The following is a 144,179-nucleotide window of genomic DNA, read 5'->3' on the forward strand; positions in this document are numbered from 1 at the left end:
CAGACCAGGAAGAGTGAGTGTAACAGGTATATTATTGAAGAACAGGTATAGAACTCTTGCAGTGCAAGAGGGGACCCAATATCAGGCTTTCTCTGCCTGATTGTGTGAGTCTAGGGGTTATATTGCCCTTAGGTCACTGTGTTGTGTCCAAGCTTATGCTGGGTTAGGCTCTGGAAATATTCAAATGCTATTGTTCCCAATTTATGCTAAGTAGGGCTTGGAAAAGTACTAACACTATTAGTTAGCCTTAATCCCACTCTCATTTTCCTCACTTTCATTTTCTGTATGCTTTGGGAAGCCAGAATTTGAATTATTGAATTATGCATTCTTAGTGGTGTATCAGGAACTGCAGGGCCTGTGTGGAGTGTGCTTCTGCAGTGGGCATCACCCAAGTGTGCAGGTGGGGATCTTGCAGGGTAATGGATCAGCTTGCCCCAGCTCACCTCAGTGCTGACTGATGCTCCAACTTATGTGTTCCATCACTCCCCTGTTTGCTGGAACTTGTTGGCAGTGACCAGTAGGATGATTGTCTGGCTTGGCATTTGAGGAGTAATAACAATAGACAGAATGTATCTTGATTGTGTTGTTAGTTGAAATTTCAAAGGGTGCCATTATTTCTTTCACTGAATATTTGTTTGGCCTAGCTATCTAACCTCTTCCACATGATCAGAAAATAGCTATCTAAGTAAAATGCCATACTCATGACCAATTTTAGAAAATGCTCTAGTGGTTCAGAAAACTGAATGCTCCAAAGCAGCTCTCCTAAATAAGACAGAAGAGAAAGGGCCAACACTCTCCAAGAGGCATTTAAGAAAAACTTTGGGGGCTTGGGTTGTGGCTCAGTGACAAAATGCATGTTTGAAGTCCTGAGTTCAATCCCCTGCACCATCAAAAAAAAAAAAAAAAAGGATAGAACGGAAAGAAAAAAATTGTTTTCCCCACCTTTGACATTCATGGCTGCCCCTAATTATGTCACTGTGACCTAGAATTATCTTTGGTCACAGGCATATTTGAGATGACTCCATCCTTCAGTCTCTTTCAATGATACCACCATTTTGAATCTCCTTAGCTGTTCTTTGTTTGCTGTATTAAGAGCCTCTTTCCTACCCATACCTCAAAGCAGTCCCATGGTTATCTGGAATGATACTGTGTGTACTTGAGCCCACCTTTTTTTTAAGTAAATGAGCTTTCTTCCCAATATCCTTACACAAAAACTGCCTGTACCACTTACCCTTATGGTGCAGTATAACTCTTAGTGAGGCCTCAAGTGCATGGTTATATTTAATCTATCCATGCCTTTTATCTCAAGTAGAGCAGGTGCAGCTGATTGTACTAAGAACCGGTAACAGTAAAGGCTACTGGCACTGAAAGAAGACCTGGCAGGCCACCCTTAGAACAGTTATGAAAGAAAATGACAGAGAGCAATGGAGAGCTGCTAAGAGCTATTAAGTTTGGCTTTTCCAGGGAACTGTCAGTAGCTACTGGCTCCTCCTGTCAGGCACACAGTGGCAAAGATGCACCCATTGGACACTGAGGGTCATTGGCATTCACTCTTGGGGCTGTGAATGCTAAGATCTGAGAGATGTTGGCCCTGGAAACTCAGAGCTGATAATATTAAGGGAGGTGCACTTTGCCTATTTGTGGTTGCTCTCAAGATGGATGTTTGAACCCTCAGCCAGTTGGTAACAGAGATGGTTATGGGACACAGTGTTGACAGCCACAGCCAAAGTGGCCCCAGCAAACTTCCAGCTGATTGGCTTCTCTGTGGTGATGCTCATTGGGCTGTTTCCCCACCCTTTCAGACCATAGAGCTGCTCATTGGGGGACTCGTTTGGCTACACTCACACAACCCAGCCAATCTGCCTCAAGAGCCATTGAGGTGCTTGAAGGAAGAGCCGGTGGTGACTGTTGGGCTCTCGAGGAATTCCTGGAGAGCTTGGGTTGTGCGGCGTGCATTCTAAAAATAAAGTTTGTTCCTGCTTGACAAATGGCTTCTGAATTGTGCCCAGCCAGACTGTGGCAACACAGTTCATGAAGGGATGTACAGAGAAGGCCCCTTAAATTAACTGAGGCTATGTGAACAACATGATGACTGGGTTTCTGTTAAGCGTTTGATCTGTTTTTCTTCCATGATCAGTGGAAGATGCAGGCTAAATATGGAGGCAAAGGCTTGGCCCTGCACCTGTGCACCCTGAGGAATGGAATCTGCAGATACCTTCTCCTTTCATTCCTCATCACACAGAGTAGCACAGGCAACACAACAGAAGGTAGTAGCCATGAGAACATTTCTTTACTAAACTATTTTTCTTCACTCTTGACAGTCAACTCCCACAATGTATACCAGGTATACCTCTCTCCCTCTTCCATCCCAGTTCCCACATTTTGCCTTCCCCCTACATTCCCAGGGCCATCCCCTTGCCATCCCTTTCCTGAGGACTAGCAGGATCAGTTCTGAGTGACAAGGATCTTTGCACCTTGTGTTGCAGGATATAGTTAGGGTGAGATCTCACCAAGACCCTGCCTGAGAGGGTGGCTCACCAGATACCTATCTTACTGTCTTCAGTGCCTCTTCTTTCTCTAGGGTCAGATGACTGACACTTTGTCTCAAATGCTGGGCAAGAGGAAGCAGCCTCATAGCTACATGTTGCTCTCCATTGATCTGGAGATGAGACCCAGAATTGGATGCTTTCTTGCATGCATTGAGTGTTAAACTTTAGCTCACTTCCTAGATTGGCATGAGGAGGGGAATAGGGGATGAAGTCTCTTCTTTGAGGCTGAGGAGCCTGCAGTGCGCAGCCTTGAGGGATGAAGGGGTCTTTGTAAAGGCCATGGTCTCGTACAGTTCCCAGGACAGAAGAAGGTGCTGGGAAGCCAAAAGGATATCCAGGGTATGGAGGGTCATGGTTGTTCTCACTAAACACCTCTGCTTTCTCATGTGGCTCCCATAGGAGAAGTTCTGCTGGGACCCACTGCCCTTTTCTGGCCCAGGTTAGGGAAGAAATTTTATGGTCCAGAGGAGAGTTGAGGACCAGATGGCACCCATTGATGAAAACTCATGACAGTGCAGGAAGATGCCAGTATGCTTTATAGGTCCTAGGTTGTGTGACCTTGCATCTCTTAATTTCCCATGAGGTGACCCCTCAGGGGCCAGATCTCCATTTACGCCTTGTGTCCAGTGCTATCACTATGTCCCTCTACACCTTGGCTGGCAGCTGATTTAGAAGCATTTTAGTCAGGGTACAATATAACTTTGGGGCACCTACACCAATCATTTCTTTTTTGAGCACAGGCAGTAAGTGCTTTTTCACCAGTTGCAGAAGGGAAAAGAGCACTTGTTCAGTCTGCATTGGGCATGAAGATAGACAGAGGGACTAGGGGGATGTGTAAATATGAAAGGGAGGTGTCACCTGTCTTTGTGCCAGACTGAGGTTCTGATGTCCATTCTTCTGGGTGAGTCCTTCCTCCTGGTCCAGATCTTTAGTTAAAGTCAAGTTATCCATGTGTAGTCCTATGAAAAGCAATACTTTTGAGAAATAGGGGTGTGGAAAATGAAGCCTGCACCTTGAGGAGAAGAAGAAATTGTGTGTTGCCTTGGTAGGAAGTGTTCCCAAGCCCAAGACACCTCTTGGACTTATAGGAAGCATTGATCATATCTTCCTGGTTCACACCATGGGGTTGTTAAATCAAGACCATGTGCTACCCCACCCAACACACAAACAGTGATGAGAATCTAAAGAATGAATCATAATTCTATTAGTCTTGGCTGGCTTTCCCAAAGTCTTGTAGACACCTGGATTCCCAGCCCAGCCCACCTTGGTGATAAAGTCATCTTGGAGCACAGCTCATCAGTGTATCTTGGAACAAGTTGTCCTCTTTTAGATGTCTCTCCATTTCATTCTTTTCCAAGTTTCCCATGGACTCCTCTGTGGCCAAATGTGGGGCTATGCACATGGTGAAGTTGAGAGACCCCACAAGATGTTCATAATGTCCACATGTACCATAATGGTTTCAGGTGTGATCTAATCAGGTACCTTGGTCTCTGGATACCAGCAGCATTAGACTTCTGGTGGGTGATCCTTGGGGCCAGTCTTTCTGGGGGTGCACACTAGGACAGAGGATAAGAGTGTGGTGCATACAGGGTGGTTCCAGCTGTGCTCCAGCCATTTGGTGGAAGGAAGTGTTCATGGGACCTAATCTGGTTCAGGATGGCCCTGCACATTCTGACATCAGAACCCTTGAGTAGAGAGTCTGCACCAGTGGGACAATGCATGTTATATGGTAGGACATTTTGAGATACCCATACTTGGGCCACATAGTCTCATGTCCTAGGCAGATGGTATATTGACTCTTTGCATAGGCAGGGGTAGAGAAGATAGCACCTTGGACTAGGCTATATCTACCTCAGATTCAAGGGCATCTGGGCATCCCAAATGCTCAGGGGCTGTTCTACTGGCAAGAGAAGTGTCGTATTCTGAAAAAAAAAAAATATTCACATGTGTGACAGCAGACTCCATTATCACCTTTTTTTAAAATCATGAATTTCTATGGGAATGTGTTTAGCTCTCTCTTGCTGCACAATCACAAAGACTGGAGAATGTGGAAGATTGAGCCTCTGTGGGATTAGAAGTGTCTGACATTGGAATCTGTCATCAACTGAAGACTTGGATCCTCCATCTCTGCAACCTCAAACTCCACAAACCTGACAGGTAAGCAGGACATATAATTATTTTTAAAAAGTATTTCTTTTTGGAAAACCCAAGCTGTAGCTTCATAGCCATGAGGAGCTGATAGCAGGGATGGGAGCGAGCAGTTCTCAGGCCATAGGCTGGGCGGGTCCCAGAAAGGATCAATTCCCAATGCAGAAACATTTCTGGGTGCAGCTAACATCACTTAGCACCTGAAGAGAACCATGTGGGCCTTAGTGAACCAGACATATTCTTTTATGTATTCTCCCACACTTATTCCAGGCTTCTCATGTCCCTGCCCTGAACCACACAGAAAAACCAAGCATCAGCATCTGGTCAAAGATATTATTTATGTAAGAGAATTCTCTATCTATGAATGGTGTGGTTGGGACTCTATTCCATAACAAAGAACAAGGGCACAAGACTCAGGAGAAGTCATGAGAAAGCAGAAGCTATGCTGAAATTATTGGAATACCTGGGTTCCCAGCGCAGCCCATCTTCCAAAGAAAACTGTATTTCATTCCTTTGTTTGAATGGTGAGAATTACATGAACTACAAGGCCAGAGGTGTGTGCTCAGGGCATCTGAGACATTGGCTTTCCCTCATAATGTTTTTCAAGTTCTAAATCTTTTCTGAAACATCAGGGTGTTATTGTGGCAACTTTCATGAGCAGGGGTGATCCATATACTGTAAGATGGTTTATTTTCCAGGTGGTTGGCCAACATCAAGCTAGTGAAACTTGTACCCTGTGAACAGACCTCACTGATGATGGACACCCCTTGAGCTTGGCTGGTTACTACCCCACACCCTACCCTTAATTTCTAGGCAGTGGTAGAGGTAAAAACGTTGAGGTCAGAGCTTCTGGGACTATTAGAGAGTGTCCAGCCCTCTAGGTAGAGAGAATAAATGCTTGGAGAGGAAAGTGTTCAATGGTTTTTCCTGTGGTAGAAGATGCCCTTCCTGGCTGGGTGAGAAGCTCCAACAGAGCCAGCTGTGCAACCAATGTTCCCTAGCACTTATGCCTAGACCCAGGTGTCTGACACACTTTTCTGCCATCTCATAGATCATGTGGTTAAAGGTATGCATTGACATTCCTGAAGACCCCTCTACAATCTCTCCTCCAAAGTCATGGTAGGCTCCAGTCCAGATAGGGGACAAAGCACTGGATTGGAATTCATCAAGATCAGTCACAATCCACAACCACACTTCATTGCCAGTTTATCTGACCCAATACATGCCTTGCCTTTGCCTCTTCTGTCCAGTCATTTTGACCACCCCATGTGGGCTCCCTGCATCCAGGACATGCTCTCATATATTACAGAGAACATCAAGTACTTAATGAAATCTTATTTTTCTTTAGTTCTTGATGTTGCTGTGTATTATGACATAAATGTTTTTCTCGGGAATGCATGACTGCCCTAACCTCCCATGTGATGGTATTTGGAGATAGTGGCTTCAGTGGTTCTTAGGATTTTAATGAGGTAAGGAGGGTGGAGTTCTCATGATAGTAGTACTGTCCTTCTAGAAAAAGGAAAGGATTATAAAGCTCTCTTAGCCATAGGAGGTCACAGGCAAGGCAGCCATTGTCTCAAGCCTGGAGGAAAGCACTCACTGGACATTAAATCTAGCATCATCTTTCTGGGACTTCCCAACTTCACAACTATGAGAAACAAATTCCTATGGTTTCAGCTGCCCATTCTGTAGCAGAGCATATGGCAGCCTGAATTGAGTGAGACAGAGAACAGAGTGCTCTGGAACCAGGGTTAAAACCTGATACAATGATGTAGATCTCCACAGAGGATCCAAATGGAATGAGTACTCACTCATAAATTCTGCACCACCTCAATATCCTAAACAGAAATTCCCAGAACAATATTGTTGGGTTTCCAGAGAGACCTGTATTGGTGTCTTCACCCCTCTCTCTGACACTAGTTGTGCTGTTGCCTGTCATGAACAATCAGGTCTATTATAGAAGGTGAAAATACTTAGTGAGGGACAATTATATGGCATCAGAGAGTCAATTCCAAATCCTGGCTTACATTATCCCCAAGATCCTTCTCTGACCATGGGTCCTCCATGTGATGGTAATGCTCTTTGGGAACAAAGGTTCCTGTACTCACAGGGCTGTGATGGGCACCTCAAATAAGGCACATTTCCTCTCCTGGTGTGAGATGAACATGGCTGGGAATGTAGGTCTCTCAGCATGTCCTTACACCCACAGGATGTTCCTTCCAGTTCCCATACATCCTAGCCTCCTTTCTCCATGCCATACTTTTTCTCCTTTCAGAGCTCAAGGAGGAGTTCTGGGTCCCTGGGGAGAACACTCACATGAGGAAGCAAGAAAGTGCTTCCACATCTGGAGTTTAAGGAAGGTGCAGGTGGATCAGGATCTTAAAGCACTACCAATGCCAGAAGTTTTTGTAGATGCTCTGTCACCCACTGCAGTTATCTGGAAGGTGGGCAGTGTGCAATTCCAAAACACTACCTGTGGCCATTGTTGGCTATTCATTGGGAAGATGATCGGGGCCGTTGGGCAAATGGTGGTGGTGCTGGAGGGTGAAGACCCAGCTGCCCATTCCCCCACTGGTTGAGGAAGGCACAGTGGTCCTCCAGTCAGAATCTAGTGGGAGGAATGGAGCAGAATGTTCCACACCACCTTAGAAGGCCCGTGGAGCCCTCCAGGTGAGAGGTACCTCAGTGAGGGCAACCTTCTGAATGTGGCTCTTCTGGCCTCCATCTGGCCCAAGTTGACCAAAGTTGAATTGCCCAGACACCCACACAGCAGGGACACCACTCCTGCTACCATTGATATTTCAGGGTAAGCACACTGCACCAGTGGGTTACCCAGGAAGATTGTTGTAGTCACAAGAGACAACATGGGCAGCACCCAAAATGGCTGGTGTGTTGACACAGTAGCAGAGGGAAGACAGGGCAGTTCTCTGAAGGTAGACATAGGGGAACCAGGTTTTGCCTGGTCACACCATCCAAGATGCTGTGGAACAAATTAAGGGGAAGTGTCAATAGGAGTGAGACTCCCAAGCCTTTGTCATAGGGCATCTGAGGAGGAATGGCAACAGCTCAGGGTCTTATGGACAGGTAAATCTTGTGGTTTGCATCTTTCTCTGAGTGAAATTTAGGCTTCCTTCTTCCAATCAAAAGTTACACTCAGAGAACTCTTGATCCCAGTAATCAAAGATTCCTGGAACATGGTCTATATTGACACCTCAGCTTTCCCTGACCTAGAGGCCCCTTGGCATCCTTTGCTGACAATGGATCAATGTCCAAGGCATCTCGATGGTAACTGACTCTGCCGAGTGGCACCATTCCTCTCAGCATTCTCACCAACAGGAAGGAGACCTCACTTCTCCAAGAAAGTTCCGTGCACTCCAAAGGTCTATGTGGAGGTGACAAGTTCATAATTTATAGCCCCATTACCTCCTCAGCATTACTTTTGCTGAATTTCTTTGGAAACCCTCTGTTTCTTTCCTGGACTTGCACAACTAAATAAAAGCACCTGAGTGAAATGTCTCCTTAGCTGGAGCCTGAGGAATCCTGAAGGTCATCAGGAGCACATCCTGCCCAGAATGTGAGTACTTCTTCCAGCACTTCTAACCACAAACACCAGTGAGGACACAGATTCTGGCACCTCAGTGTATCTGTAAACAGGGTTTTCCCAAGAGAATTCTTGACATGGCAACAAATAAACTAGAACTTGAATATTTTGGCAGGAGGTGCAAAAGCCATAGTTGCAGAAATGTTCTCAACTTGAAATGAATCAAGGCAGTGGACCTAAACTGTACTAGTAGAGATTTTATTTGTCCCACCCACCTAGCTGCATGAGAAGTGACAATTTTAGTTAAGAATGTTCTAGTAAAATAGAAAGAATGTCTATCTTTCTTAACTCTTGAACCATGGGATATGCAGTGCTAAAACTGAACACCCAAGGCCACACTTACACATATCAAATAAATGGTGGGAAGAGTTGATAGGCACAGAGATATTTGAAAAGTGGTGGGAAAATGTATGGGGGAATGGGGTTGATAGCTAAAAGGTAAGGGATTTCTTTTTGAGCTGACAGAAGTATTCTATATTTTATTATAATGAAAGAAAGGTCTATCACTGATATGGTGGCAAAGTCTATGAAAACTTTAGAATTCTAATATTTGATGGGTGATGTGAGTTATGTGAATGTCTTCCTAAAGTTATTTTGTAGTGACCTGGTGCAAAAAGAGTAAGATGTTAGCAGATAATGCCTCAGATGTTAGGCCATCGTGCCACAGCCTGGCCAAGATCGCAGGAAACAGGAGACTCTGATCAGTGCTGGCCAGTGCACAGAGATCAGGAGGAGGTCCTTAAACTGAGTTTTAATAAGGATGCAGCTACCAAAGGGGGCCCCCACAAGGGCCCAGCCCCTGTGATCATTGTTAGAAAGCACAGCTTTTCATTAATGGAGGGAGTGGGTCTTGGTGGTGTCAGTTGATGATTCCCAGCATGCTGCGACTTCTCCCCCTAGAAGTTAGGGCTGGTTCTCTCATCAGGCTACCTACTCAGAAAGACCATGGCCATGCTGGGGTTCCATCCATCCTCACTGTTCAGCATCACTCAGTAGAGGAGAAGGAAGCTGTCTTCAAAAATACTGCTTCCAGGCTACTTCTAGAAAACTGATTAATGACAGAGGGGCCTGAAGGCTCAAAAGCAGTCTTAATCCAACTGAGACAGGAGAGCTCAAAGTTGTCAATAGGTACTTGATAAAAAATTGTGCCCTGACTTTGATGGCCATGGAACCTGGGTCCTATGAAGAATCATGGAGTTTGATTACACATGACAGACCACAAACAACTTCACTTCCAATCACTTTTGTGCACATCTGAACTCACCCCAGTTCTTTATCCCACAAATGGCACTAAACTTTGTCCTCCTTGCAATTTAATTATTCTTCTTTGTAAACTTCCACATTTTGTTGATTGGAAAACCATGTAGTGTGTAGCCTTCTTTTTTCCTCATTGATTTGTAGGAGAACTTGATTATATTTGGGGCAGCCACACTCAGTATAGGTCAGGCTGGCGTTGGGGTGGGGCCAATACTATGTACGGGAGGGACAGAGCACTGTGTCAGTGGGGGGTGGGTCTGTATTGGGATGCAGTCAGGAACTGCTGCCTGTTGGGTCACTAGTGAGTTCCCAGTCAGAACTGTAGAGGGATGGGAGAGGTGTGAAGGCAGGCCTTGTCCTCTCATCATGACACCTATGCAGGAAGACCAAAGCCATGCTGGGGATCAGTCGAATAATATTGTTCATCATCATTCAGGAGAGGAAAAAGAAGCTGTCTAAGAAAAAAAAATGTTTCCAGGCTTATTTCTAGAATTTATTTAATTGTACAGGAGCTTGAAGGCTCAAAATCAGCTCTCCATCCAAATGAGACAGGAGGGCCCAACGTTCTCAAGAGGTACTTGATAAAAAATCATGCCCTTGTCTGTTATGGCCATAGCTGCCACAAATGACTCACAGTAACTAAGAAACTTTTACTTCCATAACAGGTCCTCCTCAGATGACTCCAATCTGCAGTAGCTCAACATGACTCAACTCTTTGGGACCCTTCAATGGTACTTAGTGTGGAGTGCAGTGAGCCCTTGCCCTAACCATGCCTAAGCAGAAATACTGTGGGTATCTTAGACGGATACTGTACATTCCTGAGTTCACCTTTTAAATTCCAATAAGATTACTTCCCCATCTTCTTATGGAAATAGTTCCTATACCACTTTTCCTAATCAAGTAGATGGTAGAGTTGTATATTCATGACTTTCATCTCAACTAGAGCAGGTCAAGTTGGTTACACCAAATACTGGCACACCTGGCAGGTCAGCCTAAAGGCAGCAAGCACAGAGAGTGACCCGGAGCAGTGGAGAGCTTCAGGAGCTTCTAGGTGCAGCTGTCAGATGATATCCAGGAAACTGTTGGAAGCAGCTGGCTATTGATCCCAAGAAGGCAACATGGGAGTTTCTATCACTAGGAGCTGAGGGTCCCTGACATTCCATCTCAGAACTAGTAACACTAACTAGCCACTAATTAGTCCTCAGACCTCAGAGCTGTGGATACCAAGGGAGATATGCTTTTCCCCTTTGTGATTTCTTTTCATAGCAGGCCCTCAGATGATTGGTAGGGGAGATGTTTAAGAGGCACAGATCATAGAGGAATACACAAAGAAGATCCCCTAAACCAAGAGAGGCTTTTTCTATGGGGTGATGTGTTGGGTTTTGGAATCTTGTCTGTTTTTTCCCAGGATTAGGGGGAGGACCTGTCTAAATCTGGAAACAAGACCCAATAGATGAACACTTGTGTGCCCTGGGTCCTGGCAACCCCAGTTATCGCTCTCAGTTCTCACTGCATGGACGTGTACAGACAACATGGCAAAAGGCAGCAGCCAGAGAAGATTTTTTTCCTACCAAACTGCCTTTATTCCCAGTGACAGTCAAACAAGGTACAGCTTCTCACCCAGGCTTGAATATTGTTACCCTCCCCTCTCAGTACCCTCTCGCTGCTCTCTTTCTACATTCCCTATACCCTCCCACTCCCTTCATTTTTCTGAGAACCCACAGCAACTGTCCTATGTGACGAAGAACCTTTGGCCCTTCCAGCACAGAATGAAGCAAAGGTGAGATCTTGCCTGAGAGGCAGCCATCCAAGAGGCCATCGGCCACCACGACTGTCCTCAGTTCCTTTTCTTCTTCTTTTGGTTGCCTGATGATGTGCACTTCCTCTTCTGAGGATGTGATGTTTGTGCCAGCTCCAGATCCATATTTTGCCCTCCAATGACCTGAAGAGGAGGCCCTGTGCATGGCATTTTTTGCCATGAAGCAAGAGCATCCAATGAGAGTGCTCTTCATGGACATGGCACCTGGAGGAGGGTGGGAGCTGAGGCATCCTCTCTGGGGAGGTGGGGCCTAGAGCACTTGATCTCCTGAGCACAGGGTTTCTATTTGAGGGGCCTGGCTCTGGGACAGTTCCCAGGGCGGCAGGTGGTACTGGGAGCTAAGGAGAAAATCCAGGCTTTGGAGGTCATTGTCCACACTGCAGCCATTGGCTGTCTTATGTGGCCCCCCAGAAGAAGTGGCTTTTCTGGGACCCACTATGCCTTTGTTTCCCAGGTTTAAGAAGGAGGATCTGTGGTTCTGGGGAGGATGGTTGGAGTGGATGGTCCCCAATGAGGAAGACCTGTTATAGCCTTGGAGGATACCAGTGTCCTTTGAACCCAGCAACCCTGGCTTGGTGGCCCTACTCTTTATCATGACCTGGGAAGCCACCTCTGTGGAACAGGCTTCCATGCTGGCACCTTGATCAATGTAATGTTTCCGCTTCTCTGCACTTTGTGTGGCAGCTGCCTCGGAAGCTCTTGTGTCTTGTTCAGACATACCATGACCTTGAGGCACCTGAAAAGGTGTTTCTTCACAAGATGAAGGAGAATATGAGCACTGGCAAACTCTTCTTCATGCATGAAATGGGCCACAGGGATCAGGACAATCATATTTAAGTGGGAGGTGGGAATTGGAGCCGTCACTCATCTTGGTCTCATAGAAACACACTGAATGTCTGGTGGTCACCCTCCTGGGCTTCCATTCTGCTTGGTATTCTGAACGTTTTCATAGCTCTCATGTCTCCTTCCTTTTTTTCCATCCTACATCCTGTGACCTGGAACAGACTCACTAAGGGAGCCATCATAGACAGGATAAGGATAAACAAAGTCCCATGAGCCACATGAGTAAAGTCCTGTGCCTTCCTCATCTACCTGCTATCCCCTGCTTCCCTCTCCAACTCTGGTCATTCCCTTTTCTGTTTACTTGTGACCCTTTGTCTCCTAGTCTTCCACGTATTGCTTTGTGCCTTGGTGTCTGTTCCCAAGCCCAGGTAAACCTGGTGTCTCTACCATTTTTTTTCTACTTGGTGCCCCTTTCTCCTTGTCTACCTTTTGTTTCTCCCCAACCTCTGTTGTACCTGGTGTTCCTACACTTATTTATCAGGTATCTCTGTCTCTCTTCTGTACCTTCTACTGAGAGACCTTCCTTTTGCTTTCTACCTGGTCAGTGGTGAGTCCTTCCTGCTGCTCCAGCTGTTTTGTTAGGTCCAAGATATTTATATATGGTTTGGAGGAACATAATTATTCCAGGAAGCAGGGGTGAATCATATTCTCTACCTGGGGATGAGAAGGAAGAGAGTGTGAGTGACCTTGGGAAGAAATGGCCCCAAGTCAGGAGGACTTCTAGGAGAAAGAGGAAGCACTAATAATCCCATGCTCATCTGAACCATGGGGTTGTTATATCCCAACTACCAGCTACACCCATGTATGAGTCCACATGTGTGCATACACATTCTCTCTCTCTCTCTCTCTCTCTCTCTCTCTCTCTCTCTCTCTCTCTCTCTCTTTCACACACACACACACACACACACACACACACACACACACACACAAAATGCTGAGATTCTAGGCCAGGAAGCAAAATTCCATGAGTCCTGAAACCTTGTATACACCAAGATTGTAGGTATAGCTCACCATGTTGACAAAGTCCTCATCAATATAGCTCAGGAGGCTTGGATCTGGGTATAAAACATCCTGTATTGGCTGTTGCTCCAGTCCTTCCTCTCCCAAGTTTGCAGAAAGCTCTTCTGTGGACAAGTAGCAGGGCTCTCACGTGGGAAAGTTAGTAGTCCTGAATAGCTCATCCATGATGTCCATGTACTCTTGGATGGCTTCAGGTGGGATCTCCTCGGGCACCTTGGTCTCAGGCCCTTTGGTCTTAGCCACCTTATTCTTGCGTGCCTTGTTCTTGTGTGCCTTTGTCTCAGGCACCTTGGTCTCTGGTGCCTTGGGTTTGGCTGCTAATGAGTGGGCAGACTGTACCTTAGGGTTGGTCTTTCTGGAGTTGCACACTAGGACAGGGAGGATCAGAGTAGTGTGTGAATCAGGGATTCATGTTCATCCCAAACACTTGGTAGTAGGCAGGGTTCAGGAGACCTAACCTGGTATGCCATTCATGAGGACAACCTGACTCAGGACCCGAGGGCTATAACAGTGCACCAGATGCAAAATCTAGGAGAGTCAAGTGGGAGGACATTTGTAGTGACTGGTAATGCATGCACTCTACCCTACCAGGACCCAAGTCCCAGGCAGATCTTGTGTTGTTTCTTTGGATAGACAAGGAGAGAAAGGAGATCTGTACTTGGCCTAGTCAATACACAGTTCAAAGATGGGTGGCCAGGACCTCAGGTGCTAGGGGCTTTTTTGCTTGTAAGACTGAATCTCCAATACTGAAGGAAAAGTTCTTATTTGGGACAACAACTTGCCTTAGCCTTTGCCACTGTTTCGACACTATCATAAGCTACTGTATGAATGTGGGGGCCCTACTTGGCTGTAGTACAGCCTCGGGAAGTGGAGGCCTTGGGATTTCCAGACTCAGAATTGCAGGAGGAGGTTGGCACTGGAAGACCCCTGACAACTGCATCCTTGGATCCTCCATCTCCTCTGCAGCCTCAAACTTGATGAACCTTGGTGAGATTTGGGTAAGGCAGGCAAAGGCTGAACTGAGAATTAGGTTATCCATACCAGGCAGGTGCTTTTGTGGGATTCTAGGCTGTGGATTATTCTAAGCTACCAGTCAGGAGCTATTGGCAGGGATGTAGAGTTGTGTACTGGAGTAGGTCAGGCCAGTCCCAGGTGGGAGATGCTACACAGACAGAACAGCAATTCTTGGGAAACACTACATCAACTAGCACCTGAAGGGAAATCATGTCAGAGGGACCCAGGCAAGGCCCCTGGCTAACCCTTATTCTGGCTCTCTCCTGTTTCTTCCAGGATCACATGATCAGTTTAGTTCTAGAAACTGGTGAGTGATGTGATTTATGTCAGAAAATACCAGGGGTCTTGACCCAATTCAGGGGTACTGAGGCTGGGACCATGGGCCCTGAAAGGATAACCTGGGAGACCAAATTATAGGCAGGGTCATGTGAAAGCTAAGCTGAGAACATTGGGTTGCTTCCAATGAAGGTGGGTTCTTCCCTTGTTAGAATGGTAGGTATTACATAGAGCAAAGGCAGTAAAGACCAGTGACATGTCCTTGGGGCATCTGAGGTGCTGCCTGGCCCTACCTCCATCCTCTTCTGGAACATCTGGATGAAGTAGCGGCCACTTTCATGAGTTATAATCGACCCCACTTTATAAAGAAGTACCAGTTTCCAGGCATGTGGTCTGAGTGAATCCAGTGCTACTTTTCCCCTCTGCAGAGCCAGCAAAGAAGAAGCGGATCCTCTGGCTGGGCTGGTTACTCCTCCCATCCTGACCCTGAACCTCAAGGCAGAATTGGAATCAGTAGTATGGAGCCTGGAGTTTCTGGGATTGTTGCAGAGAGAATGCCCAGGCCTCCAGCTAGAGGGAGCTACTCTTTGGAGAGCTAGATGCCTCGGAGCCAAAATATAAGTAGGTGACAGGCTATACCAGACCTTGCTGTGCAAACCATGATCCCCCACCAGTAGTCTCTGGGCCCTGAAAACTGGTTCACTTTTCTGCAGTCTCATAGAAGCCCATACGGTCAAAGTTGCTGGTGTGATACCTTTCCTCCAAACCCTTCTACAGGTCCTCTTCCATGGTCATGGTGGGCTCCTATCGGGACAGAGACCGAAGCACTGGGCTGGAATTCATAAGGATTAGTGTCCGCAAGGTCACCCTCCTTTATCAGCAGACCAATATACTTTCCTATTTTTTTATCTTTGCCCCATCACATTCAACTCAAAGTATTGTCATTGGGACTTCAGTACACTTATACCAAACAGGAACACCAAGGGCTGCATTGACCAGCATGATTGTGCTTGGATTCCTCAATGATATGGTGTACTGTGTGCTGAATGTTTTTATCCTCCAACATTCACCTGTTGAATTCCTAAGCCTCAATGGGATGGTATCTCAAGATTGCATTTAGTGGGGCTGGGGATGCGGCTCAAGCAGTAGCACTCTTGCCTGGCATGCGTGCGGCTCGTGTTCAATCCTCAGCACCACATAAAAACAAAGATGTTGTGTCCACCGAAAACTAAAAAATAAATATTAAAAATTAATTCTCTCTCTCTCTCTCTCTCTCTCTCTCTCTCTCTCTCTCTCTCTCTTTTAAAAAAAAGATTGCATTTAGTGTTTAGAGGGTTAGATGAGATCCTGAGGGTGGTGCTTCATGAATGCATTAATATTCTTCCTGGAGAAGGTGGAGACACTGAAGAGATGTCAGTCCTGTGAGGACAGAGGTGACCCAGCTATCTTTTCAAGCATGGAGAAGAGAGAGCATTTATTGAACTTTAGGTCAGGTACCCTTTACCTGGGAATCCTGATTCCAGAACTGTGAGAAAGGAATACCTGCCTGCATTTATGTCCACATGTTCCATAGTATCATGTATGGTGGCTCAGGCTGACTAAGACAGAATGGCCTGGGAGCACAGTTACAAACTGGGGCAAAGATGAACATGCCCATCCAGTATCCAAAGATAGCTTTCCCTTGAGTGTCATATCACCAGAGGGTCCCAATCAGGAGTTCATGACAATGTGCATAGGTAACCAAGGGTTCTATGTTGGGGCCAGCACCCCTAAACCCACTTGTGATTGTGATGTCCCCTGTTTCAGGAACAATCAGGTCTATGGTGGAAGGTGAAATGGTTAGGAGAGACATGGAGTCAGACAGCCAACTTCAATTCCTATCCCACATTATCCCAAGGAACCTCCTCTGACCATAACTCCTCCCTGTGATTGTGATGATCATTGGAAACAAAGATTGCCTGCACTCACAGGCCTGTGATGGGAACCTGACATAAGACACATTTCATTCCCTGGTGTTAGGTGAATATGTCTGAGAATATAGGTGTCTCAGCTTGTAACCCTCACCCTCAGGACCTTGCTTCCAGTTCTCCTACATCCCAGCCTCCTCTTTCCAACTCTTGCTTTTCCTCCTTGCAGAGCTCAAGGAGGAGCCTGAGGAGACAACTCACACAAGAAAACAGGAAACCACTTCTACATTGGGAGTCTGAGGAAGGTGCCTGCAGACCAGGGTCTTGAAGTGCTGCCAGCGTTGGAAGTTCTCATAGATGCTATGAGGTCTGCTGGAGTCATTTGATGGCACTGCAGCTGGGAAGGTGGGTGGTGTGCCCTCCCCATATACTGTACCTGACCATTGGTGCACATTCATTTGGAACATGGTGAGGGAAAGCTGGGAAAATGGTCATGGTGTTGGAGGGTGAAGGCCCAGGTGCCAGTGGATCCCATAGTTTTGGATTCCCCCACTGGATGAAGCAGGCACAGTGGTCCTCAGGGCAGAAGGTGCCATGAGGAATGGAGCAGGATGCTCCACACCCCCACAGAAGGCTCCTGGGGCCCTCCAGTTGAGGGGTGCCTGAGTGTGGGCAATGTTCTGAATATTAGGAGGCCCTTCTGGCCTCAGTTGTGGCCCACATTGTCCAAAAGTGAACAGCTCTGGCACATATGGTTGTCCAGGGTAAGTAGACAGCAGCAGAGAGTTACCCTGGTAGATGGGTGCAGTCACTCATGGTGCCAGGGGTAGCTCCCAGAATGGCCGGTGTGTTAGCATAGGGGCAGCTGGAAGAAAAGGCAGGCCCCTGAACACAGACATGTGGGTACCAGGATTGAAGTTCATGCCTGATCTCTTTGATACAGATGCTGTGGAGGCAAAGCAAAGGGGAGAATGGAGGAGGGGAAATGGCAGCAGGATTGAGGCCCTCCAGTTCCTCGCTCAGTGGGAATCCAGGGACAAATGCTCACAGCTCAGGGCCTTGTGGGAGGGTAAACTGTGTAGTTTGCAAGTGTCCCTGAGTGAATTTCATGCTGTGTTTCTTTAGTTATAGTTCTACCCAGAGAAAACTAATTTCTAAGTACACCAGGATTCCCAGTTGACTGTGACACCTCAGCTTTCCCTGATGCTGAGAGGCCCCTTGTGTATCCTTTGGAGACACTCCATTGGCCTCCTAGGTGACTCCCTAGAATTGGATCAATTTGACTTTGCTCAGTGGCATCATGCCTCTCCTCATGCTCACCATCAGAAAAGGGGTCTTCTCCAACAGGAAAGGGTATATGCAGGTACTGCAGGGTCATTTGTGAAGATGACTGTTTCTAAAGATTACTGCCCCATCACCTCCTCAGCCTTCCTTTTGCCAATACTCCTTGTATACCCTCCACTTCTTTCCTAGGCTTCCTCTAATAAACAAAAACCACCTGATTTAGATCTCTGCCTAGATAGATGCTGAGGATTCCTGAAGTTTACCCTGACCAGTAAATTCTGCCTAGCATGTGCGTGCTTCTCCCAGCACTTCCCACAGCAAACACTAATGGGGGTCCAGATTCTGGTCAGTTGTATCCCTAGTGTTCACTGGTTCCTGCCATGATACCGGGAGTTCCTTTCCCAGGGAAGAGGTCTATGTGATAGACACTGAGTCCCCTAGATCCTCTCCTGGGCTGACTAGCAAAGGCCACTGAGGTTTATAAAGTTGATGGGATGGTGAGGATTGGGGTTTTCCAGATATTTTCACAGCCACTTATCATTTTTTTGGGGGGGGCCTAGGAATTGGAGCCATCCTGAGGTCCTTTTCCTTTGCAATCCCAGTAATGGGAAGGAAAGTGTCACAGAGACTCAGGCCTGCACCAGCTGCGACCTGTAGCAAGGTTGTTGGGAGAACATTCCTGTTCACCAAGACATTATGCAGAATAATGTCAAGGAATGGGACATGCACCACACTTCAGCACTTGCATGTATTAATCAGGACACCTGCCTAAATTCCAATGACAATATGAGTAGAGCCCCTTCCTGTGTACTATTCTACTTCTTGTCTTCATAAGAACCCAGTCATCTTCAAACCTGGTCCTGGAAAATAAAGAACATCCCACATGTGCTCCATTTTCATGGAGCACCAACTAAACTAGGAAGATAAGCAATCTTCGTGTTGGTTTGAAAACAATGAGCTGAGGCTATACACATAGAGTGTGAAAGTTATAATGATTTAGAAGACCCCCCAGAGGCTCAAATCTATGTTGATTGAGGTTTCCTGGGTTCCCTGCCCTTTTGGAATCAATGATACCTAGTATTAGAATGGAATGAGAAGTTTTCCTGGGAAGGAAGTTGGTGAGGGACCCTGGGCTCTGGCAGTTGGAGTCTCCTGCAGCCTCACCCTCAGAGAATATATTGCACTGAATCTGTGGCCATTGAGATCCCCATTGGGAAGTTTTCTAGCTAAGAACTTCATACCACTGCCCAATTATGATCTGAGAATCTGAGTCCTCTCAGAATGATAACCCAGGCAGCTTCCCTGTGTCTTATGAATGGACACAGGTCTCAGCCCTAACTGATCACCACTATGACACCATCTGTGACTGCCTAAAAAACATGATGCAGTGACTTGTGTCTATTCTACAAGGAATAAATCCCTTGGCCTCTCTCCCTTCTGCTGACCCAGTGTGCTTCCTGTGATTAGTGTGAACATGGGTCTTAGGAGCCCTCCTCCACATGAGCAGTATCAGTCTTCCTGGGACATGTCAAGTGCATTGTCTAAGGCTCTTTTCTTCCCTTACATCTGCTCAATGAGTTGACCAGGCGGGAAGTACTCCATTCTAATTCCCAAGGGTTTCAGAGGTGACTAGCCCTCAGATAACAAACTTCTGTCCCTCCAGACTCACCTCCTTCTGAAGGTCAGACAGGACACCTGACAGACTGTCTCACAGTCTCCACAGTGGGGAAACTTCAGTACAGGACCAAGAGAGTGACATATCTGTAACAGATGCTCAGGGTCCAACTGGTCAAGTTGGGCAAAGTTTAAATGTAAACCCCAGGGGAATGTTGGACCCAGACGTTCTGCAGGGTTGGAGGGGTCAAGAGGAGCTGGCCTGGGTGGGGGCTGGGAAGACATTCCATGAAGAGCTCTGATAGGTATAGAAGAACCTCTGGTTCCCTTCAGGCAATTCAAGGGTGACACAAGTGGTATGTGCCTCTGGGTCATTTTGAAGTATATTCTAAAATCCACAGGAGAGGGGTGTGTCAGGTTGCCCTCTCTTTCAACAACTGAATCATCTTTGCTTGTCCTGATGGGAAGGACCAGTAAACCATGTTGCTCATGAGCCACAAAATCATGAGTATAAACAGTCAATACTCTAAAAAACTGTGGGATGTGGATTGTGTTTTATGTATAAAGTGTTTTTTCTTGTTGTTGTTGTTGATTTTTTTTATCCCATCCCTGGCTTGCAAAAGACACAGTTGGGTGTTCATGAAATATTAACACCTTATTATAAGTATTTTAAATAAATGGCAAGATAGGGGCAAACCATGATATTCAGGCTCTAAAAAGCTTCTTTAACTCTTCCTTCCCTCTTTTTTTTAAGGAATGATATAAAATATGCAGTGCAAAAAAACTATTTCTCATTCCACAGTTTTTCTTTTAATAATCTTTTATCGTAATGAATGCTGGAAACTAGATTTTCAAAGCAAACTTTATTTGCTAGACCCAGGTTGAATTCAGGGGCTTGCATACTCTTGGTCAGTGCTTTGCCACTGAGCTTCAGCACTTACCCCATGCAATCAGTTTTGCATTGCTTCAACCTTCTAGACCACAGGTGCTCATATAATAACACTAGTCAAATTCAGTTTGTGCAAACCAGCCATGGGAAGGAACACAGGGTAGAGAGCTTCCTTAGCTTCAAGGACTGCAGCATGGTGGTCTCTACAGCAGCTGTGACCAGTTTGTAACTGAAAATCACTTTGTCATTTCAGAAGGGCCAGCCCAGAGGCTCTGGATAAGGAGCCACCTTGCCGAGACACCTTGCAGACTTCCCCACCCACTTCATCCTCCTGCAGGGCACCTCTGGCATCCCTCCTGCAACCCTTGTGCCTGAGCACATGCTTGGCTGGAAGCGTGCCTTCGTGGGCCGCCATCCAATGGCTCCAGCGTCTGTTGCGGTTCTAGTGGGGCAAGGTGCAGGTGCCAGCGAGGACAGCGGGTTCCCAACGGCTGGCCAGGCTCCCTTGGCATCATCCAGACTCAGTCCCATAGGTCCCGAGGTTCTGGACTCGCGAACCTCTTATATTCCCACGGTGTCCATGCCCGATCCACTGGCCCCTGTACTTTGCCAGGCAGCCTGAGCACAGGCCTTGCCCCCCCCCCCAGGACATGGGCCACCTGCACCAGGCCCGGCAGTGAGGAGCGCATTTGTCAGTGCAGCACCCACTTCGAAGTGTCCTCCATCCATGTCTCTTGCAGGCTATGCCATGCCTGGGCTCCAGTCACCTGTTCAGTGCTTGAATAGCAGGGTCCCTGTCATCAGGTCCGAAGCCCCTGTCAGGTCCACTGAAGTGATGATGGTCATTGCCACAGTCTGGCTGGGCACAATTCATGAGCCACTTGCCAAGTAGAAATGAAATTTATTTTTAGAACACAAACGCTACACCTCACAAGCTCTTCAGGAATTCCCTCATAGCCCAACTGCCACTACCGGCTTCTCACAAGACTCTCAACCTCCCCCACTCCTCCTGCTCTTGAGGCTGATTGGCTGGGTTGCATGGGTGGAGCCAAAAAAAGCCCCCCAATGAGCAGCTCCGTGGTCTGAAAGGGTGGGAAACAGCCCAATGAGCATCACTGCAGAGGAGCTTATCAGTTGGCAGCTAGACGTTTGCTGGCAGCTGGAAGTTTGCTGGGGCCCCTTCAGCTGTGGCTCTCAACATATCCCCCTCTCTGTTTAAACAACAAGCATGTGGCTTAGGGACCGTGCCTGCCTTAGGTTGTTCAATACTACATATGGTCCTTACCTATCATCGGATGAGCTGTCCTCAAGGCGTCAGCCTCCTATCCTAGGTTGGTACCATTGCAATTGGATCTTACCCATCATTGACTAGTGGTCCAGCATACAGCCACACCTGTGGATAGGTCTTTGTACCAGTGGGGGAGTGAGGTTCTTTGCCTCACCTCTGTTGGCCATCACAAGCAAAAGGGAGGAAGATACACCAAGCCAATTGATGGCTCCTTTTGGAAAAATTGTACCACCCATGACACTATCAGCAAAAATACCCCAACACTACCACAAGTTGCTGCACCAACAGATAGTTCACAATGCATACAAGTGAGTTCACAATGCATACAAGTAATACATAGTCCAGGCAAGTTCTGCAAGCAGTTCAGTGATGGCTCCTTTTGGAAAAATTGTACCACCGATGACACCATCAGCAAAAATACCCCAACACTACCATAAGTCGTTGCACCAACAGATAGTTCACAATGCATAAAAGTGAGTCCACAATGCATACAAGTGATACATAGTTCAGGCAAGTTCTGCAAGCAGTTCAGTGATAGCTATTGCAGAAGTTGTAGATTGGTTTTATCTTTGTCTTCACCTGCACTGGGATGAAGATAAGAATTCTGGCAATAATAGCTAAAGAAAAAATTATGTAATATTCCAGAAGGCACTAAAAGAAAACAATTTTCTGAACGATTTACATTATCTTGAACAGAATTATTAAATATAATGAAAAGGAAAGGTGAAAGTAAACAAACAGATCGGTTAACCTCTTTTTTTGTTCACATATGAAAACAATCCTCAACAGCTATTTAACCAATTTAAATTGAACCATTTAAATCACGTGAATAAAAAAAAAATTTTGGATCCATTTTTTTCATGAGTGTTCATCATATATGATATATGGACATACGTACATACAAACATACAACATAAAACACGAGTGCTCACACATAATATAATACAACACATAACATAATAGTAAAGGCCTTATAACTTTTTACAGGTGAAATCTCTATTGCAATGTTTCAAAAATAGAACTAATCAGCAAAACATTATCCTAGGTCTGTATGAGCTCAAAAAACAAAATAGAACTTCATGATGTGGGAAAGGGTAATAATAAAATAGATATTGAAAAAAGTATCCTGGTTCTGTTGCAGATGAAAGGATAGCCAAACTGGAGTTTTAGATATCAGCTGTTATGGATTTGGGCCAAATCATCTTCTTTTTGGTCTGTAGAAATTGCTTTAGTTAATCTCTCTGGAATCCAAATCGGCTGCTGTTCTCCCTGTGGAAACACACAAGCAGACCTCTGACTCCACACAATTACTGGGTCAGGACCTTTCCATTGTCCTGTTAGAATATCCTTCCAAAGTACGTTGGGCTTATGTACATTTTTTGGATACATATGCCTCTCCACAGCACTAAGTCCTGATGAATCTAAATTTTGAAAGATTAGAGTAAAAAGGGTTATTTTAAGTTTATCTTTGGGGAATATATACCCCTTCCCAATTCCCTCTTTTTGCTTTAATAAGTACATTTTAATAGTTTGATGAGGTCTTTCAACTACAGCTTGTCCCTGTGGATTGTATGAGATTCCTGTTATATGAGTAATGCCAAATGATGAGCAAAATTGTTTAAAAGAGGTAGAAGTATAACCAGGGGCATTATCTATTTTTTAATTGTTTTGGAACGCCCACAGTGGCAAAATTTTGTAAGCAATAAGCTATAATATCTTTAGTTTTTTGTCTGGCATGAAGGGAGCCCATCAAAAATCTGGAAGAAGTTTCAACTGTAACATGCAAATATTTTAATTTTCCAAATTCTGGCAAGTGTATGACATCCATCTGCCAAATATGGTTAGGTATCAGTCCTCTAGGATTGACTCCAAGATTAACTTGTGGTAAAAATGTCACACAATTTTTACACTGTTTTATTATTTGTCTAGCTTGTTCCTTAGCTATTTTAAAACGCTTTTGTAAAGTATTAGCATTGACATGGAACTTTTTATGAACATTTGTAGCTTCTTTTAGTGTAGAGAAAATATGTATGTCATGCGTAGTTTTATGTGCTAAATCATTGCCCAAACTAAGGGCTCCAGGCAATCCTGTATGTGCCCTGATATGTCCTATAAAGAGTGGATCTTTTCTGTCCCACATTAGACTTTGTATAGCGGAACACAAAGAGAAAACAGTAGAGGAAGGGGAAATCCTACCAGCATCTTCAAGGGATACTATAGCATTAACTATATACTGACTATCAGAAAATAAATTAAATATAGAATCTTCAAACATCACAAAAGCTTGTAATACTGCATTAAGCTCTAACTTTTGAGCTGATTGTTTGGGTACTAAAAATGTAAAAGTTTGGTCAGGTGTAACTATGGAGGCTGTACCATTATTTGACCCATCAGTGAATATATTTGGAGCATTCATGATAGGTATTTTTTCTTGTCATTTTTGAAAAAATTACAGGATGCAAGACCAAAAAGACAATAAAGGATTAGATGGTAAGTGGTTATCAAATGAAACATTAGATTTGAACATGATTATTACCCAAGTATTTAATTCATTAGCTAACTAATCAACTTGATCCATAGTATATGGAGTAATAATTTTATTGGGAGAAATTCCAAACACTCTCTTTGCTGCTTTTATTCCTTTGAGTATTAATTGTCCTACAGCCTCAGGATACCTAGTAAGAATAGTGTTAGGAGAATAAGATAAATGTATCCATAATAATGGACCTTCTTGCCAAAATACTCCTGTAGGAATATTTTTTTTGTTGGTAGTACAATAAATAATAAAGGCAAACTTATATCAATTCTATCCAAATGCATATTTTCCATATATGTTTCAATGATTTTTAATGCCTGTCTTGCTTCAGGCGTTAACATTCGGGGTGAATTTGGATCTGATGGACCTTTTAGGATATAAAATAAAGGTCCCAACTCTCCTGTTGGTATACCTAGATAAGATCTTATCCAATTTATGTCTCCTAATAACTTTTGAAAGTCGTTAAGTGATTTGAGTTGATCTACTAATATTTGAATTTTTGGTGGATGGACCATGGTTGAGGATAATAGAACTCCTAAATAATTAATTGAAAAATTTAATTGTACTTTATCTATTGCTATCTCTAGATTATAATTTTTTAATAAGTTTGTAAGTGTGGCATAACATTCTAGCAATGTGTTTTTATCTTTTTGTGCTAATATTTCCATATACTGAAATATTTGTAGTTCAGGATTTTGATTTCTAACTGGCTGGATTACTTTGTTAATATAAATTTGACACGTAGTTGGGCTGTTAGCCATCTTTTGAGGGAGTACTTTCCATTTATATCTCTGATCAGGACCTTCATGATTCAGTGCAGGGATAGTAAATGCAAAATGTGGACTATCCTCAGGATGAATTGAAATTGAAAAAAACAATCTTTAATATCTATAATTAAAATATACTAGGTTTTTGGCAAAGCAGACAATTGAGGAATCCTCAATTGAGCAGGTCCCATAATAAGCATCTCATTATTAATGGCTCTTAAATCTTGCAATAATCTGCATTTACCAGATTTCTTTTTGACGATGAAAATGGTAGTATTATGGGGAGATACAGAAGGTTGTATATGTCTTTCTGCTAATTTTTGTTTGACCAGGTCATGGGCTGCTTGTAACTTTTCTTTAGTCAGGGGCCACTGAGGAACCCATACTGGTCTTTCTGATTTCCAAGTAATTTTTATTGTCTCAGTGACCCCTTCTGAAAACCCAATCCATGTCTATTTATTCCTTGATCTATTTGAATTGATGCTGCTATACCTTGTTTTTGTTCTCCTAATCTTTTTTCTTTCCTAAAACCTGGTCTAGCCCTAATAGTGGGTGCATTTGGATTGATGTTATTTGTTAATGTCAAACCTAATTGATCTAGGACATCACGTCCCCATAAATTTATGGGAAGATGATCCAATACATATGGCTTTATAGTTTCTTCACATCCTTCAGGATCCTTCCAATCTAATTGTTCCCCTTGTCCATTTTTTGGCAATCTAATACCATTGTACTTCTATGGGGATTAGTTGCCACACCTAGGCCTTGAAGCGTTTGAGTGCCTTGTTGTAATGGCCAATGTTTTGGCCATTCTTGACGAGATATGATGCTAAGGTCTGCACCTGTATCCTGTAGCCCATTAAATTCATGTCCTTGAATATTTAGTTTTAGCATGGGGCGAGAATTTAAATTTAAAGAAAGCATAGCCCAATCTATACCTGTGGAGCCTAATCCCCTGGAACCTCTTTCTATAGTACAACAGGAGAATGTATCATGTAGGCTGGATATTATTAGTAACTGTGCTATTCTATCACCTGGTGAAATTACTGATATACCCTTTGGAGAACTGGCTGTAATTTTTATTTCACCTTCATAATCGGGATCAATTACTCCAGGACTGATCATAAGTCCTTTTAGAGTAGAAGAACTACGTCCCAATAATAAGCCTACTGTTCCTTTGGGAAGAGGTCCTTTTACCCCTGTGGGAATGATTTGAACTCCCATCTCTGAAGTTAGTACTGTTCTGGCAGAGGCACAGATGTCCAATCCTGCACTTCCTCTGGTTTGTCTAGTGAGGTATTTAATGGACAATGTGTCCTGGGCACTACCCTGATGGGGTTGCTGCATTCCTCCAGTGCTCCGTATATTTGTGGTATTGGGCCCCGGAGCATTGGGCCCCCCTGTCCATTTTTTGGGAATGGAGCCCAATGCCTTTCTCCATGATATCGTGGATAGATACCTGGTCCTTGTTCATTTTTTGATAATGGAGTACTCTCTATGGTGGTTTGAGAACGACATTCATAAGCCCAATGTCTCCCTCTATGGCATCGTGGGTAAATAACCAGTATTCTACTCCTTTGGTACCTAGTTTTGTTAAGCCCTCCTCCTATGGGGCAATTCTTTTAAAAATGTCCTGTTTGTTCACAATTGCAGCATGTTTTGGCCTGGTATCTAAAACCTGTTGTACTGCAGCTGCCACGACTTACCCTTGTTCATTAATGTCTCTATATAATTTAATATATGTATTTAAATCTTCATGTTTCCATCATCTAATGACTTCTCTGCACCAACAATTCATTTGCTCATAAGCCAGTTGTTTTATTAATGGCATTGCTTGTTCTGTATTCCCAAAAGCTCTGGAAATAAGCCTATCTACAAATTCAGCATAAGGTTCATTAGCTTCTTGTATTACCTTAGATAATTGACCTTGTAAACCTCCATGTCCTTGTAAAGTCTTCCATACCCTATCCACATCAACAGCAATTTGTAAGTATACACCAGGATCATATGCAATTTGTTGCTGCAGATCCTCATAAGGTCCCTTTCCTAACAACATATCTCGATTTCTCTGAGGATAACCAGCTGCTGCATTTTGCCTAGCCGGTTCCTTGCAAAATTCCTCATTGGCAACCTTCTATAACAGTATTGTCCTCCATTTAGCACAGCTTTACACATATTAGCTCAATCTGCTGGTGTCATGTTCAAGTTGGTAATGGATTCGACCATGCTTACAGTGAAGGGTGCTTGAGGACCATAGGTTGTTACAGCCTCTTTTAGGTGCTTCACTGTTTTGAAATTTAAAGCATGGTGAATTTGCTGCCCTCCTGCCTGCTAAATACAGGGCATGTTAATATTTGAGATCCTGGCTCAGGATCCCATCAACTGCGGGGGTTGGATGCCTCCCAGCATATGGAGGTGGCATTGTTGGTTGGATACTTACACCCTCTGGTGATAGAAAGGTGTTAGTAGCAGTCTCTTGTTGTAACTTTTCCCCTGATGGCTTTTTCTGCTCTAAACTTTCTTCCTCTGTCTGACTAGATTGAGAGATCTTCTCTTTTACTTGAATTTTTTCCTCTGTCTGACTAGTTCGAGAGACCTTCTTTTTTACTTGAATTTTTTTCTCTGTCTGACTAGCTTGAGAGACCTTCTCTTTTACTTGAATATTTCTACTATAAATATTATAGTAGTAATATTCAGTTTTGTTAGGCATTATCTTGTTGGGTTGTATTACTATAATACAACCCAACAAGATAATGCCTAACAAAACTGAAACAGAATGAAACAAAATTGGAACAACAAAAAATCATTATAATAGCCTCCTGAAATGTCCATCGGTCCTGTCTCCCTATCTGTTCCTCAGATGTGAGTGGTTTTTCTTCCATCTTACACATCTCCAGGGACAGGCAACTTAAAACAAAAGTGAGACAAAACAAAAGAAGAATCTTAAAATGGCTACCCATTCTCTTGCCCTGCCCTCTGGCATGAGCAGTTTACCTTATGCCACAGTCTGGCTGGGCACAATTCATGAGCCACTTGCCAAGCAGAAACAAACTTTATTTTTAGAACACACACACACACACACACACACACACACACACACACACACATGCCACACCACACGAGCTCTTCAGGAATTCCCTCAGAGCCCAACTGCCAACACCGGCTTCCCACAAGTCTCTCAACCTCCCCCACTTCTGCTCTTGAGGCCGATTGGCTGGGTTGCATGGTTGGAGCCAAAAAAAGCCCCCCAATGAGCAGCTCCTGGGGCCGCTGTGAGCCAAACATCAGCTGGAAGCTGGAATTTTGCTGGCAGCTGGAAGTTTTCTGGGGCCCCTTCGTCTGGGGCTCTCAACAGGTCATCTCTTTGTTCTGGGTGAAACCTGTGAATGTTGGGGACACTGTCAGCCAGCATCCGGGTTGTTAGCTGAAGGATGCTCATTTCCCTTGACATTAGTGACTTTGCAGAAAGGAATACACTGAGCCCATTGTGCTTAGTCAGCTCTGGTCACACCGTGACTTACCAGCCATCCTAGGTGGGCTGTTGGTGGGTGTGTCTGGACAGCACCTAAATGATGGTGGGAGAACCACATGATGACAAGTCGTGTGCAATAAAGAGTGTCATGTTATATTATTAAGTTGTGGTGCTCATGTATTGCACAGTGAAATTAATGATGTGCTCTCACGTGTGCATTGGTGGGCTGTTGGGGAGCCCTCGTGGGTCTTTATGGTATCAGGAAGTTTTCCTTCCATTTTGATGGGTATGAGGATCACTGGGTGGTTATTCAGGTGAGAAAATGAGATGCAGCACTGCTCCTGGAGTGTTGGTAGGAGTTCAGAGGGCTTGGGTGTTTTCCCTGTTTCTTTGGTGGGTGGTGGGGTCCCTAATGTGTTTATGTACATTCATAATTTGGAGCTTGCTCTGTTTGGACTGCTGAAGAGAATGTAGTATGTGTTCATAAGTGTGGGTCAGACGAAGTGATGACAGTCATCTTGTTCTATGTGGATATTGGAGATCGTGACTTTTTAATGAGACTGCAGGATTTGGTATATTTTGAGGGAGTGAGAAGTAATGGGCATGAATTCAGGAGTTGGACTTAGATGTTTGACATTTGGTTTTTGTAATTTTTTAAAATAAATTATTTTTTAGTTGTAGTAGGACATAGTATTTCAATTACTCCTTTGTTTATGTGGTGCTGAGGATCGAACCCAGGGTCTCGCAAGTTTGAGGCAAGAGCTCCACCATTGAGCCATAACCCCAGCCCTAGCTTTTGTAATATTTCACCTGTAGTCTTGTTGTATATTTGTTTTTTTCCCCACAAATGCATCTTGGGAAGTTTGGATATAATATATGTGCTTGCATATGGGCTATGTTAAGGAATGCATTTGAGTATTTTTCTCTGCATTTGCAATGTGATTGTTATAGTTGGGAAATGGAGGAGGGATATTTGTACATTCTGGACATGGTGTTTTGGTATATGAATTTTGAATGAATTTTATTTTCATTACCCATGCATATGTACTCGAGTGTGTGAAGGCTGGTCAGTTACTAATTTTGTGGAGCAGTAGAATGAATATATTTACTGTGTGGTGTGAAGATGGCAAGGTTCTGCATTTTGGAAGACAGGGAGTTATTTTCTTCATATTGGGAGTGTGTCAGCTTATATATTAAGATAGTATGATATTTTGTGTATACTTGGGTATATTTGCATGTAATGAGTAGCTGTGTAGAGATGTCATCTCTATGGAGAGTTACTTGTATATTGAGTTTGTATTAACTACTTCACCTCAGGTGTGTGTGTGTGTGTGTGTGTGTGTGTGTGTGTGTGTGTGTGTGTTACAGTAGTAGCAATATTTGAGAGGAAAAAGAATATTTAGGTATTCATTAGTAGATGCATTTAAGGGACATGGCAGTTGATGTCTGCTTTCTGGGGCCATATATGTATTAAGTAGAAACTTATTTGTAACTGGGAAGTAAGGATATATGTATGTAATGGAGAGGTGACGTTGTGCATTTACACAGAGGAGTGTGAGAATTGTGTTTACATCTGTTGGGGATACATGATACAGTTATTTCCTAGAATTTGGGTAGAGATAAAGTGTATTCTACTCACCCATGATAATTTGGGATTTGTAAGTGAGCTTATGTGTATTTTATATGATTTGGTGGAGCTATTTTTGTGTCTTATGCATGCAGATTGGGTTGTGGATTCTATAAGTTTCTTCATTGGGAATGAGGTTGCTAGGGGTATTCAAAGTGAATTTCTTTGGAGATTGCATGACATTTCTAGGTGTGAATAGAAATGTTTAGCTGGTGAGGTTAGCAGGGTACTTTCTGAATATGTAGAATTATGTGCAGTGTTTTAGGGAATCTCTATATTCAGGTTTTGGATATATTTCTGTGTCTGTCTTGCCTGTGTGGAAATTATGTATATATTGATCCATAGATAGAGGTTAATGTGGGCATGGTTTTTCGTGTGTGCTGGTATTAAACTCTCTGTCTCATGCCTACAAGACTACTATTTTTGTGTTTTGTGTGTAGGCACCCAATTGATTAGGTGTATGTACATGGATTTGTAGATTTGTGTATTTAGAATCTGCGTGGATATAAGATGCTCAGGAATTGCGTTTGTATTTATTGTGGAATGAGATTCTTCAGGATTTTGGTTGTGTTAGTGGATGGTATTGTTCTGGTATATAATTATGTTTTAGTCTCATACATTTGAGAAGTCTAATTTGTTGATGGCTGAGCATGTCTTGAATTTATGGGGCTCTTGAGGTGTGTACTCTGGCAGAGGTGAGAGGTTTATTGTGTGCTTAGAAATAGATTGTCTTCAGGTGTTGTGTAGTTTAGAACTGTGAGATTTCACATGCGTCTGTTTGGGTAGCGTAAGAGATGACTGGTTGTATACTTTTTGGTTTGCCAGAGTCTTTGCCTGTAAGATATTCATTGGGTATATATGAGCAGTGTATTTGTTGTACATGTATGTATCCAACCGATGTTGTACCTGTATGAATACTTGAAGGAATGTGCTTGAACATTTAGGATGAATAGGGTATTTTTCTCCAAACATTCATGTAGTAACAGATGGTGTTTCTGTGTGTTTAGGGTGGACATATCAGATGTTCATCTGCTCAGAAGCCATGAGGTGTATTTTGGTCTGGAGATGTTAATGTGGAGGTGCTGTTTGTACATTTATGGTTGGAATTCAACTTAGTACCCTGGGGGCAGGTGAATTTTGTACACTTATTCTTTCTGTGCTGGAGCTGCCAGAAATCAGCTATAGTAGCTGATGCTGTCCGTCCCTTTCAGTTTAGTGTTCAGTGGCATCAGGTAATTAGGTTGAAATTAGTTTTGAGACAGACATACCTCATACACTAAAAGTCAAGGCTTCCTTACCTACCCCTATATGTTATTGTTTACTGACAAACCTTGAATGTGTGTGTGTGTGTGTGTTTGTTTTATGCATGTATTTTCTCATATTTTAATACCAGGCATCCATGTGAAGTAAATGTATTCAGGCAACAATATGTTCATATCTTGGAGATTGTACATGTATTGTGAGGGGGGCATCAGTGACCCTTTTGGGAAAGTGTTGATCTTGGTAATTCTGATCCACAGCATTTATCCTAACATTGTTAGTGCATTCTTCAGGGGCAAAGAATGCACATGTCTATTGATTTCCTTTTGCAAGTGGGTTCCTCTTCAGCATGTGTATGTTCCAGGCTGTGGGATACAGAAATTTTTAAATAGGAATCATGTTTGTGATGGGCAGCAGTCATAAAACCTTGGGGTTTCCAGGACAGGAGGTGGGATGGGAAAGGTCCTTGTCTATGCCAACACCCTGAGCATGATCTGGGCAGTGACAGATACCGGTGGCTCCTCTGAGGCTAAGCCAGTGGACAAAATCACTGTCTCCACAAAGTGAGGCTTCTGAAAGCCTGCAGATCCTGTGCCTCACTACCACATTTGCCCTGGGTGGTGTTTGCTGGTGGAGAACAGGAAACTCTTCCCTGTGGAAACCTGAGGCTTCCTAGCCAGGACTTCTGGGGACCCCAAATCTAAGAGAAGATTTTATGCATCACACTTAATAATTATGAATTATGTATCAGAGTTTGAGTAATTATAATGCCAGAAGAGCAAGCAGAGATCTTTGGGAAGTTTAGAGGTGCATGATGAATTTTTTGAAGGTTTATATGATATCTTTAGGATCCAAGTAGTAGGGTTTTACCCAGTAGAGATTGATCTAACTTGGAATGCCTTGAACCTTTATAGCCATAGTAGGAGCTAAAATGAGGGTGTCAGATAATTTCCATGTAGGTTGTAGTTTTTTTGATAACTCCCCCACCTTCCAGGTCTTAAGTAGAACTTGACCTCCTCATTTCCTTTCTTCTGGATCTCTATGAGATTTACTGGGCATGGCCAACAGGCATTTCCTCACTCTTGGAGTTTGGCCTGAACTCATCCCAGGTCAACCAGGTACTGCAGAATCTTTCACTAATGGATCTAGGACTATATTTACTAGTATCACATATGGATATAGCTACAGAGTTTTCTAACACTCCTATTCAGTTGGTTTTAGATGTTTTCTGATGTAGCTTAATTGAAGTCCTCTTAAGGAAATGGTTGTTATATATATATAATTAGGAGTGTAATTTAAACAATAGAATTCCCCTTCCCCATTCCTTGCCCATAGTACCTTTCACCAACTGATTTATTTGCTTCTGATTTTTATGAGCAGGTGCCAAATGGGTCCTTGTTTTCAACTCTTTTCCCTTTCCTTCTATATCTTTTATATATGAGAATGTATCCAACCCATGATTTTCTGATTTTGGAATATATTGCTTGATTTAATGATCCCCAGTTCCATCCATTTTTCTTCAAATGACAGAATTTTATTTTACTTTATGGTTAATTAGGAATACATATCACATTTTCTTAATCCATCTTTTGATGGACTTGTAGGGTGGTTTCATATATGGATATAGTAAATCATGCTGCTCTAAATCCAAGTGTGCATGTATCACCATAGTTTGAGGATTTAAAATCTTTATGATAAATACCTGGGAATGGTATTGCTAGGTCATATTGTGCTTTCTTTTCTAGTCTTTTGAGGAACATCCACACTGATTTCCATAGGATTTGTACTAATATACAGTTTCATCAACAATGTATAAGTGTTGTATATTTTTTTAAAACTGGCAGGGTTTGTAAACAGATAATGGGACCTTCCTTCTGAGTGGGTACTCATAGAAACAGTATGGAGTTTGGACCTAAAAGGCATTTAAGGACTTGAACATTCCTTATAACCTTATAATAGGTTCTAATGAAAAAACAATGGGACTCAGTTGTATATAAGAAAACTGTACCTACATGGTTTTTGCAGCATTTGTGGGTGTATGAGAGACAAAAACGATAGAGTTTACATGAAAGTAGAGAATATTTTGACATACATACACACATGGAGTACATGTTATTCTAATTAGGTTATCTAACAGCATTTCTCTCTGGGGATCAGTGCATCATCTATTTTCCAAAAACCTTGGATCTTTGTCTCATGATCCCAAGATACATGAATTGACTTCACCACAGGGTCAATTTAGTCTGAAAGTTGCAAGAAAGAAGCAGAAGGTTGAGTTTGGTTTGAGTATGATTTCAAGATGGTGGAAAAGAGGTCTGTTTCCTATCTGTTCCATGGTGTGAAACAAAGAAAGTGGCTTTGCAGCAAGGTGAGTGAGTAAAAAAAATGGTGGGGGGTGACTTTACTGCAGTTTAATAATGGCCACTCAAAACTGATCAGAGACTCAGAAAGGAGTTTGGATACAGTAAAACAAGAAATAAGAAAGATGGCTGGGATTCATGGGTAGAGTGCTCACCTCAAATGTGTGAGGCAATGCGTTCAATCCCCAGAACCACATAAAAATCTACAATGAAGAAAATAATTTTGGAAAAGTAAGAAATCCCTAGGGCCACAGCTACTGCTGAAGCCAGAGGCATCAGCCAGAGCAATCCCTCCATGAGCACAGTAGAGGGAAAAGATAAGGGAATTAAAGTAACATACAGGGGCCTGTCTGGGTATGGAGAGTTTAGAAATCAGACACTGCACAACTGAACTGAAAGGTGCTCTCACTGCACAATATCCTTGTACAGGAAAGAAACTGCATTTCTCCCAGTGGCATATGGAGAACAGGAGGAGGAACCATTTTGCAGGAGCAGCTTAGGGGCAGACAGCAAAGGGACCTAATTCCATGTATGGCCTGAAATCCAGGCCTGACAAACCCACACTGCATGACATTGAGTGTGCCTAAGTGAACAGGAGAAACTTAACCCACTCTACCTCGTCCAAATTGGTTGCTTGATAGATGCATTGGGCCAGGAATTTGAAAGACTGAGTTCGTACCAGGTGATGAAGAGATTAAGAACTGGCTCCACCACACAAGTGGAATCCAGGGGAAATCTCTGAGGTGCAGTCTTCCAGTGTGGACCAGCAAGTTCTGGGCCCTGGAGATATGTGAACTTTAAATCTCCAGCCTACCTAAGCCTAAACTTCTCCTAAACCTGTGTCTCCAGGAGTTCTGCCTATGGTATTACTTCACTTGTGGAATACTGCCAGACTCTACCCAAGTCAGTATAGCTTCAGCTTCTGGAGTAAGTTGTTGAGGAGAAGAAAGAGAGAGAGAGAAGGATATCTTTTGAGGATTTTGAACAAAGGTCCTAAATATGATGTAGTTATTTTTTTAATATTTATTTTTTAGTTGTACTTGGATAAAATACCTTCACTTTATTTTTAAGTGGTGCTGAGGATCAAACCCAAGGCCTCACATGTGCTAGGTGAATGTTTTACTGCTGAGCCACAACCACAGCCACTGATGTAGTTAATTTTAAAGGATGTAACCAATTAATGTCACCTAGAATATACACAAAGCGCCTATCAATTCTGCATGAGCAATTAAGATGCCATCCATATAATTGATATTTTATATGAATAGGGGAGAGAGCTTGTTCAACAAAATGTTAGCATAAAGTAGGGCTCTGTGTTCCCTGGGGCAACATTTTCCAGCAATAAGGTTTGGCTGGCTCTTTAAAATTTATCATACAGACACAAAAACAAAATATTTACAATCCTCAGGGTGCAAAGGTATTGTGTGAAAAAACCCAACTCTTCAGATCCAGAATAAATAGGATAAAGGAATAGCAGTAGTGATGGGTAGACTGGAGAGGGACTATAAGCTACATAATTTTGTTGACTTCCCTAATGTCCTATAGTTGCCTCCATCTTCCAAATTTTTCCTTAATCATAAAAATAGCTTAAAAAGCTAGTCTTATATTTGAGCTGCTTGAAGTTTCCCTCCCATTAAGGGACATTGATCAACACAAACAGGGCTATCAGATAATTTCAGCAGCCATTTTCTTGAGGGGGGTCAAAGAAATGATGAAGGCCCCTAATGAAAAGTTGAGGAATCATTATAGCCTAGCCCTACTCACCCATGTTGGTGAGAGGTGAGGATTGGAAGCAGTCTGCCTTGTTGTATTGTACCTAATCTTTTAGTAAGATCAAAACTTTGATTTAACACTTGAGATATTACCACTGAAGTGGGACTGAATAATAGGAAATTCATCCCAGAAATTAACAGGAAGATGATCAAGAACATAAGGCTTAACCAATCTGATATTACCTTCAGGGTATTCCCATCTAAGGTGTTAGCACTTTGTTGGGGCATTTGTACATAAAGGGTCCTCTCGAGAACCTCATATTTCCACTAAGCTACTGATATCTTACTCTTTACCTGAGACATCTTCTTTGGTTGCCTCAAAATTTTGCTATTCCATGTGGAGACAGTTGCATGCACTACATACGTGGTGTATGTTAGGGGTCCCTAAGTGGCAAATCACTCACCCTGTAAGTGCAGCCTTGGGTATAGGACTATGTGTTGCAGTCACAGTACTTGCTCCATGGCCCACTCTTTGATTGGTTGCCTCAAGAACAGTTGGCAAATAATTGTATTGGTGTCCACTATAATCTGCTTAGTTACTGCCCACATATATAAATGGTAACTACATAATCAAATCAGACCTGCTTCCACCTTGGTCTCTAGAGGTCTTAAATTGTGACTTTGCAGCTATACTCTCCTCTATCCTGTTTCATGTACTCCCTTGTTAGATGAGACAAAGTGGATGAAAATCTACATAATGACCTCTTCCTTTGACATGATCTCAAAAATTTCTACACACATCTCCAAGGAGCATCAACTGATTATTCTATTTTAAAGTTCCCCTGAAATTGAGTGCCTTGGCGGGTGCCACTTGCTGCAACATGGCAATGACAAAGGATCTTGAGTAGGGGCAATGGGAGATTAAGAAAAACACAAGAGACACAGAGATGTTTTTAAGCAAAGGTGGGGCCAGGTGGGACACTTCCCTCTGATGGAATATTGACCCAGAATTAGCTCTACAAATTTATAATATTGGGCCTCATAACTAGGAAGTTTAATAATAGGGGAATTGTAGATTGTTCAAGCCTTGTGAGGTATTAAGAAGTTTCTTGAAGGCTGGGGTTGTGGCTCAACTAGGACGCTCACCTAGAGCAATTGCCTAGCACATGTGAAGTCCTGGGTTTAATCCTCAAAACCACATAAAAATAAATAAAGAAAGAAAGGTATTATGTATAAATACAATTGAAAAATAAATATTAAAAAAAGTTTCTTGGTAGGGTAGAATTATGATAGCATTGGACCCAACTATCTCACTTCTTGGTTTATACACAAAGGACTTAAAAAGAGCATACTACAGGACACAGCCATATCAATGTTTATAGCAGCAAAATTCACAATAGCTAAATTGTGGAACCAATGCAGATGCCCTTAGGTATATGAATGGATAGGGAAACATGTGTGTTACACACACAATGTAACAGTATTCAGCGTTGAAAGAGAATAAAATCATGACATTTTCAGGTAAATGGATGGATCTGGTGAATATAATGCTAAGTGAAGCAAGCCAATCCCAAAAAAACAAAGGCTGAATGTTTTCTTTGATATAAGGATGCTGACTCATAATGGAAATGGGTAGGAAACATGGGAGAAATGAAGGAACTTTAGGTAGGGCAAGGAGGAGAGAGGGGATGGGCGGGAGCAAGGGGTGAGGAATGATGGTGGAATAAATTAGGCATCATTGGCCTAAGTACATGTAAGAAGACACATTAGTGTAAAAATACTTCGTGCACAATCAATGACTTGAAAAATTGTGCTGTATATGTGTAATATGAAATGAATTGCATTCTGCCATCATGTATAACAAATCAAAATAGATAAATAATTTCATTTAAAAATATTCTAGCCTTGGGCTAAGCATATATAGCTTCTAAGATGTTGAGGTAAGTTCCTAGGCTTTCTAGCGTTTTGAACATAAATGGATGCTGTATTTTTTTATTGGTTGTTTAAAACATTACAAAGCTCTTGACATATCATATTTCATACATTAGATTCAAGAGGGTTATGAACTCCCATTTTTGCTGCATTTTGTCAAATGCTTTTTCTACACCTATTGAGATAATCATATGATTAAGTCTATTAATTTGATGAATTATGTTTATTGATTTCTATAGGTTGAATGAAACATGCATTCTTGGGATGAACCCCACTTGATCATGTTGAAGTACTTTTTAAAATGTTTTTTAATGCAATTCACCAGAATTTTATTTAGATTTTTCCATCTGTGTTAATCAAGGATATTAGTCTGAAGTTTTATATCCTTGATGTCTTTGTCTGGTATATATATTCAATAGACTATTACTCAGCTTTAAGAAAGAATAAAATTATGGCATTTGCCAGTAAATGGATGAAATTGGAGAATATGCTATGTGAAATAAGCCAATGCCCCTGAAACCAAAGTCTGAATGTTATCTCTAATACTAGGTGCTAAATCAAAAGAATATGGTGGGAATGCTTGGGAAAAAAAATAGTTACTCTAGATTAGGTAGAGGACAGTGGAGTGAAGGGAGGAGATAGGGGGATAGGAATGATACTAGACAGACATTATTACCTTATGTACGTATATGCATGCATGACTGATGTTATTCTACAGCATGTACAATAAGAAAAATGACAAATTATACCCTAATTATGTATATCAAAGGGTATAAAAGCATTCTACTGTCATATATAACTAATGAAAACAAATTTTAAAAGTTTATAAAGTAAAAATTTTTTAAAAAGAAGTTTCTTTGTGCACTAAAAACTTACAGAATTAAAAACATTTTTGTAACTATCCTGCTGTTAGGTAAGTGTTAGGTAAGTCCTGCAACTATCTTGCTGGTTCTAGAAAATCAATTATACTAACAGAAGTGACAAATAGATTGTGACAGCAGTTGTTTTAGGAGGAGAAAGCAGTAGCATGAGAGAAATACTATGGGAGGGGAAAAAATCAATAGAATAAGCTTTCAAAAGATTTGGAAGAGGGTCAAAATTTACATTTAGAAAGAGCCACACTCCTTCCTAAGACAGGGATAATAAGGAGAAGGATGCCTTAGCTTTAAGTAGCTATTAAACTAGGGAAGAAAAAACTGAAAGAGTGCTTGTCAGATGGGTCCCACATGTCACTAACATCATCTTACTTTTCAAAGGCTGTCATGTTTTGACATAATCCAGGATAATTCTCAACTCATTAAATACTAAGTAAATGCAAAATCTTTCATCAAAATAAAAAGAAAAAAAAGAAAACCAATCATACTGGGAGTTCTGATAATTATTAGTGTCAGAGCCCAGTGTCAAGGGTTGGTTCACATCCTTGCATTTTGGCAAGTAATGTTTCCCATGCTTGGCATTTACATAACCCAAAAGAATCAGCCAATAACTCATCCATTCTCCAGAGTAGACATCATAGGAAATATGAGGCTACCATCGCCCTGATACCAAAACCAAAGACACATATATCAAGGAAAGAAAACTTCAGATAAATATTCTTGATGAACATAGATGCAAAAATTCTCAAAATAAAAAACTGGCAAATTGCATACAAAAACATTAAAAAGTAGTGCACCATGATGTTCATCCCATGGATGAAATATTGTTTTGACACAGAGAAATCAATAAGTGTAATTCATGATATCAGTAGACTTAAAAACAAGAATCATATATGGTCATCTCAGTAGACACTGAAAAATCATTTGACAAAATACATCAATGATTCATGTTCAAAACACTACTAAAACTCAGGATAGTAGGAACATATCTCAACATTGTACAAGCTACATAAGCTAAGGCCAAGGCAAATGTCATCAAATGAGCCAAAATTGAAAGTGTTGCCTCTGAAAACTAGAACAAGACAAGAATGCCTTCTTTCACCACTCCTATTCAACATAGTCCTGGAAACTTCAGCCAGAGCCATGTGACAGAATAAATAAATTAAATAAATAAGAATAGGTGAAGAACTCTATCAGTATTTGCTGATGACATAATTCCATCTTTAGAAGATGCAAAAATTTCGCCAGAAAAATTCTAGAAATCAGAAATGAATTCAGCAAAGTAGTATAATATAAAATTGACACCCATAAATCAAACCCGCTGTTGTAAATCAGTAATGAATCCACTGAAAGAGAAATTATGAAAACTCTTCCATTCACAAAGCCTTCAAAAAACAAAATAATTGAGAATAAATTTTTTTAAAAAGAGGTGAAAGATCTTTATAATGAAAAGTAAAAAACACTAATGAAAGAAATTGAAGCAGATCTTAGAAGATGGAAAGGCTTCCATGCTCTTGGAGAGGCAAAAGTAATATTGTCAAAATGACCATACTACCAAAAGTATTATACAGATTTCATGCAATTCTATTAAAATCCCAACGATATTCTTAATAGAATTAGAAAAAGCAATAATGAAATTCACTTGGAAAAATGAGACCCTGAGTAGCCAAAGCAATCTTTAGCAAGAAGAGAGAAATGGAAGGCATCATGATACTAGATCTGAAACTATACTACACAGCCATAGTAATAAAATGGCAAGGTTTTGACACCTAGACCAATGGTACAGAACAAATGCAGAATTAGTATTATCAAAATGGCTATGCTACCAAAAATGTTATACAAATTTAATCCAATTCCTATTAAATTCCCAATGACATTCTGCACAGAAAGAAAAAAAAAAGCAATCATATTTATTTGGAAAAATAAGAGACCCAGAATAGTTAAAGCAATTCTTAGCAAGAAAAGTGAAGCAGGAGGCATCACAAAACCAGACCTTAAAGTATACTAAAAAGCTATAGTAACAAAAATGACATGGTAGACTTGTAGACCAATGGTACAGAATAGAGCATTCAGAGAGAAATCCACATTTATCTCACATTAGAAGTGTCAAAAACATTCATTGAAGAAAAGAGAGCCTCTTCAATAAATGGTGCTTAGAATACTGGAAATATATATGTAGCAAAATGAAATAAAACCCCTATATCTTATCCTGCATGAAACTCAACTCAAAGTGAATAATTGAACAGACATCCTGCAAATAAGAGAAGAAAAAGTAGGCCCAAATCTGCACTATGTCACCTTAGGAACTGATTTTCTTAACAAGACTACTGAGGCACAAGAAGTAAAATCAAGAATCATTAATTGGGGGATGGGTTGTGGCTCAGTGTTAGAGTGATTATCTGTCATATGTGAGGCACTGGGTTCAAACCTCAGCACAATATAAAATATAAATATATAATGTATCATGTCCATCTGCAACTAAAATATATATTTAAGTAAATAATCAATAAATGGGATGGAATCAAGGTAAAAGGAAAGGAAAGGAAACTTTCCTTTACAAACAATAAAGGAAAGGAAAAAATAACATGAAGAGACAGCTGACACAATGGGGAGAATTTTTTTACCTACATGCACCCCAGATAGATGATTAACCTCCAGAATATATAAAGAATGCCAAAATTCCAACACCAAAACCCCAAATAATCTTATCAATAATGGACTAAGAAACTGAAGAGAGACTTCACAGAAGAAATGCAATCAGTCAACAAATATATATATATTGAATACCTCTAACAATTAGAGAAATATAAGTAAAACTTAGAGTAAGTTCTAAGATTGAAATCTCATTCCAGTCAGAATGCCAGTTATCAAAAGTATAAGCAACAATAAATGTTGGTGAGAATATGGGTGAGAATTTGCATATTGCTGGTGGGACTGAAAATTGGTGCAACCACTCTGGAAAGCAGTATAAAGATTCCTCAGAAAATTGAATGAACCACCATTTGACCCAGCTATCCACTACTAGGATTTTATCCAAAGGTTTATGACACAGATAAACCACTCCTAGGTTTATATCAGTATTACTACAGTGCTACAGCCACACTAATGTTTATAGAAGCTCAATTCACAATAGGTAAAGTATGGAATCAGATTAGGTGCCCTTCAACAGATGAATGGATGAAGAAAATGTGATAGTTATACACACACATGATGGAATATTTCTCAGCCTTAAAGAAGAATGAAATTATGACATTTGTCAGTAAATGGATGTGGCTGGAGTATATTATGCCAAATAAAATAAGCCAATTCCAAATAACCAAAGGCCAAATGTTTTCTCTCTTGTGCAGATTGCAATTCACAATAAAGGTGGTGAAAGTAGGTATTAATAGAGGTACATTAGATTAGACAGTAGAGTTAAAGGAGAGGAGGGGTATGGAAGTCAGATGCATAATACAATAAATATGACATTATGATCCTATGTACATATATGATTACATGACCAGTGTAATCCTACTTCATGTACAACCAGAAGAATGAGAAGTTATATTCCACTTAAATATGATGCATCAAAATACATTCCATTGTCATGTATTAGTAATTAGAACAAATATTAAAAATTCTCTAATAACAAAAAACGGACAAATTGCATACAAAACATATTAAAAAGATAGTGCACAATGATCAAGTGGGGTTCATCCCAGGGATGTAAGGTTGGCAAGCATACCCAAATGAACAAATATAATTCACCACATCAATAGACTTAAAGATAAGAACCTCGTGATCATCTCAACAGATTCAGAAAAAGCATGTGACAAAATACAGTATCCATTAATCAAAAAAAACTAGGGATAGTAGGAATATAGCTCAACATTGTAAAAGCTATAGATGCTAAACCAAAGGCCAACATCATTATACAATGGAGAAAGAATGAAAGCCTTGCCTTTAAAAACTGAAGCAAGGCAGGAATGCCCTTTTTCACCACTTCTATTCAACATAGTCCTGGAAAACCTAGCAAGAGCAATTAGACAAAAGGAAGACATTAAAGGGATAAGAATGGGGGGGTGAGCTCAAACTATCCCCATTTCCTGATGACAAGATTCTATATTTAGAGGACCCAAAAATATCCACCAGAAAACTCCTAGAAATCCTAAGTAGATTCAGCAAAGTAACATGGTATGAAATTAACACCCATAAATCAACTGTGTTCCTATATACATCAGTGATGAATCCACTGAAAGAGAAATTAGGAAAACTGTCCCTTTCCCAATAGCCTCAAAGAAAAAAAAATATTTGAGAATAAATCTAACAAATGAAATCTGCAGAACATTAAAGAAAGTAGATCTTAGAAGAAGATGGAAAGATCTCCCATATCATGGATAGGCAAAATTAGTATTGTCAAAATGGCCAAACTACAAAAAATGTAAAACATATTTCATGCAATTCCTATTAAAATCCCAGTGGCATTCTTCATAGAACTAGAAAATGCAACACAAAATTTATTTGAAAAAATAAGAGATTTAAAATAGCCAACACAATCTGTAGTGAAAGAGTGAATCAGGAAGCATCAAAATACCAGACCTTAAACTATTCCACAGAGTGATAGTAATGAAAATGGCATGGTATTGGCAAGAAAACAATATGAAGACCAAAGGAACAGAAGTCAGAGACAAACTCACATAAATACAGTTATCTCCTATTAGACAAGATACTATAAATATACATTGAACACAAAAAAATAGCTTCTCTACAAATGGTGCTGGGAAAATTGAAAACAATTAGGTCCTTGTCTCTCAACTTGCACAAAAATCAAATCAAAGTAAAGGACCTAAGTATTAGTCCAGAGACTCATCACCTACCAATAGTAAAATTAGGCCTAAATCTCCATCATGTACACTTATGAGATGAATTCCTCCAAAAGACTCTAAAAAACAAGAATTAAAATCAAAAATTAATAAATGGGAGTGTATCAAACTAAAAAATCTGCTTCACAGCAGAGGAAACAAGATGAGACAGCCTATCCAAATTGGAGAAAATCTTTACCACATGCACCTCAGATAGTGCATTAATCTCCAGGATATATAAAGAACTAAAAAACTTAGCACAATAAACAAATAACCCAAATTAGAAAAGGGCAAAGGAACTGAACAGTTCATAGAAGAAAATATACAAATTGTCAACAAACATATAAATTTTTTTTTTTTTTTAAGAGAGAGTGAGAGAGAGGGGGACAGAGAGAGAGAGAGAGAGAATTTTAACATTTATTTATTTTTTCTTAGTTCTCAGCGGACACAACATCTTTGTTGGTATGTGGTGCTGCTGAGGATCGAACCCAGGCCGCACGCATGCTAGGCGAGCGCGCTACCGCTTGAGCCACATCCCCAGCCCAAACATATAAAAATTATTCAACATCTCTAGCAAGTAGAGAAATGAAAAGTAAAACTACCCTTAGATTTAATCTCACTCTGATCAGAATCAGCAATTATCACAAATACAAGCAACAATAAATGTTGGCAAGGATGCAGAGAAAAAGGTACACTGATACATTCCTGGTGGAATTTCAAATTAGTGAAGCCCCTCTGGAAAGCAGTATAGAGAATCCCCAGAAAACTTAGAATAAAACCATCATTTGATTCAGCTAACCAAGTCCTTGGTGTATACCCAAAGAACTTAAAATCTGCATACTACAGTGACACAGCCACATCAATGTTCACAGCAGGTTGATTCACAAATAGCTAAACTATGGAACCAATCTAGGTGCCCTAAAATATATGAATGATTTTTATTTTTATTTTTATTTATTTATTTATTTATTTTAATTGGTTGTTCACAACATTACAAAGCTTTTGGCATATCATATTTCATACATTAGAATCAAGTGGGTTATGAACTCCCATTTTTACCCCAAATACAGATTGCAGAATCACGTCGGTTATACATCCACATTTTTACATACTGCCATATTAGTGACTTTTGTATTCTGCTACCTTTCCTATCCTCTACTATCCCCCTCCCCTCCCCTCCTATCTTCTCTCTCTTCCCCATCTACTGTAATTCATTTTCCTCCATGTTTATTATCCCATTCCCCTCACAACCTCTTATATGTAATTTTGTAAAACAATGAGGGTCTCCCTCCATTTCCATGCAATTTCCCTTTTCTCTCTCTTTCCCTCCCACCTCATGTCTCTGTTTAATATTAATCTTTTCTTCCTGCTCTTCCTCCCTGCTCTGCTCTTAGTTGCTCTCATTATATCAAAGAAGACATTTGGTATTTTTTTAGGGATTGGCTAGCTTCACTAAGCATAATCTGCTCTAGTGCCATCCATTTCCCTGCAAATTCCGTGATTTTGTCATTTTTTAGTGCTGCATAATACTCCATGGTATCTAAATGCCACATTTTTTAATCCATTCATCTATTGAAGGGCATCTGGGTTGATTCCACAGTCTAGCAATTGTGCATTGTGCTGCTATGAACATCAAAGTGGCAGTATCCCTGTAGCATGCTCTTTTAAGGTCTTCAGGGAATAGTCCAAGAAGGGCAATAGTAGGGTCAAATGGTGGTTCCATTCCCAGCTTTCCCAGGAATCTCCATACTGCTTTCCAAATTGGCCGCACCAATTTGCAGTCCCACCAGCAATGTACAAGGGTACCCTTTTCTCCACATCCTCGCCAGCACTTGTTTTTTGACTTCATAGTGGCTGCCAATCTTACTGGAGTGAGATGGTATCTTAGGGTGGTTTTGATTTGCATTTCTCTGACTGCTAGAGATGGTGAGCATTTTTTCATGTACTTGTTGATTGATTGTATATCCTCTTCTGAGAAGTGTCTGTTCAGGTCCTTGGCCCATTTGTTGATTGGGTTATTTGTTATCTTATTGTCTAATTTTTTGAGTTCTTTGTATACTCTGGATATTAGGGCTCTATCTGAAGTGTGAGGAGTAAAGATTTGTTCCCATGATGTAGGCTCCCTATTTACCTCTCTTATTGTTTCTCTTGCTGAGAAAAAACTTTTTAGTTTAAGTAAGTCCCATTTGTTGATTCTTGTTATTAACTCTTGTGCTAGGGGTGTCCTATTAAGGAACTTGGAGCCCGACCCCACAATATGTAGATTGGAGCCAACTTTTTCTTCTATCAGATGCAGAGTCTCTGATTTGATATCAAGCTCCTTTATCCATTTTGAGTTAACTTTTGTGCATGGTGAGAGAAAGGGATTCAATTTCATTTTCTTCCATATGGATTTCCAGTTTTCCCAACACCATTTGTTGAAGATGCTATCCTTCCTTCATTGCATGCTTTTAGCCCCTTTATCAAATATAAGATAGTTGTAACTTTGTGGATTAGTCTCTGTGTCCTCTATTCTATACCATTGGTCCACGCGCCTGTTTTGGTACCAGTACCATGCTGTTTTTGTCACTATTGCTCTGTAATATAGTTTGAAATCTGGTATCGCTATACTGCCTGATTCACACTTCCTGCTTAGAATTGCTTTTGCTATTCTGGGTCTTTTATTTTTCCATATGAATTTCATGATTGCTTTATCTATTTCTTCAAGAAATGCCATTGGGATTTTGATTGGCATTGCATTAAACCTATAGAGAACTTTTGGTAATATCGCCATTTTGATAATGTTATTTCTGCCTATCCATGAACAAGGTATATTTTTCCTCTTCTAAGATCCTCTTCTATTTCTCTCTTTAGGATTCTGTAGTTTTCATTGTATAGGTCTTTCACCTCTTTTGTTAGGTTGATTCCCAAGTATTTTATTTATTTTTTTTTTGAGGATATTGTGAATGGAGTGTTTTTCCTCATCTCCGTTTCAGAAGTTTTGTCGCTGATATACAGAAATGCCTTTGATTTATGTGTGTTGATTTTATATCCTGCCACTTTGCTGAATTCATTTATTAGTTCTGGTAGTTTTTTTGTAGGCCCTTTTGGGTCTTCTAGGTATAGAATCATGTCATCCGCAAATAGTGATAATTTAAGTTCTTCTTTTCTTATTTTTATGCCTTTAATTTCTTTCTTCTGTCTAATTGTTCTGGCCAGAGTTTCGAGAACTATATTGAATAGAAGTGGTGATAGGGGGCATCCCTGTCTTGTTCCAGATTTTAGAGGGAATGCCTTCAATTTTTCTCCATTCAGAACGATGCTAGGCTGTTAGCATAGACAGCTTTTACAATGTCGAGGTAAGTTCCTATTATCCCTAGTTTTTCTAATGTTTTGAACATAAAGGGATGCTGTACTTTGTCAATTGCTTTTTCTGCATCTATCGAGATGATCATATGATTCTTATTTTTAAGCCTATTGATGTGGTGAATCACATTTATTGATTTCCGTATATTGAACCATCCTTGCATCCTAGGGATGAATCCTACTTGATCATGGTGCACAATTTTTTTGATGTGCCTTTGTATCCGATTCGCCAGAATTTTATTGAGGATTTTTGCATCTAACTTCATCAGAGATATTGGTCTGTAGTTTTCTTTCATTGAGGTGTCTTTGTCTGGTTTTGGAATCAGGGTGATGTTGGCCTCATAGAATGAATTTGGTAAAGCTCCCTCTTTTTCTATTTCCTGAAATAACTTGAAAAGTGTTGGTATTAATTCTTCTTTAAAGGTTTTGTAAAATTCCGCTGTATACCCATCCGGTCCTGGGCTTTTCTTGGTTGGTAGTCTTTTGATTGCTTCTTCTATTTCATCCATTGATATTGGTCTGTTTAAATTGTGTGAATCCTCCTGGTTCAGTCTGGGCAAATCATATGACCTAAGAAATTTATCAATGTCTTCACTATCTTCTATTTTATTGGAATATAGGTTTTCAAAATAATTTCTAATTGTCTTCTGTATTTCTGTAGCATCTGTTGTTATATTGCCTTTTTCATCTCGTATGTTAGTATTTTGAGTTCTCTCTCTTCTTCTCTTCGTTAGCATGGCTAAAGGTCTGTCGATCTTATATATTTTTTCAAAGAACCAACTTTTAGTTTTGTTAATTTTTTCAATAGTTTCTTTTGTTTCAATTTCGTTGATTTCTGCTCTGATTTTTTTCGTTTATTTCTTGCCTTCTGCTACATTTGCTGTTGTTTTGCTCTTCCTTTACTAGGGCTTTGAGATGAAGTGTGAGCTCATTTATTTGTTGGTTTTTCCTTTTTTTGAGGAATGACCTCCATGCGATGAATTTCCCTCTTAAAACTGCTTTCATTGTGTCCCATAGATTCCAATATGTTGTGTCTGTATTTTCATTTATCTCTAAGAATTTTGATTTCCTCCTTTATGTCTTCTGTAACCCATTGATCATTCAGTAATGTATTGTTCATTGTCCATGTGATGTAGGATTTTTCCTTCCATCTTTTATCATTGATTTCCAGTTTCATTCCATTATGATCTGATAAAATGCATGGTATTATCTCCACCCCTTTATATTTACTGAGGGTTGCCCTATGGCATAATATATGGTCTATTTTTGAGAAGGTTTGATGTGCTGCTGAGAAAAAAGTATATCCACTTGATGATGGTTGATATATTCTATATATGTCGGTTAAGTCTATGTTATTGATTGTGATATTGAGGTCAATTGTTTCTTTATTCAACTTTTGTTTGGAGGATCTGTCCAATGGTGAGAGAGGTGTGTTTAAGTCACCCATGATTATTGTGTTGTGGTCTATTTGATTCTTGTACTTGAGGAGAGTTTGTTTTATGAACGTCGCAGCACCATTATTTGGTGCATAAATATTGATAATTGTTATGTTTTGTTGGTGAATGGTTCCCTTTAACAGTATATAATGTCCTTCTTTATCCCATTTGATCAACTTAGTCTTGAAGTCGACTTTATTCGATATGAGAATGGCCACCCCTGCTTGCTTACGAGGACCGTGTGTGTGGTATATTTTTTTCCCAACCTTTTACCTTGAGCCTGTGTATGTCTTTTCCAATCAGATGTGTCTCCTGGAGGCAGCATATTGTTGGATTTGTTTTTTTAATCCATGTTACCAGCCTATGTCGCTTTATTGGAGAGTTTAAGCCATTAACGTTTAGAGTTACTATTGATATATGGTTTGTACTTCCTGCCATGTTTGATTATTTATCTATTTTTTTTCTTTCTAATTTAGTTTGTTTATCCATAATTAGCTTTCCCCCCATCCTCCATCTTTACTGAGGCACTTCCCACTGAAGGTTTTGGTTATTGTTTTTCATTTCTTCCTCGTGTAGTGTTTTCTTCAAGACGCTTTGCAATGCTGGTTTTCTGGCTACAAATTCTTTTAGCTTTTTTCTTATCATGAAAAATTTTTATTTCATTGTCGTACCTGAAGCTCAATTTTGCTGGATACAGAATTTTTGATTGGCATCCATTGTCTTTCAGTGTTTGAAATACATTTGTTCCAGGATCTTCTCTCTTTCAGCGTCTGTGATAAAAAATCTGCTGTTAACCTAATTGGTTTACCCTAAATGTAACCTGCCTCCTTTCTCTTGTAGCTTTTAATATTTTCTCTTTGTTCTGTATATTGGATATCTTCATAACAATGTGTCTTGGCGTTGGTCTACTGTGATTTTGTGTGCTCGGTGTCCTGTATGCATCTACAATTTGTATATCTGTTTCCTTTTTTATTTCTGGAAAGTTTTCTGTAATTATCTTATTCAGGAGGTTACTCATTCTCTTGGTATGAATCTCTGTGCCTTCCTCTATCCTGATGACTCGTAAGTTTCATCTTTTTATGATTTCCCAAATCTCTTAAATGTTTTTCTCGTGATTCTTTACCAGCCTGAGTAGGCTAGACTCTTTTCAAGATGATATATTTTGTCTTCATTATCTGACGTTCTGGCTTCTACTTGCTCCACTCTGTTAGTGATACTCTCGATTGAGTTTTTAATTTAGTTTATCGTTTCCTTCATTTCTAGAATTATTGTTTGATTGTTTTTTATAATCTCTATCTCCTGATACAGATGCTTGACTTCTTCTTTTATCTGTTTATGTAAATCATTTTCAATGTGATCTTTAAGGTTCCTTTCCATCTGTCTAAGGTGTTCCTTGAGTTCTTTATATGGCCATTTTTCTGATGACTCTAGGTCCTCCTGAATATTTAGGCTTTCCTTCATTGTTTGCACTCCTTTTCTTCCTTGCTTTTTTAGGCTCATGTTACTTCTTGTTCTGTTTGACTGGTGAGTTACTGTTTACTCTTATAAATTTATTTGATGCCTGGGTGGAGAGATATTAGAAGGGGAGGAAAGAAGTCATTCTCTTCCAGTAGGAATGATTTTTAAAATGTTGTATATAAGGGGCTGCAGCTGTGGCTTCAACAAACATGGAATACATCTTATTCTAATTAGGATCCCAGTCTTGTACATGATGCAGAGATTCTTTGCTGTGAAAATTTTAAATTCTATCGTAAAATGATATGGAATGTGAAAGCAAACAACTACTGAAACATTCTGAACAAGAACAACATTGGCATTCTATCACATCATAATTTCAAAACTCCCTGCTGTAAAGTTACCAGTCATACAAACAGAGTAAAATCAAAAGATAGAAATGTTGATTAATAAAACAGGGTAGGACATCCAGAAATTAAAGAAATAAAAAAATCAACCACTCTCATAGAAGTTCTAAGTGATTTCTGACAACACCATTCCATGGAAATGGATGGTCTTTTCAACAAATACTGTTGAGAAAACTGAATAGACAGCCACACACCAAATAAGGAAGTTGGGCCCTTATCTGACAGCACAGACAAAAATTAACTCAACATGGATAGAGGACTTAAATTTAAGACCTGCAACTATAAAATTCATAATACACAAGAGAAAAAGTCCATGACAATGGATTTGACAGTGGCTTTTTGGACAGAAAATCAAAAGTGCAGGCACCAAATGAAAGAAAGAAACTGAACTACATCAATCTGAAAACTTAATTCATCAAGTCTTTAGTAAAAAGATGACCCACTAAATGCAAAAAACATTTGAAAATCATATTTGTGATTAGAAGTTATGATATAAAGAGGCAACAACCCAATATTAACATGGGCAAAGGACTTCCAGAGATATTTCTTCAAAGAAGATATGCAAATGGCTGAGAAGCACATGGCAGATGTTGAACCTCAATAATCAGTGGAAAAATCAAAATCACAATGAGATCCAGCTTCCCACACAATGAGGGCTACCATCAAAGAAACAGAAAAAAACAGTGCTGCTGAGAATGTGATGGAGTTGGAACCCTAGTGCACTGTGGGTTAGAATTCCAAGTGGTGCAAGGAAACTATGGGAAACTGATTGGTGGTTCCTCAAATTATCAAAAGGTAATTCAAATGATCCTCCAATTCTACTTCTTTTGAAGAGATATTTATATGCTTCTAATCACTTCAGGATTATTTATTATACCAAGGGTCCACTAAAGAGGAACATTTTTATTTTTTTCATTGTGCATTATAATTATACATAAGCATGGAATATAATTTGTTTTAATTCAAGCTTCAGAACTTGACCATTCTTTTTTTATTAGTTCCTCATGACAATACAATCATCTTTACATATCATACATTTGAATCAAATGGGGTATGTATGCTTGGAAAATGAGAAATTATACCCCAGAACTTGCCCATTCTCTCCCCTCCTCCCTGACCCTGTTTCCTTTTTTCTTCTCTACTGGTCTTCCTTCCATGTATTTATAGTTTTCTTAACTTGAGCTTCACAGATATTCATGAAGATGAAATTCACTGTGGTCTCTTCATATATGTATATAGGACAGTTTGGTCAATTTCATTCCACTATTGTGCCCTTTGCCTATCCCAAAAAAGAATGTTTTACATGTAGCACATGATGGAATATGATTTGGTCTGAAAAATGAAGGAAATCCTGGCCAACAGTAGAGCAGGGATGGACCTTGAGAACACATACTGTATGATCCTACTTATATGAAGTACAGTACACAGAGTAATTGAAATAACACAGAAAAGAAAATGGTAATTTCTTAGGGCATGAGGGAAATTGACGATTATTGTCTAATAAGTGAGCTTCAATTTTGCAAGATGAAAAAAGTACTCTGATTGAATGTTGGTTTCAGAAGAATGGAAAAATTAGTGTAATGAACACCACCAATATGCCTTCCCAAATAGTTGACATGGTAAAATTTGCTGTGAATATTTGAAACTTAGAAAAAAAATTAAACTCCTTTTATTTGTTTCTGCACAAATAAAAACCAAGAAAGTTCTCCACTGTAGAACTGATCAGAAGGAAGTTCTCCATGAGTAGAAATGTGAAAGGATCATTCAGGTTGAAAGGAGGGATCATTCACTTGGTCATGCCAAGAAATGAAAAATACAATGAGGGTAGTTCCTCAGGAAAATTTAAAGCAAGTATCATTTTACAATCAGTTTTTAACTCCTCTCTTATGTGACTGAGGTGTGACTGTGTAATAATGATAGAGCTAATGGTGTTGCCAGAGCATGCACCCAATGAGGTCAGTCATGTGCACACATGGGCTAAGGACACCGCCAGGCTTGGAGGGTTCTGTGGAGACTTGTGTTTAGGGTCTTGGTCTTTGTCTTGGAGAAGGGAAAATTTCAAGGGAGGATGCAACAGGTGGACAAAAAAAAAAAACAAAAAAACAAAAAAACAACTCTCTCAGCAATTGTCCTTGGATCTATGAAACTCCTGGAAGTTTTCTTCCAGAGTCAGTCCCTTTGAGCCATTCTGGAGAGGAATGGCCATATCTCACATCTTGGAGGAAAAGCTCCCCCCAACACTCCTGAGGGATCATCCCTGATCAGTTTCCATCCAGCATCCCAGGACAGCTTTCATTCACCAGCCCAGGATCATGGAAGCCAGCCCCACTCAAGCACAAGAAGCACATCCACCTCCACCCAACACCACAAGTAATTCAGATAGATGTCAGATAAAGATGAGAAAGCAGAAATCACTTTTGAGCTCCAGATCAACAGGAACAAGAGTCAGTGCACATAGGAAAGGCTTGCCATCACCAATGTGCTCCTGCCACCCCTTATAGCCACAGATGCACACACATGCCACCCAACCAAAGAGACCTGAGCACACACCCCTTGCTGAGACACATACATGTGAGGATGCACATTCATTACAACCCCCCCCCCAAAAGCAGATATTGTAAATGGGTGCATGACCCACAACTCATTGCAATCCCATCAACCACAGATGCATAAATAGCCCTTATCTGCCTTATCTGAATACATAAATCACCCTCCCCTTTCCAAAAAATATACTCGATGCATAACCCCAAATGCACATGCCTGTTATTACCCACATACTGACAGGCATGTGACTTTAATGTATACTTTTCCAAATGCAGGCTTATACCTTCCTATATACTCTAACTTCCTGAAGACATGCACATGATATCACCAAACCCTGAGTATGCACACATACAGAAACACAACTTACAAAAACTCACACACAAAATCCCACTTGTTACCAGAAGTCATATAAAAAATCCTAAATCCTCTGTAAAATCTCACAGACTCTATTCTCTCAACAGAAATACACACTCAATAAATGTAAGTAATATTGCTTCTTTCCCAACATAAAAGCTCTTAGAACTTCCCCAAGATTGAATGCAACTTGATACATTCTGATTATAAAAATGTGACAACCATAACCCTAAAGGACACAGGCATAACCACCAACATACACACACAAACATGACTCTATATCCACAGAATCACTTCATGTGCAAACACCAAGTCCCAAACACAAATAAATTTTCACAACCCTCTCCAAATGTACATAACAAAGATGTCAACTACAATCTACTCATCATTTCCTAAATACATACATAACATATGTGTGGCCCTAATACACATATTTTATCCCTGCACTCTCTAATCTCACATCCTTCCCAAACCAAGAAAGTATTCAAAATTTTGTGAATACCAAAAAGTATTCACAAAAATACCCTATTTAAATACTCCTCTTGATGATTAACCACAAGTCCCACCATGTCATAAATAACCCATATACACTGTCAGTACCCAAGCCTCCTAACTTGTATTCCCATATAAATATAACTCCTACATTCCCTCAGCAGAAACACACACCACTCATATACAGTTGGAGAATGAATATTTAGCCATCACACTTCCTAAATACACCCACAGTGCTAGATTACACAGTCTGAGAACACACATGTCTGTATGAATTTACAAATCCACAGTACTCCCACAGACCCAATGTACATGTAGCCACTCTCTGAATATTAATGGGTATGTACAGAACTGCTCATCCTTCCTAATATACACAATCAACAGCACACAACACTGTGGAACTCTGAAAATCTTCAATTGCATAAACTTCCTATCATCCAAATGCCTGATTGTAAACCCAGAGTTCCTCATGCCCAAATTAAAACAAATACACAGCAAAATTCTAACAATTATGATCAATAACCTTCCTTACAAAGTCTCATATTCCAGTCACCTCCAAGAAACACTTGAAATAGATATGAAGTAGGACAGAAGAAGCTGGGCACCAGAGGCATTTTCAGAAAGCATGTTTATTGGCTGCAGTTGAATGGTCCAGAGTGTGGCTTGTGCCTGAATCATTCTCTGGACAGATATTTTCGAAATATTTTGAGTTTTACATCCCATGAGGGGAAAGGGGGCTTGAAGATTCGAAGATTCACTTGACAAGTGCTTTTCATTCCATCCTCTAGGCCAGACATAGGTTTCAGAAAATTATACCAAAGAGAGAGAGAGAGAGAGAGAGAGAGAGAGAGAGAGAGAGAGAGAGAGAGAGAGAGAGAGAGAGAGATGATGTCTTTTATACAGCAAGTTTACAGACTTTAACTCTGTCATACCTTTTGTGTGCAAACCTGGCATTTACAAGAATGAGGAAGCTACCAACCACAATAACCTCAGCAGACATGCTGCTGATCTGACAAGAGGAGAAGCTTAATTATGGCAATGGTCTTTTGGGCGGGAATATTTGGTGTACTTCAGATACATATGTTCTCACACCCCAGAAAAACACACAGCAGTCAGAATCACCCAAAATGCAATCACACAAACCTTCCCTCAATAAATGAATAGACTCGGACCAAACAAATGTACTTATTAATATATGACAACAATTTCCATTCTCAAATAAAAACATATACAATCACCTGTAAGTTGAAAATTTTCATATACACAGAGTGCCTCAGAATTTGATGTTCAGCAAATCTCAGACACACACAGACACTGCTAACTCCTCCTACATACAAAGAATACCCCTCCATTCCCAAGAACAACAGGATCACCTCAAAGCCCTAAATAAGAACATACATGGCAGTCCATCTTGAGACATTATCAACAGAATCTGCACACATCCATGGGCCACATATACATAACTCCTAACACCGCAAGATACCCAGATTCCATTCTCTTCAAATCTCTGTACACCAAAGACCATGTCCCTAAATTCTCACCTAGACACCATGAATATACATATACATTCTAAAACCTGAAAATGCACAGATCCAACACAGAATGGTAAGACAATATCCTAGCTCTTCTCAAATGCATGTACTCATGTTCACAATAGTCCACAATGCCAACAACACCTACAGAAGCAGCACTAAAACCCTAAACACACGTCCTGCCAAAAGGTACTCAGCCAACATTGACCAAAGAAATCACTCAAACACAATCTTTACACACAACAGTCAAACACTCACACACAAGATAATTCATGGTATCCTGTTTCATATCCTTTCCATACCTATACACATGAAACACACGAGAATACAAAGTCCTGGTGCTAGAGGCACAAGTTCATTCACATACACACACACACACACGCAAACACACAGACACCACTTACATAATCTGAACATTGTCACATACAGTTAGCCTTTTGTTCAATGATATTGATCTTGTGGGCCCTGCACACAGAGGTGGAGGGGTGAAGAAGCAGACTTCAGGCACATACCTTGGTGTTATAAAAGTACAAAGGAGAGGGCACATTTCCTCCTACAAAACTGAAAGGTACTTTATAGCCACTCAATAACTGTTCAATACAGAGGAAAACCCTTCAAATATGAAGACAACACTCTCAGATAATGCCTCTGGAGATGAAGGTCCTCTGGGACACTTAAGGGGTATCTAAAGGAGAGGATCCCCCAAATAGACTCTTTTGAATATCCACTGTCAGCCCAGATAGATGTATTCTAGCTGGAAGGCCAGACCATTGTGCAATGTGTATTCCAATGCCAGGGCTGGGCTTGTTCACCTGGGTTCCCCTTTTAGCCACGTCAGCTCCAATTTCTGAATGGGGTCTTCAGTGTTCTTATATAAGAGTCCATTGGCATCATCGCATGCCCAAATTCTAATCTGGACACATTACTGGCATGTTTGTTGCTCAAAATATGAGTGAGTAAATAATCAGCTTTTCCATGCTACATTCAGACAAAAGAGGTGAATCTGGTTAGAGGAAAGGTTTGGTACCTCTTGTGTTTTGAACGGGAGCTGTCCTAATAACTTTCAACCTATGATAATATACCTGAGATCAACACATTCAAAGGAACAGAGATTTATTTTGGCTCATGATTTCAGAAGTTACAGTCATGGTCACTTGGCCCTCTTACCTCTGGATGGGCATCAAAGCAGAAAATCTGGCAGAGTGTGGGGCAGAGGAAAACTGATCATCTCATGACTGGTGGGAAGCAAAGAGGAACAGAGACAGAAGTGCATTAGGGTCCCAGTACCCCATTAGGGGCACATTCCCAATGAACTAACTTTTATCAATGGCCCCACTTTCTAAAAGGTTCCAACACCTCCCAATAGTGCCATCAGCTGGGAACCAGATGTTTAACAAGAGAGCCTTTGAGGGACACTAAATGCCAACACCAGAACATTACCACTTATCTCCAAAAGCTCATGTCCCTCTCACAGCATAAATAAATTAAATATCTATATCTATCTATATCTATCTATTTGTATAGATATACATATACATATAGATATAGATAGATAGATAGGTATTTGGACTCCAAGAGTCCACAAATATCAACAGTGCATTTCTCAATAGTCCTTGTCCAAAGTCTCCTCTGAGACTTAAGGGAACACAGTGATGCTAAAACCTGAATTGAAAGGGTATTTTCTGCCACTCTTTTTTTTTTTTTCATTCATGAGCATAGCTTTCTTTTCTCCCTACACCCTCATCTCTGTCTTAATGACTAACCATAGAGTTATGGTTAGTCATTAGTCATATGAGGGTCTTAATGACTAAACCTTGCACTGGGCACTCCTCCTTACTAGGTCACAGGAAATGTCCAAATGAAAAGGTATTGGAAGAAGCGTAGATAAGACACTGACTAGCATGGAAACCTGGTACACACACCTTCAGAATGCAAGCATCTAAACAATCTCATTTTCTTTGACTCACAGGTATAAGATGGGTCAGTGTCCACTGGACCCAGATAGGACCCGCACAACCCCAGCTCCTCTAAAGGAAATTATTTTTAATATATAAGTTTTTAGCTGTCAATTGATCTTTATTGATTTATATGCAATGCTGAGAATTGATCCCTATGCCTCACACATGTCAGGCAAGCTTTCTACCACTGAGCCACGACCCCAGCCCCCTCTAAAGGACATTGTGTCAGGACTAGTGAACTGCCCTTGTGCCCTACTGCCCAAGACTGAGAGAAAAATCCCACATAACTCACTGTATACACTCTCACTCAGCAGCACTAAGCAAGATGAAGCTAGGAGACAGCCATTCATCTCTGAAACACTGCACAGTTGCAAATGAAGCCTTTTGATCTCCCACCTCTCTGCCTCTTGAGTTACTGGCTGTAAAGGGTGGAAACAAAGCAGGATAATCAAACCTTTTGAAGTTAGTTACATCAGCTGAAATCCTCTTTCATAATCAAAAAGAAAGTTAACATTTTTCCAAGATACAACTGCACAGGGGAAACACAACTAGCCCCAAAAGGAAGAACAGGAAACCAGCAAGGAGGAGAGTGAAAAAGCACAGCAAGGAACATGTCAAGTCTAGTGCTCCAGGTGTGAAACTAGGGCACCTGATGGTGTGATATGGGTCCCTGAGAGCTTGAGCATCCTCATCCCTCCAGCCTGGTCTGATGTGGGATCACTCCCTAGAGCTGGTGTGCTCACTGACTTTCACTTCCCTGAGCAGGCATTTCATAGGCCTGACAGTGCTAACTTACTGAGGTCTCCACCACAACACTGGCTCCACTCTCACAGTTTGACAAATCACTGTTTCTGGTGCTACTGGATTACGCTCTGACTGTGACATGCTCTTCCTGGTCACCAGCCTTTCCTCTGAAGTATCTATGCAAACCTTCACAACCCTACAACTCTTCATTCTGTAAGCCTGACAACCAGCATCACATGGATAATATCAAGGTAAGCTATGAACCAGAACATTAGCCAGGCCCACCTGGACCAAGGCCTAGGGGAGCCCATATGGTTTTAGTTACACAGAAAAATGAATATTGATGTAAGTATTACAAGGCTGCCGTAAGCAAGCAAGGCACCCTGACACTCTCCACAAGTTTTTGAGCCTTCTGAAGGTGGGGTCCTTCCCATTCCTGAGATGCCTAAAGGTAGCTTCTGTATAACAGAACTATCTTTAACAACCGCACCATCCTTGGCCCTAATATTACAAGGTTTACTTTTTTGAAAAGCCTGCAAGTAATTTAAGTCTTTCTACTCTGGCTTTTGCTCCTGAGCATCACTGTAAATCAGGCTGAAAGCACTAGACACACCCAGTCCATCTCAGATGCTGTACTGCCTTGAAATATTCTCTGCTGGATTAATCAGTCTGTGTTTTAGTTGCATTGTACATCACTGTGACTAAAAGATCTAACAACAAAAATTAGAGCAGGAAAAGTTTATTTAGCTCATGATTTCAGAGGTCTCACTCCACTGACCACCAACTCCATAGCTCTGAAGCCAAGGTGAGGCAGAACATAGTGGTGGAAATGTAGGGAGTGGAAAAGCAGCTCAGGATATGGCAATGAGGAAGCAGAGAGAGAACTCTGTTCACCAGGGACAAACTATGAACCCCAAAGGCATGCCCCCTTGGATTGAATACTTCTAGGTCTACCCTACTTGCCTATAATTACCATCCAGTTAATTCATACCAGTAGTTTAATGCACTCATTAGGATTAAGCTCTCAAAACCCAATCATTTCACCTCTAAACCTCAAATCAGCATTACCTACAAAGCTCTCTTCTAGTACTCTAGGCTTTCTCTAGCCTGTTTCTCCAAGCTTTGCCAATATATCCTGAAAACCAGTTCCAAAGACTTTTGAGTCACCTGAACAAAAACGGGCACACTATTCACACCATTTTTTCTGGGTTAGTCAGTCATCTGTCACAGTATTAACATATCTGAGATCAACAACATAAATGAAGGAATAATTAATTTGGACTCATTGTTTGGAGGTTACAATCCATGACTACTTGAACCTGTTGCTTTTGGACCTGAAGCTGGGCAGTATAATATGCTGGAGAAAAACTATGGCCAGGAAGAAAAGTGAAAAAGAAAGGTCATAGGGAGAGGGAAAGGCTTAGGTTCCAGTATCCCATTCCGAAGAACAACTCAATGACATGAGTAACATCAAATATATCCCACCTCCTAAAAGTTCCCCTTACATCCCAATAGCACTATCCACTAGAGACCAAACTTTAACTCATGAGTCTTTCTCAGATGGTGATTATCCAACCCTCAGAGGAGACTGAGATTCCCTCACTTATTCCTTCTACCATTTCTCTCTCTCTCTCTCTCTCTCTCTCTCACACACACACACACACACACACACACACACACACACACACACACGTACCATCCTATCCTGCTCAGGAACCATCCCTGAGTCACAGCCAGAAGGAGAATCAGCCGAAGGAGCTAGACACAGAAAACCTTTGGTGAGTCCCAGTAAGGAAGGGCATGTTTTGGGGTACCGTGGTTACCACCTTGAGCATGCAACTGATAGGTCAGCCACTCAATGGGAATAGAAAAAATGAAGGTGGCACCACACTGTGAGACAAACCTGAAGTAGGGATTTGCTTCCCACAGGAAGAGAATCCTTACCCTTCAGAATAGAAAAGAGAATTTTACTTCAATATATGACCCAATGGAACATAGCTACCAAAACATAAACTCAAATCTTCTCTGGGATTTGGGGGCTCTGGAGGTCCTGACTAGCCCTGAAGCCTCAGATTTTCCAAGAAGGGTTATCTGATCTCCACCAGCAAACACCACCCAGGGCACATGTGGTAGTTGGGGAGAGGTTCTGCAGGCTTCAGCAGCCTCACACTGTGGAGCACAGTGTTTTCATCCACCAGCTTAGCCTCAGAGTAGCCACCAGCATCTGTCACTGCCCAGATGATGCTCAGTGTGTTAGCATGGACAAGGACTTTTCCCAACTCACCTCCTCTCTTGAAAACCCCACATTTTTTTTTTTGCTTGCTGCCCATCACAAACATGATGCCTATTTGAAAGTTTTTTTTCTCCACAGCTATCTTATAACTGAGACTTCTAGACCACACATATGCTGCAGAATAACCTGCTTGCCTAAGTAGCATACACTGCTGAACCCACCTGAATAAGTAAGAACAAAAATCAATAGACATGTGGATTCTTTGCCCCTGAAGAATTAACTATCCCTGTTAGGAGCAATGCTGTGGGTCAGAATGATCAGGATAAACACTTTCCCAAAAGGGTCCCTGATGCCCCATTCACAATACATGGACAATCTCCAAGATATGAACACATTGTTGTCTGAATACATTTACTTCACATGAATGTCTAGTATTAATAACTGTGAGCACACATGCACAACAATCATGAATGCACACATGCATACAAGAGGTTTGTTAGTAAACAGTAAGATACAATATATAGGGGTAAGAAAGAAAGCTTTGACTTTTAGTTCATGAGGTATACCTATCTCAAGACTAATTTCAAACTAAGACCTGATGCCACTGAACATTAAACTGAGAGGTCGGACAGCATCAGCTATCATAGCTGGTTCATGGAAGCTCAAGCACAGAAAAAGTATGTGTACAAAATTCACCTGTTCCCAGGGTACTAAGTTGAATTCCAACCTTAATGCACAAACAAAACCACATTAACGTCTCCACACAAAAATGCACTACATGGCTTCTGAACAGGTGAACATTTGATATCTCCACCTTAAACATATAGAGAAACCACCTGTTACTAAATAAATGTTTGGAGAAAAATACCCTATTTATCCTAAATATTCATGTGTTTTCACACAATTGAGCATACACATACAACATGGGCCAGGCAAATACCTATACAAAAAACACACTGCTCATATATACCCAATGAATACCCTATAGGCACAACCAGTTATCTTTGCACTACACAAAACAGACCCACCTAAAATCATGTTCCCAATGAAGTGCACCAATAGCCAAGTACAGTATATGAGGAGGGCGCACTACCCACCTTCCCAGCTGTGGTGCTAACACATGACTCCAGCAGACCTCACAGCATCTATGAAAACTTCTAGCGCTGGCAGTGCTTCAAGACCCTGGTCCACAGGTACCTTCCTCAGACTCCTGATGTAGAAGTGCTTTCCTGCTTCCTTGAGTGAGTGTTCTCCTCAGGCTCTTCCTTGAGCTCTGAGGAGGAAAAACACAGGTTGGAAAGAGGAGGCTGGGATGTAGGGGAACTGAAAGAAAGGTCCTGAGGGTGAGGGGACAAGCTGAGACACTTACATTCCCAGATATATTCCCCTCACACTAGGGAATAAAATGTGCCTTATGTCAGGTGCCCATCTTTGTGCAGGCAATCTTTGTTTCCAATGAGCATCACCATCACATGAAGGACTCAAGGTCAGAGGAGGTTCCTGGGGGTACCTGCCTCTTCCAATCATTTCACCTTCCACCATAGACCTGATTGTTCCCAGCACAGGGGACATCGCAACCACAAATGGAGTTAGGGGTGTTGGTGACAACACAGATACCCATACACATTGCCATGAATTCCTGATCGGGACCCTCTGGTGATATGGCACTCATGGGGAAGCTGTTTTTGGATACTGGATGGGGATGTTCATCTTTGCTCCAGTTTATAACTGTGCTCCCAGGACACTCTGTGCACAGTCTTAGTCAGCCTGGTCCACCATACAATTCTATGGAACATGTAGACACAAACACAGACATTCCTTTCTCACAGTTCTGGAGTCAGGATTCCAAGGTAAAGGGTACTTAACCTAAAGTCCCATGAATTCTCTCTCTTCTCCTTGCTTGAGAAGACAGCTGGCTTACCTGTGCCCTCACATGACTGACATCTCTGCAGTGTATCCTTCTCCAGGAAGAACACTAATGTCCTCATGAAGCCTCACTTTCAGGATCTCATCTAACCCTCTAAGCACTAAAGCCAATCACCAGATACCATCCCTGTGGGAATAAAGGCTTCAACAGGTAAATGTTGGAGGATAAAAGTTTCAGCACATAGTTTACCGTATCATTGAGGAATCCAAGCACAATCATGCTGGTCAATGCAGCTCTCGGTGTTCATATTTGGTGTAGGTGTCCTGGAGTCCCAATATCGATACTTTGAGTTGAACATGATGGGGCAAATGTAACAAAGGTAGGAAATTATGTTGTTGGTCTGCTGATAAAGAAGAGTGACCTCATGGACACTGATCCTGGTAAATTCCAGCCCAGTGCTTCAGGCTCTGTCCTGACGGGAGCCCACCATGACCATGGAGAGGGCCTGCGGAAGGATTTGCAGGAATGGCAGCACACCAGCCTACTGGTGGGCGACCATGGTTTGCACAGCAAGGTATGGTACATCCTGTCACCTACCTACCTATGTTTGGCTCCAAGGCATCTAGCTCTCCAAATAGTAGCTCCCTCTAGCTGGAGGCCTGGGCATTCTCTCTGCAACAATCCCAGAAACTCCAGGCTCCATACTCCTGATTCCAACTCTGCCTTGTGGTTCAGGATCAGGATTGAGGGAATAACCAGCGAAGCAAGAGGGTCTGATTCTGCTTTGCTGGCTCTGTAGAGGGGAAAAGTAGCACTGGATTCACTCAGACCACCTGCTTGGGCACTGGTAACTCTTTATGGAGTGGGGTCAATTATAACTCATGAAAGTGTCCATTACTTCAGCCTGATGTTATAGAAGAGAGTGGTGGTGGGGAGTGCATGGACAGGGCCAGCCAGCACCTCAGGTGCCCTGAGGATATGTGTCTCGTCTTTATTCCCTTTGCTCTATGCAATCCCTGCCATTCTAACAAGGGAAAGGAAGAACCTGCCCTCATTGGAAGCAACCCAATGATCTCAGCTTAGCTTCCATTTCTACATGACCCTGCCTGTAACTTGGTCTCCCAGGGGATCCTTTCAAGGCCCATGGTCCCAGCCTCAATATCCCTGATTTGTCTCAGGACCCCTGATATTCCCTGAAATAAATCACATCCCTGACCAGTTTCTAGAAGTAATATGATTGTGTGGTTCCTGGAAGAAACAGGAGAGAGCTAGAACTAGGGACAGCTAGGAGCCCTGTCTGGGTCCCTCATATCTGATTCCTTTCAGGTAATAGTTGATGTAGTGTTTCCTGAGAATGGCTGTTATTCCTGTGTAGCAGATCCCTCCTGGGACTGGCCTGACCCACCCCAGAACACAGCTCCATATCCCTGACACCAGCTCCTGACTGGTAGCTTAGAATACTCCATAGCCTAGAATCACACACCAGCATCTGCCCTCTATGGCTAACCTGATTCTCAGCTCAGCCTGTGCCTCCCTTACCCCAATCCCACCAAGGTTCATGGAGTTTGAGGCTACAGAGGAGATAGAGAATCCAAGGATGCAGTTGTCAGGGGTCTTCCAGTGCCAACATCCTCCTCCAAATTGAGCTTCCTGGCCTAGAATCTCAGCATTTTATGTGTATATATGTGTGTGTGTGTGTGTGTGTGTGTGTGTGTGTGTGTGTGTGTGTGTAAGAGAGAGAATGTGTATGCACACATGTGGACTCGTATATGGGTGTAGCTGGTAGTTGGGATATTACAACCCCATGGTGCAGATGAGCATGGGATTGTTAGTGCTTCCTCTTTCTCCTAGAAGAACTCCTGACTTGGGGCCATTTTATCCCAAGGTCACTCACACTCTCTTACTTCTCATCCCCAGGTAGAGAATATGATTCATCCCTGCTGCCTGATCAAATTACTTTCCTCCAAACCACATATAAATATCTTGGCCCTAACAAAAAAGCTGGAGCAGAAGGAAGGACTCACCACTGACCAGATAGAAAGCAGAAGGAAGGTCTCCCAGTAGACCAGGGGTAGGAGATACAGAAGAGAGGCAGGGACACCTGATAAAGAAGTGCAGGGACACCAGGAACAACAGGGGTTGGGACGAAACAAAAGGTAGACAAGGAGAAAGGGGCACCAGGTAGAACAAAGGAGGTAGAGACACAAGGTTTACCAGGGTTTCAGAATAGACACCAAGGCACAGAGCAATACATGGCAGACTAGGAGACAAAGGGACACAAATATACAGGAAAGGGAGTGACCACAGGTGGAAAGGGGAGCAAGGGATAGCAGGTAGATGAGGAAGGCACAGGACCTTACTCATGTGGCCCACAGGACATTGTCATTATCCTGTCTGTGATGGCTTCCTGAGTGAGTCTGTTCCAGGACACAGGATGTAGGATGGAAAAAAAAGGAAGGAGACACAAGAGCCATGGAAGGGCTCAGGATATCAAGCAGAAAGGAAGCCCAGGAGGGTGGCCAGCAGGCACTCAGCGTGTCTCTCTGAGAATAAGAAGAGTGACAGCTCCACTTCCCACTGAAATATGATTGTCCTAGTCCCTATGGCCCATTTCATGCATGAAGAAGAGTTGGCCAGTGTCCATATCCTCCTTTATCTTGTGAAGAAGCACCTTTGCAGATGCCTCAAGTTCATGGTATGTTCCAACTGGACAAAAAGTCTTTTGAGGCAGCTGCCAACCAAGGTGCAGAGAAGCAGAAACATTGCACTGATCAAGGGGCCAGCATAGAGGACTGGTCCACAGATGTGGCTTTCCAGGTTGTGAAGAGGAGAAGGACACTGCTATCCTCCAAGGCCATCACTGGTCTTCCTCATTGGGGGACATCCACTCCAACCATCCTCCCCAGAACCACAGATCCTCCTCCTTAAACCTGGGAAACAAAGGCATGGTGGGTCCCAGAAAAGCCACTTCATTTGGGTGGCTACATAAGACAGCCAATGGCTATAGTGTGAACAATGACCTCCAAAGCCTGGATTTCCTCCTTAGCTCCAAGCAGTACCTACTGCCCTGGGGACTGTCGCAGAGCAAGACTCCTAGAATGGAAAGCCTCTGCTCAGAAGATCAAGCCCTCCAGGCCCCACTTTCCCCAAAGAAAATGCCTCAGCTGCCACCCTCCTTCAGGTGCCATGTCCATGAAGAGTGCTCTCACTGGATGCTCATGCAATGTGGAAAAGATGCCCTGCTCTGGGTCTCCCCTCCAGGCCACCAGAGGGCAAGATGTGGATCTGGAGCTGGTTTGAACCTCACAGCCTCAAAAGAGGAAGGGCATGTCATTGGGCAACCAAAAGAAGAAGAGGCCTTTAGGACAGTCCTGGTGGCTGGTGACCTCTGGGGTGGCTGCCCCTCAGGCAAGATCTCACCTTTGCCTCATCCTGTGCTGGAAAGGCCAAAGGTTCTTCCTCACACAGGACAGTTCCTGTAGGTTGTCAGGAAAAAAGGGCCTGTGGGAGGTATTGAGAGGAGGGTTCACAATGTTCAATCCTGGGTGGGAAGATGTACCTTGTTTGACTGTCACTGGGAATAAAGGCAGTTTGGTAGGAAAAAAATCTTCTCCAGCTGCTGCCTTCTGCCACGTTGTCTGTGCACCTCCATGCAGTGAGAACCAAGATGGGAGAACTGGGGTTGCCAGGACGCACAAGCATCCATCTATTGGGTCTTGTTTCCAAATTTTGACTGCTCCTCCCCCCAATCCTGGGAGAAAACAGACAATATCCCAAAACCCAACTCATCACCTCATGGAAAAGGCCTCTCTTGGTTTAGGGGATCTTCTCTTTACATCTCTCCATGATCTGTGCCCCTTAAACATCTCCCTTATCAATAATCTGAGGGCCTGTTGTGAAGAGAAGTCACAAAGAGGCAAAGAACATCTCCCAGCTCTGAGGTCTGAGGACTAACTGATGGATCTCAGATCTTAGTGTTAATAGCCCTGAGATTGAATGTCAAGAACCCTCAGGTCCTAGTGGTAGCAACTCTCATGTTGCCTTCTTGGGATCAGTAGCCAGCTGCTTCCAACAGTTCCCTGGAGATCATCTGACAGCTGCACCTAGCAGTTCCTGCAGTTCTCCACTGCTTTGGGACACTCTCTGTGCTCGATACTTTCAGCCTGACCTGCCTGGTTTGCCAGTTTTCAGTGCAACCAACTTGACCTAAATGTATCATCATGTCAAATAGTATGCCAATCACTTTGCATTTGTGATCAAATTTAATTTTCACACAAAAGAATTAAGTTTACCCTTCTTCTTAAGGAGACTGAGACTTAAAATATACTACAAATTACACTACTATTTACTCAGTAGATGGAAGCAAGACTGAACTCAGGCTGTCCTAACACAAAATACCTGTGTTTAGCACCTTGAAAAGAAAGAGGAAGGGAAAGAAAGAAGAGGCTACAATAAAATCCTGATTGACACAAACAAATATTTTGAAATATTGCATCATGTGGTACAATCTTTGAGAAGCCAATGTTTGTGCAAACATGCTCATCACTGCACCCTAGAAATTTCCTTGAGTAGCTAGTGGGAAGCATGAATTTGCCATGGAGATTGGCAATACAGACCCAGGGAGCATGTACATATGCCAATAAAGATTGATTAGGAACCAAAAGCTACCTTCCCCAGGGATGGGCAGCTGGCTGGGATGTAATAGAAAATAAGAGGGTAAGACCATATTTGCCTTTGTAATGGTTAGCAGTTTTAATTCCTGCCATCCTACCACCTTCACTTTCCTTTTGCAAAACATGTAAATAAGGAAAGACATTTTGATTAATAGTTTTATTGAGATATAACTGATATACAAAAATGCGTATATTTAGTATGTACTTTTTATTTGTTCTAATTATTTATACATGACAGTAGAATGCACTTTGACACATCATACATAAATGGTATATAACTTCTCATTCTTGTTGTACATGATGTAGAATCACACAAGTCACGTTGTCATATATGCACATAGGGTAATAATGACCAATTCATTCTATCTTACTACCCCTGTTCTCCTACCCTCCCTTCACTTGTCTCTGCCTAATACATAGTGACTCTATTCTTCCCTACTCCCACCCCTTATTGTGAGTTAGCATCTGTATATCAGAGAAAACCTTTGACTGTTGTTTTTTTGGGGGATTGGCTTATTTCCCTTAGCAAGATATTCTCCAGCTCTATCCATTTAGAGGCAAAAGCCATCATTTCATTCTTTTTTAAGGCTGAATAATATTCCATTGTGCATACATACCCTGTTTTCTTTATCCATTCATATGTTGAAGGACATCTACATTGGTTCTATAGTTTAGCTATTGTGAGTTAATATATACATTTTGGTGAGTTTGAATATATACATACCTATTTCTATCTCACTATCAAGATAACAAGTATATCCATCACCTCCAAAAATTTTTTATGCCCCTATTCTGTTGTTTTGGAACTTTTTTTTCACTGTGGTAACTAGAACCAAAACATGAGATCTATCACCTTAACAAAATTTTTAAGTTCAACATGCTGTATTGTCAAGTATAGATATAATAATTTACAAATTATTTCTGAAATTTAGTCATCTTTACTGTCTGAAATTTTAGAGTCCTTGAACAAGTCTCTTTCTTCCCTTCCTGACAGCCTCTGGAAAACACCATTCTACTCATTGTTTATATGAATTGGAATATTTTAAATATCACATGTAAAATGTGATATATTCCTGCAATGGGCCATTATTCATCCTTAATAAAGCAGGAAAGTCTGCAGTAGGTGACAATGTGGATGAACTTGGAAGATATTGTTCTAAATGAACTAAGCAGGTAAAGTACGATTACTCATTTTCTTGAACATCTCAAGAAAGTGTAAACATGTGGAGAATACAACTGAACCTCATATAGACCAAAATAACTCTTGACAATAAAGTTATCTTTTTTTAAAGCTCTATTTAGTTTTTTACAGTATCTTTATTTTTATGTGATGCTGAGGATTGAACCCAGTGCCTCCCACATACGAGGCAAGGACCCTACCACTGAGCTACAGCCCCAGTCCGAATTCAGTTATCTTTACTGGTCAAAAAATAGCTAGGTAAAGTAGGCTTGAGGTTGCTAGAATGCAAGTTTGATGAGAAAGGAGAATTTCTTAGTTCTTTTCTTAATTTTATTTATAATATGAAATTGAGGTACATATGTAAAGTATATATTTATAAATGAATTTGGAATAAAATATAAAATACTCCAGGACACAGTAAGAAAAAATAGACCAACAAATGCTTATTATTCTGTATCTAGCCTTGATTCTAATATTACTTACAAAGAGGAGGTTTTCTTGAGTCTAGACAGTATGATCCCAGCTAAGGGAAATCCAGCTCAGTGAGTCAGAAGAGAGTACTCCAGGTCTGGCTTTTCCTCCTTAGCTGAGTGACTGATCTTTCTTGGACTCAGTTCATTCTTTGGGAACATATGTTTGCTTCATTGAGTCCAAAACCTATATACAAATAATCCAATTGCAGCTGCTTATCATAGTTTAGTAGAGCCAAAATATGAACTAGTCAATTTAAGAATCTGCTGAGTACCCCATCTTCTTTGTTCTGTGCCTGGCCCTGGCTAGACCTTAGTCATTGTGATTTACTAGTTCTACTCTTCTCCTACCCCAATCCCACTATATCTGTTTTCATACCATGTCTTTTGATTCTGGGGAGACAAGGCTGGGGGTTGCACCTTAAAATTATACCTTTATATTCTACATATAGTATACCTTTTTCCTTTTCAATCTTTCAGTGTCTTCAAGGATCAAATTCCCCTTTTTCTTTCCCTCTTATTTCTCCATTTCTTCTCATTTGTCTAGTCTCATTCTGACTACCATAATAGCATATTGCCATGCCATATCTTTTTTCTGAAATTATCTCTTGCCGATTACACTCCTACCACATACTTATACCCTACATTTTCTTTTGCAAGTATCTGAATTTGAAGTGAGATTACATAAGATAGATTTTGTTTGAAAATCAAAACCCCAGAGGCATATTTATTTATCTAGTGATTTATCAAAAATACACTATTTATTACTAATTAATTGTATTATTACACTCAATGGCAGTACCAATGTTCTCTGTATTCTTGACTCAAGGTTTGAACATTTTTCTCTTCTACTATATCCTCTTTTTTGCCCTACAAACTATTAATAGTACACAGGTCTTCATTGATGCCCAAGTGCAGCCAGGCTAAGATGCAAGAACAAGAGACAATGTAGTTCCCCCTAAAGAAGCAAATACTATTAAAAATAATATGAATAATTGAAAGTATAAGACATTGAGATTTTTTTAAAATGGATGTTCCAAAATGCATTTAAATAAAAGTCTATGAAGTCTTTGATATATCATGTCTTCCTTTTACCTGTACAAATAGTGATACAATTGCATAACAAAGTGTGTCTTTAAGCAAGGAAATTAAACAACTACCCATCTTTTGAAAAATAACTAGGATTCATCTAAAGAGAGGATATTGAATAGTATGAAGTAAATCTCCATGTATGATACTAAAGAAAGACTATGGGACAATGTGGAATTTTAATAAAGTAAGTTACAAACATTAAGTGAAGACATAATCCCACTTTTTATATATGCATGCTTCATATCCAGGAAAGTGGCTATGATTTTAAATTATTCAAGAAGGATGAAGATTTTTATGAATTTAAGGGATTCTTAAAATGCACTATAGACTTAATGGTTTGAGCATTTATTCAACTGTCAAGGTACATGCACAGATTCTGAAATGTTAATGGTAGTTATTCCAGGGAAGCAGGATATTGGGGAAGACAGATAAAAAGATGTAGTTTTCACTTGGTATCTAAAGTTTTTAAAGTGAAAAAACACATCTTATTTATAACTTAATACCATACATCTCAAAATTAGAAGGGAGGAAAGGAGGGAAAGGAGAAGAATTAGGGAGTAAATTATGTACCTGCCTTAAATTATGTGCCTGTATGCCACAAGTCATCCCATGCAGTCCTCTTGAATATGAAAACACGGTGTATCTATTAAAAATAAGTAAATAAATAGAAGGAAGACCAAAAGAGTAGAGGGGGAGGATCAAGGGTAGGAGGAGGGGATGGATGAAAAGTACTGGGGATTGAAATGGAGCAAACTATATATATATATATATATATATATATATATATATTTATTTATGACTATATCAAAATGAACTCCAATACTATGTATAACTATAATGTACTAATACATTTTTAAAACACAACAATGTTGAACAGTTATATTATCTCCTCAATTGATAACCCAGGTAATACATTCTACTTTATCCCTTCCTAAATCACAGACTCTTCCTTGACCTATGTAAACATTTATTATATGATAAATGCATAAAATATTGAATCGGTGTTATTAGACTTCAATTTGAATTATAATTGGACTAATGCATATGACAATTATAGGAGGAGTAATGTATTTGAGTTCTTTGTAGTTGACTTCCATTTGGTAAATGGAAATGTGTAGAACATGTGAGGTTATCAGATCAGATTTAAAGCAACAACAACTTAGACCCAAGCTTTGTTTGGCCTCAGAAAAGGTGATGTCATCCATATCAGTTGAGTCTACCAACATGATTTAATAGCCCTATGTTAAACCATCTCCATAAAGAGCAGCTGTTTCTTCCAATCTGTCTCTTCTGTGTTGTCCCTAAGTATATGTTCATCTACACATTATTCTTTGTGCTTTGATATTGTTTAAAATGGGCAAAGGTGTTTCACAAGTGTAAAAAAATCCAAAGTTATTTTAAGGCTTGTTATCTTGAACATGATTTAAACTGTAGATGCTTAATGTTTTTAATGGCTTAATGCAATAAAACCTACCTGTTATTTTTGGCTGCATTATTTAGATCATCTGCTCCACAAAGAATAAAAATCTCAACAGTGGATGGAGAATTGTCTATTCCTCATGTGTCAATAATTTATTTATTCTCTTTATCCAAGACTTCAGGTCATTGCAAAACTATTTATTAATTTTCTAATACAAGAGAAAGCCAATATTTGGTGTTTGGCTTTATGAAAAATCATCACAGGTAACTGTGTTTTGTTCATTTATAGTTTCCTATTTTCCCCTATGTTAAAATAGTTTGCTAGTTACATTTATTTTAAGTACCTTGGTTTTCTGTTCCTTCCATGGAAGGACTAGTATTCCATAAGGAGTATTTTTGGTGACAGTGGACAAGTCATACATTTTTAACAGTTCAAGTGGTTAAATGAGCATTACCTAGCATTACTTACCTACTCCCTCCTAAATTAAAAGTGAGTCCTGACCAGAAATGAGAATTTAAAAAGCCAGTTACTTTGGTTACTGACTATATCTATTTTTTGGAATGATTTTGCAGTTATTATCTTAATTTATTGCAACATAATACACCAGGGATAAAATTGTACTTTAACTTTTCTTGTTCATTTCATGACCATGACTTTTTTCTCTCCAGAATTCATTCTACCATTTTTTCCAACACCTCTAACAGTAACAACAACAGTAATAACAACTAGTATTTATGAAGTTCTTACTATGGTTAAAGTTACCATAGTAACTAGCCAATTGAATTTCTAGCCATTAAGATTGAAGTTGATTTCCATTTTGTTTTTTCAAGCTCCCTATTATAGGATGTTTTACTTTTAACTTAGTGGTATAGGAGATAATATTTTTGAGTACCTATTAAATATCAGGCATTTGTTGGGAATTTTATGTGTTAGCTTGTTCAGTCCTCACATAAACAACTTTATTTTCATTTTAGGTTTGGGGAAACTTAAGTACAAATAATGTAATAATTTTCCTGATGTTACTGTTGGCAAGAATCCAGAGGGGATTCTAACTCTAAATTATAAAGCCCATAATTATTGCAACATTTCCCTCATTGACTAATTATCTTAATAATTGAGAATATCTACCATGTATTGTCATTCTTCCTCTTAATATTTCTGTGATCATCTCTTCTCCACCCTTTTTATGATTTTTATGTCTTCAGTAACCATCTTAGATTATCCCATGATCAACCCCTATGTTCTTCCTTTCTAACCCATCCTGAGTAAAACTAGTAAATGTTGTTTTCCTGTGGATCTGTTTTCCTACTGCCCCTTCTTAGCTAAAGAATCTATGTTACATCCATCAAGGTCAAATTAGAGATTCAGAGTTTTGACTTACTTGATCCAAACTGCTTGCCCAAAATGATTATTTAATTCATTTACTTCACTCACAACAATCATTTTACAGGTCCTTCACTCACTCTACTCTTTGCCATTCCTTTCCTACTTCCATAAGTCCCTTTCCTCATCTTCTTGGCCAATCCTACTCTATTTAAATTTCCTGATCAAGTGCTTTTCTTTCAAAAAAGCCATCTTACCTGTCCACAACCCACTAGCTTCTCTTCTTTAGCATTTGCAGTGTACATCTTGCTTTATCTATTGCCATAAATTTTGTCTTTCATCATTTGCACCTCCAAGTATTAGTACACTTTTGAGGACGGAGGCCCTCTGTGTTTTTTTGGAGCTTGGTACATGGTATACACTCAGTGCACAGTGTCTTACATAAGCAGAGTATTTAAAAGTGATAATTATTCTTGTATACCCCTATACCTTCCCTGAAAACTTTGACAATAGCTTGTTTATACCACATGGAAATGGGGCTGAAAACCTTTGATATCATATGAACCTAAAAGAAAACAGCAAATACTATTTAACTCTTAGGTTCCATACCTAATAAGTCTGTCACACAAAATAAGAATCAGACTTACATGCTGTCAGCTTTTGGAATTTGCCTAGAGTAACTTTGAAAACATCATACCTACTTTTGAAAAAAAATAATGAGTTAAACCACAGTTTGTCAGTAAGTTTCTTACCTACAGTCATGATTCTCTCTTATATCCAAAGGGCATGCTCACAAAGTCATATATTAAGAATTTAAAATTCTCCCTATCTCTCTGAAATGTGATCTCTTATGAAATAGGCTGGAAAGGTTCTGAATAGCCAAAAATGGTTTGATTTCCTTTGAGTTTTTCATGGGCTGAAACTAACACTTGAACTATCGCCAAGGTAGTGACTTCTGTGAAGATTTTTATTGCACTCCAAAGAAAATGGGTGATATGACAAGATGTAAAGTACATGACTGGGAACTCAGAGCTCAGATATACTGATGGCTCTTGAGTAGCAAGTCAGGCAACTCAACTCACTGTAATATGAGAACAAAGGACAATGCCTCTAAAGGAATTTAATTTCTCAGGAACGGCATGCACTGTATGTAGGAAGCATTGGTTTACCTTTCAATATTTTAAAACACATTGGCATCATTAGTGCAGGGCCATTTAATGATCTATAAAATTCCAATAGAAAAATCTATGAACAGTGGAGGATAATACTGAGGTCACATGAAAAGGGCACAAAGTGATCAGATAATTCCCAGAAATTTGCTGAGCAGTTCAACTGGGGCATCTAATAGGAGAGTGATTATGTATAATTCAAATTGAACAGCAATACTTCTGCTTTGTTTCTACATTAAAATTACATCTACATTTTCAGTATGCCAAAGACATAATCTAAATTATATGACAGCATAGTAATACAAAATACATCTCAAAACAAATGGAAAAAAATCTTACTGTTTTAGATGTTTTAATCTTATTTAATCCACTGACCAATTCTGTGATTTAAGTGTTTGTATCTTCATTTTACAGATAAGTAAATGAATCTTTGGAAAGATTAAATAATTTGCTACAGGTCAAAGTCACTAAGAGTGTGAGCTAGGAATCAGAGAGCTCATTTACTTCCCTCATTCTCTATTTGAGGTTTTGAGAACTCCATGAGTAAATAAATCCAGTGCACATTCTTTAAAGTTTGACACAATCATAAAACCTGTAAATCTTGTTTATCGTGAATTTTTTTTCCCTAAAAACTCAGAGCTGTTTTTCTGTAGGTTTTGGAGAATGTTGCATTTGTCAGGGATATCAATTCTAACTAAATTGAAAGGGTCTGCAAGGGAAGTTGTTTATAATCCAGTTGGAGGTCAAGCACGCTTACCCAAGTTATAGAGCATGCTTTGTGTCATACATCCAAAGAGGATCAAATACATTTTAGCTTATAAATTTATGAGGACACATTTATTTTTTAGTTGTCAATGAACCTTTATTTATACGCAGTGCTGAAAATCGAACCCAGGGCCTCACACATGCTAGGCAAGTGCTCTACAACTGAGCCACAACCCAAGTCCCTGCTGTATCTTTTTATAGCAAAAATAAAAAGACCCTCCACTACATGTTTTGGTAGCAAAATTTAAAATGTTTGATATTTAAAGACATAGTCATGGAATAAGAAAATAGTAAATAAGAAACCCAGAGATAAATATATAGCTAGATACACAGTACAACATGATTGGGGAACACTTTCTGGGAGTCCTACTGTTTTTCTCTCAACCTGCTTTCATAATACAGATGCCAACTTTCTTCACCACAGCAAGCTAAGAAACTCAATCTTAGATTGCCTAAGACCCAAGAAAAAGAAATTAAAGTTTTCTCTTTTACTACCCAGGCCTTCTTGACCTGTTTTTGACCACTGTTGGAAATATTGCTTCATTTCCCCAAACCCTTCAAGAACACACCACACACAGCAAGTGCTCAATGTGGGGGGCCAGCAGACCCATAGATGTGCTTTGGATAAGCTACAAAAACCTGGAGGCAGTAACATAAATGAAGACAGTACATTAAACTCTTGAGTTTAATTTCTCAGGAACACTGGCCCCCAGCCTGCCATTAGCAAGTGTGTTTTCCTGAGTAATTCCAACTCCCTCCAACTATTCTCCCATGCTCTCCCAAAAAGTTCACTATTTGCAGGTTGGCAGATTCTGAATTTGAGGCTGTTTCAACAAAACTTAAGACTCCTGAGGAGTTGTTTGTACAAGTGTTTTATCAGAAAATGCCAAAAAACAATCTCTGGGAAGATTTTTCTGTCTCCTGTAACTGATAATTTTCATACTTTCCTTTGGATTATAGTTTCTATACATATAGATCTAAATGATCTATATGTATAGAATCTTGTATTGAGTATTGAATTTTACAAAAGGCTATGATATGAATAATGGCAGAGTGTATGTGAATGAACTCCTTTATGCTATCCATTCTTTTCTTATATTAAAAAGTATGTTTTAAATTAATTACTGCCCTTTGACCTATAGCTTTATATTTTTATAAAAATTATAAGAATTACTATTTATGGGGCTGGGGTTGTGGCTCAGTGGCAGAGTGCTTGCCTTACACATGTGAGGCATTGGGTTCAATCTTCAACACCACATTTAAAAAAGTAATTAACAAAATAATTATATTGTGTCTATGTATTGCTAAAGAAATGTTTTAAAAAGAATTACTATTTTAGGGGCTGGGATTGTGGCTCAGTGGTAGAGCGCTCACCTAGCATGCACGGGGCCCTGGGTTCAATCCTCCGCACCACATAAAAATAAAAAAAAAATGGAATAAAAGTATTGTGTCCAATTACAACAAATAAATAAATAAATAAATAGAATTACTATTTTAAAATATATCCATAGAGTTGAGAATTTTTTTCTATAATGACAGTGTCTATCATCTGTCTATCTATTTATCTAATTCCTATGAATGGCCAGCAGAGTAGGTGGTAACAAAACTCCCCATCAAAATTTATTCCATACTCTTAGTCCTTTTTGTAACATTGATATGTTTGCTATATTTAATTACAAATATCTTTTTAAGGTTCAAAAATCTCTTAAAACTACTGAGAAGGACTTGAGGAATCAAGGGGATGCAGTTTCTGGGTAAAAAAAGGGTAGAGAATTGTTAAGTAACTCTGCCAAGGTCATATCAACTCCAGTTACTGGAAACATATTTTATAATACTCACTGACTGCTCACATTAACATTGCCAATGATGGTTAAATGGAGGCACTAAATTATCTCTTCTTCTGGTTTATTTGGTAGAAATAACAAGAGAGAAGGCTGTGTGTGCACTCTGGTGCATTCTCCTTTCATCTCTCCCATGCCTTTTATTTCTTCTTTTAGTATTATGTTTGAAAACCAAGAGCCCATCAATATTTTGTTTGTGAGCTGTTTGTCTAAACCTCACCTTTCTGCTATTACCTCATTCACTTCTCTCTCTCCACTTAGGTTTCCAGGTAGACATCATGAAATCCCTTAGGGATGTTCACCTGTCCTTTAAGCCCAGTACTACCCTTCATTTCTTGTTCTGCCTGCCTGTAACAAGCAGCTTTACAGTGCCTGTGGATATTCTCAGGCTCCTGAAGTTCCATTCTCTGATCTTGTGCAATTCTAGAGAACCTGACAGGCCTCACCTGGCCACCTCTCTTTTCTGAGTCCACTTCACTGAGATGAGACCCAGTAGGAGGGCTTTCCTATGTAGTCATCCTGGGTGGATGGGCTGTGAATCAGGTATTTCTATAGCCATTGCCTTGGATGCCCAAGCAGTCATCTAGGATGTTGGTGTTTTTAGTGGGTCTGGGAGTAAGAGTGCAGAAAAAGGAAGTAAGACAAGTCATTTATGGAGACAAGGACAGAATGGAGTTGCCTGTCCTCTCCTTTTGGTAATTCCTAAGGAATAGGTCTATTTTACGCAGCTCAGTATCTGGCTGGGTCTTATTTCAGGAAAAACTGACAGATAACCCTCAATCTGTTTCGTGAACTGTTGCCGTCTGAATTACTAGCTTAACTGGAAGCTCTTTTATGCTGATTTTTTCTGATTTTTGGTCTCTCCTCTTGGTAAAATCTCCAGGTCTATTTTTGCAGAGACTGCAGGCTCATGAAGTGAGAGTCCTGCTCTTCACACTCACTCCCTCTCATTGTTGCTCCTTTGTGTCTCCTCTCTATGGATTCTTGGTCCCCAATTTTCATTGATGGTCTAGTGTAGCAAGAAGGTCTTCTAATCACCATCCCTCCGATACTAGGATACTGAAGCTCACACTCGTAATTTTGTTTGCAGGTTGATTCTTGCTAGGGAGGATTACCATGTCATGATATTAAACTAAATACTTCTTCCAAAGGATGGTACTTTTTTTGTGTGTTACTTTAAGGACAATCTTTTTCTCTTTCTGAAAATGTCACAAAGGCCATCAGTTGAAACAACTGTGGTTCCAATTACTACAGGTATACATTAAAGTGCCCAATTGTCATATAGGAACTTTCTGTCAAAGTTGTGACTCAGAAGAGCAATATTATGCATCCATTTCTAACTCTATCAACTGGAACTCTCATTTCCATCACTTATCAAGCACAGCTTTCTCTATGTGGATCACAAAAGGATCAACATCTTCTGAAAATAATTACAAATGGAAAAACTACAAATACTCTATATAAATGGGTCACAGAAAAACTGACATTTTGTGCATGGAATACCAAAGGAAAAACTTGCAGACAGGAGTTTTCCATCACACACGTATAGAAAAATAGAATGATCAATAAGACTATGTTGTTACTGACCTGGAAACACTTGGCTGAAGAAAATTCTCCTCTGACAAATCTAGAAAATAAGGCAAAAACCACAAATGAGAAGTTTGTTAAAATAAGCTATTTGAGTCCTGTCCACATGTCTGAGGCACTCAAAGCCAATAGAGGACAAAAGTAAGCTTCAAACCTGACATTTCCCCATGTCTCCCTGCCTACTTAGCATTTCTGACTTTGTCTTTCTTTGGACACAAAGGAAACTGCCTTATTTAATAAGTACCTGTTTTTCTACCATATTCAGGAACAGCAAATATTCAGCCCTGGGGAGAATGCAAAGGAGTGACCATCTTTTCACCCTTTGAGTTCTTTCTCTCCATTCAGGGTACAAATGTTTGTCCCTTGGTAACCAAAGTATTTCTCTTCTTTCACTTTTCTTCTAAAATCTATTTTGACCTTTGGGCTTTGTTTGGCTTTGAACTTTGTGGAGAGCATGAGAAGTGTACAGAATGTTTCTCTTTATATTTTATAATGGACTCAATATAAATGGCAGGATATTTTTACCCAGAAAGAACATCCAGTCTAGTAAATTGCCATATGTTTATCTAAGCTATTACCCTTTGCAGTCATTAGTGATTGAGTCCTATGTGTATTTGCAGTTCTGTGGCAGAGGGAGGATTATTCTTAAAGTCTGATAAACAGATGCTACTGTTGCTTTTGTTTCTAAATAATATGTGCAACTTAGAAAAACACAAAATTATTAGATTCTGAAGTGACACTGAATAAGGGGGAAAAGAGTGAAAAATTAATCCTTGAAGGTTTTCTAGAGGCAGTAGTTCTGTAAAAGACAATTTATGCTATTGCTTAAAGGAAGAGCCCCCACAGCATTCAGGAGAACATTCAAAGAGCATTAGATAGAAATTGAATAGAAATAAACAAGTTTTTTCAATATTAGTCTTAAAAAAAATGGTCCTCAGATGTTTTTAAATTATTAGTTATAATAGCATAGAAATGAATTGACCTTTTTGTAGGAATGTGTAAACTGCAAATTAAAAGACAAAAAAGATCTGAAATTGGCAATGTTTTTTTTAATTAAATACCTTCTTTATGTTTTTAAATGAGGAAGAATAATGAAATGTTTGATTTAATGCAAATGATTTATTTGGGGTGTAACCAATATTGGATGTGGAATATACATTTGCAGAGACATAAAATAATATAACATGATAATTCAGAACAACTGAACTAATAAATTCATTTGAAATCCTTAACACAGAAGAAAAATTGGCATCCTAGAACCATATAAAATCACTATTCCAGATAATAATACCCTGGGTGAATCATAAAAATTTTGATGCAATCTTCCAAAATAACCTAAATATGGAGAAGGATCAATAGATAACTGATATGGGATGAAATTTATATTTAAATGAAGCACCCAACTATATTCTAAGACTAGATTCTCCCTGTAGTACATATTCTTCATCTCAACTTTAAATTTTCCTGTGAAATGTTCCAGTGACCATTCATTGCATTCAGGATAAAACCCAAAGAATTTATCTTGTCCTTTTAAGTTCTTCCCAGTGTATTCCTTGACATGAGCTCAATCTTCCATTACCACAAGTGGACACCAGTGCTAAATTAAATAAGCTGGCTTCGCTTCACAGGCTCTGACCTGGAGCACCCAGGCCTTGGATCATTTTGTTTGGTCTGCTGAGCCAGTTTCATCCTTTTTCTTCCATGTCTGCCTCTCAAAACTGGCTCTACAAAACTGCTGAGCTAAAAGGAGCTTCCTGCCTTCTCCTCTTCCCCTAGCAGATTGTTATTAACTCTGTTCAACAAATATATCTAGTCAAGTACCAAGTGCTTTGGATTTTACCTCTTAAGGAACAGAATGATTGCTGGCTCCTAGTAGATACTATTTGTTGACTGATTGATTTAATATTTTTGAAATTGTGTTCTCTTCTCTAAAACTGACACTGCTGACAGGTCCCCATCTTCTTACCTAAACACAAACCAGGTTCCCAGCAGGACATAAGGCCTGAAGTCTTTCCTCCTCTACACTGTTGCCATAATGATCTCTCTAAAACAGAAATCTGGCTCATTCACTCAAAGGCTGAATTCCATAGGCTTCATGTGATTTATAAGGCCTCATGATCTTCTCTTTCTTCTCTAGCCAATTATCTGCAGCTTCCACTTATGTGCTTCTGGCCCATCAATTTTGGGGAGTTGCCTTTCCACAAGTGCCCTAAAGGCCTATATCATTCAAAAGGTGCATTATTTAATGACATTTCTTCCATGTGAATAAATCTAAACAAATATGTCAAGACACTCTGGAACAGTGAATTCACCTTGGTAGAACACGCTTCATTCCATATGCTGCTGCCCAGATGCTCTGTTATTAGTTCACATCAGACATTTCCTAAAATCTACAGAAGAACATGTGATAGGGGATTGGTGAACTTCTTCCTGTCATTTTATTACATTCAAATCCTGTTCCAAAAATTCAGATTTGGAAACATTGCCTCAGGCATTAGCCTGAGCCCTAGGAGCACTATTTAATGAGCATTTCAATTATGTTTTTATAGTGTACAGGAAAATAATTTGTACAGTCATGGTTATGGTTCATAAGCCCCACCAAAACTCATGTTGAAATTTAATCCCTATTGTGAGTTATTAAGAGGATGGAAATTTAATCTTAGTATGGGATGGAGGTAATTAAGGTTAAATGAGATAACAGGAGTAGAATTGTAAAAAATGGGAGTCTGCTTTTAAACAAAGGGGCAGAGAGACCTGACCTAGTACATTCTGTCTCACCCTGTGATGCCCTACACCACTTTGAGAATCTACAAAGAGGCTCCAAAAAAAAAAAGAACTTTCCCATTTGCAGCACTTCATCATTGTATTCCCAGAAACATGAGCTGAAAAAAAACAACTACTCTTTATAATTTACCTTGTCTGTGGTATTTAGTAATAGCAACAGAAAATGAACTAAGACAATTGTGCACACTAAAATTATAGGATGGAAGTCACCAAATGCACTCACAGAAGTTTGAAGATAAACTTCAGACAAAGGAAGGGAGGAATTTCTCTGTCTCAGCTAAAGTGTCCACATGAAATTGCAGAAACTGTTAACTCATCAAGGTTAAAGTTAATAATCCCTTACATTTAGGAAATTTTTCACTTTTCAAATTTTGTACATCAAACAATAATTTATTTATACCTCTTAAACTTAGTTACTTTGAATTTGCATATCTGGATTTACATAAAATGAAATTGCATCATAACTATATTTTCCCAGTACTTCTTGCCATTATGTAGTTCCCTATTGCCTGGAGTTTATCTCATACATTCCACTCTGCTAACATCTCATCCACATTTCATTTGATTCCTTCTATCACTCCAGAAAGTTTTCTCCTCCACGCTGGGTTCATTATTTATTCTTGTATCATGTCTCCCCATGCAAACGTGGCCATTAGCATCACACCTATCCTACAATAAAGATTATTCATTCATTCTTGCTATCTCCATAGTGAGTATAGTGTGTGGTACATATGTATTCAAATAACATTTTTTCATAATGGAAATCGTATGATACAGGTGTGTTAGTCAGATTTTCATAACTGTGAAAAAACTGATATAAATAAACTTAGAGGAGAAAAGGTTCAATGTGGCACATAGTTTGAAAGACCAGGGTCTCTTGGCACTGTGGCTTTTGGATCTATAATTACGTGCAGAACACCATAGTATGGAAGACATGAAGAAGCAAAGATATTCACCTCCTAGTGGCTGGGGAAGCAGAGAGAGGAAGAGGATAAGTCAGACTTCAGATATTTCCTTTAAGGGTATGCTCCAAATAACCTTTCTCCCACTAGGCCCCACCTTCTAAAGGTTCCACCATATCTCAATAGCACCACTGGCTGGAGACCTGTGGCCATTCAAGATCCAAAATATAGTAAGGGGTATTTTGTGCTCAAATATCTGCTCACACTAGAGTTGGAGTTTATGGAGAAAAGTAATTGATACCCTAGGTCAATAACACAAAGCTTTGTAAATAACAATGCCCAGTGTTATGTCTGGAATTAAGTTAATACCATCGCTCATAAGAATTGCTGAGATTTACCTGTTAATATAGTCATATTTCACATTACAACATTTTAGTAACACATAATACAACTGTGGTCCCATGAAATTTTTCAGTTTTCAAAATTTTGTACATAAAGTAATGATTTATTAATGCTGAAAAATTCCTGTGGCTTAGTGATGTCACAGCTATTGTAACTTTGTAGCACCATGCACTATCCAGATGTTTTTGGTGGTGCTCCTGTAAATAACACACTGCTGCCAACTCTATATAAAATGATAGCACATATACATTATGTGTGGTACCTAGTACTTGATAATTTAAAATGACAATAAATGATTTATACATTTACTATATTTTGTATGTTATTTTAGAGTGTACTCCTTTATTTAGAAAAATGTTTACTATACAACAGAATACCATGTTACACTAGTAGAAACTTTATACATCTTGTGTTAACAACATTTTTTGATTTCATGAAGAGTCCACATTGAACAATTGACTCATATCATTTAGGTTTGTATTATGCTCACTCTGTGAAGTTCAAACACTGACTGAATTGTGTCGTAAGATGCAACCATACAGTATCATTAGATATCACTGTATAGTCTACATATAATGTATCTGCTAATAAAATATAAAAGTAAATGATATATCAGACAAACAGAAAATACAATGTGATTCGGTAACTGATTATAATAATTTTGAAGATTATAAAAACCTTGTCTTTAAAAGTTATAGTTCAAGTATCTCGGAAATATTGTTTTGAAGAAGGGAAATTCTTAGAAAAATATGCCTATGTGTACAAATATTTAGGATAATATTGTACTTACTCCATATTACAAAAGTATGTAATGATCTCTAATTTCTGTGGAGTTTTTACTGGACAGTATGTGTGTGTGGACATGTGTATGCATATGTGTTTGTAAAAAGCTTAAAGATAAATTAGCTTGGGCTTCTAAACACAGATCAGAGAACCTTACCATGACTACTGAAACTCTGAAACAATTCCCAGTGAATGGTTAAAAAGAATATCTATCTATTGATATATCTATGTATTATTTTTTCCTTGTACTCAGGAGAAGAAAATGTTAATGCACAACATTTTCTTCCCCTATCCATTGTACAGTAAGAAAAATGTAGTGAGTCTCATTTTTGTTTCCTTACAAGTTTATCAATTTTTGATCATGCTTTCATTGTTTCAAGTAGCAGAGTTTCAAGCCAAAGCCTTTATAATCTATTTCAACACAGCAAAGCTATCATCATGCTTTTTGAAAATAATGCCTTCCATGAAATGGTTAAAATAGATCATCCTAAATTAGAAATCCTTTATGTAGTCTCTTTCAGAACAAGCAAGTGATCTGAGATGGAGTGCATACCTGCCTTTTTGTTCCATTCACTGAGTCACACATTTTCAATTCAACAAAGTTCCCCAAGTACTTACCCTGTGCTAGGCACTGTTCTAAGTGTGAATCATTAAAAAAACTGTTGTCATGTATCTAGTATCTATCTTATGTTCCTTTTAAGAAAATGGATATTAATAATTACAATATTAATTATAATATTATAGAATGGCACATGCAGTAATATCACTGTATATAAGATTTAGCAACAGCCCAGAGATTGGAAGGATCCCCATGGAGGGAACAGACAAGAAATGAGATGTAAAATGATATCTGTGATGGGTTGTGAAGGATGACTAAGAGTTTTCTTAAATTCAAGAACTTTATTTTTACAAAGCTATGATTTAATTACCATCTGCAGATAGTAGCACAGAGAGAATGTTTCTATGGAGTTTATGAGAAAAGGAACTGATACCCTAGGTCTATAACACAAAGCTTTGTACATAACTATGCTCAATGTTATGTCTGGAATTAAGTTAATACTATCGCTCATAAGATGGGAGCAATATTAAAATTTAATATTTATAATATTCTCAGGTAAAGATTTTAAGCAATGATGTGAAAATTTTAACCTCATTACAAAGGTTATATTTGTAATGAGGTTAAAATTTTGTATTTTTAAGGTATAAAAAATTTTGTATTTTTAAGGTAACAACTGGTTAAGTTTTTCAGGGTAAATTTGTATGTAAAAATAGAGTTTACCTATTCAAATGACTTAGAAAACCTGAAAAAAGAAATAATTAGGGATGTAAAGTATGAGGAAAAACCCTCAAGGATCCATATCACCCAACTTATGTAAAGTTTAACTGTATCTTCACTAAATCAAACATCTATTGAGTTGCTGTTGTATGTAAGAGACCATTCAGACTTCTAAAATATAAAAATGAAAGCAATTTCTTTCTTTATTTTTTTATTATTAGTTGTTCAAAACATTACAAAGCTCTTGACATATCATATTTCATACATTTGATTCAAGCAGATTATGAACTCCCATTTTTACCCATATACATATTGCAGATTCACATTGAATTTCTCTCATTTTATCATGGTTATGTGGTTAAGGACTATGGCAGAGATAATCCAAAAAATCAGAGGTAGGGGCACTAACAAAGAAATGGAGAGCCAAGCAAGACTTCATAGAAGGGCACTTGGTTGTAGGATGAAAGTAATTTGGAGGTGCAGCTTAAGTAAAGAAAATAGAAGTACTGATGCTTTGATACAGGAGAGCAAACTGACCATTAGCAATTTTGAAGAATATAAGATATGGAGACGTATTTCTTGGGGGAATCTTCCAGAAGAAAAGCCACATGGCATTTAGAGTATTTAAATCTTACATCATTAGTCCATATTTCATTTTTGTGAGAGTGTATATGTGTGTATGAATTGTATCATTTAAAACACATGGAAGGGGCTGGGGATGTGGCTCAAGTGGTAGCCCACTTGCCTAGCATGCATGAGGTACTGGGTTAAATTCTCAGCACCACATAAAAATAAAATAAAGATATTGTGTCCACCTAAAACTAAAATAAATAAATATTTTTTAAAAATAAAATAAAACACACAGAAAAGGACTTTCACAATGTCAACAAATATACTACACTGGCATTATTCTAGAGAGAATGATATATATTTTTTTATTCTTAGTTCATGAAGTTATTCACTTAAAGTACACAAAAACCAAACCGAAAACTGTTACCTCCACTAGCAAAATAAATTTATTACTACATACCAAACACAACTTCTTCTTAGGTATTAGTTGATGCATTTAGATGTGTGGATCCCAAGGCCTACTCTAGGACATTTAAGGAGGAATTGCCATGTTTAATTAGTGGTGTCTGCTAATCCATAGGGATAGAGTGTTGAATCTGAACCAAATCCCTTAAGAAGCTGTTTATTTTGCATAAAGCCAAGATCCATGAAAACAACATCCATAATATCAATGATGGATAACTTTTATTAAGCACTTATAACATGTTAGCTATCAATGACAGACTTCACATGTATTAATTCATTCAATTCTCAAAACTATCTAGTGAGGTGGAAACTAAACAAAATAAATCAAGGGGGCTGAGGCTGTAGCTCAGTGGTAGAGCACTTTCCCAGCGTGTGTGAGGCACTGGGTTCAATCTTCAGCACCACATAAAATAGTAAATTAATAAAATAAAGGCATTGTGTCCATCTACAACTAAATTTTTTTCTTAAATAAATAAATAAAGGAGTATGTTCAAGGTAGTCAGTTAGTGAGGATTCCCAACCTGGCATTTGACTTTAGGGGAAGTGCTCTTGTCAGTTGCACAATAGAGCCTCTCTGTCAACTATCCATGCTAAATGATACATAGGACAATGTCATCTATATCAGTAATGCCCTAAAGAGTAGTAATACATACTTAAAACACTATGCAACTAAACCATTAACAAGATACATAAAGACAAAGCAATCTTTCTTCAGCACCTCTTCTTTGCAGTTAACTTGAGGTGTTTTTAATAGTATTAATTCTAAATTTATGTTCTATATGCTAAATACTCTATATTATTCTACATATTCAGTAGTCTACATATGCTCTGTACTCTGACCCAGTTTATTTTGGTGTTTCCCAAATTTAAGATAGGAAAACAGACTATCGATTTCAATTTCATGGATTTCAATTTGAGTGTTTATGATTTGGCAGAAGCTACTCAACCTCTCTTGAGTTTTAGGATCCTCATTTCTAAAATCAAAATAAAATGGTACATATCTGACATTCTCTGTAAACTCAACAAGACAGTGAAAATAGGATTTCCTACTTAATGCACAGAAATATCCACTTGAACAACTATCCCTGTACAAAAATATCTGTACAAAAAGTAAGGAGACCAGATAAGAGATGACAACACCTGTGTATAGCACAGAAATACTATCATGTGGTGCATGATGACAATGTTTTGGTCAATGACAGGCTACATACACAACAGTGTTCCCATAGATAATAATGGAGTTGAAAAAATTTCTGTTGCTTAGCAATACCCTTGAAAACATTATACCTCAATGTGTTTCTCACATGTTTGTGTGAAGCTTGTGCGAACAAACCTCACATATAAATCATATAAATGTATACCACACATGATTGTCTATAGTACATAATACTTAAAACTAAAAACAAATGACTATGCTACTAGTATATGTAGTTACTATATTGTACTTTTATTATTAGAATATACTCCTTGTGCCTGTAAAAACAAGTTTATCATGAAGTAGTATGCCATGTTATGTCTGTAACAACTTCATACATTTCATGTTTATCATGTCTGTTAATTATATCCAAAGACCACATCAAGTGAATGATCTACACTATCTAGGTTTATGTAACTACACATTATAATGTATGTATAGTGATAAAATCATATAAAAATGTATTTATTAGAATATATTCCTTCTGTTAAGTGATACAAGAATATAAAGAAATAGGTTTTGAATATAGGAAGGACAGATTTATTTTACATCATTATACCTCTCTAACTACAAGCAGCACAGCACTGATAAAAATACACTGCAGGGATGGGCACAGGGGAGTGAATTTGTATTTCCAGTGACTTGGAAGACTGAGGCAGGATAATCACAAGTTTGAGGCCAACCTGAGCTGCTTAGCAAGACCTTGCCTCAAAATAAAATGAATAAACAAAATGACTGGAAATGAATCTTATTGTTAAAAGTGTCCCTGGGAAATACAAACACACAAACCCACCCTCCAGGTGATGGAAGGAGAAGGAAATGAGACCCGGGTTTCATTTCAGAGACAAATACCAATCCTTCCCAGTAAAATGCAGGTCCAGGAAGACTTGCATGGCCCTAAACTTCAGGCTGCTTTGGAATAATGAGCTTTCAGACTTGACTTGATGCCACATTTGATCCCATGGCCATAGCTCCACATCTGCCTAGTATACTTGGTGTATGGGATATTCAGTGCTGAATGGACTCCAGTATCCCCAGATTACCAGCTGTCCCAAATGCCAGACTGATCCAGTGCCAGGTCAACTCCATTGAATTAGGCTATAGGTTTGTCCCAAGGTCAAGACAGCTCTAGTGATCCATACATTGGGCTGGCTTCCATGTCTCCAGACTCCAGGCTTACCAGCCACTGCAGCCCAGATTCATATTACAGACTAGCCCAGAGTCAGCTAGGTGTATATAATGCTGCTTTCAAACCTCCTCTAGGGTCCAAATTAGTGACCCTTACCTCAGATAACATGACATTACCCATGGACTCAAACTTTAAGCCTACACAGTGCCACATTGGTCCCTTGAACCTATTCTCTAAGCCTGCCCCCTTGGTCTCAACTTCCAGCAGACCTATGCACATGTCTGCTCAAGCAGATCCAGAATCCAGGCCCTTACCAATAGATCCTATCCCTTGACTGGCCCCTGCAGACATAGACTCCTGGAACATGTCCATGGAACCAAAGTCCTGGCAAGACTCAGTAGCCTGAGTCTTCACTGACCTAATTTTCACTGACCTGCAGGCCAGAATCCATGTATCCCATACACTTAGCCTGCAGGTGAGCACCAATGTACCCACACCAGCTAATCCCCACAGTCCTAGACTCCAGAATAGGATCCTGTAGCTCTATGTATCAGGATACACTTCACATCTTCATATACACATTTGATTTTATGGTCTCAAACTCCACACCAGACCTAACACCAGGTTGACCCAGGATCCATGTCAGTCCCCAGGGACCAACCAGTTAAACCTCCTCATACTTGGGTCTCAGGACCACCTCTGCATACTCACATTCCAGGCCAGTCCTTGTGGATCCTAATCCTAGGCCCATGCCTATGGACTTAGGCTACAGGTCCATTCCCATGTCATGCCCCTTCAAATTAAGGCCCAAGGACTACACTAGCACCAGGTCAATCCCCATGAACCAAATTTACAGGCCAGTCCTGAAAATACACATTCATTCCCACCCCCCACAGATTCAGTCAACAGTTTTAATTTAGTGCTGCAGGTTTCAGGCCTAATTCTACCAATTCAGACACCAGGCCAGCATCCCATAGGAATCTGACATAAGCCAAAAGTTGACCATGCTAGATATCTTACCAAGAACTTCTGAATGGGTCAATTAGAGAGGACCTTTCCAAGATAAGGTCATTCTTAAAACAAGTTTCTATTTCTTCAAATGGGCAGATATAAAAATAGAGAAAAAATACATATAAATGAGGAGTTTCCATTTTTAATTAACTACCATGACATTCAATTTTGCAGAAAATGGATAATTTTGATGAATAACAAGAAGAACACATTCTGAATATGTAGGGGATTTTCAGAAGAAGTTCATATGGATAATACAGTTCTATAAAGTCTTTGAGGCTGATATGTTTAAATATTGGGGCTCTTGACCATTTTTGTATAAACTGCTAAATTTGCAGTTACTCAATATTGTACAGAATGTTTGGAATAAAGTCTTCCTTCCATTTCTGAATGGTAGAAATTTTTAAAGGAACATGATAAAATATCAATAAACATTTGCTTATGAAGTAGTTTTTAGATTAATAAATACATTTTTTGGGATATAATTAATAATTATTTTAATATAAAATAGACAGAAAATAAATAACATGATTCTTTAAAAAATACATTAAATATTTTTGAGGGATATTATACATCATATTTTTCAAATTTCACATTTTTGACACTATTAGTGTCTTCATAAAAATTTCATAGTGGGTAGTATGTCAGAGGTATAATTTTGCTGTATTATATGTTCTATTAAATACAGGGTTAATGGACCACCTAAGTTCAAAATATTATTTTGTATATTAGTAAAAATATTAGTCTATCACCATAATTGTTATATACTACAAGGCTTGCCTTTGCATAGCTACAATATCAACATGCAGATAATCCTGTTACATTTTAATAGAATACTGTCTGTCTCTAACAAAATTTTCCTAGGATATTAAAAAAAAAATTTCACATTTTGTTTTGTTTAATGAAATTATGGCTTGTTACTGAGTTAAATACTCAGGGAAATTTTTAAGAGCAAAAGATCCCCTTTTCCTTAAAATCTCTTACACTCAAAGTGGGTTTGTATTCTCTTTAAGTCCTTCATTAATAAAGTAATAATGAAATTTAGGCCATTTTCTAATGTATATTTATTCAAGGTCATTTCTATAAAATAAAATATATTGATAAATTGATATATTTCTCCTTTGTAATTTCATTTTAACTTATATCTTAATTATAAGAACTTAATATACTAGACTTGTGTGTACAGTATGGTTTCCATAATCAACATTAAAATAATTAGTTAGATTTAGCTTATTGAATGCATTTTTCCAATATTAATCAATATTTTTTTATATTTTTGTAAAAATTTTTATCTCCTCAGACTAAATTTAGACTATATTATTCAAAATAAAATTTTTTCAGTCATACATGTGGCTTTGTTGAAAATACTGATATATTTTATCACACTTGCTCAAAAACATGTGGCACCATGCACTTTTCTAGCCATAACACAGAAACTGTTTCACTCATTGATTATAATCATAATTTAAGAATGGTTTCAACTTCATCAAGAAAATGAAAGTTTACTGTGGTTTTTAAGTTTTCATATCTCTGAGTACCAGGATTTTGTATGTTAATTTTATGCCATTTTAAATATATGTGTATATCCTATTTATTTGGACAGCAAAATTAGTGTGCAGCATTTTGCACCTAAAAATAAAATTCCAATGTGTTTTAATTCTATTTAGCATTCTATTTAAAGTAGCAGCCTATTTCTCTATTATAATTTATACTTCATATATTTAATATACTTAATTTGCAAGAAAAAATAAATAACCAACAAGCAATTGAATATCTTGAGAATTCAAGGTTAGAATTATATTGGTAAAGGGATTTATCTATTTTGTTTCACACATGAGCTATTATATAAGATCATAGAACAGCAAATTTGTTATTTAAGTCGCTACATGGATAGATCCAATTTTATCTACTAGATACTCAAATCATATTGAGTCTATGAAAACAATAGATTGGTTACTTATTATACTATTCTGTCTCATTTCTTTTTCCTACACTGCTAACAAATTTGGAGGAATACATTAGGATTAATAAATTAGTCTTAAATCTCCTAGGGTCTTTTTTTGGTGATTTTAATTCCCAAGTAAAATGAGTATAATTAGTAGACCTAATTTTCTTGTTTCAAACATGTTTTCATTGTAAGTGTTTCTCAATGGAAAACACTAAATGTTCAATATTGGAAAATATCACCTGTCTAGAGAAAGTTGCAGTTTATTTCAAGCCTATAAAAAGACAAATTTTGTTGTAAGTTTTCCTAGCTGGTCACAATCAATTTGTAACTAGTGGGCTAGTACATTTTGTTAGGAGCTTGATTATAATGCTACCTAACTCTACTTCAGTAAAATATTTATGGAAATAGATATGTGAAATGTAATAATCTCTCTAGAATTTAAATAAATGAAATGATACAAGAAATAGCAGCAAATAAAAATGTATTTTCAGTATACATGCATATGAAATAACACTTCATAGCTTCTGAACATCATTTAGAGTAATGAGGTGGCTTACATGATTTAAGCCTTAGAGATATTTTTATTTTTTTGAATAAGTTAATTAGTTTCTATTAGTTAGATAATGCATCATGATCTAGTATCATAAGAAAAAAATTTTGTAAATGCATAGAATTTGTTTAAGCTCTAGATATGATCTGTATATGAATTTATGAGTATGGTGGCTTATATATATTCCAAATATAACTTAGATAATTATCCACTTTTAACAATATAATTGTCATAATATGTGTTTTAAATTATATATAAATAAAATAATACCTTCAGTTTTCTTACTATTGTAGAAGAAGAACTTTATCTTCCAATACAGATGAAAATAACCCTATATAATAGGGTTTTTATGATTTTCTTTATATTAGACTTTAATTTTATGTGGCTTAAATACATAATTTCTTTTTTTAGTTATGTACACAAGTTCACTGGATTAATCAATCATCAAAAATATTGCCTAGTCAAATTCAGAATATATACATTTGCATACATGGATTTTAATATATTTTATAATTTTCCTTGATAGAAAATAAAAACAATCCTATTTTATCTTAGAGTCTAAAATATGTATAAGTTTCCAGATGGGGAAAGTCTTCTGAATATTTGTATGAGGAAAAAAGTAATATCATCAAATCCACATTAGTGAAATGTACAAGCCAGACATTTAAAATTCAATGAAATACACTACCTTAACAACAAAGGAAACCAAGGAATTATTCAGTCTATAACACATTCAGCTAATACTTAGCTCTGGTCATAAGTCAGCCCTTTTATTTTCTTTTCAATCATGAAATAAATTGTGACATACAAGGTGTTGCTGTATCAAAGATGGAAAAGACAAAAGGACGATAATTTTTAAAAACAAGTATGTATATTAATTGGTTTTATTTTGGACTGTATTCTCTTATTTTTATTTTTGTTTTTTTTGGGGGGTGGGAAATGTGCATTTTATGGGCAAAAGCATTTTGATAGTAGGATGATTCTATTTTCACCAGTATGTTCTATCACCAAGTTAGAATTATGAACAACTTTATAAAAACAAACTTAAAGTCACCTATGAAAAAGCCACTTACAATTCATATTTAAGCCCACATTCTTGTCTCCATTCAACACCACCCATGGAAGAAAAAAGCAAAAACCCTACTGAGCTAGTTCACTCTGACGCCAGTGCCTCTCTGCCCAGGGCTTCTGGCTCTGCCACTGTCTTTCCTCACCTTGGCTTCACATTTCTTCTCAACTAAGCAAAGTTTTAAATCAGACCATAGGTTGGGGAGCTGCCAAGTCAGCTGCATGCTACAAGGCAATCTGCCCCACTGTGTCACAGAATTATTCATTTCTGAATAGCTCATTATATTTCCTCTATATTAGCAAGATTTAAAGGTGACCTAAAACAAACTAACAAACTCATCCTGTATAAAGGTTAGGCCAAATCCAAATGCAGACTATTAACTAATGGGGTAAACACACTGCTACCTTAAAAGTTTTATTCCTTACTTAAAACCTATATATTCCTGCCATCTAACTAGTTTTCTAGTTATAAGCTACCTAGTTGTAACATAACTGCTACCTATTACAGAATGAAATAAGATCTGGTATTACAGTACTTTCTCTTCCCCACATCAGACAAGGATATAGTTTTTGCTTAATATCAGGTTTCCCAACTGAGAAAAGAAGGGAATGTGGCTTGATTCTATGTAGGGTCCAGTGTAATTTAGTTTGTTTTTCTGTAGGAGTGACCTCTTCTCTAAGAAACATTGTCATCAGCAGTTTCACTAAAGGCATATTAGAACTCCCTGATTACACTTTTTATTATGTTTGCTAATTTTTCCTCACCATTTAACCCATGGAGCACCCCTGTCCAGTTAACATACTCACCAGGATAAGGATAGATTTTTCATCTTCTAACTTCTAGTTGGCATTCATAGTTGGTGTTCTTTCTATTAAAGAGGACAGGGTATTTTTTTAAAAGTCATCAATAATATTTCTCCTAAAGCACAGTGTGAAAACTCCCAAATGTATCTCAATGAGATTAGAAAATTCACACAAAAAACTACCCTCAATTATATTAACTTTCTTGGTAGTTTTTTAATCCTTACATAATGTTCAGTTAATATTAGATAAATTTATGCAAATATTAACATAATCCTATGATGGCCCATTTAAATGGCTCATTCATAAAAATAACTCATACACATTAAACATTAATAGAGTTGGTAACACTTAAATATATATTTAAATGAATCACACTTTTTTTACATAATTAATCTGAGTTAAAGTGAAAGTAAAGCAAAGAGAGAGAAACATTTTTCTTAATGTTTCTAAACATTAAAAATAAATAATAATATACATTTAAAATTATAATTATCTTCCCATATTTAAAAATAATTAGCAAAACTTTCTTAAATATATAGCATAAATATGATTAAATTGCTTTGTAAATCTTTGGAAACATTGTGAGATTATATTTTATAAAAAAATAAGTTTGTGAATCCAAAAAATTTTAGAAAATGCCTATTTCAACAAAAAACTGTGGCTTTCAGTGCTTCTATGTTGAAAGTGGAGCAAAACTCTCTCTACACTTGAAACATAATAGTATACAAAATACTGCTTTTAGCTGAAAGAGAGTCAGCAGCATTGAATCAGGCTGGGTCCCGCTTAGTTCATTTGCTCCCATAGGATTCTCTGTAGGAGAAAACTCCATGAAAAACACTGCAGGTAACTCTGACCCACATTCTCATACTTTTTTTCAAATTGAAGCTTACTTGCCATTACTGTACTGGTATCTTATTTGGTCACTGAATCACTCATGAACAAGCTTTGGTTCTAAATAAATTTATTTGCTCGTCCATATCTGATGTGAATGTATATTACATACATTGAAATACCCTATACTGAATAGACCTGAGTAGTATGGAATACAAAACCAAATAATGGACTTAAAATTGTTTCTCTGTTTACCAAATGTCCACCTGGAGGGAGTGCACTGTTTAACTGATTCTCCATCAATTCAACCCTCTACTTCGGAGCACTTTTGTTAAATCAATTATAAAAATTCACTTTACATTTGGGTTCATTAGTTTATTAACTGCCTACCAGAAAAGTGAAACTCTTCGGCAGGCATCCTGTATGCAGTTTTCTGTAATCCTCTTGATAGAGTCTGTCTTTGTATTTCAGTAAAAATTTTCAAGATCTGATAAAAATAAATAGGGAATCTGAAATAATTATATAAATGGAGTAAAATTTCAAAGATTTCTGAAAATCTGTCTTTGATAAAATACTTTTATTAGGATGAGTTTAAGACACACTAACATTCATAATTGGGTTCAATTTGGAACCTGTTCATTGAGAATTTGCTATGTAGATATTATTCACTTAGGGGCTTTGAGAATTGAAAAAAATGGTAAGACTAGGAACAATTAGGAGCTAATGATAAATAGGAGTTAATCAGTTTCTAGGTGGTCTATTGAGGGTTGGATAGGATTAGGGAAATCTACCTCCTATCAAGAGCATGGCTAGAGTGAAGACAAGAAATAAAGTGTATATATTTGTAAAGGTAATTTGACACTATTCAATTATAGGAAATAATGATTCTAATACTACAAATACAAAATAATATAATAATAAATTATAATGGTTATAGATGTGTAAGTTTACACCAGGTAAATTAGAAACACAGCAGAAGTGAGAATATAGTTCCAAACCAGAAGATGGATTTTGCAACTTGTTAATCTAGCACTCTGTCTGAATAAAATGTTCTTTTATTATCCAAAGGAAAAAAAATGTATCCAGATATACTCTTCCTGTGAAAATCTTTGTGCTTTTCTTTTATTATGCAGTCTAGTTATCTGAAATTAGTTGAGAAGCAAGACACAGAATGTTAATTAGCACTAAGCTCACATTCACTATAACTGATAATTTAGTATTTTTGGCCACACACATTTTCTATTTAATTTTCACAAGAGACATAAAAGGCAGCTCATCAATATATGCTTTGCACAGTACAGTGCTGGTGATCCAAACACTAAATTGTTTGTGGCATCTGACTGGTTCTTGATGATAAGATTAATTTATAATTTTAAAATGAGCCACTTATTCAGTCCTAATGTACTGTTTGCTAAAACTTTCAGGAGTTATTTTTGAATATCTGATGTTCTCTCCATTTCCAGCCATGACCATCATAACTTATCTTCACAATTCCCCCAGGATTCTATAGCTCTTTGGTCATACAGACTTTCAAATTAAAATCTATTAGTATGTAAAATCTCTTAGAATCTCTGCTCTCTACAGAAACCTGTACTATGATTTGAAAGGTGAGTGTAAAGTATGATATATTTATTCACCAGTCTTTGGTGAGCTGTTCTTCAATCATTTCCATGAACCATTTGCATAACAATCAGCCTCTATTTTTTAAAGTTAGAACCACATGGCTTTCACCTAGGGAAAACTTTAGTATTAGTATTGCTTTGAACTGATTTTAATTCTATCTATATGGTCAAGTTGCCACACAAACTGAAAGAAAAATGGAAAATACAGGCTTAACGATTCCTAAAAGGCCACTCTTTTAAAAAATTGTTTTGTAGTTGTATATGGAAAGGATGCCTTTATTTTATTTGTACATGGTGCTAAGGATCAAACCCAGTGCCTCACACTTGCTAGGCAAGCGCTCTGCCACTGAGCTATAGCCCCAGACCTAAATGGCCACTCTTTAGTCAAAGATGTGGTGGTGAAAGAATGAGGATATTCATGATATAGAAAATGTTCACTCATGATCAGAAAATATTCCCAAATACTGCAGAGAAGTAATCATGAAAGCAAACATCAATCCCAGAACAACATTAAAATTACAGAGGGGGTTAATAAACTATGTTTTTACTTGTTGATGTCAATAATATGGCAAAATATGACCCTTTTGCTATAGCTTTCCACTTACTAAATTACATGTCAATGTTTTTATTGCTTTGGAATCATCTATGATCTTCTGTAAGTTAGGGGCCATTGTAAGACACAAACATGGAAGAGCTCAGATTATTTCTAATGACACCAGATTTTCACATCAGTGACTCAGAAAATATGACTAATATTGCAATGAATGGCAAAAGAATTTCTTTCACAAGCATTGAAAGTCCATATAAATTACCAAATTATTCTCAGACTGATATATCATTTCATCAATCTTGTATTTATGTGCATCTGAATCAATTACTATATGTCAACACCACATTTCATATAATAAAACTTGAAATTATCTTCTAATGGAAAGTAGAAATGATAGCAGCTCTCAGAGTCTCAACCATTTGGTTTTCTAAACACTTATTACTAAGAAATTTATGAGCCAGGAGAGGGCAGTTCAAAAACAAAGAGGAGAGGTACTACAAAACACTTTCAGCAAATGGTAGGTTAGCACACTGAAATAGCTTAAAATTTACTGAATTCTGTGCACCCATTTTTATTAGAGCAACAAAATGAAGTGGATAAAATCTACCACTTAGGCATATATTATCATGCTTTCAGAGCACAGTAATATTCCAAAATCATGAAATGCAACAAGCAAGTGTTCATGAGAGATTTAGACTTTAAGCAGAAGGAAAAAAAAATTATTTGTTCTGTGAATTTTCTGATAAACAAAGTAACTTCCTTGTGCATTCTGTTTAAATAGAGGTGTATGGTACAACTTCTATAACAGGATTGTTAGGATCAGAGGAGTATATGCCTACCATATACTAATTTCTCAAACAAACATTTTTTTCCTTGAAAAAAATCATATATAATTTTTCTTCTCTATCCTGTATGTTAGTCATAGTAGATACAGCATCCAAGTGTATCCAGTACCAGTATCTTGGATGGTTCCATGGCACCAGGGTCGAGTTATGCTTCAGTGTACCCAGGTCTAGTCTTATCATGGTAGTCCTCAATGTCAGGCTGAACTACATAGACTGAGGCTCATACACCATCCCTATAGATCCAGGCTCCTGGAACACTCCCAAATTCTGGCTCAAGTCTTATCCCAGTGGTATAGGCCCTGGAAAAACTCAGTTCTAAGTCAACTTCTATGGATCCAGACTTCAGACTCTAACATGAAATTCTAGACCAATTTCTATGGACCTAGCCTCCCAGCCAATTCTCATAGACCCAGGCTCCAGATCCTTCTATGGAGATCCAGGCAATAAGTCCACCCCCCAGGACCTACAGTCTAGGCCTACCCTTTGCTAACCAAATGATGAGGGAAGCCTATTTAAGAACTCCAGCAACAAGGCATCTCCCACCAACTCCCCTGACAACCGACAGCCTGCCAGAATCTCTGCACATGCTACAGGTCTTTTTCAGGCAAAGTCAGTCTGCAAAGATTGAAATAACCTTCTCCTTCAAATACACAGACATTCTATTAATGAACTAAGAAACATGAAAAATTAAAGTACTTTCCCACCCCAAAACACAAAAGTCTCAAAGTGGTTGACTCAAAAGGAATAGAGATATGCGACCTAACAAAGAATTAAAAACAATCATTTTAAAGAAACTTAGTGAACTTCAAAAAATTACTGGAATACAATAACAATTAAATGAAATTACAGAAATGATAAATGATTAAAATAGAATTTTAACAGAAAGACCCAAATTTTTAAAAATAAAAAAAGCTTAGATATGAAAAATACAATGAATTCAATGAAAATATAGTAGAAAAATCAATACCAGAATTGATAAAGAAAAAGAATTTGTGAACTAAAAGGTTATTTAGGGATGGGGATATAGCTCATTTAATAGAGTACTTGCCATGCACAAGGCCTAGGTTCAATCTGTAGCAATACCGAGAGAGAAAGAAAGAGAGAGAGAGAGAGAGAGAGAGAGAGAGAGAGAGAGAGAGAGAGAGAGAGATGAATACAATAGAGGAAAGTTTATGGAAGTTATTGGAAAGTATTAAAAGTGAATATTTTAATTAGAGGAGTTTGTGAAGCAGAAGAGACAGAAAAGGCAGAGCCGTTATTTAAAAAAAAATAGCATGAGAGTATTTTCCAAATATGGATAAAACATCTAGGTACAGGAGGGTCAAAGTTGTCAATCACATTTAATTCAAATAGGACACCAAGACATTATTAGAAAACTGTAAAAAAAATTAAAAATTAAAAAAAAACCCCAAGCACAAAGGGAAGATTCTCAAAGAGAAAAGAAGCAAATAACACACAACGATTATCAGTAAGACTTCTCAGCATAGACCTTACAGGCCAGGAGAGAGTAATATGATGAATTCAAAGAACTGAAGGGAAAAAAGAATCTCAAACAAGAGTACAGTGCCAAATAAAAATGTTCTTTAGAAATGATTAGATAAAGACTTTCTTGAACAAGCCAAACAAAGTTCAACAATTATGTCCAACAGTTGGCAAACTATAGAAAGGCAAATTTAATGTCAACATGATGGTCATCATGAGAGAAAATTTTACTCACATAAAATTTGTAATTTTTTACATCTATAGACAATTTACACTGTATTAATAAGCATAGTCAGATATAATCATATTTTATTTATGGAATTCAAAATTTAAAAACTGTAAAATATTTTCAATGATACTGTAGGACAAAATAAGACTTATTACACTAAGGGTATTTCTTTATTAATAGGTATATAATTAAAATCATTTATTATCTTTTGAGCAATGGGAAGAAAATCTGTATTATGAAATCACAAACCAAAAGAGACCTCAAGTTGGTCTAGTAATATAAAAGAAAATGAACCTCAAAACCAAAACTACTATGTGAGATATAAGGCAGATTACCTGAGGAAGAGAACAATTCCATAAGTCTTAAAAATCCTAAATTTTTATGTTCTCCCAAAAGTTAAAGTACGTGAACACATGAAATGTTAGATCTATAAGCAAAATACTTAAACTCAATGACAAAAATGAAGTTTCCAATAGCAATTGTTCAATAATTAATAAAAAAGCTACACAGAAATTCAACAATTCATAGATGATAATCCTTACAAAATCATCAGAGAACCAAACTAATTAACATTTACAGAACAAAATCCCATCACCAAAAAAAGAGCACTTCTCAAATGCACTCAGAATATTCAACAATCTAGACCACAGGTAAAACAAACATCAAAATGTATCATTGTTGATATTGTGCAAAGCATATGTTCAATATCAATGGGGCTGGGGTAAATAGCTCAGTGGTACAGTACTCAGTTGCATACTTAAAGCACTGGGTCCATTCCTGGGCAACACCCATACACATCCCAACATATACACACACACACACACACACACACACACACACCAGAAAGAGACAGATAATGTATAACATCCCTAATATTTGGCAATCAAATAGCATAACTCTAAATAATCCATGAGTCAAAGATACAAATAGAATTTTTAAAAACTTAGACTACATAGATCTAAGTAAAATCATATAGTGTTGAGAAGAACATGTGTAGCATTGAATGTTTCTATTAGAACCAAAAGAGTTTTAAAATAATTAACCTGAGCATTGACATTGAAAAAAAGAAAAATTTCAATCTGTGTCAAAATATAACAAATATTAAACTCGGAATCAGTAAAATAAGATAAAAGAAAATGGATTAAAAAATTCAATATGAATCTGGATATTTAAAAAGAAACATAATTGTTAAATTTCTAACCATACTAATTGAAGAGGGGGGCAAAAATTGTTAGTATCAGGAATAAAAGAAGAGGCACCTTCAATGCCCCCATGCATATTAACAAGGAAATAATATAATACTACATAACTCTTGATCCCCAAATTTGACAATTTATGTAAAACAGATAAATTCCTGGAAATAGATTTTCTATTAGTTATTTGAAATGAAATGGAATCTTGAACTGGCAACTCTTCTTCCTAGGCCTAATAATTGGGATTATAGTTATGTGATCACAAATCATGTGTCACCATGTATTGCCTGTGTCTAATTTTTAAATTAATTTCTTATTTTGAATAAATAAAGTGTGAAGTTATATACATATATGTGTGTGTGTGTGTGTGTGTGTGTGTGTGTGTGTGTGCGTCTGTGTAAAGAAAATTTAATCAATTTGTTTAATATGTATGAATAAGTACACATACCTTATTAAAAGGTCCCCATAGTGAAAGCAGAGTTTTACACTTGTACTGGCGGGTGGGTTCCTCAGAAGCAGCAAGCCTCTACAGCCAAGCAGCTCTGGGTACCCATGTTCCAGCAGATTGCAGCAGCTCACCACCAATCTTCTCCAGGTTACAGGTGTTCGGAATCCAAGACAGGAAGTCCAGCCTCTAAGACACTAGAGCAACTAACCACAGAACTTTGCGGAGGTCAATGCCATTGGTTCACGTTTATGCTAATAAGGGTTTGGAAAAAGTTGCAACACTATTGGTCCAAATTTATGAAGGTTCCGTGACACCACGCCCCCTGAGGGGAAAACGGAAGTGAGAGCACCTGAGCTGACCAATAGCGTCGTCTATTGCCAAAGGACCATTAGCTCAGAGGCCATCATTTCCTTGCAGCGTCTAGAGCGTGGGAGCCACCACAGGAGTAGGGGCAGGAGCCAGCTTCATCGCGTGGGAGCCGCTGGAGCCGCAGGACCAGAGCTGCTGTTGCAGAAGCCCCCAAGGCCTCCGCCAACGCTGCTACCGCAGCCAACCCCCTGGTGCCCAGAGCCAATGTTGATGCCTCCACCAGAGCACAGTAAGGGCCAGAGCGCGGGAGGAAACACTGCTACTGTCTCCCTCTTCTGGACACCAGAGCCACCTGCCGCCGCCGCCATGTGCAGAGCACAAGAGCCAAAGCCGCCATCGCCCTTCTCAGCGATTAAGGAGCCCCCGCCGGCATCACCCAATCGCTGGAGCCACGACACCACTGTCTTGGACTCCAGGAACAGGAGCCGCTGCCAGAGCACAGGAGCCACTGATCGCTGGAGCCACGGCCGCCTCCGTGAGTTCAGAGTTGCCCAGGACAGGACCCAAGCCAAAAGGACGCTGCGCAAGGCTTGGCCATGGCTCCCGCAGGTTAGGCGGCGGGAAGGACAGCCTCCGTCACTCCCACCGCGAGTTCACCTGCGCATTCCTGGCTGCTCCCCCAGGGGCAGAAACCCAGCAGAAGATGTGGAGCACCTTGAAGAAGAAGGTACTGGGACCCACTCGGGGAGGGTGCAGGCTCTTTGGGTGAGGTGCAGCGGCTTTTCTAGAGGTGCTCCTTGGCAGCAGGAGCCGCCACTTTAGAGGGCAGCTCATCTATTGGAGGCTTCTACCTCTACAGGGCTGGAGGTGTGGCCTGCGAGTTTGTGGTTTGTGGGATAGAGGCAAAGGGATATCGCTGATGTCGGTAAGCTGTGTTAAGGGGCACCTTAAAGTGTCTGGGTGGAGGAACAGGTGTGTGGGTCTCAGTGAGGGGATCTTAAAAGAGAGACAAACTCCTGGGGACAGGCAGGCCTGTTGGGGGGGGTGATGTTGAAAGGGGTTTCCAAAAGGGTCCTACCCTGCTGCGGCAATGGAAGAGGTTCAGTTTGGGGACATAAAGACTCCCTCAGGCACCTCCACATACTCAGTCCTTGGAGCAACCTCCAGGAGCCAAGAGGCCCCCCTCCCTGAGAGTTCCAGGTCAGACTCTGTGGACTGCTCTCTTGGCAGGCAGGGTCTTCTCATCCCTATGTAACCACACAGGAGGATGACAGATAGGCTTCTGCTGCTCCTCTGCCTTTTCACTCTCCTTAGGCCCACCTGGAGCTTATTGGTGTTCAAAAAAACAATTTGAAAAATGACTTGAAAGAATATCCATTTTTTTCTTAGAACTATAAATGTCTAGTATGTATTAAACATTAGCTTTTGTGCTAGAAAATCAGTTGTTTAATTGTGGAAACAGTATACCACAAGTGTGTATATTTTATTTAGCAAGTAAAAGTTTAATTGATAATCATGCAGTGAAAATAAAAACAATGATAATATCAAAATCATCCAGTTTCATTGGTAATAACAATGAAAATAAAGATAACATCAAAATAATCTAATAAGAATTATGCAAAGTGTTTTAATGTTGTAACTTCACTACAGTATTATTGACTTTCATTTTCATTTTAGAAAGTGATGCCTGAAGACCCTGAGAGACTTGCCTAAGTCATAGAGCTGGAATATGGAAAGTTTCTCTCACTCCAGGGATCACAGTGTACAAAAGAAATTTGTATACCTTATGAAGTTTTTCTTGTTGGAAATAGGTATGTAAAGTTTTCCTAGCTTTAAATTATGACAGGAATATAAAAGGGTAGTGGGATCAGGCACGTGTTTATGGGTAGATGGGTTTTTCTGATCTTGACAGCTCAGCCCAGGAAAGGGTGCCCTAGCAAACCTCTGAATAACCACAGAGACCTGCACCTGTTTTTAAAATGCAGCAATACATGTAGGCCCTGGAAATAATTATAGCAATTTATTGTGTTACAAGAATGGTTGTGAAAGTGACTGACCTTAGAGAACACATGGGGAAGCTATTGGGACTGTCTGGAGCTGTTAAGGTAGTGAGAAGGACAGAAAGTGCAGCTGTGTCTGGAAAGCTTGGAGGAATTTCTTCCTGTGGGAGTTCTTTAGAAGTGAAAGTGCTTGAAATTGTCAACAGCATTATAGTCTATGAATGGGAGGTAATTGTTCTTAGAGACAAGTGCAATTCTGGTTTTGCTTATTTGCCAAAGACCTTTTTTTTCCTTGGAGTATGTAGAAGGCATCACATATTTTACTACTCTACATTGTATTCTGGAGTGCTTGATTTGTGGAAGTCAATGTGAACCATCTGTTTAAGAAAAGTTTATTTCAGAACTGAATTTGCAGTAAATTCTAAATGTTGTTTAAAATCTTTCATCTGTAGACTTAAAAAGTCACTTCAAGCTGGGCATGGTGGTACACCCTTGGAATCCCAGCTATTCAGGAGTCTCAGGAAAGATGATTGCAAGTCCAAAGCCAGCCTCCCCAATTTAGAAAGACTATGTTTCAAAATGAAATAAAAAGGGGATTTGGGGTGTAGCTCAGCAGTAGAGGATGTGTTTGTGCTAGGCCCCAAATTTAATCTCTATACTGTGTAGCAAAACAAAACAAATTACTTTTATTTGCAGCAAAATGTTTTGATGTGAAAAATTTTCAAGACAAAGATGATATAATTTTGTTATTTTCTTCAATATCTTACTGTTTTGGTTATCTATTTCCTTGTATGTATAAAAATGGTGAAATATTAATCAGATGTATAGTGGGTAAATCTTAATATACCAGTGGCTATAAAGTCTGTAATGTAAATATCTTTGTAATAGATTGAATCCCCTGGGTTATTAGCGGTATCTGGATAATAGATTGAAGGCCCTGGATAAAGTTCTGATTTCTGTCATGAAAACTGGACACAGAAATCATTGAGGTGTTATGTGACAGATGCATGTGCAGTGACTGATGGGAATGTTGCTTTAATGCAAATTGTTTATTGCTGTTTTGCATAGCTTAATGAACTACAAATTGCTACTGATAGACAATATATTCAGCATGTCAGTGATTATTTTTTATGAATGTTTGTGTATTTTCAGACTTTACATCCACCTCTAAAGATCCAGAAGTAATCACTTAATTTAACCATGTTAAAAATCAAATTGAGCTGGGCATGGTGGTGCATACCTATAATCCTAGCACCTGGGGAGAATAAGGCAGGAGAATCGAGAGTTTAAAGCCAGCCTCAGCAACAGTGAAGTGCTAAGCACCTCAGTGAGACCCCGTGTCTAAATAAAATACAAAATAGTGCTGGGGAAGTGGCTTAGTGGATGAGTGCCCCTGAGTTCAATCCCAGATTACCCTCCCCTCAAAAAAAAAATAAATTTGAAAAGGATACACTATTCTTTTTTTTAATTGAAAAAGAGTAGAATTTTATTAGGCTCACATTCTGGAGGCACTAAGAACATAGTGCTGGTTTCTGGTAAAGGTCTTCCTAATGGCATGATAACATCTCGGAGGGCATCATGTACTGACGGAGCCAGCATGCTAGCTAAGTTCTCTGTTCCTGTAAAGCCACTAATGCCATCCTAATGACCTCATCTAATCCTCATTATCTCCCAAAAGTACCACTTCTAAATACCATATGAATTAGGGAATTAAGTGTCTAACACATGAAATTTTAGGGAACATATTCAAACCATACAATAATAGAGGGACCAGCTCAGTCAAATACCATGTTACTTAATATTACAAAGTTTATTTCTAAAGCTCATAAAATATAAAATCTTCTGGTAGGCAGGTCACACTTTCATGATTGCAAATTACCTGTGACTGGAAGAGTTATTTATGTAAACGTATCCAGTGGGTGAATTTTTAAGGGTCAAAAACAGGAGTGCAGACTGACTTTTTACTGAATTCTAAATCGTCTGTAGGCCTTACTGAATGTATAGTGTTTCTAAACATATAAGCATCCCAATCTTCTCTTGTCTTAATGTCTTTCCTAGGTACTATCCCAAAGGAAAGATGTGAACCCTGGCATAGCTTTCTTATTTGAACTCTTTCTCCTTCGTGGGAAACATGCCTGCCTTGGCCAGGCTGTGGGCTGGGCAATCTTTCCCCTGTGTGATAACAACTTGGATGTAGTGGAAGGAAAATTCAAGTGTCCCCTTCTCCGAGGACATTATGACCGGAAATCCAGAAGTTTTAGGAAAATTGAAGATTTGATTTGCCTGGACTTGGACCACTGGCTGTGCAATCTCTATTATCAGGTTTGTGATATGATTGAGGATACACTATTCTTTATAAAATATTTTTTATATAGAATTTTTTCTAATTTGTTTCCTGTAACTTACCTTGTATAAGTTCAACTATCAAAAACCAAATAGTCCAATTATATAAGAGGACATCCATGATCACATTGCTTCTTTTTATGATTTGATAGCTTTATAAGGTAATATAGTAGGAAAATTAATAAGTATAAGTTTGTAATTATGGAGAAGGGGACTTCTTGAAACAAATAGACTTAAAGAGCTCTTATGTCAGCTCTACTACTTTTAATGAAAAGATTGTGATGCTGTTATCATGATGGATAATCTGAGAGACACAACCAGTGACACATTCTTGACAGAAGTCATTAAAATAAATAAGATAGAACCAATGGGTTGCTTATGAGTGATAAGTAATGTGTAGTCTTACCAATTGTATCCTTTGGAAAATGCTGAGGTATGATAAATGAAACTTTTCACTATGGACTATTCTAATATAAATATGACTAAATGTACAGTTTTCTCAATTCCAGTGTTTAAATATTACTTAGTAGTTTCATTAGGCTCTATATGTATCTCAAACATGGATTGATATATTTTGAAGGATTTTAAACTGTTTGAAGCTATGTCCTTTTTTTGCTCTATAATGAACATATAACAACTTGACTGCCTGAGTCAAAAAAATGTGCATTTGTTGGAATTTTTTTCAAAATGAAATCTTATACTTAGACCATCAGTTTAAGCTATGTTAACTGAACAGTAACACTTTTATGTTTTGGAAATGTGTAATATTGAGGGCTTTATCATATTTTAAGGAACAAAACATTATAGGATTAAATATAATCTTCCTAGATGATAAAATAAGAGTATTTCCAGAAATCTTATTGCAAAAATTCTTTCCTTGATTTTTATCTTGTTTGATTTGAAAATAAAGCAGATTCTCCAAACTTGTTACTACCTGCTGTGTGCAGAATAATATGCTGGTTGGACAGCCCCCCTGGGAGGTAGAGTAAGTCCAGATGCCTCTTTGCTTGTTTATTTCATTCCTAGAGTCCATTTGTTACAGGTCTTTATTGTGTTTCCAAAGTGGTCAACCATCTTGAATTCAGTTCTTATCTTCAGTGGAGTAAAATAAGATATTAATACATTTGACTTGTAAATAAGTAAAGCTAAAGAAATGAGTTCTCTCAAGGAAGGTTGGCCGCATTTTATTCATGATTAAAATTCATGATTCTCTAAACTGTGGGTTAGAGCTAAGGAAGTGGAAACTTGGAGAAGAAGGAAGTTTGCAGGTCTATATTTGGAATCTGCATTTCTTTTGTTCAGAGGCAGTGGCATTACAAAGGAATAGAAATTCCCAGGGATTTTTCCAAGCAGAGAACACCATTTGGGAGACCATGTTGATAGTGTCTCAGTGTCTCTGGGTTCTGAGGGCAGAACCAGGCTGGGGGTTTCCTTCAGTTGGCTAAGTGGTTTCAGGTCCACTTGGAAGGAAGAATGGATTTGGCATCTCTGTGAAAGGTCTCTTATGTCAGGTTTTTGGGAAATCTATGAAGTACCTGAGTGGGATCTCTTGAAAACTGTGTGAGGTCTCTGTGTTGCTAGAGAAACTCTAGATAGAGCACAGGGGTGGGAGGGGAAGAGAGAGGCAGGGGGTTAACAAGGATGGTGGAATGTGATGGGCATCATTATCCAAAGTACATATATGGAGATACAAATTGGTGTGAACATACTTTATATATAAACAGAGATATGAAAACTTGTTTTGTATATGTGTAATAAGAATTGTGATGCATTCTGCTGTCATTTGTTTTTTAAAACTCAATTAAGAAATTTTTAAAAAGAGAGAAAAAATTACACTGAATAGTGGGTTTTATGGTGGTATATGTATATATGTACCTTGTAAATTTTTTTTAGTTGTAGATGAACACAACACCTTTATTTTATTTATTTTTATGTGGTGCTGAGGATCAAACCCAGTGCCTCATATATGCAAGGCAAGAACTCCACCCCAGAGCTACAACCCAAGCCCATGTACCTTGCAAAATGTGATAGATTTAAATACTTAGTACCCCCTTGTCTTCCCTTCCTCCATTTCCTCATTCCCTTTCTCTACCTTACTGCTCTTCCTTACTACTCTCCCTTACTGCTCTTCCTTCTATTTTCAGAAGATCGCATTTTTCTTGCTAAATTCCACATTTGAGAAAAAACATGGTTCTTGATTTTCTGAGTCTACCTTATTTTGTCTAACACAGTGTTCTCCAGTTTCATCCATTTCCCTACAAATGACATAATTTTGTGATTCTTTATGCCTGAATTAAATTCCATTGTGTCTGTATATCACATTTCCTTTATCCATTCATCTATAGATCGATACCTAGACTGGTTCCATAAATTGGTAATTCATACGATAATTCACAATAGTGAATAGTGCTACTATAAACATGGAGAGGCATGTGTCACAGTTGTATGCTGATTTTAGTTCTTTGGATAGATACTGAGGAGTAAATGGTTATATTCGATGATGGTGGTTCCTGTAGGTATTTCTGACAGTGGAAATAGGGAAGCGTTCTCCCAGTGAGCAAATTCCCAGGAGGTAACTGATTCCCATGATTGGAATGCCCAGCTATTCCCTGCTGAGGTTATTAAGATAACTATGTGGATGCATACCTGGTTTACATAGTGACATCCTTTGAAGGAGAGAGGCTATGTGTTTGCATTAACCTGGACCTTATCTTAGTTAGCTAGCACTCAGGGTTAAAGGAATACTGGTCAAAGTGTAATCACTGGTAATATGTAACTTTTTGGGTTATTAAAGATGATGGCAGAGAGGGGTAGGCATTCCTTTGTTGCCATCCTTCTGTCTGTTTGTACCCTTCCCTGTGAGTCTGTCTCTGTCGTTTGTGCAACTCTTCCACAATTCTCCCCACATAGGTGTTCCTTTACAGGATCCAATCCTAGTCTTGGGGGGAATCTCCATAATGATTTCCATATTAGCTGTACTAATATAGATACCTACAAATGATTTGGATGGTTCTCTCCCCCACCCCATTGAGCCAGCATTTATTGTTATTTGTATTTTTAATGGCTGTCAGTTTAAGTGGAGTGAGATGAAATCTCAGTGTAGTTTTGATTTCCATTATCCTAATGACTCTAGTTGTCAAACATTTTTAAAATAATTTTTGGCTGTTTGTACTTCTTCTTTTAAGAAATGTCTGTTTAACTTCTTTGCCCATTTATGGAATGCGTTTTTTGGAGAAGTCCTTAATATTTACTGAGTTGGAGATGTCCTATTAAGTAAGTTATTATCTGTACTTATATGTTGGAGCTATTCCTTTTTTCTATCCTGTCAGTTGCAAAGTTTAAGGTCTTTTCCCAGGTCTTTGGTCCAACTGAGTTGACTTTTGTTACAGAGTGATAGATAGGTATCTATTTTTAATCTTATAGTATCCTATTTTCCCAGCATCACTTGTTAAGGAGGCTGTCTTGTTTCTAGTGTAACTTTTTGGCACCTTTGTGGGTTTGTTTCTGTGTCTTCATTCTGTTCCATTGATCAGCATATCTATGTGTATGCTGGTACCAAGCTGATTTCATTACTGTGACTCTGTAGTATAAAGTCAGGCATTGTGATACCTCCAGCTTTAATCTTTTTACTCAGATTTGTTTTGACAATCCAGGGTCTTTTGTTCTTCTGTATAAATCTTTGGATTTGTTTTTCTGGTTTTGAAAAGAATATCTTTGGTATTTTCATGTAAATTACATTGGATCTGCAGATTGATTTTGGTTGTATGGTCATTTTAACAATATTAAATCTCCCTACCATGAACATTTGTGGTCTTTCCATCTTTTGGTGTCTTTCTCAACTTATTTTTTCCATGTTTTGTAAATTTTCCTTATAGAAGTCTTTCACCTTTTTGGTTAAATTTGTTGCTGTTTTATGTTCTTGGAAGCTACTGTTAATGATTTTTTCCCCTAATTTCTTTCTCAACAGATACATCAGTAGTGTAGAGGAAAGTGATTGATTTCTATATGTTGATTTTGTATTCTGCTACATTGCTGACTTTGTTAGAAGTGTACTGGTGGAGCTTTTTGGATCATCTAAGTTCAGGATAATATCATCTGCAAACAGAGACAGTTTGACTTTTCTATTTGAATCCCCTTTATTTCCCTTTCATATCTAATTTCTGTGGCTAGAGTTTCAAAGACTATATTGAACAGGAGTGGTGAGAGTGGACATCATTGACTTGATCTTGATTTTAGAGGAAATGCTTTCAGGCTTTCCCTATTCTGTACAATGTTGGCACAGGATTTGTTGCTTATGGCCTTAAGGCTAGTTCTGCACATCAGCAGCATGGCCAGGAACACCAGCAGTGTCAGCTTGAGTGGAGGGTGGTTGCCTCAGGGTGGCAGGTGGCACCTGCAGGCACCCCTGCACAGCTAGTAGTGCAAAAGCTTGGGTAGCAGGTGCCCCTAGGCAGTGACCCTTGGGTGGGAGGCTGTGAGGCATAGAGGCAGGCACACTGCAAGGCCTTCCTCTGACTCTCCTTTGTGCCTAGGCAGACAGGGGGCAGGAAGGAGCTCAGCAGCAGGGCACTGCTATCCTTTCATTGCTACCTGGAACCCAGGACCTCCGCATCTGGAAACCACAGTATCAGCTAAATGCACTCCCATGGAGGATGCTGTGCATCTGAAGAGAGGGATTGAGCACTGGGATATGCTGAGGCCAGGAGGCTTTCTCTGGTTTCCATCCTCCAGCAGATCCCTCCGCCCCCAGAGACACCAGATTTTAAACAGTGGCTGCTGCAGCAGCTTTTTGGCCCTTGTATGTTGTATTTCTAATTTTGTTGAGTCTTAGAATTTTTTAGTTTTTTGTCAGATTTCTTTGATGATCCACTCATAATTAAAATGTGTATTTTTTAATCTCCATGTCTCTGAATATGTGGTTTTCTTCTTGATTTTTTTTTTTTTGGTGTATTGTTTAATCTCCATGTCTTTGAATATGTGGTTTTCTTCTTGATTTTTAATTTTATTCCATTATCATTGAAACAGGATATGTGGAAGTATTTCAACTTTTTCATATTTGCTAATGATTACTTTGTTGACTAAAATATTATCTATTTTGGAGAAAACTGAAAAAAGGGGATTCAGCTGTGTTGGATGAAATACTCTGTAATACCTGTTAAATTCATTTGATTTACAGTTTAACTCTGTAATATCTTGGTTGATTTGTGTGTGGATGATCTCTCAGAGGTATATTTCAATCACTTGCTATTATTCTTTTGGTCCCTTTATGAACCTTTATGTTGCATTGTATTTATGTAATCAGGTGCACCAATATTTGGGGCATAAATGTTTTCTATCTTTATATTTTCTTTTTGGATTATTCCCCTTACCAAGATATGGTGATCTGTACTTCTCTTCTAATTTTGCTTGAATCTGCGTTGTTGGGTATTAATATGTATTCCTGCATGGTTTCAAGTTTCATTTACATGAAATGTCATTTTTTAATTCTTTTAGCCTGTGGATATCTTTGACCATAGATATATTTCTTTCAGACAACAATAATTGGGTCTTAATTTTTTTGTCCAATATTATGATCTATGTTTATTATTTGGAAAAATTAGACAATTTATATTCAGTGTCATTAGAGAGGAACGTGTTACTTCTCATCTATTTTTTTTTTTAATTTAATGTTTGCTTCTATCCTGATTGGTATATGTTCACCCCCAGTTGTAATGTAATTCATTTTTTTTTAAGATCTCTTGGTGGTTTATAATCTTCTTCTATTTGTAGAATTCTTCTGAGTGTTTGCTGCAATGCTGGAATAGTAATAATGGATTTCTTTCATTTATGCTCATCTCGATAGGTTTTTATTTTTTCTTTTATTCTGATAGTACAATTCTGATGGTTTATTCGATAGAATGATCTTGGTTGGCTGTTATTTTCTTTCAGGATTTGAAATACATTGTTCCAAGCCCTCTTGGACATTAGGGTTAGAAATTGGATATTAATCTGATTGGTTTTTCTCTAAATGTGACCTGGCTTTTAAAATTTTAGTAGCTTTAAAAATTCTTTCTTTGAACTGAAATTTTGGCTTTGCAATGTTAATAGGATGTGAAGAAGGTTTTTTTTTTTTTTTTTTTTTTTTTTTTTTTTTTTTTTTTCCTGTTCTGGTCTATTTGAGGTTCTAAATGTTTCCAGTGTCAGGATGTTCATCTTATTCCTAAATCTGCAGGAATTTTTCTGCCATTATGTCACTGCCATGATCCTGTAATCCTGATCCTTCTTTAATGTCTCTGAGCATTGTTTGGTCTCTTAATGTTTTCTCAGTTCTTATTAGATTTGTAGTTTCTTACTTTTTTTCTTTAATACTGTCTGAATGTTCAAGGATGTCCACCTTATCTTTAATCTTTAAAATTCTGTCCTCTACTTAATCTAATGTATTGGAAACATATCCAATTCAATTTTTGATGTAATTATCATTTCAAGGATTTCTGTGTAGTTATTTTTCAATATCTCTATCTCTTCATTGAATTTAGCATTTATATCCTCTACTGACTTTCTTAATTTATTTTTTTTGTATCATCTGAGAATCCTATATTTTTTAAATGATAATTTTTTAAAAAATTTTGTATTCAATATTTGAATATATTTTAAGTCTGTTGTTGATGAATTACACACGTTAAGAGGTGTCTTATTACATTATTTTTCTGTATCACTTATATTCTTATGTTGAGATTTGCATATCTGTTGAGATGGGTTTCTTTTTCAATTTTTAATTTTTTTTTAGCTGTAGATGTACCTTCACTTTATTTTATATTGGTGCTGAGAATCAAACCCAGGACCTCACACATGCTAGGCAAGTCCTCTAATCCTGAGCCACAACTCCAGCCACCTCTTTTCCACTTTTATGTGAGGGTATTCTTAGGAAACAACCTTCTCTTGGCAAAGTGTTCTGGTATATCATGTTGTTGTGAATTGTTGAATATATTTCCCAGTGTTTTTTGTAGTATATTTAATATACTAATTTTTGGGGTTGTGATTAGTGATCAAAGCGATCATTCCAAGTTTTGTAGTATATCAGAGCTTGAGGATTCCATTTTCTCTGTAGATTTCACAGGATCTTTCTAGTAGATTGACAGTTGTGTTGCCTATATCACTGTATATACATACCACCCATGATTGATCTTCTAGATATGGCAACTCTGTATAATCTAAGAGTGTATAAGAGTAACCTATGTTGAGGTCATTGTGTTATTTCTCTCTGCTGTTGCTGTATAAGCATATGTCCATGAGTAAGTTGAGCCTTCTCTCTTTTACTTAGGCCATGGTTGCCAGTTTGGGGTCCCCAATATTCTTTGTGTTAAATTATTGCTGAAGGTTAAGAATAGTTGTTATGTGTGGAATTAGGTACACAATCTCTTAGCTGGATTGGGGATATAACTCAGGGGCAGAGCATATTTCCCAACAATTTAAAGTGTCACATTTGGTGCCCAGCCACTATGGAAAAGGGTAAATGAAGAACAGCAACAATAACAGGGAAGAATCTACAATATTCAAGTAAATACTAGGTGTCAATTATGATATCTACAATACTAATAATCAGAAATTAAAACACCAACATAAGCAGTAGTGAACTAGATTTAGAATTAAAGTAAACATTGAATGTCAGCTACAACATCCACAGTACTAATAACTTCTAAAACATGAATGGTGGGAGCAAAAATTATATAAACTAGTTTTAAAAGATGGCAAAAATACAGTTCATTAAGAAGGAAGAAAATGAGAAAGGAAGTCAAAAGAATGGTTAAAATATTCCAAAGGTGAAACAGTTAAAGTAGAAGAGAGGTAGAATAAAGTGAAGGCCATAATGAATGGAGAAAATAACAAAATTTTAAAACTGCAACAAAGTAGATTGACAGGTTGATAGAGAACAAGAGAATTTAACTATTACCGGGAGAAGCTGAGAAAATTAACAAAAAACCAAAAAAGAAAAACACCCATAAAACAAAACAAAATAGTAAAAGGTAATAAAAAGAGAAAAATGATAACAAAATATCTTTATATATATGTAACATGAATGAATCAACATATACAACAAAAACAAAAATAAATATTATTTTTTTATTTGAAGATGGACACAATACCTATATTATTTTTTAAGGTGGTGCTGAGGATTGAACCCAGTGCCTCATACATGCTAGGCAAGTGCTATACCATTGAAGTATAACCCCAGCCCCAAAACAAAAAGTTCTTAATGAAAAATGAAAGAATTGTCTCTGCTGAGGTGGTCCAAACTGTGAACAAGGAGAGATATTTACTACCTATGCCACACAATCCTTATTTTCATTATTTCCTTCCTTACTTTCAGCAAGCTTGCTTTTGGGCAGAGTTTCCCAGGTATAATTCACAGGTTGATGAATCTGCATGGTGCTGTCTTCTACCTCAACTATCTTGTCCGGGATCAGCTGAGCTCCCACTATGAGTGGGAGTGCCTTGGATGGATGAGTTCACCTTGAGACATATCATAATTTCAAGGCCCGAGTATAGATTACACTCTGAAGCCTCTGCTGTTAACCACAAGGATTTTTCCTAAAGTTTTCAGTGTGGTGATCAGTCAACCGAGGGAGAATTTACATGCAGTGGGGGCACTACATCCTGCCAGTCCTCTCTGGCTGTGCAGGAGAGAATTCTGTCTTTCAGTGACTGTCCTAGGCCACAGAAGAGTGTCAACTCAGATCCAGTGCTCTCATTTCACCACTCCTGCCTCCATCTCATTACACACACTCAGACTGGAGATGCTGTCTTTTGACAGCCTACTGAAGCACTGCTCTGATTGAAACCACATGGCCTAAAGTGCAGGGGCTACAAGTTCTAGGTGAGGCACAGGGGAAAGTGCAAGGCCACCATAGCAGCAACAGCAGAGAAGCCAACAGCAGACAGCGAAAGCCTACTGAAGCACTGCTCTGATTGAAACCACATGGCCTAAGGTGCGGGGGCTACAAGTTCTGGGTGAGGCACAGGGGAAAGTGCAAGGCCATCATAGCAGCAACAGCAGAGAAGCCAACAGCAGACAGCGCGCCCACGGAAAGCCCAGGGACTCAAACAAGAATAGCCAAGACAAAGAGGTAAGGCAGCAAGCTTCAGCGCTACAGGGCCACAGTGGTGGACATGCTACAGCTGGGAGAGAGCCGGGGGAAGAGCGCAGGGTCGCTCAGGGCAGCAGAAGCAGACCATGGAGGGTTGGAGCACTGACAGCCCAGGGCTTGCTCTGAGCAGGGACTCACCTCCACCCACTCACACAAGGAGTTCCCCTCATTCATGAATGTGCTGAGAAAATCCAAGCCTTTGTCAGTTGTAGCATGGTGTCTACAACTGACAAATTTGTAGTAGTAAAATGGGGAGAAATTTAGAAAAGCTTGGGAAAGCTTTATGTATATAAAAAAATGTGAACTCAGAAGCTTATGAAGTTTTATATTGAATAAGTTTGAAGAACATATCAAATAAAAGTAAATGAAAATGAAAAGAAAATTTAGATGATTGGATTAGTTTAAAGATTTATGAACATTTTAGAGAAGAGTACTTTATAATATTGGAAACAAGAGCCTTTTTTAAAGAGTTTTTTTTTCTCAGCTAAAATTCTTTATTTCAGAAAAAGAGAACCAATATTTTGTGGCTTTGTTAGACCTTTTTTTCTGTTCTCTTAGCAAATTGTGCTAATGGCAAATATTATGTATTTGAGGACTCCTCTTGGGCATGGGCATTGGGAAAATCCTTTCAAAGCATCTTCAAGGTGTTGAGCTGGGCATGTAGCCTGGATCCTGCCAGACATTCCTCTGCTGTGCTCTGCCAAGGTATTGGTACAGCATAGCCTCAGTCTCCTCTTTTTCTCCTTCTTCAGCCTTTTCTCTTCAGCACTGTTTGCATGAAGTGGACCCATTTCCCACACCGGCCAAATTCAGAAATAAACTCATCTATGAAGGGTGGAGAAGCCTGTCCGTTAATACATACTCATCTGTTCTCAGAAGTTACATTTTCTTGTACTAAATCAGACAAATAAAAAGTTTGGTGAAAAACAAGAAATGTTTGGAAATATTTTAATTTTCTAAAATTTTATACTGTGAAGACTAAGCAATGGAAAATTTAAGATTTTCTCCCCACTTCTCAGAGGTTTAGAAACTATGACTCTAACTGCAATAGAATGCTGTTATATTCTTTCTGTGCTGGTTTCCTCTTAAGTAACTATACATTTATATATCTGAATCTATATCTGCATCTGTACTGCATATGTACAATCAATAAATCGAGAAGATTAGCTTCATTTTTTGGTGTAAATTAAACAGCTTTTTCTTATCTTTCTTCCTTCTTATTGAGTATAAATACTTTCAAAAATCAGATAAAATATTTTGCTAATCTAGCAAACTTTTATGCACAATTCAAAACAACTTATTTAATTACCTGAATGACCCCTACTATAAGAATACAAAAACCTTTGTACTAGCTATGTTCCTGATAGCTCAGGAACTTCTTTGGCTTATTTCCTGCTTTGTAGATATTTGTAATATAATGTTCAGGTTAAGGAAATTTACATCTGCTCTGCTTGAAAGAGTAACCAAGACCAGTGAAAACTGGAGGTAATTACGGCACTTCTTCTATATGAAGACTCAATTTTGCAGCAATTTATGTTAACTTGGAAAGAAAATTGCTATCACATGTACCATCGCTTCACTTAAATGATGGCCACATATCTAAAAAATTAACTCCTAGAAAAATAAAGAGAAATTCCCTTGTTTTCAGGTAGGGCTGATTTAGTGTTGATCTATTTTTCTTTTAAAAGATAGTTTAACAAAGTCAATATTCTCTTTTCATAGTACATAATTAAAAAGAACAACTTAAAAACAGAGAGCTACGTGAGGTAATGCCCAAAGACAACCACAGATAATCTTGTCCCTCAGTGGGCTGGAGAGTAAAATTAAAAAAAAAAAAAAAAGTATTCATAAAATGACACAGAATTCATAAAATCAGCAACTAGGGTGCCAGAATTCAGAAGCCTATAGTAAGTCTAAAGTCTTTCCAGTGTCAAGCTAAATATAGTGCTTGACTTGGCTGTTTAGTTTTAGATCAGATAAGCTCTGAGTTTCTTTGGGACATGTATGTTTTGGGAACCCATATCACCATTTCTGCATTACTTAAGACTTGGAGGATTCACCAGAGCTGTCCTTCCTTATCATTGTTGCCTGAGACCTGGGGTGGGAAGGGAAAATGCTTACTGAAAACCTTGAGCATCCTTCATCTGGAAGCTGGGCTTCCAGCTCCCTTGAGAGATGGCCCCTCCTCTTGCATTCTGTTAGTGTCCAGTGGAAAGGTTCATTCTACTCAGTTGAGGGACTATTCTGTTCCTGCATGGATAAGTTCTGGTATTCAGACCATATTTAGTGTAGGACCAGAAAAAGGGACAGTCCTGGCAATTATTCTGCCTCTGATAAGAACTAGGGTTAGTCAGTAAAGCTCTATCCCAAGGTTTTCTCTAGCTCTTTTCTCTCTCTCTCTCTCTCTCTCTCTCTCTCTCTCTCTCTCTCTCTCTCTCTCTCTCTCTCTCTTGTTTCATGTTCTGTATTTACCCCCTTAGGCTACTTGTCTCTAAACTTGAGCATCAGGGAAACATATTATTAATAACATGTATTTTATGCTGTCGACATTATTATTAACCCAATGCTGTTTTTCTTTTCTGTTTGGTGGGGCAGGGACAGGAAAAGTTGCTGCACAGACAGTGACTGAATCTTGTTTCTTTCCTTAGCTGTGTCTTAATGTTTACAGCATCCAATTGCACCCACTTTCTTGTTTAGTTGGTGAATATTTTTTTGTCTCCCTGCCCCTCTTTTAATTTTTTGTTTATTTTATTAGGAATTAGAAGAGGGAATATCTTAGTCCATATTTACTTGGCCATTTTTATCAGAATTCTTCCAGATTTACATTTCTAAAATGAAATATGATTAAGTTTCTCCTTTGATTAAAATCTTTCATGTCCTCCAGTTGCCTTCAGGATAAACTTAGAATTGCCTTGCATGGCTTCTATTTCCATAGTCTCCTCCTTCATCTGTCCTCTGCTTGCTTCTCTGTATTATCTATAGCAGATTTCCCCTTCCATGCCTACCTTCAGTCATGCTGGGCTGTTATATTATTGAATTAACCTGACTCTTGGTTAAAGCTCACATGCTCATCTTCTGCTTTGAATTTTCTCTTCCCTTCTTTCATGTTAATTTCCCTATGCTCTTTGGATCTCATTTGTCCTTAAATTTGGGCAGTTTTCTTTCACCAACTGAAGGATGATCTTTGCCTATTCTATGTATGCCACCACTATAGCACTAATTGTATCTTCTTCTGATGTATTATTGTTTCTTTATGTGTGTGTCTCATTAGGCTTAGTTTTTGGGGACAGTGAGAAATTCTTATTCACAGTTAAATCTCTAAGACTTTTTGATCCAACAAACATTTTCACATGTGTGTGCACATCACAGTGCCTAGCACAGAGTTTGGGAACAGAACAGATATTTAACATGTGCTTATAGAATAATAAATACCTGTTGATTTGCTAACTTGAGCTCTTCGGTTGATTTGCAGGTTTATGTATGGGGAGCTGACTCATAAAGACACAATTGAAAAGGTGTGGCAAACCTTTGAGAAATATAAGATGAATTCCTATGAAATTCTGATGTACAAGACAAACAGTGAGTAGTCAAACCATTCTCAATCATACCTTTATGTGCTTGTAATAGCAAAATCTCTCCTGCTCCTCTATTATTGTCTTATGTTTTCTTTCTCATTACTTAAAGCCAATGTATATATTTGGATAAATATATGATATATCAGTTACACTTCTCCTCACAGGAACATTTGATGAACTTCTTGTCATTAACCTGTTAAGACTTCTTCACCTATTTTGCTGACAAGAGTTAGTGTTCTTCCTATGGGATTTCTTATGGTGAGATGCTGGCTTAAGGCTCTTGTAGACTTTAAGCTTCTTTAACGGGGGGGGGGGGGGGATGAAGTAGGATAGAAACTGTTCAATTTACCTTTGTTTCTATCTTCCACAGTGCCTGTAGAGCAGCAATAACTTCACTAGGTGCCCAATTAAGTTTTCGAATAAAATTTTGTTCTTCTCATGACCTTAAGAGAGAGTATTAACAATAATGCAGTTTATTTGTATTTGTTTTGTTTACTCTTATTTCCATAAAGTGTGTTAATGAGATTTTTAGTTCATTACCCACTTATAAGTATGAACTTGCTTTTCTCTTAAGAAATTTCTTTTCAATAGAGAGCTATATTAATTTTTATGGAATGTGAATACATAGTCTTAGCAGGCATTCAGAGATGTTAAATAGTGCTTTGTTTCTGTTTTTAAAACACTATTTTGTTTGTAAAGAGTCATGTTTTTATATGTAGGGTTGACTGGTAGGTTTTTGATTCAGTAGAGCATTCCAGAATGGCCCAGATGGGCACAAAGATAAGTGTTAATTTGGTAGTGAATTTAGGTATGAGTGATTCTTCACTCTGGAAAGCAAACAGAACTTTTGCTTTATCTGGAAGGAGCTTGGACTCTTTTGTTCTGTCTGAACTGTTGGAGCAACTGAGAGGACTGTTTGCTTGGTGGTCTGTGCAGATACTGATCTGAGAAATGATCCATGACCTTCAATAAGTTCAAGGGGGCTGTTCCCATGGCTTACATTCTGCTCTAGCTTCTTTGCTCAGCCAGTAGATCTTGTTTCTGTCCCACTTTTAGCTATAAAAGGAAAGAGGGAAAAGATGGTGAGAGGCTACATACAAGTCCTTCTCCATGGGTGAGCACAGCTCAAGCAACAGCTCTCACCAGGAGCACCTTACAGCAGCCCTCTCATGGGCAGAAGAGGTCTACATGTGTGTCCTGAGCTGAGTAAGCTGGTGTTTTTTTTACACTGCAGCTCCATGTACTGGAGAATGTCACTTTCCCCATGACAGAGAACACTGAATGGTAGGTGTATAACTATGGTTTTCTCCACATATAGAGCTCACTGCTTGTGGCATGAAGGAAGGAAAGCCAAATGAAATAATCCCCAACACCTTGCAGATTGAACTATGCAAAGCTCCATTCCTAAAGAATATACTTGGTGTTACTCATCTGCAAGGCAAGCAGCAGTTCATTCATACACTTGCCAGGAGGAGTGCTGGAAATGTTTTCACTACACAAGACATATATACTAATGCACTTTTTCCTTCTCCCTAGGATGACAGATTAATAGGGCATATCAACATAGAAACAATAGCCTTCAGCAAAATGACTCACCACTATACAGTCAATTAAATACCAAATAAATGATTTTTCCCTCCATATTCTCAGAGAATATGAGACAAAAACCACAAATTCAAATATATTTACAAAAACATACCAAGACATATCCCTGAACTTCTGCATCTATCCAAAATGTCATCTGATGGTGGGTTAAAATATGATCACCTGCAATTGCTTGTCCTGTGTCACCTCTGGTCTCCTTGTGCAAACTCGCTGAAGTTGCCATGACCCAGTGATGATCAAGTACTTTCATTCTCAGGAAAGGGCCCTTCCTGGTGCTTTTCTGGAATTTGTCAATCCACAGATCAGTAGATATCAAGAAAGTATAACTCTGCACTTGTTGAGTCCAAACAAGTAAGCAGACTGGGACTGTTTGTGGCTCTGGGTGCCTAGCTACCTGGATTCCAAGTTCAGAGAGTTCCATCAACAATGAAGTTGGGTGGGGTCACTACCTTCAAAGAAGTGAAGTGAGGTCACTTCCTTGGCAACCACTTTCTCCTACCAGGTGTTTCCAAGGGCCTCATGGGATGGAGGTTGCACCCATCTTCCTATGGCATTTTCACAAGTTGACAGTTACACCAACGCACCTGGCATCAAGTATCCTGACAGGCCTGGTTTTGTCCATCTTCTCTGGATTGCTTCAGACACATCCCCTCATTCTGACCATGGGTTGTTTTTTTTTTTTTTTTTTTTTTTTTTTTTGTCCTGGAAGATGACATTAGGCATCTCAGAGCCTACAGAGCAACCTTAATATTCCCCAAGGATTATTCTGGCATCTACCTTTCAGGTTCTCAGCAGGTGTATAGTCCCCTACATACCAATACTGGAAAAACAACTTTATTCATTAAATTAGATTTAGGTAAGGGAGTAAGGTTAGGATTAACATGCCATTTTTGTTTGGGTTAGGAGTCACTCTAGTGGAAGAATATTGGTATGGGGAAACATGAATACTCATAAGAATTTATAGGTGAAAATATGTATGAAAACATAAAAATATGTAAGGTCTGAAATATAGAAGGGCATTAGGTATGTAATTTAGACACTTATTTTTTAAGTTAGGGGCTGCATGGATGTCCCATAGAAGTCAATATATGATAATATATGAAAATGTACTGAATGTGCATGTCAAAATCCACTGAAACATTCAATTTGTAGGTTTAAAATGTAGATTTAGGAAGAAGTATGCATTTAAGATTAGTATTGATTTTCATTTTCAGTAGGGTTTGCGTTAGATTCTGAATGTGAATGTCAGCATACAGGACTCAAAAGGATGTACAGGAGAAAATATGTTTGAGAACAGATATACATCTTTAAGTTCTGAGATAGGGAAAAGTATCATGTGAGTTATATGATCATAAATGGTTTTAAATTGGGAATAGCGGAATATATATAATATTACAAAGACACAAAATATATATGCAAAAATATCATTGAAATTTCAATATATTTATGAACATAACCATGTATGTTTATAGCCATACATGCTTTTATTTAAGATTAGGTTTTGGTATAAACATCAGTTCAAGGTTAGTTCTGAATATTGTGTCAGTAATTTACTATTATTAAATAAATGTGTGCATTAGGTAACATGAGTATTTATTCTACTATACATGTGAAAATGTTTTGAAATCCTATACATTAGTGTTTTTAGATAGAAAAAGGTGTACTGTGAGTTCTATGAATACCAATTTTAACTAGATGATGCATAAATATAATATTTATATATTCATATAATGAATATATAAAATATTTGATGGAAATTAAACATGGATGAATGAAATTACATTTTAAAATATATATGGAATCTGATATTCATGAAAATTAATTAATTTAAACTATGTATAGGTATAGTGGTAATATCAGGGTTCCTATTACATATTGAGTTTGTTTGAATTTTTTGTAGAAAATGAATATATAGGGTTGTGGTTGTGGTTTGGTGGTAGAGTGTTTGCCTAGCATGTGTGAGGCCCTGGTTTGATCCTCAGCACCACCTAAAAATAAACAAATAAAATATTTTTTTAAAAAGAAAATAAATATATATTTTGAAAACCATGTATAATTATAAGAATATTCATGTCAAACAGAGTAGGAAAATATGGATGACTAGATGTGTATTAAAACAAGAAATGATTTAAAGTGAATCATATAAATACAAAGTTTTGAACTTGGAATGAGTGGATATATCATATGATGAATATATACTAATTTAACCATTTATAATTAAAATTATAAGTCAAAATACACATCATATCTCATATGAATATATATGGATTAGTGCTAAATTAGGTATAGTTACAGTGGTAATATTAAGGTTAGTATTTAATATTATAAAGGTTACTGCAAGCATGAAAGAATGAATAAGAATATCAGGAAATATGAATATTCCTGAAATTGAACTATTGAAAATTTGCATGAAAATCCATTTAAATGTACATGTAATAACTCAGGTTAGTGTATAATGTTACTCATATTTGTAGACTGTACATATATAATATACATGAGTATATAATAATAGATATGATATATGCCTTTGATAATTGAGTATATATCATTCAAAGTCCACATAAATATTGATTTTATACTACATGCTCTTATGTAAAAAATTGTTTAAATATGGTTATCACATTAGGTTAGTTTTCAGTTCAGCCAACTTTTATGGTTTGTGTTCTGATAAGGGAATTTGTATCTTCTAACATTAGAGTACTCATAAGAATGTTCATGTGATAATATATATGAATATATGAATATATATATATCTCACGTTCTGACCCTGGGTAGATTGTAATGAGAATCATGATATTATGCATTTCTTAAATTTGAGGATACATGGATACATATTATAATGAATATGTGACTAGTTATATAACTATACCATTGATAATGGAAAGGGAAAGACAAATGATACGTAAAACCTCATATGATCTAACTGTATTCCCATTATATTAGACTTAGTTTTAACAATATTAGGATTAGTAGTCAATATTTAATAGAGTTAATGTTAGAGAATACATAGACCATAAAATTTGAATATTCATAAAATATGCATGTGAACCAGGTGGTAACACAAAAATACTTTCAAAAGCCATTTCCAAATAATGACATAAAATTGTCATTATCAAAAATTAGACAATTATAGCTAGAAGGAGGAGGATATCTGCAATGGCATATCTGGAATGGGTAATGCTCAGGAGCTCACCATGATGAAGGAGGTGGAGAAGAGTGCTAAACTAGAGTAGAGGGCAAACCTTCCACAAACATGGAGGTGTGCTGGCCTAATAGTTTCTTGAGAGCTAGCCTCTAAGCTTTGGTAGTTGAAATGGGTGTTGCTGTGAGGAGTGTGGTCTCCCTTGGATGGATTTCCTTTATTGTAAACTTTAGACATTCTTTCCTATTTTCCAATGTGCATGAGGAAGCACAGCCACTGGTGGATGAATGGTCTTGGGTAAATATATTATCTAGGCCTTATCCAAATATACAAATAAATATGTTGGCCTAGAAGCCACTGAAGTGCTATGAAAAACTCCCTCCAAAGAAGAGAGTAACATGGCACTAAATTCAGGATTAATTTTTCAAGCCCCTAGACCTCTATCAATTTTGAATTCCAATAACAGTATTAATGAATTAAAAGTTTTTCTGATTAACATTTTTATTTGAATAACAAGTAAATATAAAACTAATGAAATTTGCTTCAAATGATCTTAATGGTGATAGTATATCCAAATCCCTTCAGCTTTTTAAAAAAAAATTTATTCTTATATTTTTTATGTCATATCTTATATATGACAACAGAATGCATTATAATTGATATTACATATGTACAGCACAAGTTTTCATCTCTCTGCTTGCATATAAAGTATATTCACACTATTCATGTTTTTTTTATACATGCACTTAGGGCAGTGATGTTCATCTCATTCCAGCCCAGCTTCTTTTATAGAAATGAAAAAATGAGATTATTTGTGTATCTGCACAATTATTAACACAGGTTTTTATAGAAGCCCCACATCTAAAGAAATATTTTGCCCACATAACAAATTTACTTTTCCCTATATAACATTAACTTTCAATTTCCATACATTTTAAATTTCAAAAACCTTTTATGACATCTTCTAGCTTTGGGGAAGCAGCTGATGCTAGTTCTCTTTCTCCTTCTTTAACAGGGAGAAAGAGAACTGTGGCCAAGAACACAAGGGCAACTTACTTTCATAAAAAGCACCCCATAAAGCTGAAAATAAATAATTCATTTAACCACAGAACTTTTATTTATTTATTTTTTTGTAACCACAGAACTTTTAAACTCACAATCTTAAATAAAAGTATTTTCTAAACTGTGGGCAATCAAAAATAGCAACATTAGTATGTTGATTTTAACAATATAAATCAAATGTTAATGTACATTTAAAAGTATCTACTGAAGATTTAAAACTGCATTAGACCTTACTTAGGTGAAATGATGCTAAATTTTGTGTAGAGCTAATTACAGATGGTTGTTTATATATAATAGAGAGCTAGGAACAGAGGCCATCCCTTTATGGTACATCTAGGAACACAGTACTTCCTTTGTCTCTGTCCCATTTTTATACAGGAGTATAATGCCAAGAATGTTTTCCAGATAAGGTGACATTCAAGGTGAGACCTGAGGGATAAGTATGGAAGGTCAGGAAAAGCCATTCCAGTAGAAAGTCATGACTGTTTCAAAAGTAATTTATTATTATTTGTTAGCCATTCATTCAACAAGGATGTATTGAATAACAGCCATTTCAGCATAGATATGTCTTAAAAAAACTCTTCAAAATCTGGGTTCAACAGTTCATTGTTTGAGTTGTTCTGAAACTATGAGCAACAAAGTTCTCTCATCTTTACAATTCTTTCCTCTTTGCCTCATAGTGAGAATTTTCCTTTGTTTTTTTTTTTTTTTTTTGTCTTTTTTAGGCCCTATATTAATATATTTTAAAATTATATGTAAAATTGTTAAATATATTATATAAAATACATTACAAATGAATTTGGTGTTTGTTCCATCTAAAAACATGTTTATTCATAATAACATTGTAAGATAAATAATCTAAAACAAAAATAATGAATTCATGAAGTTTCCTTATGAAGTTCAGAGTTGTGAATAAGGAATCATAAAGATTCATTTATCCTTTAACTATTATGATCAATAAAAACAATCAGTAAGATTACAGTATAAGAAAATATGAGAAAGCAAGTCTTTTCATGTTATATAAATTTTAAAATTGAAAACAACCACCTTTTATCAATAAGCTTTTTCTTTAAAAATAAAAATAATACCATGCCACTAAAACTTTCAGGAATCTAATCTGAGTATATGGGAATGCATTTCAGGGCAGTGATGAAAAGTTGCAACAAAAGCAAAGGGAAGGAGTAAGGTGGGAAAATGTGCTCTTTACTTCACATGCTCCCATATGGAGAGATAAGATTATATTTCAGCCTCCTGTCCACCTTTATTCATTTGGGTCCAGAAGAGTAAGAGAGGCTCACTGATGAGGGATTTGAGGAGACCCTAGACAAAAATGACTTAGTCTATGGCTTATTTTCTAAGCAGCTTTCCTGAACAGAGGGTCCCTTCTGGACTATTAAGAAGCCCATAATCTCACTGGTTAATGTTACTCTAATGTGAATGTTAGGAAACTACAAATACATCTATATCTATCCTCTGATATTTTACAACTAATAGTTGGTATTTGACCTCCATGTTTTTGATCTTTGAACTTGCCTCTCCATTATTTTCATACCATTACTGAGTTTGCAACTTTGCACAGGACACTAAACCCACCCTATCTCAATGCACAGAACAACTCATATGTGAAATGAAGATAATTTTGAGGGTCTAGTTAGTATTATTAATATTTAGAAGTTCTTAGCCTAATTCAGTATATAGCAAGCACTATTTAAGTGTTATTAAATAAATAAATATAATTGATTTTTTTACAACTTCAGCATATCCATGGTTTATCTCATTATGTCCCTGTTATATAAAGACAGAAATTTGTAATGTTCTCAAAGCATAACAATGAGTATAGTGTGAGGCCTGTATTATAGGGAAATAGGAGGAGGAGTTAGACAGCTGTTGCTGCAGGCTGGAAGAGATGAGATGCAGATAGGAGCTAAATGAGCAATTCTACAAAGATACAATGAATATGGCAGAAAGATTGCTTTGGGAAATCTTTCCTATTGTTTACAACACTTCCACATAAGCCTTTCATAAACTTAAAATTAGGTACAGGTTTTCATTGTGGTCAGTTTACTTTATCAACAACCTATAGGCAGCTTCCATGTCCTCTCACACAGGCATGTTTCACATGGAGTGGATGAAATGGTGGCTTTCAATGTGAAGTCTCCATGTCCAAATTCTGAAACCCATACAGATTACACTGTTAAGGAAAATATTATCTTTGCATTTGTAACAAAGTAAAGGGTCTTGAGATAAAGAGATGACCCAGAATTATCTGAATGCCATAGCAAATGACTTGTTACTCTAAGAGATAGGAAGAGGAAAATTTGGGACAGACAGAAGAACCAATGTCACCCAATGTTATCAGCCATAAAACAAATACATGGATACTGAAGGGCCAGAAATTATTAATGAGACTTTAGAATTGGATAAAAGTTGAAGACTGGAAGAATTTGGAGAATCATGTTTTTAAAAAAAACATCTAAAGAAACTGTTGGTAGACAGGAATTCCAAAACTGGTCTGGTGAGAACTTAGAAATCTCTAGTGTCTTAGTTGATAAATATATTCCATAAACAGAATATTGGCATAAATATGAGTGTTGGGTCCCCTCCTGCTGTGTGTTAAGGGAGAAGTGAAGCATATATAATTGGGAATGTGAGGAAAGGTAATTCTGAAATACAGTGATCAAAACTTGTCTTGAGTTTTGTTCTTTTTTATGCAAAGCAGAATTTGTGATGAACTTTAGCTTAAAGGATTCCCAAGGAAAGTGTTAAGGGGACAGCCTATTTTTTTATTTTTTTGGAGCAGGAGGGCAGGGAGGCGGAGAGGGCGTCCAGGAGCACAGGGGTGTGGGGAGAGTCCTAAGCTGCCATTGCTGGGCCACAGTATGCCCCAGGCAGCTATGCCCCTGCAGGCGCAGGTGCTCCTGCAGGCCTGGGTGCTCCACAGGGTTCACAAGATGTGGGAGACCCAGGGCCCTTTTGTCGGGGAGCCACCAGCCAAAGATACCCAGGAGCTGCTGGGCCGGGGCCCTGAGGAGAGGCTGCCACTGCCCAAGGAGAACCCCTGGACCAAAAAGCCTCCTGAGTGCTTATCCCTCTCATTACTGGGCGCTGCAGCCTGGGATGGAGACCTTGCAGGCAGAGCTCAGTATAAATGCAGGAAAACTCTACACAAGGAAATCCAATAAGGACAGTGATTTCCGCGATATGGCAAACTGGCCAAAACTCAGAGAGTTAGTGAGCACTGGAAAAGCCGTTTTGCAGTCTCAGAGTGTGTCCTCATCCAAGGAAATAAGAAGGAACAAATTAGAAAAGGAAAAAAGGAGAGAAGGTTGAAATGAGGAGTAACAGATCAGAGAGTCAGGAGAGACCTGGATCCTGCAACAGCTCTCTGTGTCAACCTGAAGCAAATAAGTCCTCCTATAATAACAGGAGACATAACACATAAAGTTGGGGGTGAGACAGAGAAAAAAGAGATGATCAAGATGAACTGTCCAATGTGCAGAGTGAGGGGGTCATATCTGACTTTCCTTTAGGGGTCAAGGAAGAGGACCAGGATGAGGCAGAGGAAACCCCCGAGTGCACTTTGATTATTCATATGGTTACCGAGAACATGGTGAAAGAACAGATCAGCCATTTCAAACAGAAATTAATGCCAGTATGATGTATTACTATGAGGACAGTACAGGTGTATCATGTAGAAGAAGCATTGCTTAAAAAATATTTAAGCATTGAATTTAATATTACTTTAGTATAGAAAACTTGGAACATGACTTCTTTCTTCAGAGAAAGATGGATGAACAAGGTTTCTTGCCTATTTCACTGATTGCTGGATTTCACTGTGTTCAGGCTCTCACCCAAACCTTAATCTCATTTTAGAGGCCCTAAAGGATATCACAGAAGTAGAAGTTGTGGATGAGAAAATGAGGAGAAGATAGAACCAGAAAAGTGGCCAATCCAAGGCCCTTCTCCCAGAAGTATTCCACAGACTTCTCTCAGCTGATGGATTGTCCAGAGTTTGTGCAAGGACAAGCCTTTTGCTCACATGCAGTCAGGGTGATGATCTACTGATGCCCTGGATGTCATCCGATGGGGATGTTCAATATAGCAGGTGGCCCACTGAAATGCATTGTAAATACTGGAACAAATGGTGCTGTAGAGATGGAAGCCACCAGACTGTCTTCTGTGTGAGAATATCCACTTCTGACCCCTGGGCTGCATGACAGTGGAGATGACCACCTGTGCCACGACCTGAGACACAGCTGAGGACCCCTGCTGACATTCCAGGAGCTGCCTGTTCTTTTCTGTGTGGCTGGACTTAGACAGCATGGCTACTTTTATTTGAGGGGGAAGCTAATTGTTATCACTGTAGAAATACTTAAAGGTTCTGTCTTTTGTTTCCAGGCATATGTACTTGTATCCAAGTCAATAAAGCAGAGACAGAAAGGAATGTGTAGCATTTCTCAGCTTTCCAGGCCTTTGGCTGTTGATCTGCTATTTGCCATGGTGAACATTGCATAACTCACATGTTAAGATGTTTGAATGGACTGTAAGATTTATTAATGTGGTCATTTAAGGGGTAAGAAATTAAATAAATAAGCAAGGGTATTTTTCCAATATTCTTTAAAATGTATTTTTGATACATCAGTATAAATCCTGCCCATCAGAAAAAGCATTAATGATGGAGAGTTTCACAGAATTTTTTTATCTCATATTTCTTTGTCAGCCATGTACTTCTAATTGCAGCAAGCAACTTGGGCAAGTGTTTTAAAAAGTTGAAGAAATGTGTCATTGTGTGGCTGCTTGTTTTTTATAGATATAGTGGCTGATTGTAAAAGTTAAAGTTATTTATTATGTAAACTTGGGTTCAACATGCCATTTTTAACCAGCTTATGAAGAATCATTGGTAAGATGGATAATATAGAAAACACTTTTTCCACAGGATAGTTAATTTAGGTCAGTCAAGTTGGTGGTGCCTGTCCATTAATATTTATGTATTGTTAATAAAATTACAAGAACAAAATCATAAAAAAGAGTCAATCTGGTCAACTTTATGCTGAAAAATTTTGAATCATGTATCTATTTAAAGATTTCACCAGAAGCCAAAACTACAAATGGTGCATGAAAGCTATGTAGATGACTGTTCTTTCTAATAATGTGTATCTTTGTGATGCATACAGATAGACGAGCAGATTTTTGAGAATGGTTTAGTTCAGAAATAGCACTGATAAAACCAGATTTTTTTGTATGTAGGCTAACAAAAACAAAATTCAGGCATATGTTAGAAACCATTAGACTTCCAAAATTCTGAAGGCAAGAATTAAGGATGTTGAGCCATTAAGCTGAAAATATGTATGACCCTTTAAGGAAAAGGCAGAATGGACTTTAAGGCAGATTCTTGTGGATCAAGGGGAAGAGTGAATAAACTAAATGGAATCTGAAGCCTGTGGCCATCTTTGAGTCTAGTGAGGGGAGCTGCAAGTCAAAGATTACCATCCAGGCCTTAAAACCTAACAAAATTTTTCTTGCTAGATTTGAACTTGATTAGGACTGGTGAACCTCCTTTACATATAATTTCTTTCTTCTAAAATGGAATATATATGTTATATCAGTCCTACCATCAATTTTGAAGGCAAATAATTTGCTTTCTAGATTCATAGTTCCACAAATGGAGAGTAATTTTATCTCATTTTGGATTATATCCAGTGTCTCACCTATTTAAATGAGTTAAATGATGAGTTGTAACTTTTGAGCTACAGAGATGATGATATAGAGATGATGATACAGAGATGAGATTCTGGTTGAGATTTCTGGGGATGGTAGGATTGATTAAATATATTTTGCACATAAGATGCACATGAATTCTGACAGGCCAGAGGATAACTACAGTAGGTTGAACTGTCACTTCCATAAAGATATTTTTTCATCTGAAACCTTGATATTGGTAAATGTTAACTTCTTTGAGAAAAGAATTTTTGCATATGTAATGAAATTGAGGTTTTTCAATTAAGAAACCAGTCTGGATTATCTTTGTCTGACCTAAATCCAATAAAAAGTGATATTATATGGGTATGCCAGAAGAATCTTTGATATAACAGAAAATGAGATCATATAAAGAAGGGAAGGATGTGATGTGAACACAGAGGGAGACATAGATGTAGTGTGACTACAATCCAAGAAAGATGAGGAATTTCAATGATCAAAGAAACTGGAATATTCAAGGGAGGAAATTTCCTCTACAGAATGTGGAGGCAATGTGGCCTTTCCAACATACTGATGCTCACTTCTTTCTTCCATGGTTGTTAAGAAGTAAATTGGAATTTTATTACAGCAAACACAGGAAACGAATATGCCCTAATAATTTTCTTTCATATTTAATTGCATATCAGGACTATTTCTCTGAGGTCCTGGACTAAAACAACTGAGAAAGATTTTATCAGCTGGATCTGAGAATCATAGATATTTCTTTCAGATATGTTAAATATAAGATGTCTCGAACATATTTAAATGGGAATATTATGTAAGCACTTCAGTGTATAATTCCAACGACAAGTAAAAATGCCAATGCTGATTATGTAAATGTGGTAACATTAACACTAAGAGGTATGAGACCAAATTTATCCTGTTTTACAGGTTATGACTTAAAAAAAAAGAGACGGGTAAGCCATTTCCTGGAGGATTTCAGCATTTCAAGTGCCATAAGAGAACAAGAGGTGTAGAAGAAATAGTAAGTGAGAATGTGTGGCTTGTCTTTCCAAGAGTCCCAGCTGTATCCCATCTTTGACCTCATTCTTGACTTTTTGTCTTAGCTTTTCTCATCTCTGTCCTACACTATTTCTAGATTGAACACCATAGAATTTAAATTAGTGATAACAGACCCTCACTTAGTGTTGATGATTGTTTCATATATTTGGTATAAATTCTTTCATCTAATTTTTAAACATGTTTAAAAGTATTTTAAAACTTTTCTTAATTAAAGGCCTGTGTCATATGAAATTGAAACCCAAAGAACCAAATTAATAGTGTCACAATAAATTATTTTTCTGTTCAGTTTTTAACTGCTGAAAGGGAGAAAAAAGCATAAAAAATGTACTGGAGAGGTAATAAGTAGAAGACAATCATAGAATACTAATAGGACAATAATAATTGATTACTTAAAGAGATAGAGGATGATAATGGTTGATAAATTTTCTTCAGTTACTTTTCTTGTCTGTCCTACATTTGGAGCTATTTTTTTCACTTCTGTCTTTTTGAATGCCTTAAAAGCCTTTCTCTTTCTTTAATACCTTAAATTTACTCTGGGTCATCCTAACATTAGGATATTCATTGTTTTTCTCTCTTATCCTTATGTTTATAACTTTGGTGTATCTGAATCCACCTTCCAATAGTCAATATTCACCTCCTCTTCTTCATTGGGAATTTGGAAACCTAGAAGTAAGGGAATCAATGTCTGCTTCCCTTATTGCTATTTGTGGCTCTATTACTAAAATGAGGCAGGTGATAAAAAGAAGAAGTGTATGATGATTCCAAAGTTATCTCTGAAAGAAGATGGCTGAAGTGCAGACATAACTTCAACCTTAGAAATTGGACCTCTGGTGGATAATCAACAATATCAAAAGAACCTGTAGTACTTGGGTCATGTGGAGCCAACATAGTTTATAAGCCATTAACCTCCCTATTTAACAAATTTTAAATGAAAAAAAAATGTGTATTTCACATCAAACATTTTTCACTGGACATCATTGCCATTTACATTTATAACTAATATCAATTGATACAGACTTTACTTTAAAAAAATCAAATGTGTTGCTACAAGTAACAGAATATGTGTTACCAGCTTAATGGAAATTGTCCACCAGCACATGGCAAGGATTCACAAACTAGAAGATTTTGACCTTAAATACAATCACAAAATATGGCAAAACTTTCTTCTGTTTTCTCTCATAAGACCGATAAGATATCATTGAAGTTGTAAACTAAGATGTTATAATACATAGCCTTGAGTTGAAGTGTTTCTCATTAATCATAAGTGAAATATTAAACCTCAGTTCTTCAGAGTATGGATGCTTTTAGAGATAATGTGCTTAAAGATGTAATTAAGGGCTTAGGCTGTAGCTTAGTGGTAGAGCACTTGTCTAGTACATGTGAGGCACTGGGTTCAATCCTTAGCACCACATTAAAAAAAATAAAAGTTCTAAAACATTAAAAAAACAGATAACCAAGTTAAAATGTGATCATTATGATGAGCCTTAATGCAATATGGCCAGTGTCTTTATAAGAAGAGCAAGTTAGGATATTGACATGCACAGAGGAATGACCATGGGAAGACAGTGGAGATGGCCATCTACAAGCACAGAAGAAAGACCACAGATAAAATCAAACCTGCTGATGCCATATTTTAAAAAATGAAATTATATTGTACATTAATTCCTCTTGCCTCTATTAGTAAAATTTTATAAAGAAAGATAATATCTTATCATAACCATGTGCTGAGAGAGAAGGGATGGATACTTTATGTCGGGAAGCCCTTCTCCAAGGGTAGCATAGGGTAGTTACTCACTAACAGCATTCTAGTTAATTCATTGAAAAATTCAATTGCTGCTATACCTAACAGAGAAGCAGTTCCAAACACTGGACCTCTAGTAGAGGAGATAAGGTTTTACTTCAGGTCTTTCTCCAGAATCTGCAATTAAGAGTTCTAAGCCAAGCAATGAAAATCACTCTAGGTAAAATATACAATTTGAACTACTTCTTCACACCAACCTCTCCTTTTAGCAATATTTCTAATGAGATTATATGAGATGGGGTTGTAAGTAGAAACCAAACTATATGTAACTTAAAGTGGTTATTTACTGATGTGACTGGAGGTGGTGTATGGCAATCTGAAAGGAAAGTGACCACGACACACAGAGAGGCCAAGAGGTCTTTATTGTGGCAGTGTCTGACTGACAGAAAAGGGAGAGAGAGAGAGAGAGAAAAGAAGAAGAAGAAGAAGAAGCAAGAGGGAGAGAGGAAAGCAAAGTGAGAGAGAGAAAGAGAGTGAGAGAGAAAATAGGGAAGAAAGAGAAAGAGAATTAAAGGGAGAGTGAGAGAGCAAAAGTAAGAGAAGAAAGAGAGAGCAAGAGAGAGGAGCTCAGCAGGAGAGAGTTTTTATAGCCAAAATCTAATGGAGTCTTGGAGCCTGCAAGCTGCCTTGTTGGCATACAGTGATTGAATCATACAGCAGTTGCTAAGGGTGTTTTCTTCTGCTTTTAGGCAGACTGGGCAGGGGATAGATGTAGGTTTCCATTGCACCAGATAGGTGAGGGTAGAGTGTTCAGCCTCCAGTGGGGTTGAGTGTTCAGACTTGAGGCAAACAAGTGATAAGAAACCAGATGAATGAGGGTTGGGTTTTCAGCCCACCCTGCAGCTAACATTTGTTCAGCCTGCTCTGCAACTAACACAATCCCCCATGGACCTCTTACAGTTTTCCCCACCCCTTTCTTTTTTTAAATTTTGACCTCATAAGCAATAGAAATTCAAATTCTATAATGAGACAGACTGTTTTACCTACTTTGCTCCCTGTTCTTTGGACTCTAAGTTGGCATAGAGTCATTTGTGTACTTTCACCAAAAATGTCAGTTCCTGCTTAAAAAATAATAAATAATTTATTTTTAATATTTTCTTTACAATCTTGGTTATAAAAATTTTCTTACCCAAGGTAGTATCCCAGAATAAAATGTAAGTACTTTTTCTTAACTTCAGAGAGGTAGAGGTTCAGCTGGTCATTCAAGCAGGCAGCAGCAGCCAGTCACTTAAAGCCCCTGTCATTTCCTGTTCCAGTTTATTAAACCTTAGGCTTTTCTGCAAGCACATGACTCACATGGAGATCCTTCTGCCAATGAAGAAAGACCAGTTTAAAGGAGCTAGACATTGATATGCAACTTGGCTTGCATGAAGGCCATGATAAATTGCTAACTACACATCATTCATTTTGTTCTAATTCTTGTTCTCAGCAGCTTGAATCATTTTTTTCCTTTACTTCAGGAACAAGATAAAATCAAGTGTCAAAAAGCCCAGTCTTTCTTTCACTGTCCCAGAATCTCACTGCAGAAGCCCAAGGGAGTTTTGGGAAGGAAGTGCTACAGAGTGCAAAATATTTACTTGGCCACACAAGAAGTGCTGTGAGGAGACCCTGAAACTGCTGCTCTAGCCAGTCCTGAACCCTGCTTCTCTGTGCTGGCCTGGGCTCTCTCTGGGACCCCAACACACAGCCCATGCCCAGCCTGGTGCCTCACCATGGCAGGCAGGCACTACCTCAGAAAGCTCTAGGAGGCTATCCTTTCCTACAGGTTGCCCATGAGGGAAACACCTGGGGTGCAAGCTTCTACAGGAACCCTGAACCTGGTGCAGGTCCTTGGTGGCTCATGGCTCCTGAGGCATTGGGAGCTCCTGTGCATTTCCCTCAAGCCCTGAAGTGCAGTAGGAGTTGAAGGGTCCCAGAGCCTGTGCTAGAGCCAAGCTGTGAGATGGTGTTTTATCTGCCACTTGCCCCTGCTTTGCACATTCACAAGGCTGAGTTCCATCTCCACTCCATAAACCAGTGGAAAGAAACTACAGTATTCACAAGAAAGCCTCTCAGGCCCTGGAAGGCCTAGATGATTATTCATGAGGAACAGTTGCCCCACCCAGGAAGGCCTAGATGATTATTCATGAGCCTGAGGCAGTTTGGGCTGGAAAAGGCCTCAGGAGCCCAGGTGAGAGGGAGGCATTTCCAGCTTAGGTGAGCACTATCCAGAGCCCAGGTATGTGGAGAAAGATCACTTGGGCATTGTTAGTCCAAAGCTCATTATTTTAACAGTTTTTCCACACTTACTTGAGACTTTAAGTTTAATTTTAAAGTTTTTTTCTGGGGTCCAAACTTTTCTGAGGACAAGAGGAAATTCTAGGCAGAGAAAGTAAGAAAGGGGAGGCTATAGGTGACACCCCGACTTTCCACAAGGAAAAATTCCACACATTACAAGGATATGGAGAAGGAAACAGAAATGCAGTGCAACATCCACATCCAACTGTGTAGCAACTTTAAGATTCATTTTTGAGATGCTGCAGGAATGGGCCTGGGTGAGGACACAACAGCATAATTAGTCCTGAGTCAGGTAACCAGGAGCTGTGCACTAGGAGGAAGCACCTGTGGAGCTTGGGGCATTTTCTTGACCTGTCCAGGTTCTCTCCAGCCATTGGCATGATGCAGCTTGGGAGGCTGAGATAACCATTGCCTGTGCAGTCCAAGAAATGAGCCACCAGCCCCCCCGGAATAGCCTGTGTTCCTCTTTCACCTTATGGAGAATTTGCCTTCTGTAGCCTTCAGTCTTCAAACAGGCCAGATTAGCCAGTGTAGCAGAACTCAAGATTGGCCAATCACCAAAATGTGTCAGGTATGCAGAGCACTCATTGGCTGTGCTCACCTGGTGAAAACTTAGGAAAAGCTTTGTTGTTGTTCCTAAAGGGATTTTAAATCTCACTAGAATAAGAACCCACTCTTTCACCTTTTGAATCTGAGTCCCTCAGCTTCTAATTCTTCAGGATGCCTAGCACATGGCAGTGGTCTAGTGAATGCTGAATGAATAATTGAAGTAGCATGGAAAAGATCTTTCAAGACCAAAAGAACAGGAACAAATATCCAGCTACTAAAGTGGAAACCATTTTCTCTGAATTAGCATGGAGTACCAGAATTATTAGAGCCAAATGGAATTTGTTAAATTAGTGAATAATAATTTATTGAAACAAGCTCTGTGACAAGTCTAAGTCACAGGGTGAACTTTAACAAAGAAAATTCCCCTCACTTTCTTTTTCCTTATGGCTTTATGTTTTACTTTTAAATTCATGATTTTCTTTCTTTGTTTCTTTGTTTCTTTCCTTTTTTGGTACTGGAGATTGAACTCAGGGGCACTCAACCACTGAGCTACATCTCCAACCCTATTTTTGTATTTTTTATTTAGAGACAGGGTCTCACTCACTTGATTAGCATATCTCTTTTATTGCATCTGGCTTTGAACTCATGATCCTCCTAACTCAGCCTCCCAAGCTGCAGGGATTACAAGTGTGTGCCACCATGCCAGAACCAAGATCCATTTTGAAATAATATTTGTACATGCTGGAGTTTAAGGGGGAGGTTTGTTTCTTCCTCTCCCCTTTATTTCTTCACCCACACCCTTTCTGCCTGGGATGTCCTCTAGTCTAACACTATTTTATGAAAAGACTTTCCTTTATTCACTAAGTTCACTTTTCCATTTAAAATAAAGTGGTCAAATTAATTATTAGAGGAAATCTCTGTTCCTTTGAGCTTTATTAATCTTTCAACCCATTTCCCCTGACATACACTCCCTTAGAGCAAAGTTACCTTTCATATAATATATATGTAAAGAAGGTCATCTAGTTGAAATTCAGAATTCTTGTGTTGGATATAGTTCAGTTCATGGGATTTTCCCATGAAAACTATAGGGAAATGTGTAGAAATTCTTAGTATAAAAAATAAATCCTTAGTGTATCAAGCATGACTTTTTTGGACAAATGTAAAAAACTGAGTTTTGCTTCACTTGGAATGGGGGTAAAAGAGTAGTTTAGGTCTCAATAAACAAAACAACAACTGGTTAATCTTTGTTTTGGATTAACACACAGAGGGGTAAAATAGTAATTGTGCCACCATTTAAAATAGAATATTTGAGATGTAGGTCAAGAGGTAAGCCTGGAGTGAATGTTTTTCCCCACACAGAAATCTTGACTCTCAATAAGATCATTAATGTTTGTCAGAGAGACAATATATCAAACAAGAGTAAATGATATGGATGCCCTGTGAAGTTTCAGATGTTTGTGGATCCAGTATGCAAACAAATACATAAGCAAAATACATTTGAAAGAGTTGTATTCTTCAAGTCCAGAGTTTGAAAATCTTTTCAGTTTTAAGATAATGAATCAGAAAAAAAAATCATATAGTATACTTAAGAACTATTCTCTGAGAATGTGTGAACTCACTTCATTGGGCTATAAACTTGTGAGATTTGAAAATTAAGCAGGGCTTGTTCTTTAGTAAGAGACCTCCACAAATCACTTGCTCAAAGGGAGGAGAAGCAACAGTAGCAACAGAATATAAGAGATTAAAAGTGGCCTGGTTATTTTGAGAAAATGATTTGGGAATTTTTCTTGAAGCATGCTTATTTTAAAATGCCAAAAAAAGACCCAACCATGTTTATACACAAGCAAGTAAACAAGCCCAATACCTAGTGAGGTACTGGTCACTGCATCATACTAGAGGAGGTGAAAGCAAAAAAAAACTTTACTTTGGAGAGTCGGTTTAGAAAAACTCCTACATTGTGAATCAAACTTTTTGTATTTTTAAGTCACACTTCTGGCACTAAATAGCTGACTGTCCCTGGGTTAGTCAAGGAATTTTCTAGATCTAGATTTCCTCACCTAGAAAATTAAATATTTGGACTAGATGACACTTAGAGTTTCTCCTACCTCTGAAATTTTGAGCTCTCTTCCTAGACTATAAATTCTTTCTTCCTATATTGCTTCTCCATTGATTCTTCAAAATTTATTGATGCCCTATTTTGTTCCTGTACTGTGACACAAAGGCTCTTATGTTATATGATTTAATTTATGTGAACTGTTTAGGGTAAACAAATCTATAGAAATGAAGGTAGATTAGTAGTTACTAGGGGCTGAGAGTAGAAGATATTGAGAGTGATGACTAATGGGTCTGGAGTTTCTTTTAGGAATGATACAAATATTCTGAAATGATAGTGTTGATGGTTAATTGGTAAAGAATGAAATGGATATATACAGCTTTGCCCTTATTTTACCTCACAGTATATTGCCAGTACATAAAGCCAACTGTGATAGAGTAAATTTTGGCACATAATCTGAACTTGACTGTGATGATAGTGGGAATCAGGAAATCATTACTTGAGAAAATACAAAGGGAGATAGTAGATTAATGATCTAAATGGTTCAACATTTTAAGTTAGGGAGTAAATTCACTTCCCAACACCAGAATTCATGAGGCACCACTGAGGTTTCAGAGAGAGTTGTTATCTGTTCAGGGAAACCCAGAATTTGTGAGTTGCCACTAAGATTTTAGTGTGGATTTTTATCTGGTCAGGAAAAGCCAGGCATGGGTGAGTTCAAGTCATGAGCATGCATTCCAAGCAAGTTTAAAACATGAAAATATGGCTATACTAAATAGAAATCCTAATATTTTACAGAAAAAAAATGAATCTTTTATAACTTTTGACAAGATGGTTCCTGATCTTAAGAGGAAATTAGGCTGGTTTTATTATCTGACTATGTTTTTTTTTCTAGAAGATGATATTAGGCCTCTCATACCCTACATCACTTCCTTCATTCCTTCATATTCCCCAGGGATCATTCTTGCATCTACCTTTAAGGTTCTCAGCAGGGGAGAGAGAGAGAGAGAGAGAGAGAGAGAGAGAGAAAGAGATAGAGAGAGAGAGAGAGAGTCAAAATGAAGGGATATTATCTCCCCATCCAGTGAAGATGGACAAAACCAGGCCTGTCTGGATACCTGATCCTGGGTGTGTTGATAAAACTTAGTCAACTTGTGAAAATGTCACAAGAAGATGGGTTCAGCCTCTATGTCATGAGGCCCTTGAAAGCACCTGGTAGAAGAAAGTGGTTGTAAAGGAAGTGATATCATCTCACTCTTTTCAAGTAAGTGTCCTCACCACATTTCCTTCACTATGGAACTCACTGAACTTGGAATCCGGGTAGCTAGGCATCCAAAGCAAGACACAGTGCCAGTCTTCTCACTTGTCTTGAATCACCACATACAGAGTCATACTTTCTTGGTATCTACTGATATGTGGATAGACAAATGCCATGAAAGCACTGAGGAGGGATCTTTCCTCAGAATGAAGGTACGGGATCATTACTGGGACATGACAACTGTGGTGACTTTGCCCAAGGAGACCACAGTTGAGACAGGATAGACACCATCAGATGACACTGTGGATAGACAAAGACCCTCTCCAGGTGTGTGTGTGTGGGTATGAGTGTTCATGTATGTTTGTGGATGTGTGTTTGAACTTGGGTTTGTTTTTTTCTCATAATACCTAAGAATGTGGAAGGAAAACTATTTTTTTGTTTTAATTGATTGTTCAGTAGTGAGTCATTTTGCTAATAGTTTCTGATTCTTTGTTGATATATCTTTCTTCATCTGTCATCCTAGATAGAAGAAAAAATAATGCATCACTGGATATATCCTGTCTGATGAAAACATTCCCAGCATTCATCCTGGCAGATTTATGAATAGACTGCTGTTTCCTTGCAGATGAGGAACTCCTGCTATGTTCACAAGTTTCAATATTGCTCCTGAAATTTGGCCACTACCAAGAAGGTGCTTGTGGTTTTGTGTGAAGATGTGTACCACCTCCAAGCCCCCCGAAATGGCCTTCTATTGGCTTGGTGAAGGGAATGTTGAACATCACTGTGAAACTCAGAAATTACTGTGAAAGGTAAGGTTTTAAGAGGAAATCACTGCCTGGATAGATAGAAATCCAAGTAAAATGAGCAGTAGAAGTAATTAATTGTCATAGTCTTGGTCCTGTGGAAAATGTCTGCCCATGGCTTTGTTCTTCTCTAGTTTTCTGTTCTCACAAATGTGAGGTAGTGGTTTGCCTCAGGCCTCTCTTTTGTGAAGCCTCAGGAAAATTAGTTTTGAAATTTGGATAAAGGGACTTCATCTGTCCCTCACTGGTAAGGCGCTTGCCTCACATGTGTGAGGCACTGACTTAGATCCTCAGCACCTCATAAAAATAAATATATTGTGTACCCATCCCAAAATAAAAATATAAAAATAAAAAATTGGTGGAGTCTGTAAACTGCATCTAGTTAGACTTGTGACATTCATGAAGTGAGAATAGAAATCCTTTGTGTCAAATGAGATTTTCCTGGCAATGAATTAGATAAGACATAGATAGTTGAGTTCTTCCTTGGCTCAAATACACACAACGAACCTACCATTAGTACACACTAGGTCTTTAATTTGGAAAGAAGAGCACTATTGAGTTTCAGTCATTTAAACTTTCCTTATTTTCAGGAGGGGTATTGTATGTGTCAAAATTCCGTTAACTGTTAAGTTCACAAGATTTTCCCTTTGCAACATTTTCTCCTATAAAACTATGCTCCTAGAGAGCTGAGATATTGTTCCCAAGCCCAAGGTTTTGGGGAGAGAGAGTCCCGGCCAGAAATATAAGCTTGCTTTAATTGGATTAATAATTGGAGTTGGTGGTCTTTTCTTTGTGTCATAATTTAACAGAGAATAAGGGGATATGTCTGAATCAAGCTTTGTCTTCTCAATCTAAAGAAGATGGACAAAACTAGGCCTGTCTGGAGACTTGGCAACTGGTGTGTGGTATAAGTTTTTCAAGTTGTTAAAATGTCACAGAAAGATGGGTGCAACCTTCTTCTAATGGGGCCCTTGGAAACAACTACTAGGAGAAACTGGTTGCCAGGGAAGTGACCTCATCTCACTTCTGTCCACTTAGTGACATCCCCTTGTTTCCTTGGCAATGGAACTCCTTGTAGTTGGAATTCAGATAGCTAGGCACCCAGAGCCAGACATGATTCCAGTCTCCTCACTTGTTTGGACTCACCAACTACAGAGTCATACTTTCTTGGAATCTACTGATCGGTGGGTGTTGAAATGACACGAAAGCACTGAGGATGGGCTTTTCCTGAGAATGAAGGTACAGGATTACTGCTGGATCATGAGAACTCTGGTGAGTTTGCCTATGGACACTAGAACTGAAACAAGAGAGGAAATTTTATCTGACCAAGAGTATAACCAAACAGTCAGGTGACACTGGATAGTTGCAGACCCTCTCCAAGGGTGTGTGTGTGTGTGTGTGTGTGTGTGTGTGTGTGTGTGTGTGTGTTTGGTTGAGTGTTTGGATATGTGTTTTTTCCTAATATTTCCTTGGTATGTGGATGGATAAGCATTTGCTGCATTTTGAATTGACTGTATGTAGTGAGTCCTTTTGCTGAAGGCTACACTTTTATGCTGATATGTCCCTCTTTCTTTGTCATTCTACTGAGAAACCAAAAAAAAAAAAAATGCAAAAAAAATGCATCAGTGAATGTGTTCTGTCTAATGGAAACATTCACAGCACTTATCCTGGCTAATGAATAGAATGCTGCTTGTCTTGTGGATGGGGAAGAGCTTCTTCATTTATTTGTTCCTCTATTTTTCCTGAAATTTGGCAACTACCAGAAAGGTGCTGATTGATAGGTGTAAACATGTTTACCAGTTTCATGCCATCTGAACTGGCAATCTGTAGGCTTAATGAAGAGAATGCTGAGCATCACTGTGAAACTCATAAATCACTGTGAAAGGTATGGCTTTTAGAGGAGAACCCTGAGTGGATTGATTAATATTTAAGCAGGATGAGCAGCACAAAATACTAATTGCCATAGCTTTAGTTCTGTCAAAAACTCTTTCCATAACTTTATTTTTGCCTATTGTTCTGTTCCCCTGAAGGGGAGATAGTGCTTTGCCTCAGGGCTCTCTTTTGTGAAGCCTCAGAAGAAGCAGTTTGGAAATTTGCATAAATGGGCTGCAATCTCTTTCTCAGTGCTAAAGCACTTGCCTCACCTGTGTGAGGCACTGGACAAGATTCTTAGCAACACTTAATCAAAAGAAAGATATTGTGCATCAATCCAAAATTCATATTATTTAGAAAGAATAAAGAACTCTGGCTGGAGTCTCTCATTTGCATTATATTAGGTTCCAAGTTTCATGCAATGAGAAGAGAGACCCTTTAGGTTCAATGAGTTAGTCCTGGTTCTGAAGTAGCTAGAAAATAGGTGTTGGGGTTCTTTCTGGCTGAAATATACACAAGAAACCCACCATTGGCAGACACTAGTCATCTAATTTGTGTTGAAGGGCAGAATTAACTCTTGGCCCATTTTCATTTTCCTCCAGTATGGCCTCAAGCAAGTTATTTCCCCTCATCCTGATAAACAGAGTGAAGTCCCTGGCAGGCTGTCCTCACCTGATAAGAGGGAAAGGCAAGAAGATCAGGGTGGAGACCACCAGACCACATCTTTCTGACCCCAGGGTAAATGATGTCATGGAGAAATATTGTGGTAACTGATGAAGATTGAAAGGGGAGTCAAAAGACCCCAAATTTAGTATAAATAATAGAGCTGATGAACAGGGATTCAGCCAGTCAAAACAAGGATGCACTCGAGCTGGAGAGCCTGATGAGGACTTGACATCCAATCACTTGTCATTCTTCCTGATCCTCTGAGTGATTCTCACCACTCTCAAAATTTACTGTTTCATCTGTACCTTGGTGAGAGCCATAATTTCTCCCTATAACCCTCTCCTCAACTGGTCAGCCACTCCACTCCAGGAAAAGCCTGCCTTGGTTCTGGACCTGATCACCGTGGTCTAAGTGAGTGCATCTGCTGGACATAAAGCCTAAAGCTTAAGACTTTTGAACTCAGCATGCAGAGGGAATGTCTGTCGTTAGCCTGTCATGATTAATTGTGTTTTTGCAGTGTTTAGAATTAATCTAGAGTTGTTTCCTGTGAATTGATTAATCTAGAATTGTTTGCTGTGAATTGATTATGTCTATTGCAGTGCCTAGCATTAAGGATTGTCATTTTCTTGATTAAGAACCTATAGAATAAAACTGTATTGAGTAATTTCAGTGAATAAAGTATTGAAAGAGGCAGAAGCATGTAGACATTATTTATTTCTCCCCTAGACTGCATATGTCACAATTTGGCCCCCCTCATGACAGTTGGCATACTCAGCAGTCAAGGAAACAGATACTTAATGTCTGGGAGAAATGTCTTGTCCTGCCTGTGTGGCAACAACATACAAAATTCAGAAACTTATTTTATAAGACAGTTAAACTTATTATGACATTAATATTGGCAATTATAGCAATAACCTAACCGGATATTACACCTTCTGCAAAGACATATATCAAATTGGTAATAACACCATACAGATACACCGTCATATAGCAAACTACACAATGTGCTTCCTAGACAGATACATACAAAAGCACATGAACTGGATAGGAAAGATACCTAGAAAATCAAATTTCAAAAGCACTAAAACAAATAGACACAGATACATCTTTTGTGAGGTATTATAGTAAAAAGTATACTAAATTGGTCTATAGCATATTGACAAAATGAGGAAATTAAAGAACATCTTTAAAAAGAAAGAAAGTAGAAAGGAACTTAGCTCTGCTAGTTCCTGGAGAGAACAGTGCAAGGGAAACTGCCAGGATTTAACAAGAAAACTAAAGAAATAGATATCCTCCCTATCCCACCCAGAGGGAGTTAAGCCAATTATTGCTAGAGCCACTCCAAAATAAATCCCAGGATTGCTAGTTAAAACTATTAATGACATATGTGAAGTTAGAACTAAAGGAAAAACATTAGTAGGAAAGGCAAAAAAGTCTCCCAGACAATTGTGAAGTTTTACTGGTAACTATACTAAAGGTGACCAAAATGCCAAGGAAAAGGGGTCAGATGATAGTGATAACGAACAGGAAGTTGAAGTGAGAACTTTTAGTAGAATACAGCTGCAGCAGTTAAGGAATGAATTGCCCAGAAGCGGGGGGAACAAGATGTAGAATTTTTATCAAGACTGTAGGAACATGGAGCCCACACCATTAGAGTTAATGGAGATGAAATGATGCAATACCCTCTATAGTAAAAAATGAATCTATATATGAGGATTTAGTGGCTGAAACTAGTGAGAAAAGGTTGCAGGAACACACTATCCTGGAATGGATAAAATTAGCTTGAGTGTGGGCATTTCCCATGATAGATACAGGCAGTTTTGGATCACAGATACAATTGATTACACATCAACAGACTAATAAATTAACTAGAAAATTAGGAATATATTTTATGATATACAGTACACACACACACATACACACACACACACACACACACACACACACGTAACATGACATTACAGGAAAAGCTGTTACCTCAGATGAAAAGTCTAATAATTACAGGTGGTCCACCTCATCTCTGAGTAACTTTAACATCAGCATTACAAGGCATGCATACACAACAAGATGTAGTTACTTATTTTAAGGAAGCTAAAGAGCTGAATAGTGCTAGATCTTTTTCTTTCCCAGCTCAATCCTCATCACACCAGTTTACTGTTCCAGCTTAGTCCTCACAAAACCAGATTAGATTCCTTAATCATAATAGCAGACAGCAAAGGCAGCCTTGTGTAAACACAAAGCCACCCAGAAGAAAGGCCCTGTGAGGGAGGGGTTTCACACCCAGGAGGCCCAGGAGCAGTACACCATTAAGAAGACAAGGCCAGAGACTCCACTCAGGATGCAGAGTTCATTCAAACAGAGGACTCATACCAAACAACAAGCAAAGAAGAAAAAACAACAACTTACCCAAACACAACAGCAACTTCAGGCACACAAACACACCAATTTTAATAGGTATATGACATTCAACAGACAAGGAAACCAGGAGTCAGACAACATTTTCAATATTATAACAACCTGGGAATAATAGAATATATATAGATTTACCTTTAAAAAAACAGGAAAAATAGAAACAGGAAAAATAGAAACACAAAAATTCCTAATAGATATAGGAAGCCAAGTAACTATTTTGGGAGTGAAATATAATATTATGCAAAATGATCATAAGATAATAAAAATAGGAAACAGAAATTAATACAAAATGGAAAAATGTAACTATATCTTTATGGGACAGAGAAATCATTAAAACCATGACACTTTTAGCTGAAACATCTTTTAAGTTCCTAGGGATGGACATTATACCTAAAATTTTTTCATCATGGATAACTTACAAAAATTTAAAAATAATATGACCAAGTCTCAGACACACCTAGCTTCTTTACTAATGGACCCTATAGTCCTACCTAAAATTAAACATTGCTTTACAAAGTAATATCCAATAAAAGGAGGACACACTGAAATAACTAATAAAATTGAAGAATTGTTAAGGGAAGACATCATAGAAAGACATATCTCATTTGACTATAATAGCCCAATTTGGCTTATTTTAAAACCTAATGGTAAATGGAGATTTATAGTAGATTATAGAGCAGTCGGTGCACTGATACCACAGATGCCAGGAGGCTTGCCAAACATTACCACAATGTTACAACAAATACATTCCAACAATTTTAATTTTTTTGTAAATATATATTTGTCAGGTATGTTCTTTGCTATCTTCAAAGCAGAAGAATCTAGAGATAACCACATTTTTGTGGAATTCTGTGCAGTATTGCTTCAAAAGTATAGTACCAGATCAAAAAGATTACCACAAGGCTATAAAATAGCCCACTAATAATGCATATTGAACTATCATAATCCCATAAGTATCTTAGAATTAAACATGTCTCAGTATATACATATGTAGATGATTTACTAATAACAGGATATGATAAACAACATCTGCATGAAATTTCAGAGAAACTAATGAAACATTTATTAGTAAAATGATGGACAATCAACAGAGAGAAAGTACAGGGAACAGATCGAATGATAAAATTTTTAGGAGTTTTGGTTACAGCAGAAGAAAGGCAATCCCAGATTAAATTATAGATAGAATATTGGGACTACAACCTCCTACCAATAATAAAGGAGCTCAATAATTGATAGGAATATTATACCATATTTAAATCTTATTTTACAACCAAAATATGCAATAACAAGGAAAACACAGAAATTTATCTGGGAATCACATCACCAAAAACCTTGAGATATATTAAAACAATATATAACAGAATTTAGAAACTTTCATAATCTCCAAGGAACTATGATAGGGGACACCATTTTCACACAGAACTAAGGTTTATGGGTACTTTATAATAACAAAACTAAGCCCCAACCGATAGGATTCTTTTATAAAAGATTTCCATATGCATTCAATAGAGATTCATTATTTGAAAAATTGGCATGGGTTGCTTTTGAGGCACTAAAACCAGCTAAAAGCATGACCAATGATCACATTATATTAAGAACTCCAATTTCACTTAAAGACTGGTGTAAATGCATCCCCAAAAGACACAAAATATTGGATAGAAAAAGAAGTCCTGATGTGGCAATGGTACCAACAATTTCTAGAA

At 38.3% G+C, this 144,179-nt stretch overlaps 1 long non-coding RNA gene and 1 pseudogene across 7 annotated transcripts in view; one reads left to right on the plus strand and one right to left on the minus strand.

Annotated features, from left to right (window-relative positions):
- Positions 1 to 20,176: 20,176 nt before the first annotated feature.
- Positions 20,177 to 99,944, minus strand: LOC120885696 (uncharacterized). Of its 6 annotated transcripts, XR_013424014.1 has the most exons (10): positions 98,866 to 99,944; positions 92,887 to 92,983; positions 91,669 to 91,730; positions 76,779 to 76,818; positions 69,244 to 69,316; positions 61,860 to 68,539; positions 61,508 to 61,763; positions 60,489 to 60,664; positions 55,624 to 56,833; positions 20,177 to 22,778 (listed from the first exon to the last, which is right to left on the minus strand). It is a non-coding gene; the product is annotated as an uncharacterized LOC120885696 (long non-coding RNA). The 6 variants fall into 6 exon arrangements; XR_013424011.1 differs by lacking the exon at positions 55,624 to 56,833 and having other exon boundaries at positions 61,860 to 67,768; positions 98,866 to 99,941; XR_013424010.1 differs by lacking the exon at positions 55,624 to 56,833 and having other exon boundaries at positions 61,860 to 68,504; positions 98,866 to 99,940.
- A 22,924-nt stretch (positions 99,945 to 122,868) lies between these two features.
- Positions 122,869 to 144,179, plus strand: part of LOC110597324 (la-related protein 1B pseudogene) — a 26,954-nt pseudogene continuing 5,643 nt past the window's right edge. The window contains exons 1-3 of the transcript XR_013424008.1: positions 122,869 to 126,526; positions 128,654 to 128,747; positions 137,349 to 144,179. The exon at positions 137,349 to 144,179 is cut by the window's right edge and continues 5,643 nt beyond it. The product of XR_013424008.1 is annotated as a la-related protein 1B pseudogene (transcript). The remainder of the gene's footprint in view (positions 126,527 to 128,653; positions 128,748 to 137,348) is intronic.

Source organism: Ictidomys tridecemlineatus, chromosome 7 (assembly GCF_052094955.1).
Source record: "Ictidomys tridecemlineatus isolate mIctTri1 chromosome 7, mIctTri1.hap1, whole genome shotgun sequence".
Taxonomy (NCBI): Eukaryota; Metazoa; Chordata; class Mammalia; order Rodentia; family Sciuridae; genus Ictidomys; species Ictidomys tridecemlineatus.